The sequence below is a fragment of the Dermacentor silvarum genome, chromosome 7 (genome assembly GCF_013339745.2).
Source record: "Dermacentor silvarum isolate Dsil-2018 chromosome 7, BIME_Dsil_1.4, whole genome shotgun sequence".
Classification (NCBI taxonomy): domain Eukaryota; kingdom Metazoa; phylum Arthropoda; class Arachnida; order Ixodida; family Ixodidae; genus Dermacentor; species Dermacentor silvarum.
This window is the reverse complement of record NC_051160.1, coordinates 161,480,956-161,625,134: the sequence shown is the minus strand read 5'-3', so window position 1 is coordinate 161,625,134 and position 144,179 is coordinate 161,480,956. Positions and strand designations below refer to the sequence as shown.

At 46.0% G+C, this 144,179-nt stretch overlaps 1 protein-coding gene and 1 pseudogene across 3 annotated transcripts; both read right to left on the bottom strand.

Moving 5' to 3' along the window:
• Window positions 1-12,306: 12,306 nt before the first annotated feature.
• Window positions 12,307-19,115, bottom strand: LOC125947041 (uncharacterized; annotated as a pseudogene).
• Window positions 19,116-54,064: 34,949 nt separating this feature from the next.
• LOC125947042 (uncharacterized) lies at window positions 54,065-128,679 on the bottom strand. Of its 3 annotated transcripts, none has more exons than XM_049671324.1 (6): window positions 128,251-128,679; window positions 114,231-114,330; window positions 89,081-89,219; window positions 80,271-80,403; window positions 70,918-71,054; window positions 54,065-54,301 (listed from the first exon to the last, which is right to left on the bottom strand). In XM_049671324.1, exons 1-5 carry the CDS (start codon window positions 128,588-128,590, stop codon window positions 70,918-70,920), a joined length of 849 nt encoding a protein of 282 aa, XP_049527281.1. In that variant the 5' UTR covers window positions 128,591-128,679; the 3' UTR covers window positions 54,065-54,301. The 3 variants fall into 3 exon arrangements, with proteins under 3 accessions (XP_049527281.1, XP_049527283.1, XP_049527282.1); XM_049671326.1 differs by lacking the exon at window positions 128,251-128,679 and adding an exon at window positions 127,563-127,873; XM_049671325.1 differs by lacking the exon at window positions 54,065-54,301 and adding an exon at window positions 67,581-70,040.
• Window positions 128,680-144,179: the final 15,500 nt, after the last annotated feature.

The window sequence follows — 144,179 nt, the reverse complement described above, 5'->3', positions numbered from 1 at the left end:
ACATGTTGCTTTGTCTTGGAACCGTCAGTGTAATACTCGGTGTAGTCATTGTATTTTTCTTGTAATTCTGAGAAATCTTGCCTAATGTGTTCAAGCGGTGTTTCTTTTTTATTGTGGCATGTCGGAGTAAAATCACAAAAATGTGCGAAATCATACCACGGAAGCAGTCTATTCGGTGTTTCGGCGACTTTAAGAGCCTCGCTCGGAACATTGTAGTTTTGGCACATATCTTCAAATCGAAGGATGAGTGGTCTGACGCTGTGTGGTTTGTTAGCATAGTGTATTCTGTTTGTGGTGTAGGTAACAAGAGTGTGACATATATGATTAGGTAGAGCTGTGATTCTAAGCACGTATGAGATTGTGAGCAAAGCTCTTCGGTGCTCCAAACAGGGTTCGTTACTCTCGGCATACATACAGGCTTTCTATTGGGGAGGTCCTGTATGCGCCAGTTGCTAAGCGTAGTCTGTGGTTGTGTGTGGGATCAAGACGTTTGATGTACGACTGCCTTGCTGACCCGTAAACTATGCAACCGTAGTCAAGAATTCTGAGCACGACACAGCGGTAAATACGTAACAGGCACGTTCGCTCGGCGCCCCAATGTTTACGTGATAGGACCTTCAGGATGTTAAGCGCTTTGTTTGCCTTAGTTTTGCACTGTTAATGTGAGCGATGAAGTTTAATTTGCTATCAAATAAGCACGAACAAAAGTTCGTAGGAATCATAACCGGTAATGGGCTTTGATTTATCTTGAGAACTGGGTCCGGGTATAACCCCCTTTTTTGTGAAAACACGACTGCCACAGTTTTTTGTGTAGAAAAACGAAATCCATTTTTATCAGCCCATTGCGTCAACTTGTTTATTGTTATCTGGGTTTGCCTGCTGTGTTTTCAAAAGAGGCACTGATTCCATTAGGTATGAAGATAGATTCAAATTCACAGAACAGCCCCTCCCCATTATGCAATCTGGTTGCGGATAAGATGTCCATTCGGAGACATGTGGAGTGGGATGGAAAAAGGTTCCATGGATATGTTGACATGGGCATTGATGTCAAAGATGACAGCTTTCCAGTTGCCAAAGATGCATTTGTTTTAATGCTTGTTGCAATCAATGGCAGATGGAAGCTGCTGATGTGCTACTTTCTAGTCGATGGCCTTGGCAATGAGCAGGAAAAAGGTACGCACATTGCGAGTTTGACCTGCAATGGCGTGCAGCGGATTTGCCAATGCTGCGCAGCCGGCTGCAAGATAGACCTGACTGAGCTGGATGCTTCTTTTCCGCATTGAGTGACAAAAAAGTCTGTCTTTGCCATGTTGGATCCCTGTCACATGTTGCAGCTGCTGCAGAACCCCCCGTGTGATAAAAAGGCTACTGCGGATGCGAACAAACAGTTCATATTGTGGAAACACATTCATGAGCTCCATGAAATCCAGTACACAGAATAATTACATTTGGCAAACGTACACAGGCACACATTATTTGGAAAAACCCGTCCATGAAAGTCTCATTGGCAGCTCAAACGTTTAGTCAATCGATAGCAGATGCTCTTAGTGAATGCATAGCTCGAAAAAATTGAAACTCGTTATGTTTCATGTTGGGATGCGTCCTTCCAGCGACACGGCATCCCACAAAGGTATGCCCGAAAATAAGCTGCCACGTACACCCCTCAAACATGAATCGCAACGCAGGTGTTCAGACAATCTATGGCTTCAGCCATCAAGCACTACACCGAGTGGAACACGTTCAATGCACTGGAGACAGCGGGTAATGTGGAGCTTACTTAACGTATGAATGACCTATTTGATGCAATGAACAGGCGACATTCAGGCAATGGAGTGCGCAAAGAAGGCGAAGACATCCTTGTGATGAAGAAATCGCTACAATGGCTCAACAACTGGGAACATGATCTCAACTCTGATGTTATCATCAAAGTCATGGCCCTGACTCCATTAACAGTCGAAGGCCACCGAGTATCCATCTTATCTACATTAGACCTGACAGAACATCTGCTAACAGACTGCAGCTTTAAACATGTTCTCACTGCGAAATTCAATCAGGACCCTGTAGAACGATTTTTAGGAAAAACCCAACAAGCAGCAGGTGAAAACAATCACCCTGACATGCCAACGTTCCTTCAGCTGTACAGAATGGTTGCCATGCACAGACTGCTGAAACCGCCTAAGTTCAACAACTTTGAAGCATGAGAGGAAGCACTTGTTCTTGATATTGCTACCTTTAGAGCTGCATTCAAGAACGAGAGACCCAAGGTCGAACCTAGACATGATCAAAGCAAAGCTGGACGGGCTGATTGAAAATAGAGTGGGAGTGTGACGTCATGCAAAATTACTACAGCAGTGCCGGTGTTGACACCATCCTGTACTATGCAGCAGGGTATGTCAGCCGAAAAATGACAAAGCTGCTTCTCTGCGCAAAGTGCAGGCAGTCTCTTTCTGTCATAGCCCCGAGTAGGCAGGAGGCAATGCTGATGCTCTGCAGGACACAAGGTGGTGTCACGCACCCGAACTCACAGTTACAGGAAATGCTTCGATGTGCTGTGAATTTTTTTTTTAAAGAATGTGAACGACTGCGATGTGTTCTGGGGCACCATTGAACATGTTCTCGACAATCTCCTGCAGAACCTTCCCATGCGACGAGCACAAGAATGAGGTTATTGAAAGATACTGCCAGCAGTACGTCAATATGCGCATGATACAACACTGCCTCTGCGATGCAAGGGGACAGTGTCAAATGTGAAAGTGTCACCAAAGAAAAAAGCTATCGAGGCTGTGTACAAACTGAATGCGAGAAATACTATGCACATTTGTGCAAGAACTTTCATATGTGCATACAAATGTTTCTGTCATATGACTAATGCATGTGGTTAAGTGAACATTTGTTTCAAGTGATGCTTAGAGGCTATATTTTGTGAGCTTTGTAATACAGTGAACCTCGCGGGTACGATTCTGTGTAATATGTTTTTCGGGATGATACTTTTTTTTTCTTCTTTTCCTGATAATACGATTTTCGGATGATACGCTTTATTTCCCAGTTCCTGTGAAGATCATATCAACGAGGTTCCACTGTACATGTTCATAGTGCAATTCTGCTGTCGCTAAGAGACCTGGAGATTTGTTTTCATATACAGTAAAACCTCGGTGATACGAATCTCGCGGGGTCGCGTGAAATATTCGTATCACCCGAAATTCGTATCATCAAAACATACACAATATCAAGAAAATGAATTTATTTTTACCAGAGACGATTTCTAATAGTGGGATCCCATTGATACCTTCCTCGCTGCTGCGTTTTCCCGGCTGCTACGTCGCGTTTTCGCGGTCCCGACCTAAATCCCATTGACTTCCATGTATAGTCGAATCTCGATAATTCGAACTCGCAGGGGCCCAAAAATTTGTTCGAATTAAAAGGACTTATTTTTGAAATATTAGTGCACCATAGCACGACGTACGAACGGCGCGATTCGTGAAATATCGCGGCGCGCAAGCACATATCGAGCGAGGGCCACGGAACTGCCCGCGCTCGCTTCGCGCTAACGCGGGCGGCGCAGGCACGGCGAGAGAGCGAGATTGTGGTTGTGAAGAGGCGACGGGCGCGCGCGCGGACCGTCGCAGGTGGCGAAGGAGGGCGGCTGGGAAGCGGATTTGGCCTCTGCAACTCTGTCGCTTTGGTGGCTCCCCTCGCCCTTCCTCTCAACACCCTCGTAGCCCTTCGACTGTCTCCGTACGCGTCCGCCGCTCCCGCCGGCCCAGCGCCGCTTAGCCTGCTCCCTTACGCTCCCTGAAGTTTCGGTTTCTGCCGTTGAAGCGAGCGTTGGCCGAACTGGGCCTCCGCCGTTGCTTACCTCTGCGCTGAAGCCGCAGCGTTAGCTGAGACGTCGGCACGTACACGCGTGTTCCAGCGCCACGCAGAAACGGCGACCTTGGCGTGACGCCGCGGTTCTTTTTTTTTTTTTTTCCTCCGCGCGGCGTTGAGGGTCTCGCCTAAGCTTTTGCTCCCTGGCGGTGTCGGAGCAATGCCGGTCGGAGGTGCCGCCACGTGATTTGGCGCGCTGCTGAGAGCATTGTCGGTGCGCGGTGTAAGTTGCAACAAGCGACCGGCACGTTGCAGATACGACGCACCCGCGCGGGTGCCGTTACTGCCGTATCCTGAAAGCGATCTGCGACGTGCGCATAGTGCGCGCCCGCGCGGACCTTATCGTCAAAATGATCTGCGATGTTGACAAAGTGCGCCTACCGCCAGTAGCTTCGTATGCGCTGTGCCTTCGACGTTTAGTTCGCGTTGAAGCGAGAGACAGCGCAAAGGTCAATTCGCTCGCTGCTGCTGCTGTGTTTCCATTGCTTCACCTTTCGGGCGAAACTGCGGCTTTTTTTTTCTCTCTCTCTCTTTTTTTTTTCGCGGTCCCTTGAAAAACGTATCAACGGGACGTTTTCTTCTTCTCCAAATCGTCAACGATCGCCTTCTGAAAGGCGTATAAGTGCGCGCACGTGATCTTGAGAATGCTTTCGCACGCCACTGAACGCCTGAGCAAGTCGAGTGTAGGGAGCGTTTTGGCCGTCGAGGCTGCGCCGCGGTCGTCGTTGCAGCATAGGTCCTCGTCTAATTTCTCGCTAAGCAACGGCTAGGCTGTGATGTGGTCCGGTCCGCTCGACGTGGGGACCAATGAGATTGCGCAGCCGCGTGACGTAGTCGGTTGCTTCGCGACTATGGATCCCGCCCAGATCCCGCTGTGCCGGCTTGTCTGTGCCGGTGGCCCCGCCGGCTCGGCCGCCGCCGCTGTTGCTCACGCGTTCGTATGATCCGTAGCGGCGCGGCAACACGTTCGGAACAGCAGATTTTTTTTCGTATTGTGAGCAATGTATTTCGGCCGGGGAATGTTACGAATTCGTATCACACCGAAATTCGTACCAGCCGGGTTCGTATCACCGGGGTTTTACTGTATTATTACCTGTGCATTTTCTTACGGTAAAAATAGAGCATAATGTGCATGCAGTATGCTCAAATGGCACAAGAAGTGGTGGTAAAGCACATTACAACCTTTCTGTGGCAAACCCTAATTCCGCCGACCAAGTGCGTAGCGATTTGCTGCCTTCTCGGCTGCCAGGTAGTTGTAAATGCTGTGCCATGTTGTGCCTGCGCTCCACTACAGCAGAGGAAGCTCAGCTTGGTCACATACTCAAAGATATTGTCACGGGGATTCACAAGTACACTGGAGAGACAATATATACAGGCTGCTGCTACCAGAGAATGGCTGACAGCATCTCACGAAGCATGTCCCGTCTTCTTCCTCTTCGCGTAGCACAGCGGTCCTTTAATGGCAGGCTCATACGCAATGCCTCGTAACATCACCCCCGGCGGACTGAGCGCCGTCACGGCGCCTTCTAAAATGAGTCAGCACTGCTGGTGTAGTAGGGTTTTAGCCACGACACATGGACAACATCAGCAGCAGACGCAAAAGAAGATGGGCGATCTCGGAGCGGAGTGATGAGGTAGTCAACATCATTGAGCTTGCGGAGAACCTTGTAGGGTCCTGTGTAGCGAGGGAGGAGCTTCTCGCACAGGCCTTGGCGTCGAGACGGCGTCCAGAGTAGGACCAGAGATTCAGGAGGGTACTCTACGGCCGGCACGTGAAAATCGCCGTGGCCGTTGTTGGGGAGAGCAGGAGCAATAGCTTCGATTTCCCGACGGATGATTCGTGTAATTTCCGACGGTGGCGATGACTGCAGACGAGAGGCCTGTCCGTCTTCGCATGACGACGTCGGGGCGGTGTTCGGTAGCCGAGCGAATGACCTCGCAATACGCCGACTTTTGGCCTGCTCAAAACGCCGCAATTCTTCAATAATTGCGTCGACGGTCGCACAATTTCGGCACAGTAATAGGTTGAACGCATCGTCTGCGATTCCCTTTAGTACGTGACCAACCTTGTCCGACTCCGTCATGTTCATGTCCACTTTACGGCAAAGAGCCAAGACGTCCTGAATGTAGGAGATGTATGGTTCCGTGGACGTCTGAGCGCGGATGGACAGCTCTTGCGTAGCGGCCGCCTTTCGACCCATGGGCTTCCCAAACAAGGCACTAAGTTTTGTTTTGAAGGTGTCCCAACTTCCAATCTGCCTCATGGTTATCGAACCACACCTTTGCCGTTCCTTTGAGGTAAAACAGCACGTTCGCCAGCATCATCGTCGGGTCCCAACGATTGACCTCACTGATGCGTTCATAATTGGCAATCCAATCGTCGACGTCAACTTCATCCGTACCGCAGAACGTTCCCGGGTCTTTAAGGTGCGTAACGACGATCGTTGACGTTGTGGTCGGCGCTGGTGCAGGCATCGCACTGGCCGGCGCAGGCGGCGTGGTCGTGGTCTCGTCTGTCATAATGATGACCCCGACTCGACGACCACTGCGGAGCTCCGTTGTACCCCCGCACCTCCACAAAATTGTCACGGGGATTCACAAGTACACTGGAGAGACAATATATACAGGCTGCTGCTACCAGAGAATGGCTGACAGCATCTCACGAAGCATGTCCCGTCTTCTTCCTCTTCGCGTAGCACAGCGGTCCTTTATTGGCAGGCTCATACGCAATGCCTCGTAACAATATTGAAGGTATGTTTGCCTTCGACAAATGCTAGCAGCGCTTATAACTGACCAATCAAAATCTGCGCGTGAGTGTCAAACAAAAGCGCCGCGTACAACCGGAAGCGACAGACCATCTTACTATAGCAGTCATTGAAAGGCACGGAATGCATTCTTTTTTACTGTTCTCTTATGGTTGAAGCTTAGCGCCAATAACCATCCGTGCTGCCAGCACAAAAGATGTACGCGTGAGTGCAGTCAGTAGAACTTGTCAGGCGTGCAGCCAGACGGTAGCAACTGGTTGCTTTGGAAGCCGAATTGACACGATTTACTGCCAGCTGCCACATGTCACCAGCGTGATAGTTGCTCCGTGGGTTTGTGACCTTATCTGATCACCGGAAAAAAGCTAAGTTTCCGCTCCTAAATGTTCTTGCTCCGTGGTCTCAACCTGTCTCAATCCAAGACAGAAGCACTTCTTGTGCACCCTCGATCCACCACGCGTCGAAAAGCCCCCAACTCTCCCCTCCGTGGCAACGCCATTCCTTGGTGCAAGAAACTTTCGTACCTAGGGGTCACAATTGACCACCATCTCAGCGGGAAACCTGTGGTCAGTGCCTTATGCAAGAATAACGCTTAAGTTGCTGGCACCGCTCGCAGCCTTCTTGCGCGCGGCTCGGGCTGTTCACGGCAACTTGCTTAACTCTACAATGCGGTTGCTTCGGCAAGAGCCCTCTACGGACTCCCGATTGCCTCCCTAAGAAGCACACACTGGGCGGCGCCTGACACGGATCACTGAATTCTTCAGCCTCCCTGAACCTCTCAGGTAACTGCCACACTCGCTGATGTGGGGGACACTCCTTTGTCTCTCGGTGCAGAGAAGCAGGCTCTGAACCACATTGAGCAGCTTCTAAGCTTTCCACATGGCCAATGCCTAGTCACATGATTGCACTCACTGCCAAACTCTGGCATGGGCCGCTGTGTGGCGGAGTTCATGGCCCTTGTGCGTGATTCTCTTGACTGCGGCTGGCTCACTACAGCCCCTTACCTAAACGATCCACTGGCTGTTTCCAAGAAGCTCCCTGTTCTCATGGCCAAACACCACACCCCTGTGTCTGCGCTCCAACCGGAGACAGCCACACTTCTGACATATAGCTCAACTGACGCCTCCTGATCTATACCGATGGTTCCATCTTGAACAACAGTTCCTGCAACTAACCTCATGGCGGACCTTCTTCTCCAGCAACTGGGCAAACTCAGCTACTATCCTCTACGATTCCCATGCAGCACTTGCAGCACTTGACTCCCCTCTCATTCAGCAGCTCCAAAAAGCTACACTGTGCCAGGACACTGGCTGCAAATTGGTCCTGCAATGTGTTCCCTCGCACGTCGGTGTGCAGGGTTCGTTCGCCTTTTCAGCAATAGCAACCCCGTTTGCACAAACTGCACTGATGAAGTAGCACTAGAACCTGACCTTCCAAAATGTCCTGTGTTCAACAGGGAATGCGACCAACTCCTGGATGCCTATGCAAGCTGGACCTCCTCCGCTCCACGTTGAGCATCTTCCGAGGTGCCACCGTTCTCTTTCCAGGTGAACCTTTACTTCCCTGCTCGACTTCGCAAAGGCTACTGATCTACAGAATCAACTGCAAGCGTTTTTCTTTTTTTCCCGTCCCCACCTTCATCTCTAGCTTCGCTTCCTCCGTCATTCCCATCTATTTTCCTAATAGTAATAATCACTTCCCCCCTCCTCCACGGTGATAGCAGCTCTCGCCAAAGTGTACCATGGCCAAAACCTCCCTTGCTGGACGGAACACATCCTGCACCCCGCAAGCTTTAAGTACTCACACAGGGTGCTGTTCCTTTGCACCTTGCTTACTTTCACTGAGGACTCCAGCCTTGCCAAGCGTCTCTAGCTCCTTCTCTCAACATCCATGATGCTTCTGTTGCCGCTCACTCCCCCACCCTCCTCTTTAACCTCCATTCCCCAATGCAGTCGGGCTGAAGTGTCCTCTGCAAGAGACAAGTTACTGTGCTGCAAATTAGCGAACTTTTCTCTCCCCCATAAATAAGAATCTCTCAGAGGTGCAACCACCACCTCTGTGGAGCTGCATCGCCCAAGTGCGTTGCTTGCGGTCGTGTTGAAACGCTGGAACCTTTATCATGTCAGTTTTCAGCCTTTGCCAACACCACACTGCTTAACCCTTTAACTGGTAGCTCAACAATATTGTTGACCTAACAAAAGAATCTGCGAAAACTAGACAAATCCAAATATTAGTCTGTGCCTTTCAATTTACCTTTATTTATGTACCTGCTCAACAGTAGTATTCACTAAAATGTCGAGTGTGAGCAGCATCAGATGTATTGGTCAGTTACCACAACAAGCCTCTGGACAGGATATCTGACACGCAATAGAGATGCAATAGAGAAACTGACAACATTCAAGCATCATAGAAAAATAAAATGTGGTCATACAATAAGCATCATGATACATGACCATATATGTTTACAATTAAGTGAATAAATACATCTTCAATTCTCTGTGACACAAATTAGTAGTGTGAACATAATTATTGACACTTTTTGGCAAACAGGGTTGACTCAAGTGATCACAAATACATAATTGTCCACAAGTATGAGTTGCAAGATCACAGGAAACCAGGCTCTAAGTTTCAAGGCAGAAGGCGTTGATCTCATCTTGGCAAAACTGTGCTGTCTCCTGTTACGTCGTCTTGATCCATCAACATGTCCTGTTGAACCGCAACATGTTGTTAATGGCAAAGGACATGTTCACGGCAAGAGCTTCCACCAAACTGTCAATGTCGGGCCATCCAGATTCCTTTAGAGATGCACCTTTGCTCGCCAAGCTTCCAAAAATGTACTGACTCGGTGACATGATGATGGACAAGTTGGGGACCAATGTTGATAAAGTTGTCGAATTATTGGAGCCACATTGCAACTACTGAATAATTCAGCTGAGCCAACAGTACCGACCTATTATTCAAATAAGCCCTTACTTCAGCTAGTCTTTATCGGAGGCTCGTGAGACACTAAACTCTCTACACGTCAGTCAACCGATTTTTAAACCCCTGCCTTAGAAAAATACCCACTGCAGTTTTTTGCATTCACCAAAAGATGGAGCCATAGACTCAGTCTGCTGCATTTTCTTCTTTTTCTGTGTGACAGGTGTCGCTTTTCAGCCCTTTAAATAAACATGCTTTTGCCAGATGATTGAGTCAACACTCGCACCAAGCCCCGTGTGTGCGTGCGTGTGCCATTATCATGGCCAGACAAGGCTATGTATACATCGAATTTACAGGCACTTGTCGTAGTCAGGCAAGCGAGGTAAAACCCCACCTTGTTTGGCCAAACAGGCTTGTCTGACAATACTTCAAGTACTCGGCCTCAGTTCCTATGAGTAGTCTCCAGTGATGCATGATTCGGACCTTCGATAAGTGAATTATGTCGACCACAGCTGTGGCTCAGTGGGTAGGACACCTGGCTCAGCTGCAGGATGTGTGTGGTTCGATTCCCATGCTAGAAAACCACCCGTTTATAATACAAGCAGCCCTCCAGCTAGCCTTTCTAGGGCTGCATAGCTTGGAAGAGGTTTGCACAGAACGCTCTGCTTGCTGTGCAAGAACGAAGATAAAACAATTCCGGCTAATTCCTGCCAGGTGGGAGTCCTTCCCACGTGTGGAGCTCATGCAATCGGCAATCACCGGGCCGGAAGTGTGCTTATACCCATGTTAACGGTAGTCACACGGCGGCAGCACCCATTCATCGTCGTTTGCCTTTTACATGCCCGAGAATTAAAATATGAAGAAGCAGAACGCATCATTCAAGCTATAGCCAGCCAAGGCTTCTCGGACCTAGAGTTGTCCGATGATGAGGCTGACAACCACTCCTTAGTCGCCACTGATCCCACACATCTTTCACACTTTTCTAACAGTAGATATTATCCTCTTGCCTTTTGCGGCCAAGGTATGTGCATTGTTTGGTATAATTGACGTTAAGTGTTTTTTTTTTCCCTAAAAAATCCTCCAGCAAGGAAAAGCCAGGCATGAGCAGCGTATGCTCCCGACAATCTACGTGGAGAACTGCCGTCCAATTTTAGTCTACGATGTGCAGTGCTCCCACTCCTGCGCCAAATGCGCCAGATTGCGCCATACGAGATTTGCTGCACCATCCTGATAAAAATACACGATTTTACGCCGAAGTGCGCCAAAATTAGCACCTGCACATTACGTGTGTGGCCACAGTGGCCGGGAGACGTGCGTAGTGCGCATGACTAAAGCGGCTTCAAAAATCGAACGGCGACCGATAATTTGGGCTCGATGGGGACCGCCTAAATGTACAAATAATTGGGAGCCGGAAATATCCAAATTCGCCAGAAAATAACTGAATTTACTCGGCCAGTGGCTAAAAAAGACATTCTCGATTGACCGCTTTCAGGGATACGTTCACTTTCGCGGGATTTCGCGTCACTAGCGTCAGCGTCGGCATACTTGGTAGTGTGCCAGGAACGCTATCATACCAGGAGTAACGTAGTGTGCCAGGAGTGCTAGTCGCACGAAATGTCGCAAAAGTGAAAGTATCCGGGAAAGGGATCGTCCAAAAATAAAGCCAAAGTTTGGCAACGCCGTCCTGTGCGCATATACGCTTGCCTACGATCTGGTCAGTCCGTATCTCTATCATTGTTATGCTGTCGCCACAAATAGACGAAAGTACAAATAAGGTATGCACCGAATCTTCAACCTTTGGCAACAGGACCGTGATTTTGTAGCGATGCCTTTTCCGCTGCCTCTCCTTGTGCTTCGTCAGTGGTATAAGAGCGGCGCTCCGCCTGCGTTATATGGTATCAGCCGGTAGAGAACGGTGGACGATAAGGGCGGCATATAGAATCGAGCGGAATGCATGGCTACAAAATCGCCGCACAGGAGTCGACCGCGCTATCATAGCCGAATGACGGGTTTTTTTTTAAACAGTTATAGTCCTCGTCGGCGGAGACATCGAGGGTGTAATTGGTGCCGCTTAAACAACATAAGTCGCCGCGACCGTGTCGCTAGTTAACACGTCAATGAATAAACGGTGGACGCGTGGAGCCAACCCGAATGCACTCCCGAATGGCTTGCAGGAGTTCGCTTGCCCGACGATTTGGGTACGGTCAGTGCTGCATTCACTAGGCTTCGCTAGTTTCGTTTTCCAGGAGGTGTCGGCAACATGGCCGACCACCATGCTGCGCTGATGCCAGCGACGTATCAACGCCAAAATATTGCTATTTCCGCTCAACTTGGCGGTCAAATTAGCACGCCGTCATGCAGGCACAGTCCGAATTATATAGAATGGCGTACCTTAGGGTGTTCGAAATTTCGGTTGTACTTATACTTTAAATTTATGGGCCAGTGATGGTGCCTTAAAGTAGTCCGAATAATCGAGCTTGTTTGAATTGCTGGTGTCGAAATAAACGGTGGACGCCAGTTGTGAATCAGCCAGTTGCCGAACAGAGGCTTCCGCTTTACGAGGAAAAACAAACCGTTGAAAAGTACCTGCTGTCGTTTGAAACAATGACTGAGCGTTACGAGGGGCTCATCAAGGCTGGCCTGGCTCAGAAAAGCATTGATAACATTGTCTGGCCAGGTGTTTCTGACTGATGCTAGAGCCTTGCTGAAAGCATAACTAAGTGTCAGCTGTCAATGAAAAAATCATACGATGTAAAAGGCAACATCTGAGCATCTTCACTAAACTTGAAATAAACTAATTACAGCACACTGTGTGAACAGGTTTGTTGTCTTCATTTAAATTGAAGGGAAACTCATGTATTTAGAGGCAGAGCAACATTGTTTTACAGCAAGCAAATTTCTGGAATAACGCTTGTCAATTTAAAGTGTTTGAAATAGCTTAGGACGTGACCACCATCTGGCATTTATTAGCTCCAAAGTACTCCGAAATCTGTATCTGGACGCTCCAAACTACGCCGAAATTAAGATTTTCCTGCTACAAAAATTGCTCTAAATCTCAGTTCGTCAGTGGCAGCAGTGGATGTGTGATGCCGACCTGAAACTTTTCTTGAACATCGGCACCATTTATGGCCAAGTGATTATTTTTAACAATGCTGTCAAAGGCTGCATTTATAACATTGCAGGAAATGCCATCTATTGCATTCCAACAAAAGACAGGTAAGTCTTGAGTTTGTCTTCTGAGATGCAGAAGGTACGTTCGATTCGTCTGCACCATCGGAACCAGTTCACGAGGTGCTGCACCCTGCCGTTCGTTTCACTGGTGCAGCGTAGCACCCTCTGCACTCTGGCATACGTTTGAAAAAGTGTCGGAAAGGTGCAGGACTGGTTCCCAAAATTTCGGCACCACTGGAGTTGGTGGTGCCACGTTGGAGGAACATTATTGTTTGGCGGGCATTCGAAATGGCAGCAGATGGCATGGTTGTCTGCACTGACTGCGCGGAGCAAACGATAACGCCATTGATTGCCGAGGACGGTTTTCGGCTAAGGAACGGCAACGGCTTTGGCTACAGAGCACAAGGTATAAATATGATCGTGGTATGCATGTATCACACTAGCCCTTTAGATGTTATTTGAAAAATTTTAATCGGTACGTTGGCACAGCACTACATGCACAAAGCGTGTGCGGTGCAAAAGAAACCGTTTTCTCTAAATAAAAAAAAAAAGTGGTATGCTTGTTTGAGCTTCGAGGATGGGCTGATTAGACGTAATAAGTGCGATATGTACCAGTGACTGCAATAGCTTTATGCCGAACAACAATCCGCGCACGTGTTGGCCGGTGCGCCATGTGTGTCTGTCGTGTGCTTTGAGCTTAATGTTTCATTCGTGCTCGGAAATCAAGGTGGCTGTAATGTAAGCGTGATTGGTGTAGCACGGCCGCTCAATAAAATATTGTGCGGGCTGTAATGAGAGCGAGGCAGGCCGCAACATGTGCCTTTTTACCCAGAGGCCGTGGGTTTGGATTGGACCGGGTGGAATTGGAACTTGAGATTGCAATATCCATCGACCTGTATGATGATCTATTTGCATTGATTCACGCACAGTCGCAAGCGTCTATGTGACAGTAACATTAGATGACACTGCGCGCAATCTGTCAGGTCTCCTTTGAAGCCACCTTAAGGCAAGACAACAAAAAAATAGGGGTGTCACGTGCTGGGTGCACGGATCAAATTATTGCATTTCAAATATAGGTATGCAATCGTTCGATTTACGTGACTTGTTATTAGTAATATGTTGATGGCCAGCTATAAAATTATTTCACACCTAATGTGAGCACAGAAGGGCTGCAGTGTTTTTATTGAATGTTTAAGCTGTGTAAAGATAGGCACTTCCACACTCATCCTCCCTTTTATTCTTTATACAGATGGAACACTGCTGACAATATTTGTAGACACCACAGCAGACACCAGTGTCCCACTGCCATCAACTTCAGCGACTGCGGACACTGCTGAGCCATTTGTGCTCAGAGACCGGGCTATTTTGATACTTCAGATGAAACTCAGGCACTGCTGCACAGCCCTTGGCGCAGAGCCCAGAGGAGGACGACAGCCGCTTGAGCACAACATATGAGTACGCCCTTTGGAGCAGGGCAAAGACTCGGTTTTTCATTAAGAAATATATGGAGCTCAAAGAGCTACTTCGCAAGAACAGTGCCTTTCAGCAAGTATCCTTTATTCTTTAAGTAAGGAGTTTGACTAAAGAGTAAAATTTATTTGCTGGGACAAATATGCTCAATTATTTTATGCATCAGAGTATCCACTTCTTTTTATCATAATTGGATTTCGACTTGTTTTTGTGGTTGACGTTGATATTTACAAATGGTAATTTATTGGTTATTCTCTCCTTTCTGGACATTTCGCAGGGTTAAAATTGCAGTGAGCCCAGTTAGATTAGTAACGGTCATGAAACATGAAATAGCAACCTAAAGCCTGTGGGCATAGATTGCTTGACACAAGTTAGCATTGTGATTAATGAAACTTATTTATGGCAGTTTCGCCTCAATGTTTAAAACAAGTAGGAAAACAATGCACAAGCATGTTTCTTTAACCTAAATGATGCATGTCCTTATGTCCTAGAATCTAAATTTAATCTTCAACTATTACTGAACTATTTTTGGCCAACTGTGCTGCTTATTTGGTCTTTTTTAGAGAGGGGTACCTCTTTTTGCCTGTTTCATCTGGTCAACCTATTAAAGCAATAATGTGGTATGTGTAGCATACAAATGACATTGTAGCAAAATGTATGAAAACATATGCCTTGGATAATAACAGCACAGGTTTGTGCATGTATGAGGTAGTTGTTTCTTCCATAATTATATCAAAGTGTCTTTACTCATGCAGCGAGCTTATTGACTACTTCGTATAAGTGTTCGGCTTCCACGCACTGTTTGTGGCTCTTGTCGCATTTCTTTCAGTACGAAGAAAGTTTTGTGGATACACCTGGCCTACCTTACTTCGACGGAGTTTCAGTGCACAATGACTGCAATGCAGACTCAGAATAAATAGAAGAGTTTGGAAAGGGCGTATAAGTGCAGCAAGTCAAATAACTCATCTGGCCACTCCCTGGTTACCTGTGAGTACGAGGAGTGAGTGCAGGCCATTGTTGCCGTAAATTCGTAAAGCCACTATGTATCTGATATTTTATTATTCCTAGGGAACTGGCTGAAGTACTGGAGAAGGAGCACCACATCACTCCAACAGTCCTCCTGGTGCCAGGGGAGACTATTGAAAACAACAGGTACAATGGCCCTACTTGAAATGCAGTTGTTTCAAAGCCTGATTTTTTTATGCTTCAGAGAGGGCACTGTTGTGGAGAGCGTCAACACTGTAGAGACGGAGCCTTTCAAGGAGCCAGGGCCATCTAACCAGACCAGCCAAGTCCCAGCAAGAAAAAGAAAATCTACCACCTCTGTGGAGGCTCTTGTATAAGAATATAAGGCTGCAAAGCAGGAGTGCAAATTGCGGTTTGACAAAAAAATGGCACTTCTGGAGCTCCTTGTTGGTGCCGTAGAGGCATGTGCTGAGAATAAGTAAGTTTGAGCCATGAAGAAATTTTTTATAAAACTCTACAAAAATGTTTCACATTACCTCTCGCATTAAGAAAGTGCTCAATTGAACAAATGGAACACTAACACTGCTTTTGTGCAATGGCATTCCTCAAATTTTCACTATTCGGTCAGTAATGCCGGTCAGTAATGTCATTTTCGTCATCGTTTCCAACATCTTCGAGCTCTGGAATTTCTTGCAGCTCAATAAAATAATCCCTTTCTTCGTTGCGCATATTGTGCAACACACAAGCACACACAGGCATCACTGTTTGATTGTAGCAGCGTCAACAAAGTAAAGCCTACGGAACCTTTGCTTTAGAAGACCAAACGTGTTCTCAATAGAACACCTTTGCTGAAAGTGGCACTTGTTATAGCGCTTCTTCCATGCCAGAAAACTGTGCTCATTATCGCGGTACTGCATCAACAACCATGGAAGCAGGGGGTATGCAGAGTCTCCGAGCAGGTAACCACCATCACATCTCATCGCTGCCACCTCAAAGAAGGGGCCTTCACGAAGCACTCTGGCATCGTGTGCCGATCCAGGAAATCCGATAAAAACGTCTATGAACTTGTTCCTATTACCACATATTCCCTGGAGTAGTACAGATGGGAATTTCTTGTGGTTGAAGTAGGACTGAGAGGATTCAGTTGGCTTGTTGATCTCTATGTGGCACCCGTCAATACAGCCTATGGTATTACAGGCAGCCCTTTACCGGAGCTCTTTACCAAGAAGCCTGCCTGGGTCCTTTGTTGATAATGCCCGCTTGGCCATGCAATGACTTCTCTGCTTACGATGTTTAAAAAGTTCAATAGTCGCTCAATGCACACGTGCACTGAAGATTTGGGTAAATGAAATCTGTCAGCAAGACGGTACATGCTCGACTCGCTTCCAATATAGCTCAGTACCACCAAGCAAGTCTACTCGGCAGTGATCCGTGTGCGCCCTCCTGGGGAACCAGGAAAAAACGGAGACGATTCGTAGCGGGCGAAAGGACGCTGAACGTGTCGCGTGACAGTCAGAACATCCGTTTAAATTCATAGCCAAAGTACTGGTCTATGACATCCTCACAGTATCTTGGAATGTGATTTCTGTCCACTCTTGCTAACTTCACTGCCATTATCGCGACTATGTCGTCAAACTCGTCATCACTTTCCGATTCCACTAGCTTCATGGTGACATGCATGACAGTTGAAAGCAGGCCAGCATTCATGATCTTCGTACACAGAAGCAACGGTAAGGAAAAAGGCGGCGATTTGGCACAACGAACACCGAAACACTGAAAATGGCGAGACGGACCGAGACAATGCCGCGCATGTGAAACAAGAAAGCAGAAGGCCCGCACAACGTCTGCACTTCGGCATTCAATTCTGCGTGGTGCTGCTGTCTGGTTAGGCCGGCACCCGCCGGGGCACTGCCGAACTAGCCCTGTACTTGCCCTGAACTTCTCGTGAACCGCCGTGAACTGGTTCACAGTGGTGCAGGTGAATCGAACGTACCTAGAATTTTCTGGGAGCAACGCTGATGATGAGCTGTCTTGGAAATCCACAGATGCGTTTTTACTGGGCACAGGGCACAAAGGAACCTGCCACTGCTGGTGCCCTCACCCAAGACCTTTTTTTTTTTTACATTGTGGAGCAATTGAATTCAATGACCTTGAATTTTCAGAGGAAGATCATAGAAGCGATTGTCTCTGGAAAGTTGGACCTATTTTAAATGAGGGGCAAGCAGCACGGAGTATGCTCCGGAGCCTTCCGGCCATCTGCATCAATGAGCAAATCAGCAGGTTTACAGGTTTAACTACATTGAAGCAGTATGTGCCCGGAAAGGTGCACCCTACCAGGTTGAAAAATTTTGTTCTTGACAGCCCAAGTGAACCAGTCCTTGATTTCTGACAATTACAAGGGCCAAAAATGTTACCGTTTTCCTGCCAACCTGGGTCACTGTGTAGTCCATGGTCCAATGGTTAATTGAATTATAGGGTTTTATGTGCCAAAACAACACTTTGATTATGAGACACGTTGTAGTGGGTGACTCCGAATTGATGTTGACCAGCATGAGATCTTTAACATGCCCCCAATGCACAAGACACGGGCATTTTTGCATTTGGCCCCCATCAAACTGCGACCGCGGAGGCCGGGATTTCATCCCGTGACCTCGTGGTTAGCAGTGCAACACCATAGCTGCTAAGCCACCGCGGCGGGTGTCGAATGGTTGTGCTGTGCTAAGGGAACAGGGCTTTAAACCAACCGTTGGACCAACTTGAGCCACCGAGTATGTGGCAATGTGTACATATCTGCTGCTCTTCAACAAACCTCTTTCACGCCGACATGGGTCGCTGTAGATGTGGGACTGGGTACGTACCGCTCTTCAATGAAATTCTTTTATGCGAACTTGGGCCACTGGGCACGTGCAAGTAGGTGTGTGCCACTTTTCAATGAACGTCTTTCATGCGAACACTTCAGTGAGCTGCTCCACGAATGCACTGGGTCTTTCTTCAAGGAGCCTCTCGCAAACTTGGTTCACTAGGTATGTGCCATTGGGTGTGCGGCAAGTGAGGGAACAATGGACCTTTTTCCAGTAAGCGACCCCTCTAGTGGCCGCAACTTCAACTAAACTTGACGAGCAAGACACGCTCCCGCCGCTTCTCGCCTCTACGCAGAGCATGGTAGCGTTTGACCAAGCAGTCTCTCGCGACGGCCGTCCCTGCTTTTTTTTTTTTTTTTTTCCTTTTGTCGCTTGTGTTGTTGAAGTAGCTTCTCATTGTCTTGCTCAAGCGCGCGCGTATTTGCTCACGTGTAGCAATAACACATTTTACATTTACCGACGCGACGGCAACATGCTGATACGACGTGCAGGCCGTTTGTAACCAAGATTTGAAAGATGCACCAGCCTTTATTCTTCAACAGCTTGGTCAGTACTTTAATTCAACTGGCGAAGGCACGTGTGATCGTCAAACGAGCCGCGGTAGGACTTTCTTCAGGATAAACTCGACCGGTCGTTCGGAGTGGCTCGACTTGAAGGAGGCTGTCAACATACGCATGCACGTACACCCGTGAGCAAAAGTATACGGACCAGGGATTGTGCGATAAAGTAGATTTTTTCAACTGCCTGCGAATGCAACTTGAAATTGAGGACTGCAGTCCAAACTTGGAATTGCAAACTTTCCAGTGTACTCGTAAATTTCAGTCTATGCATGTTAATTACGAAGAAATTCAGTTTTTTCGGCGACCCTGTGGTCCGTATACTTTTGCTCACGGGTGTATGTGCTTGCCCTCAATAGCGGGCATGCAAGGAGCTCGCTATGATGAAAAAACAACGTGCAAAACTTCTGCACACGTACTGCGAGTGTGCTGCAGTGCAAGTGTTGTTTTATCTCGAGATATGTATCGTATATGGCATGATACTGGGGACTAAGCGGACGCAACACAGTACGGGGGGCTAAGTAGAAGGTAAGTGGACGCAACACGTTGTTTTGTCAGGCGCGTAAAGCTTCATTTGCCTGCGAAAAGTAAGACTCACGAGTTTTGTATAATGCGGCACCGCGAGTGTGTCGCTTTGGCCTCGCACGATGCATTCTGATCGGCTGTGTGGCGAGATTCTTCTTTTCATTCGGCCCCACGTAACCGTACAGCTATTTCCGTCTGCATGCGGTAATGCCTTCTTCAGCCAATGGTAAAATCCGTGTGGTATACATACCCGTAGATTAAAACATCGCCGTGACTTCCGAGTCAGTCGTATACGGCGAGAAGTGCAATAATCACAGCGCTAGTGTCATGCTGTTACCAGAACGCAGGCTTCCCTCACTCAGCAAGAATCGCATGATAACTCACTGATAACATGGAGTATTTTTTTTATTTGACAGTGCGCTCCACTCCCGTACAATACATTCACCACTCCACGCCGGTTTGTGCAATCGACAGTACAGCAAGTGCCCGGCATGAGGTTCGTCGCTGCGTGAACTAACGCTGCTCGAGCGTTAGTTCACGGAGTCGTTTTCATCAACAAAAGTGCTTGCAGTCTTTCCCACCAACTGCTAAGTGTTTCCTTTAACCAATATCCTCGCCCAGAACAACAGAAAAATTATTGTTCAGCCCCTCAAGCTCAGAAAATTGCCGCAGATCATGCAAGGGTTCACGCACTCACTTCCCACACCCGCCCTGCGATAATGGCGGCGCGGCGTAGTATGCAGCTGGGGCGAGGGTCATGCGTGCGCGTGCATGCGCATAGCTGAATTGGAAAAAGGTCCATTCTCAGCATTCGCACGCACCGTCGCGCCATACTTCTCGTCTCGTAGCCCACGCACTGACTTCTCAGCAGCGCAACTATACTCTATCTCACAAGTCATTTACAGCACTGGGGAAGCTGGACTAATCTTTAGCGAATAGGAAGGCCGAATGCACCTCGAGATGTGTTCATCCGTGTCTTCTGCTCACTGCCAAAATAATTTGCCGTATACTATGTGCGTGCGCAAAGGTCCCAACATGTCACGTATCACTGTAACCTATCATGCACAAACCAGAAATAAAACTCTCCAACCATTTCAGAGGCCACATGCAGGCCACGCGCAGGCTTCGCGCTGCCACCGCTAGATGGTGCCGAGCGTTAGTAGCGAAGCGTGAAGGAGGAGTCCTGCCTGCAGCACACACCTCATAACTCGTTTTGGCGGTGGCAACAGAATGTGTTGCTAATGATTCAATGCTAAACACATTACCGTTGACAGTCATCGTGAGATGGGTTCTGCCGAATTTTTTCCTCGCAGTGCTGGCAGCCCAGTTCTACCCCATGCCGACAACCCAGTTGCTGGTTTTCTAGTTCGATAAATCAGCAGCAGATGCCATCATAGTAAAGGTTACTAGAACAAGGTCAGTTTGTAAACTCCACTTCGGAACACCGCATTTCGTTTTCAAACTCCCAAGTCTTCCAAGCCTGTTCAAAAATCAACGCCACGCAGAAAAAAAGATCAACTATAACAAAACTCAAGTGCAGCTGTTCTATAAGTTAGATGACACATTGTGTTCATTAGTGCAGCAGAAAGTCTAAAAAATGTCACTCAAAACCATCGTCAGCGGGCTAACAATGCTCAATGGGCGCAGTAGGGAAAGAGTTGCACTCGGTGCAAGCTGACTAATTGTGCTTGAGCCATTAAAGCCACAAGGCAACCATATCACAAGTGCTAGTTCGCTGCAATCAAAAAACCAAGAGTAAAGCACTGCGTGTTTCACAAATAATGGAAGTCCCAGCGAGAGTATGGGAGTTGGCTTTTACCAGTTGACAGCAATGCATCAGTAGCGAGATGTACAGCACGTGCCAGCACGTTTACGGTGAAATTCGATGGAGGCAGCACACTCAAGTGCCACGCATTGACTCAAAGACACAAACAAACGATATAGTAATGTAAACAAGCATCTGTGCTTTAGTGCTTTAAAGGGACACTAAAGGCAAATACTAAGTCGACGTGAACTGTTTAAATACCATTCCAGAAATCTCGCAAAGCTTGTTTCGTGCCAAGAAATGACTTAGTCGACGAGAAAATTGCGCCTGAAGGGTCCAAATATCTCTATCGCATATCAAATCTCCCGCCACCCAACTGGGGAGTGGTGACATTGCATACACCATCACCACCCGTTGCTGCCGTCAATGAATAAACGGCACCCGACAAATGGCGGAACGGTTTTTTACACAAAACGCAAACGCACGGCCATCGAAAAACCGCGGCGAGACAGAGTGGTGGATTCACCGCTGCAGCTGCTTTTGGTCAAGTGGCGTGGGCCGTTCCGGCATCCCGTGACCTCACGTGGAAGTGGAATTCTTTGCTATTTGCAGTTTGTGAGAGTTTTGCGAGTTAGCAAAACCAGCACAGTACTACGCGATAATGAAACTACTGAAACGCGGACGACGCAGAGTCATGCAAGAACGAAACCTTTCGACCGCCCGCGTCGTTGTCAAGGGTAATGTCAGTGAGTTTTTTCTAAACATAAAATAGAGCTGGACAAGTAGCATTTACTTTCGTCTTATAATGCAATACAATGAGGAGTGCCTTCGTCATCGGGCAAGTACTTCAATGTCTCGGGAGAGTCTCTAATCGTGTTCTGCATTTGCCTCAATTTGTCAATTACTAAAGCTCTGTTCGCGATAATATTGACGCCTTAGAGATTCTCGAGCACTAATCTATTTTAGCTTGACTTAATATTTGCCTTTAGTGTCCCTTTATATCGGATTGAACTTCGGAAGCTTCCAAAGCAGACAAAGCATTGTCCTCACACCAGTCCTTGTCCCGGTGTGCACTGTAATTCAGTCAAAGCAGAGGATGCAGCCACAGCAGCCGAACCTGCGATGATGTTCCACGGATTAAAACACAACTACATACAGCTAATTGTCAATAGGCTGCGGCAGGAAGCTGTTGCCACAACTGTTCCTAGACTCCGATGTCGTATCCAGATGTTGCATTGAAAGAACAAACATGGAGCACATTGTGAAGGATGTTCTTGCTCCATACTCAGTGAAATGCGTCGTAAAGAAACTCTAAGAAAATGGCTGTGACATTTTTTTCTGTATGTACTGACGCCTCAAACAAGAGCAAGCAGAAAAATTTGCCTACTGCTGTGCGTTTCTTCAATGTAAATGGAGGGGGCATTATGGATGCTCCAACAGACTTCCGTGAGCAGCTGGATGAGACATTCAGGGCGATCCCCGAAATGTTGACCAACAGCTTTGACACTGTGGGTCTCTCTTTGGAGCATGTAGTCGCACATGGTGCAGATAATGCATCGGCTAATAATGGGAAACACTGCTCCGTTTTTCAAAAGCTACAAGACCAGCCGAGATTGTTGAAAGCGAACTGCAATTGTCATGTGCTAAACAACACCACTAAGCATGCTGTGAAATTTCTAACTTGTGATGTAGACAACCTTATACTGAAAGTGTTTAGGGATTTTCATCAAGTGCCAAGAATGCGAAGAATATGCAATCTTTTTACTTTTATTTTTGTGATGAGTACCACACTGTGCTGAGCCACATTTATGTTTGTTGGCTCAGTTTCCTTCCTGCTGTACACAGACTGATTAAGAACTGGACTCCTCTAAGAGTCAAAGCTAGAAAAAGAGTGAGCGCAGTGCTTGGAAGTTCATTGGTGACCGAGCAGACGGTTTCTCCGACTCAGTGACTGTTCCTTAATGTTATCTACACTTTGTGCATTCATTTTTAGCTATGTTTCATTCCTTTATTCCCACCCTCAAAAAGAGCCAACTAGAACCAACTGACCTGTATGTGGTCATGAATTACTTATAAAAAGCAATCAGTTAATTCATTGGAAGCAGCATAACTACTTTGGAATTAAAGCAAACGAGGCCTTCGAAAGTCATCTGGAGAAAAGAGAACAGCTGCGAAAAGATTTCCCGAGTGTCTATGAGAGAGCACAGTCAAACCTAGAAAAATGGCTTGACATCGAGAAGTCCCCATTGAAGAACCTTGCCAAGTTGGGACTGCAAAGGTCACCAAGCATGGCAGTCATATTAGGAGCAGGAAAACTGTTTGGGATTAATTTCGATAATGGGAAATCTATGGACCGACGAAACGAACAAACTACGTATTTCAATGGTCAAAGCAGAGTTATGTATTTCACCATAATATCAAATACAACTGCAATGAATTCTTGCAAGTAATAAAACAAAACAAGCAGCTCCTTACAGCAGCTAAATCCAATGAGAAATATACATTTAAAAGTGCCCTGCATTGAATATTTCGGAGCATTTTGGTGAGAGCACATTATGTGTTTTATGTACACCTGTTGGTGGGTTGTTTGCAGATATGCCTTAAAATACATTATTTGCAGCTACAGTGTGAAGATTTTTAAAAATTTTCATATAAATAATTGTCCGTCAATAAAACTTCATCATGCAAAATTTGTAGTCAACACATCACTTTTTTTTTCAGTTTGCTTGTATTTTTGCATGCAGTAGTACCTTTCACCCCTCCTTCTTGAATAACTGCCTTTCTTTTATTTTTTTAGGCATGGGTGGCAACCCTTGGCGCTCCTGTAGCCAAACGCTCTGCTGTTAAGTTCAGAGTCCGATTCAGACACCAAAATTTCTTCGGAAGGTGAGAACAACACTCCCTGTCTTTTGTGCAAGGGTTTCGATTGCAAATGCTCCGACATTTCAGATAGTTCATATCCTTCCACAGTAGAGGAGCCTCCAGACATGCAGGCTTCCTCCTCCTAGGTAGCCATAGCTCTAACTCGTTTTGCTGGCTCGTATTAATCAATACCAGTCATCCCATTTCTGAGCATTCTACTGCAACAGCAGTTGAGTGCTTGACACTGGGTTTGCTTTAACCGTCCCTCCAGTCTGTCTATCCAGCCCTTCCGTCCGTCCATTATGTCATGCTGTCATGTGACTCTCTTCTAATAAGATCATTGTTGTGTGTTGTCGTCCTCGACAACACACAACAATGATCTTATTAGAGGAGAGTCACAGACTAACACATACACAGATGAAGGAGCCAGGACGACCACTCATCCTGTCTCCTTCGTCTGTGTATGTGTTAGTTTGTGACCCAGAGCAAGTTACAGCTCAGGCCGATCTCTCTGCCTTTCTGTAAATAAATTTCTCTCTCTCTCTCTCTCTCCTAATAGCTATGCATCACAAACTGGTCCAACAAGAATTACTCCAACGATTTTTTTTTCGTCGCCACGCCACATTGTCATCCCCAGCTTTGCCATTGCCAAAGCCTTGAGAAAAATAAAAAGCATCCACAACCATCTACACTGTGACTTGAATTCATGACAGTAAAGAAGTGTGCATTTGGGAGTCGAGCGTGCTAACCACTGAGCTATCATGCAACAGCGATGTCATAGCTACAACACTGTATTTTACACAGTAGCTCACAGTATATGAAAGCACCAGGTGCCCTATATAGTCGTAAGACAAATGTACAAAGAAAATGAAATCTGTCAAGTCTCACAGGACAATTAGTGTACCAGTAGGGGGCCGGGCACTAACGTGGTCTGGAAACACTGCTGCACCAGGAAACTATTTAGCGGTGAATGCCTAATAAAGTAGGCTCTCCTCACAGTTGCAACGCTGTACACGTGTTGTTACATGATATATGGTGTCAGAAGTGTAGCCTGTATGCTTAATGTGGATAGCCTGCCGCCTCCTGAATGCCTGGTGCTGTTTGAAAATGCCGCAGAGAACTGGAAACAGTTCCGTCAATGCATTGAATTTTTCTTCAAGGCGATGGCCTCGGACAAAGAGCGTTCGTTCAGCACAAGAAGCCGCCACCTTCTTGCACGTCGCGGGACCCGACGCCATTGAGGTATTTAACAACGTTCCACTACCGGAAACACAACGTGAGGACTATAATGCTATTATTGTCAATGCTTTCAAGGGGAAATGCAGTCCCAAAACAGATGAAAGTTATGAACGATACATGTTTCACTCCCACCAACAAGAAGGGGAGCCCTTTGAGCAGTTTCTGTGGAATGTGCAGCTCAAGTTGAAGACATGCAACTGTGGTGACTTGCACGAGTCTTTGGTCCGAGACTAGCTGGTATGCGGCATGCATGAGAAAAAGCTCCATGCCCATCTCCTGTGCGAGAAGAATCTTATGCTAGAGCACTAGAGACAACCACAGAGTTCTGCAAAGCGGCAGAGGTTGCGGCATTGCAAAACAGGATACTCGAGAACGCTGCTAGCAGCGAAGCGAACGTGCGCTAGATCAATAGAACAAAAATCCGGAGAGAAATCGTGGGTGGTACGGCTACTGTGGAAAGGTTCAGGTACCAAGATGCCCAGCATGGGGTAGGACTTGTGGGGCAAAAAATTCTAGCTTTGTAGAAGACATTGCAACTGAAGTACAAATCATATAAACGACCTGAGGTACACAGGCTGACCACATAACCTCAACATTCAAGTAAGCAGGGCAATAGGCAACAGGAGATAGCCAGCCCCTCACACACAGAAGCAGAAAAACACAAAACAGGGAAAAGAAAAACAGAACATGAAAAGGCAGAAAAGGCAAGTGAAAACACAAAGAATAGGGGCAAACAAAGGACAGAAAGCAGGCCAAGACAAAACAGAACAAAAAAATAAAACACCAAAACACCAAAACCAGAAGCTAAAGAACTGAGCTCAAGAGACTCTTTCCGGGAGCTACTAGTCACCATATTAATATTGTACTCGCGAACTGCTGCTGATATTGTATACATGCCGCATTGGTGCTGTAATTTTCATGTTAACAATGTACTCGCTAATTGATTCTGTATTTACACAACCTTTTTGCAATGAATCCTAACTAGCCATATCGACTATGGATCCAGACGCTGTTACAATCATTTTTGTATATATCTTTTTAGTGCAATAAAACATTCTTCTTCTTCAACTAAAGAAACCAATGAACAGGAAGCAAGGGCAGGGCAAAACAACAGGAACAAATGACAGCAAAGGTTCCCTACAGAGTCAATAGCATCTGAACAACAAAAGAATCCGAGGTTTGAAAGATTACTGCGAGATTAACTTTTCACATACGGCATCCAAACATCCCTCACCACATCAGGAGGGAAGCAAAGGCTGTCTGTGTCTGATGACGCCTACCCTCCCGGTGATGAGAAACAGTGCATTTGAGACAGTAACAAACTTCCTTATATGGCAGCATTATAATCATGCAGAAGAGGAATATCTGCAATCCTGTGCAGTATATAAATGTTTCAACTAAACCATTTTTTGAATTACAGCAGGGAAAAGAAACAAAACACAGAGTTGTCAAACATAAATACATGCATAAATAAATAAACAAATAAATAAATTTGTTTTATCAAAAGTTTTGTTGTCATATCTACAACAAAACCAAGGACGCAACGGCAACAACCCCTTCAGGGGAAGTGGCTACCAGTTGTGGATCCCCCAAAGCCACCAACCATACCACCAAAGCCCTCCTTTCCACCCCCCCTCGACAGCGATTTTTCAGCACGGGGAACTTTTTAGGCTGCTGTGGGGGCGAGCGTCGCTGTCCGCGGCGAGCAAAGCACCCTTCACTTCTACATTTTGTTAGGCGCGAAATTGGCTAGCACAACTGCCTCCTTTGTGGAAGCGAGCTACATAATCACTGCCTTCACACCCCCAATTTTGCCCCTTCAGAGAGTAGAAGGTCATTTAATCAGCGGCGCCATCAGCGCAGCCGTAAGGAGGGAGCCTTCCCTTCTAACTCCTTTACTCGAACACGTCCTCCCTTACTCTGCGCTGCTAAGCTAGGAGTCTGCACTGGTACGAGTCACCTTTCAGTGTCAATAGATGTGGAAACCGTTCAGTACCGCTCAAACTAGCGCCTTTCGTCACACAGTGTGCTTTACTCGTGCTCCAAAAGAGGGCAGCACAGTCACCTTGAATGGCTGATATTAACAAATAAATTGGCAGCAACCAACTTGCGCAGTGCGTGGCGACCAAAGCGAAAGTTTTTCAAATTTTCGCCATCAGTATTTCTTGTATATGGAATACAGTGGGTAAAACTAATGGCACTGTCCGTTGTGAATCATTTAACAAAGTTTCAATGCACTGAAAGTCAAAATATGAATTTATCAAATGTGTTGAAAACGCATCCACGTTTGTGGACAGTAGTTGTGAGCGTAGAGCACTCGGTGCCCACTTTGTGGACATAAGTTGTAGGTGTGGAGATTTGGTGTCTCTTTTTCCGTGTTTTGCAGCACGTTATCTCACGGATTTTGTTTTAACCTCCTCAGATGGGTTAGCGCTTGATTTTTTTACATACACTAGGAAAGGTACAGTCCACTCTGATGACATGAAAGCCAATGGCCTAGGTGGAGCAGTGTTAATACAGGTTTGTTTCAGGAATCGATAACATGGTGTCGACAATTGTCGGCATTGGGGAGTTGACAAAGGCAAAAAAGTGGAGAGAGTCACAGAAGCAGCACGTCAAAATTGACTGCCCAGAAGTCATTTCTCAGTACAACAGCTCCATGGGGTGTGTGGACAAATTCCATTTTTTTAATGCCTTTGTGTCCCCTGAAAGCCAAAATGAAGAAGTGGCCAGTCCGTGTGCTATCACACCTCATGACGTTTTCCATTTGCAATGGCTGGATAAAGCACATTCATGAATCAAATGAAGAAGGCATCTCCATGAAGGACATGGAAGATGTCATAGCCTTCCAAACAGGTGTAGTCCCCGTCCCATCGCAATCAGCAAAAGCGAGCGACGGTGGCTTAGCAGCGCTGCGCGGCCAAGTAATTCTCGGAAGGCACATAACTCTATACCAGTGCCCACAAACTTTCATTTCCAATCTAGCTTCCAATCTAGCTTAAAAATGCCGTCACTGGCGACCCAATCAGGGAACTCGAAAAGCTTCTCACTGAACACCTCAACTATACGGGCATGTGGTGGCGAGTGAAGCTGCAGATCACAAGTCATCAAGCGTGCTTGAGCGAGGTTGCAGCTTTGCCAGGAACACCGTCTGAAAACCCAGACGTGGAGTGGAAGGTCCCTACACATGCAATCAACCACTCCCTAGCACATGTACACCCGTGAGCAAAATTATATGGACCACGGGAGCGCGTGTCAAACTTTATCGACGCGGCGCCTGCTGTCGAGAGGGCCGCTCGAGCAGCGGTGCGCCTGCGCATCCCATCATATCCCCTGGCCTGACATGTAGCTTTACCTGAGGTAGTTACGGTGTGCATCGACTAAATGTCCACTGGGTGTCGCTGCCTCTGCTCCGTCGCATCTCCGCCGCTGTTTTAGGCAGTAATGTGGCTGGGCTGGCTAGCGCGTGCGCCACGCGTTTTTTTTTTTTTCTTCTTTCTGGTTATTGCGCGACGCACTGCCCTCTCTGACGCCTCTCGATGACTCGTGCAAAATGCCTCGCTACTTTCAGCGGCATTCTACTATCTGAAATGGTTCCAGTGTTTGTTGCCGCCTATGGAATTCCAGTTTTGAAATAGGTGTGCCTTGTGCCGTAAATGCATGGAGTTGGACTGAGTAGCAGACAACTATTCTCCGCTAAGCAGCAGAATGCTCAAAGATTAGGAAGTTAGGGGGACCGTACTGCTTTTATTTTCTCAAACCCTTTAACAAGAAACGCACGCGAGGGGGTCACTATACAGACAGGTGCAGCCACATGCACGAGAAGATCAGGTGCAGGTGTGCGCTGCACGCTACTATGAAGTTTAAATTACAGTTGCCCCCTTGTGAATATGATAGGTTGCGTTACTGGCGGATGAGACAACCGACAAATTCCGCCCTTTAGGGCACTCGGGACGACCCAATGTGCTATTGTTATATTCAGGAATTATAATTTGCACAACTGTATACATGCATGGTTTCAGTACGCTGTCAGTTGTCCATAGGCGGCGATGACGCCTCGGAGGTGCCGTGGTATCGACTCGGTAACGCGATGCCAGGAGGAGGCACCCGTACTCGCTGCCATTCCTCGTTTATTGCACACCAAAATATGTCTGCTGTGGCACTTGAGAGGCGGCACGCTGGCAGTCGGCCCTCCAGGATACCTCATACATTTTCAGTTCGGTTGAGTTAGGAGTCGACGCCGTCTTTGCTCCTATTGGTAGGTCATTATTGTACTTCTAGGATATCACCGACACATGTCACAATCACCCTCTCTCCACAGAAAGTAAAGAAGCAGAGAAAAACACTCCGTAGAGCAAGCCTGCTGACTTTGCTAATCACCGAGCTCGCACACATTCTGAACGCAAACTTTGTACCACGGAAAATAAAACATGTTCATAGACACATCGGCTATGATTTCAACTTGGCAAAACGTGCTACGGAACTAAGGTAGGACTTCCAGTTGTGCACAACGATGCGGAGGGAGGGTAGGGAGGTGGACGGGCCAGGCTTTACTGAGGCCGCACGCTCCCGCCGGGCCGGAAGGTTCCAGGGGGAGGGTGGAGGGAAGGGGGCCGGGGCGCATTTTGCGCCGCGAGCGCCTGCCCGCAGGGCTCTATCTTGAAAGCCGTCTGCAGCCGGTGCAGAGTCCGCCCTCCCTGAGTTTTCATGCCTAACATCGAGGTGATGCGAACGCTGGCACGAAGCTCAATAGACCGATCCCACCAACCAATCTGCGCATGCGCCGGTTTTCTGAAAGTAGCACTGCCACCATCTTGGTCGTAGTCAACTGGTCAACCACAGCACCAGCGGTTCGCGCTCGTTGAGTACTGCGCATGAGCTTCCCAGACATCTCAGAGACTCCACCACCGAGAAACATTCGTCATGTATTTTAAGAAATTACATCGGCTGTTCATTGCAGCATGCGAGGCGAACGTTGAAAAGTGCCTGCTGCTCTTTCATTTCGTTTGTTATCCGCTGATTACGCCATAAGTATCATATTTGTTCTATAGCTTTGTATGTAGTACATGCTGATGTACGCGGTCGTTTTGTGTTACTATTTTTGCATACGTGCATCTCGGTGACTGCAACGTTATGTTTGCTTAGTTAGCAACAGACATAATAGGATTTGTATACCTGTTGGAGACAGGTTTGAAATGCGGCGCCGAAACTTTCATGCTCTAATGATGCTTACCTACATGGGTTTCGCGCACGACTTGCAGACTTCGGTAACAGCGATATCTAGAAGTGCTTAGGTAAGCTAGGCGGCGTTTTTAACATAAAAACGCTGATAGCCAATCATCACCAAGTCATCGATAGCCAATCAATAGCTAATTGATCAATAATCAATAAATTCCAGAATATGCTGGGGAGGACTTGGTAGTTCTTAGCCTAGCCGAAATATGTGGCCAATACCTTGCGATCGCCAGTCAATAGCTAATTGATAATCAATCAATAATCAAGAAATTTGAGGAAATGCTGGGGATGACTTGGTAGTGCTTACCCTAGCCCAAATATGTGGCCAATACCTTGCGAGCCAATCGATAACCAATCAATAGCTAATCGATAATTGACAAATAATCTATAAATGCCGGGAAATCTAAGTAAACAGGTGTTTTTGCATTTTGCCCCCATCGAAATGCGGCTGCTATTCGTCCCCATGTTTCTTCTCGCGCTGTGTACGTATTACCGTACTAGTACCACCTATTAATCCGTTGGATCCACGTCTCTCAAAGCTTTCACTCTTTAGAAAACAAATAGAATCCGAAGCCTTTGTCTCTTGTGTGGTTGTTGTAGCACCCAGGAACACAGCAGGTCAATTCTCCCATCGCACGATGGCTCTACATGAACCCAAAAAATTGCCAAAAATCGTTCGTAAACAGGACGCACAGGAACTCCGGACGGCTGGAGCGGCCGGATGACTACAAGTATCAGCATTCACCGCGGCAGCGGTGGCGTCGTGAAACAGGCCGGTGGGATCGGTGTATTCACTCACTGCGAGTTTCTGCGGTCATCAAGTGAGATGTGTTCATGTTTGTTTGTGCACGCATGACACCATGCTTGTTAATTTAGTTAGTGTGCCTATGTTTACAAGTTTACACGGCCGACAAAACTACTATTCTTACTTTTTATAGCTGTCCTCTAATCTGCTATCGCAATTTATGCTTCGCCTTTTGGGCGAAACTGCAACTTTTTTGTTTTATTTACAAATACTACCGTCTCCATACGAGACATAGCAGGGGTGGGTCAATGGGTCATTCCACGCCAACTGACCCAACCTTGGAGCTCGACCATCTGTGACTTTTTTTGAAAAAAATTGAGGACTACCTATTTAAAGCAAGAAGTCTTTCTGTAAAACATTCTTGCAAAAAAAAAAAAATAGCACTGCTAGGAGCATGTTAAGTTTTTTAGAAAGCTCAAAACTATGAGTCGTAAAACGCATTGTCAAAAAATTTGCTCTTCTGAAATTAGGTAACACGATTTTTCCTTGAGAATGCAGATTTCATCGATCTTTAAGTTTCCGTTCGTTTTTTATATGGTCCTAAATATGCAAATTTTGGTCCATATTGGGAATTTTTTTTTGTGGATAGATAACTTTTACCGAAAGGTTATATCTTATTAGTAACTAATTGCCAGCAAGTTGTAATGTAAGCAAAAAATAATTAGGGGCAGATATAACGTGAAATGAACTGTACACCTGGCGATAAAGTTGAAAAAAAATTTGTTTTAGCTGATGTTTAGTCATAAATTTAACAAGAGGTGGTCGGGGCAAATATACGCCAAATAGTGTATTTATTAGCAACATCCATTGTGTACAGACTGAGAAACATTTATCAAATTACTTTTTGTCTTAGGCAAGAAAAAAAAATTTGTGTTATACTGGTTGGTCTCTGTGCTTGCACGTGCTTCCCCTTCGTAGAAAAGCATCTTGCCTCTCTGAACTTGCACTGACGCAAAATGTCCCGAGTCAATGAAGGAACATCTAGACAGATAATTAGCTCCTCAAGTTCTCACTTGAGTGCTTTATTAGCAAGTATTAGCCTAGCCAATAAAAAAAACACCGCATATCCACAAAGTGAATGATGATGAGTGGGCGAAGCACCAGGAAATCATTCAGGCAAAACGCTGGAAGCGTCCTCCGAAAGCTGGAAGTCGGCTTCCGGTGCCGGAGCTTGGCGTACATATACTGTACATATATATATATATATATATACTGTACATGTGTACAGTATACAGAGCACTTATACAGCCCTTGTGCACCGCAGCGCCCCTAGCGGTCTCCATGCAAACCAGAGAGCTACAGACAAAGGGCAACGAGGGACAAGGCTCAGCCCTAAGGAGCTTCGCCCCTGAAAACCTGAGCCCCAATAGAGCATATTTAACCAGATGTCGCTGTACACCGACGGCCTGCATAGCGTCGTCACGCGGCACCGGGAAGTTACGCCGGTGTGTACAGAGTACAGTTACGTAGTACACTAAGATTTAAGAATGGGCGAAAACAATATGATTAAGAAAAGAATCTGTTGCTTTATTATGGCCAATTACAAATTACAAATTATTACACAGTCTCATCCATCCATCCATCTATCCATCCTTTCTCCCCTGTTCCGTGTACATGTGCTTGCCTCTAGGCAGTTGTTATCCAGTGCATTTTATTCGGTGCTCTGTCAGTGTTCAGTATGCAGTGATTCCATGGCCCCTGAACATGGTCGTACAACCTTCAGTATGCGCGGTGGTCACGCCAAGAGTTGTTGGCGCCGTTCATTCCACATGGATGTACAGAGTGTCCCAACTATCATGCACCAAGATTTAAAAATATGCAAATGCCACATAACCGGACAAAACCAAGGTAATGTTGTTTGCTGTCGCTTGGAGATACTCAGATTATTTTTTGCATCCTGCCTAATTACATAATTAGTCTTAATTATTCAACTTCTCAAATGTTATAATTAGATGAAAAGTGTCAATGAAAAAATTGTAGAGCAACAGGAAAAACTCCCGATACAGCTTTATGTTGCTCAATACGTGCCAAATAAAGGGCATTTCACATGCTGCGACTGGAGCAAAAAAAAATAGGTGCGATCGCACGCGTCGCAATACGATTTTTTTAGGGCTGTTTCACATGGTGCGATTTCAACAATGCGACTGGTGCGACGCCCAGGGTTGCTTGCTGCCAGATTTTGTCGCACATGCCGCATAAATTCTTTTAATCTAATGAAAAAGACATGCACGTTATAATATAACTGACCCCTCTTTATTAGGACCAAGTAATACGTGCGCTTTGCAATTTAAAAACGCTTCAAAGTTTAACTTCTCTTGGAGTGCGCAACAGCGGTTTATGAAATGCAATACTAGGAGAAATGGCGGACGTAAACAGCTGTTCGCAGGTGGTCGTGCAGCGCTGTGTGCTGTCTCGTGTGTGTTTATGCCCGTGTCATTCTTCCTGCGGTACAACAAATTATAAGAGGACCTATCAACAAGCCCCTATACCTGTTGTCATCGCATGTGCAGTATTCGGAGTTCGACTGCAGCGAAGTCGTCACGTCAACGCAGAGACCCTCGCGCTACCCGTGATTAACGTCAGCTTCTGAAAGACGGATGTGTGTGTATTGCTCGTGATTGCGCATAAGCAGTTCCTGCTCCTAGCAATATTCTTGCACCAAACTTAGCAGCAAGCACCAACCCAAAAGTTCACGTCTGCCCCTGAAGGAAGCCGCAAATGATCTGTGTGTAATTACTGAACATGCAATGGAATTTGTGTTGTGAACGTTAATCTTAGCGCCAGCCTGGTTCGTCCGTCTCGGCACGTGTGCTGTAATTATTCATACAAGTGCTCTCTGAATATTTCGAAAGGCGTAAAAGCCGACACCACATTTTTTTTAGGAGCTGCAGTCACTAGTGTATGTAGTATCGTATCATTCTGGCAGACATGGGCGTCGTCTATTTTCTCGTCCTGTTTCTTGCGCTGTTAGTGTGCTGTGAATCTGTATCAAGAAGCTTAAGTAATATGCTGCAGTACGTAGCGCAGCCGCGTAGCCACACGGCTAACATTAAAATACCTTGTTAGGAGTATGTTTGTTTGTTTAATAACAAAATCGAACGCTAAAATTTTGTATTCATGGTGGCAAGTGTAAGGTAAGAAGCTATCGAAACTATCCGCTAATGGCATGCGTGTGCTTCTACCTGATCGTTATCCTTAAAGTGAGGCTGAATACCCCTGATAACAAAAAACATATGCAACTGGAGCAGGTGCTATGATTCCTTTCCTGGAAATGAAAGCCAGCATCTCAGTCTGTTAAGCTAGTCATGTACTTAACCTATATTAGATCAATGTTAGAGAATGCTAGTTGTAGCCATTTCAAACTAGATTTGACCAAAATAAGAAAGTGCAAGGAAAGCGTTAAGGTACAATCTAGTCTGGTATTCCCAAACCGATTGTATTAGCAAACCTTCATGCCTCCCTGAATTGCCTGCGTTATCCCAATGCTGAAAACAGGAGAAGCTGCCTCCCTTTCTTGCTGTTTAAAAGCTGCTCGAATGTCAATAACAGACTACATATGTTCTGAGAGAAAGTGAGGGGCATGACAATATCTCTAAGCTTTTGTATGAGCTTTCACCTTGAACAAGAATGGAATAAAAATATTTACCTTTGCCAACCTCAGAATCCAAACATTCTCAAAATTTTGAGGAGCCACATTAAATTTTTGAGATATCGACAATAAACAGTGTGCCGAAGTACAAGTACACACTGAACACACTTGGTTTGTGTGGTTGCGTGGCCAGCTGCGAATGTAAAAGTGTCCGTAGCTGCTACCTCGAGGTAACTGCTAGGTTGCACGTGTGCTCATCCTACAGCCCATGTACCTGGCAAGGGGAATGGTTATACGTAGTCCTGTGCTTTTTCTTTTTTTTCAATAAGTAGTGGCTAGCTGATTCCATCTGTTTATGTATTTATCATTTGTGCGCACCTTATGTGCATGTGTTTGTATCATGTTCTGATTGTTATACGTGCAGTGATACAAGCATCTGTTTTTAATATACTGCACCATTCAACTTTGTGTTGAAATGTACAAAATGTGGCCACCCAGTAATGGCCAGGACAGCCAGCAGGATTGACAAAAAATATGATGCAGATCCAATGCACTTGCTTGAATCGACATGAGGCGAAGCTTTCACACAACGGTCAGTTAAACTCTAGAAAACTAACTGCAGTGTGTACAGTTGTCCTTATTTCACCCGATGCAAAACGTACTCATATGCAATGTTTGCTTATTCACCGCACAGGTCACATAATGTAATGTATACATAGCACGGTGAACTCACTCAAGCGTCGGCTCACGAAAACTTCGAACTAACCATGAGTCTTAGTTCGTGTAAGCCTGACTGAGTAGAATTTTGGTGAATACGAGTAAGAGCAAGCTCAGTTGAGTAAACCTTTAGTGAATATTGTCATGTGGTAGTCAGGGCAAGCTCATCTGAGTACAATTTTGGTGAATATGAGTCAAAGCAAGCTCGGCAAGTAGATTTTTGGTGAATATGACTCGGTGCAAGCTCGCCTGAGTAGAATTTTGATGAATATAAATCATAGCAAGCTCAGTTGAGTAGAATTTTGGTGAATATGAGTCAGAGCAAGCTCAGCTAAGTAGTTTTTGGTGAATATGACTCTGAGCAAGCTCGACTGAGTAATGATGGGATATGGTTATACGAGTTTATGCAGTAATACATGTAAGTGCAGACTCATTAGCAACATTGCCTCCATCTTGATGGGCAATACCTATGCCTCGTGATAAGTCTGCACACTTTATGAGCTGTGGACATGCAAGAAGCACTCACACTTGAAAAGATGCTATCATTCACAGGAAGGAATGCAACCGGCTGATTTCACTGCACAATTTTGATCTGCTTTTGTTTAATGAGTTATCTACTGCTTATAAAAGCAAGGATGCTATCATTCACAGGAAGGAATGCAACCGGCTGATTTCACTGCACAATTTTGATCTGCTTTTGTTTAATGAGTTATCTACTGCTTATAAAAGCAAGGTGTTTGCCTGCTTTTCGCATTATTCCATGTGTTTTACAGGAAGTAGAGACAGAGAAGCAAGACAAGGCAAGGATGTTTTTGGTGAAGTAGTTTCTTAAAGTACAACGATATGTTACAACCAGCATGAACAAAAGTAATTCGATGCACTGAAGTAAGCAAAATATGCAATTACCTTTTAATGTGAGGGCTAATACAGATGCAGTAAGGATACAAAGTCTGCAACACACTGAAGATTTATTGGTTTTTATGCAGGAGAAAAATGATACATCAGAAAAATGAGAAAAATACTGTTTAAATACTGCTTCGAAAACAAATTCACAATACCGTTTATTCCCAGTCAAAGGGTTAAATATGCTAATGTAGAACATTACGATAGATAGTTTGCACGTTCACTTTGCGAGCTTGATAAGCAGTTACGTCTCGAATCGGAAGTAACGGAACCTTAAGATGAGATAATTCCCCATTGGGGAAAATACGCATGAAAGCCCAAACCAACCGACTGCAACTAAATGGTCGCGCGTATAGCGTGACCTATTGACCATAGCATTTGTCCGTAGTTGCATATTCTTTAAATTGTTCCATCCGTAAAAGCATACCGTGCTAAAACTGTGGCGTTTTCGTATATCGCGAGTTGTTTCTACAACCAGAAAATTGCGATGACATCCGAAGGCCATGCCTTCCCGTGAGGGACACCTCATAGTATTTACCAACTCGCAGCATGTGTGAAAAATGGAAAATCGCGCAAAAGTATGTACTATCAGCACCCGAAGCCAACCTAAAAAACAGCGTCGCGTGATTAGCAACGTAGCTTGTCAACAAACGCATAGAAATCACAGAACCAAATCTGACCTACGAGTTTTTATCTGCACTGTTCGCGTGTCGGTGCTGATGTTACGTACCGATTGCACAATCCACGGCTCCAGTCAATTAGTTCCACTGTTCGAGGTTTGTTGAGCCAACATTTATAGACAAAAAACTATCTATAAACGCTGTGTTGAGCGACCGACGCCATTTTTCAAAACAGACCATGAAATAGCTCTCGGCGCAATTTCGACGGAAAATCGCAGCGATCGCTGCAACGTTGAGACGCTGCAACGAACCGGTTGGTCGCAGCCGAAAATCGCAGAATCGGCCCTGCGACTGCGATTTTCGTCACATCCGACGGAAATCGCACTTTCGGTGCGGCAAAAATCGCACCATGTGAAACAGCCTTAAGAGTGTTTTTCCAAGCGTGAAAGAAGCCCACGAATAGTACACGCAAAACTGGCGTGCGAGGCACTTGGAATTGAGAGCTGCTTACAATGCGCTGATGAATGCGTCTTGTGGACAGGAATGAATGCAGAATTAAAAGACTTAATCGCAGGGTGCGAAGTATGTCAAAAGCAAGCACATTCGCAGCAACGAGAGACTCGCTCTTGAAACTATACATGGGAGCGAGATGGACGCGACATTTCCGAATTCAAAGGAAAGACTTCTTGATCACAGTGGATTACTACAGCAACTTTTGGGAAGTGGACCAAGTGAATTCAATGAAGTAATATTCAAACTAAGGTCTCACATTGCACGACACGGAATGCCAAGAATTCTGATAAGCAAAAATGAACCACAATTCACCAGCGAAGAATTCGACAACTTTTCAAATCGCTGGAAATGAAACATAAACCGTCAAACCCAGGATACCCGTGTTCCAATGGAATGGCTGGATCAGCCATAAAGACAGCAAAAATGCTGCTCAAGAAAGCAGAAAATAGCCACTCAGACTCACAAATGGCATATCTTGATTACAGAAACACTCCGCTGCAAGAAATGAATGCTAGGTCCAGCACAATTGCTCATGGATTGCCGCACTAGAATGACTTTGCCAACAGCCTCAGAGCTACCGCAGCCCAAAACAGTAGATGTGAGCGAAAGAAGAAAGGAAAAAAACAATGTTTTACTGCAACAGGCAAGCCAAGGATTAACCACGCCTAAGCGAAGGTCAGAGCATCATAGCTCGACTAGTGAAAGGCAGGACATGGGTCAAAGGGACAATAAATAGAGGAACTGACAAAAGATTGTATGAAGTTCAAGTTGGCAACAGCATCCTGCGAAAGAACCAAGTATTTATCAGACCAAGACATTCTGCGACTGTCGATAATAGCCAACACGAACAGCCCGACACTACAATGCAACCAGAAGAAGATACCGGCATGACAAATCAGACAAACCGCACTCCCATCAGACCTCGAAGAACCACAAAACTTCCCAAGAGGATCGAGGATTTTGTTGTCGAAGGGTTAACTCCAAAAAAGGAAGGTTACAAGGATCAAGAGATGGCGCCACCATCCCGTACGTACAGTGTTACACACTGGCCATGTGCCCCTTCTAAAACCTCCACTCCCTCCGTCGCAGCAACCCTCCTCCTCTATGAACTTGGAGCAGACGAAGTATCAAGTTGCGTCTGGCCCTCTTACTCCTCTCCTCGTCGGCCACCGTCTCTAAACACTCTACTCTCTGTACCTCCATGTCACCACACACATTCCTGTGTACCCCATGCTTAATAAACGCAGTTAACCCCCGTTAACAAAAGTCCAGTGTTCTATCATCCACTATAACACAAGACATAACGAAACACCATGTGCTTAAGAATGTTCGAAACCAGTTTCTCAAATGACAGCTTACTGATGGCACAGGTGTAATTAGTGCGTTCGTGCAGAAATAATATGAGCATCAAAAGCGCACGACTGTGAAGCTGGTATGAAATTTGACGAGGAAGGTGTCTACCCTTTCAACTTGGAAAAAATGAATGTGCTGCAAGCAGTTCACCTCAGGATTCCGTAGCTCTAGGGCATCTTCAACAAAATTACAATAGTGACGCCCAAGATATTAAGGAAGCAAGTTCTAACATTTGCTTCTGAAGGCCATGAAGTAACGGTTTGACATTCATGACACTTCTTTCAAAGGAAGCAGCCACAAAGCTCCCATTTTCAGGAGCGATGACAGTCGGCTACTGTGGCTGCACAATGATTTTAGTTCCTACATGGAGAAAATACAGAATTCCATTGGATTAGTTAATGATGGGCTCCCCAACGAGACATACCAAGCCTTACTTTTTACAACAAAGTCAACTGTGGAAACAACACAGTTCCTTCTGGAGCAAGGTGTCAGTTATGTCCTAACAAAAGAATTGAATAGCGACCCCATCGAAGTGATTTTCGGTAGGGTGATATCAGTGTGTGGCGGGAATGACGTGGTGGATGCTAGAGCCATCACCGCTGCTCTGGACCATATTGTTAAGTTAAAGTTCCCAAAGCCAACAGAAATCAAGATATCAGATGTTGAAGACAAGGCCACGAGGCTATCAGAGACATTTGATGAACTTCTGAGGTCTTTGCTGGAATACAAGGCTTCTTCATCTCCATCTGTCACCTACTCCAGTCTGGCATACCCCGGTGGCTACATCACCAACATGATTACAGATGCACCAAGATGTGCTGCACTGTTGAGGACAAATAACAGAGATAATCCGCTGTATAAGATAGTGTGAGGCCAAGATAGGAACAAACTGCACTATCCAAAGCCCAAGTTCCTAGCCTTTTAGGAGAAGATAGTTTTTTTTTTTTTTTTCCAATAATGCCTCCAAACACCTGCCACGCAGGAATGTGCTACAATTACTCGAAACAGCAGTCCAGCCCTATTTACAATGTGCTGCCATCTTGAGCTGCCCTGAAGTCATTGACAACAATAATTTGAGACGATCCGCAAATGTGATTGCCGAGAAGTTTCTGACAATAATCCTAGTAAATCACCCAAACCAACTAACTGCCGAGTCATGCAAAATTTTGCGAAGTCAAACTATCTACGAAAGTGATCGCCTGAGAATACCGCCCAAGGGAAGCTCCGTCTCTTGAAGAGAAGAGAACTAGTTTCCAAATTGCGATTCCTTGATAAAGGTACCATTTTTTTGTCCGTTCATCTGCGTTACATGAGCAGTTTTATTCTTTTTATGTCGCGTGAGCGCCATATCGCCCCTCGCGTTACATTAGGGTAAATACAGTATTGCACACTCGTTATCAGCTGGCTGCAGTGTGCTTACGTGCCAGCCTGCGTCTGCTTAAAACATTTTTTTTTTCTTTTTCTTTCTTTTTTTTTCCACAGGCGGTACCAGGGTGGCGTCGTACGAGGCGAGTCGGCACAAAATCGCGTCGTATAACCGAGGTTATTAATACTATATTTCTGTGGGGGGTCTTGCCGGGATCAAACCAATTCGTCATAAAATGCAGGTCGTCGCATGACCGGGGATGCATAATCGAGGTACCACTGTATTTTCATGCGACAAAATACATATGCGTTTGATGGCGAAGAGCTGTTCTCCTGGCGCATTCATTTCAATGTTTCCCAGTGAATTTAAAGAAGCTCGATTTAAGGGGACAGGGTAAGCCCTATACTCCCCATGTATTTTTGGGCATATTGTGGTGCACGTTTTTCAGCAACAAATAGAGATATCGTCCAGAGGTTGATGTCATTTTGTTCAGTACTTTGTCTTCTATCTACTGAACCAAAAAAAGTTTATTACACAAAAAAAAAATTATTAAGCATTTTTTTCTTCACAGACATGCATTTAGACCAATTTTTGTCAATTTTCTTCTTATTTCACAAAAACTATTAATTGTACAGCCTTAATTTTGGTTCAGTATATTGCCGGACAACCATTTAGTATGCACACAAAAATTCAGCATGCTAGCTTTTGTCATACTGAAAACAATTGTACCGACATAACGAAAATTCTTGTTTTGAGAAAACTGACTTTAAAGTAAATAATAACTTCAATCCCACGCTTTGCACTCTGCAAAAAAATTTTGACCCATTTATTCAGTAGGAGCCAGCTGCATAGTCATCATCTTGGTCAGCTTCGCGCTTATTTTGCTGTCGTTTAGCTTCCCGAGTCTGTTTTGTTGCTTTATGCGTTGCTCTGTCAGCGCATACGCAGCACATACACTAGAACCAACGTTACCAAAGCTCAACACATGGAAAACGCATGAAAAGCAGGAAACAGCGTCTCAGGCTTTTCTTGGTTAGCAACTCGAACACTGTTGCCATACAACTTTTTCTTTCAGCTAAAATTAGAAAAACTGTAGGTTTTTTTGCAAAATAACGCTGAAAAAAAGCTACGAAAACACAGCGTGCGTAAAAAGGGGCGTGTCGCTTGTCGCTTTGCTTTCAGAACGCTTTTTTTGGTTGATATAAATTTTGCAAAATGAAGTGTGATACTGAAAAAGATGCAGAAAAGAATGTACTTTCAAATTTAGATAAAAACAAAAAATAACTTTTTTCATGATATTCGCTTACCCTGTCCCCTTAACACGGTTACACTGCATGCACTTGAAAAGTCTAAATGAGCCATTTACACGTCGTCAGCAATTAGGCGGCTTATTCTTGAACGCAAGGCGTGGTAAAAGGTGCACCCAAACCTATCTATCTGCCAGCGTTGTGCGTGCTGCATGGATCGGCAGGGAATGGCTGAGCAGAGTCACGGTCACAGCGCCCCCCACCAAACAGTGGTGAGGCAAGAACTAGCCCCGATGCGAAGGCTGTAAGAAGTAAGCACACGCACCAGTCGAGCCCAGATGTGCTTATAGCGCCATTCCATCGCTGCTTTTATTTGTGTTTTGCGAACTTCCTTGGGCACCTGCTGCGTAAGCTACGATGGGCCGGTATGCTATGCTATATGGCCGTTTTAAACTCAAGGTCGTCGAGCATGCGTTGGAGCATGGGAACCGTGCAGCTGTATGGCATCTCAACGTCGATGCGGTGCATGTACACTACTGGCGAAAACAAGAGGACGGGCTTTGTGCTACAAAAAAGGATCGCTGCGCATTTCAAGGGCCAAAACACGGCAAGTTACCTCTCGTGGAGAACAAAGTTCTGGAATATGTCAAGAGGCTCAGGAGTGAAGGCTGTGCAGTGTCCCACGAGCTGATTCAGAACCACGCGCAGGCTACAGCCAAAAATCACGGCATTCCTGCTTGCGATTTTAAAGCCAGCAGCGGTTGGACAACGAGATTCATGCGCCAAAATGGGCTGTGCCTTAGAAGGAGCACAACATTACGACAACAGTTGCCAGCGAACAGTGAAATCAAAATACAAAATTTCCATTGGTTTGTCATTCAGATGCGGCAGGAAAAGCAGTTCCTTGTCTCTCAGATTGGGAACACCAATCAGACGGCTCTGAACTTTGACATGCCGCAAAGCAGCATGGTGGAACTGAAAGGTGTGAAAAGTGTGCACATGAAGGCAACAGGCACTGAAAGCAACGGTGCACGGTGATGTTGGCAGTAACAGCTGATGGCAGGAAGCTGATGTTGTTCGTTGTTTTCACGAGGAAGAACCTTCCAAACAACCGTTTTTCCGTTGGCATCCATGTCCGTGCTTAGGAGAAGGGCTGGATGTTGGAGGAGCTGATAGCAGACTGGTTAAAGACAGTTTGGAGACGGCATCCAAGGCTCTTCTTCCGTCGCTGCTCGTCGTCGACAGTTTCTGCGGCAATCTGGAGGAGAGTGTCCAACGCCGAATTAAAGATATGTGCACAGATATCGCCGTGATCCCGGGTGGCCTGACGTCTGTGCTGCAGCCCCTTGATGTGTCTACCAGTAAACATTTCAAGGACAATGTGCGGCGACAGTACACGGAGTGAGTGGCTGACGGAAAACGTGACATCACTCCAGCAAGCAAAATAAGGAGGCCATGCATCAACATGCCCTGCGGATGAATTCTGGAGGCGTGGAGCAAAATCCCCAGTGCTACGATTATCCGCAGCTTCAAAAAGATTAAAATTTCAAACAGCTTGAACGGCACAGAAGATGATGCACTGTGGGCCGACGATGACGAAGCAGCAGCAAGCAACGTCAGTGAGGAGAGTGTTGACAGTTCTAGTTGAGGAATAGAACCAAAAAATGGCCAGCTACAGACACAAATTAAAAAAAAAAATGGTTGTATACGTTGTGTGCACGCTTTTACCAAAAACGTGAGGTTTTAATAGCAAGTTTCTTATCTACATCGTGATATGAAATTTCAACTCTTATAGATCTGTCGTAACTGTTTTCTTTTTCCTCGCCAAGTGAACCCTCTTTTCAAATTGATGTTAATTTTCCTAAACAAAAAATTCAGTGCCATTCCACTCTGTGAAGGTGGATGACAAGCGAAACTGTGTATGTGGCGATTGAGCATTGCTCCGGTGAAACGTTCCAAGTTTGCAGGATCGGGGCCACATGAACGGTTCGCATTTATTTTCGCCTCGCAGTCCTGATGGGCAGCACGCTTACGCTTGGCTTCCGCGGCCCGCTCATCGTCAGTGATCTTCTGCCACCGTGCCCATTCTTTTTTCTTCGCGAAATCCCGGAGATTTCAGATAATTTCAAAAGATTCTTTGTTGAGAATAATAAACTGAAACTCAGTGTCGGAATTTCTTGCTAGACTACAACACAAATGTTACACTATATGTTTTTGATTTATTGAATTCTACTATTCATTGAGAGCAAAAAAATTGATGTGGTTTAGCTTTGGTTAACCCTGGTTGATAGTGAAAGCTTCACTTCCCTGGCTAGGCCCATTGTCGAGCTGTGGCCGAGGTGTGGTTTCACCCAACTCTACTAGGGGCAACTGCGGCAATGTCTCCTTTCAGAGCTCCAGTAACAGCCTAAATATAGTCCGACGCAATCACGTTGGCGAGAACACGTTGGCGAGAGCACCAGCGGCTATAGTTCGACAGATGGTTCGACGTACTGGCTCCGCCAACGTAACCGGACGTGTAGCCAATGCGCTCCAACGCGCCCGGCGTCTATGTAACCGGATGCGTGGCCAATGCGCTCTGACGCGCCCAGCGTCTGATGACGCTCGCCCGCGTGCCGATCGACTATAAATGCGCCTTAATGCTCTCTTGAGGTTTGACCTCTAGCTCTCAAGGTGAAAACTGTTGAGTCGCCGACGGCTGCCCGAGGTAGCGTAATGAAGGTTTCACTTCAAAACACTTTCGTGTTAAAGCAAGTCCCACCTTCGACATCACACCAGCTTCTTTCAGGATCCATTAGAAGCAAACACTTGGACCACACAGTTTTAGGCGTACATTTACTTTGCTTTAAGACGTTAGCCTAAAAGATATGCAGCAAGGTACTTAAGGCACTTAACAGCTCAATCTGCATATTGAACTTGTCCGCAACACTAGTTTGATATAGTTGCAAAACTCGCAAGTTAACCAGAACAATCATGGAGGCTTTATAAACGCGCCTTAATGCTCTCTTGTGGTTTGACCTCGAGCTCTCAAGGTGAAAACTGTTAGTAGCCAATGGCTGCCCGAGGTAGTGTAATGAAGCTTTCGCTTCAATAGGAGCTATTTTTAGTGTTTTCTTATCCTCACTGTTACCGCCTAAGCTTGCACAAAAATGCATTATTACAAATGCATGGTGTGCAAAAAATTTAAGGAAATAGCTATCAAAAAACTAAAAGCAGATTTGGAAAGAGGAGCTCAAACTCTGTAAATGGTGAAAGTTTCATTCAGCTATCACAAATATTTAAAGAAAAAGGTTTTCCGAGTAGCATTTCCCATTTCTATTTCCTTAGTTTTCTAGCATTCCTTCGTTATATTTCTCATTGGAAATAGAACTAAGGTTTGGAAGCAGAATTGATGGAAATTTTAAACAAATTGAAAAAGCTTTGTGACCAGATCAAAAATATTGAACTTTCCTGAGCTGTCATACGTCACTTTAGATGTGTAGCTGTGACCCATGTTTGCAAAGCATACTCTCATTGCTGCAGTGAGTTGACCCTCTTTCTCATATCGCAGACTTATAAAAGACTTTCAAACTGCGCCCTTTTAAAGAGCAGTCAATAACAGAAATGTCAGAAGAATTGCAATCAATGTGAATACAGAACAAAGCAAGCGGTCGTTGCTAATTGTTTTCGCTTAAAAGAAACCTGTTGTCACCTCTAAAGCATTATACTCTGGTTATTATGTCGTTTTTAAAGACGATAGTCTTTCTTGGGCTACCTAAACGCTTCAACCGCCCGGCCAAAACCAACCAAGCTACTAGCACTGGTGGCACGGGGCACACATCAACATTATACAGCGCAAAGGAAACCTCGGGCCTATTTCAGGCAAAATATATGTACGTAACCGTGATCCGCAGTGTTCATTTAATTAAGAATACATATTGGACTGGTTTTTACCCCCTCGGACCCGGTGTTACTGACCTCATCGTAGAGCCCCCGGCCCCTACCGTTGCTGTTACCGACCCCCCAACCACAGGTCGTAACGTATCCAAGATCTTACACTCTCAAAAGCGTCCCAGAAGGTCCGCAAGCGCCCCCGGAAATCTAAGAAGGACCACCTCCCCTCGAAAGAGGCCCCAGTAGCTAGCTGCTACACACAGTCAAGAAGATGGCCAATCATGATGCCGCAGCCTCAGAAGAGGCCTACCGCGCATATTTCACCCACCTAGCGTTTTCCAGCTCCCTGGAAACCACCCCCGCGAGCCCTTCCAATACAATAAGCACAGCTTTTGGTCTCAACCATCTGTGCGGATGGCCATGGGCTGTTGTGGTCCAACTCGTCAGAAAATTGACCTGAAGATGGATTTCAGCGTCCTTACGCCATTGGCTAAGGAGATGTTTCAGAGCATTGCTCGTGAAAAAGGCCGCAACCCTCCGATGTTGGAGCATGAATTCATCATGGACTGCAAATTCCTCGTATACCTACGAGCATGCCACGTAGCACGGCAGGCCTACATGACATCCGCAGAGAAGGTGACCCTGTCCCTTCCCAAGCCCCTCCGCATCCCACGTCCCCTAGCAGAGCTCATGCTCATGCTATCCAATGACCTTGGAGTGACGTCCAGCTTCGACTACGTGTTGACGCCCAGTGCAGATGACGCCACCGCCTTTGGGCGGATGGACAAGCAGAAGTTTGCCAGATGGCAGGCTTTGATGCACAGACTAGAGGACTCCATCATCCTAGACGAGTTCCCGCCTGAAAAACAGCCAGGCAACGACTACCTCTACCTCGTGACATGCGAGACATGGGGTACGTCCGTGTACGTGAGGAAGCATTCCTCACAGATCCCTCTCTACCGAGAGATGATGTCGGTTGGAGCCCTTGGAGCACTAGTAAAGTCTCCTCTCGCTACCAACCACTCGGGCTGGCGCAAAGAGTGCCTAGCCAACCCGACAAATGCACTCGCCGCGAGAGTGCGTGCGATGTGGAAGTCGCACCACCGTGCATTTGTGCTCTAAGCAAGAGCAGCGTACATTGCATGTTGTACGTATTTTCTCTACTTTACTATTTTTACTTTCTATTTATAGTGTGTGTTTATTAGTGTTGATTTTAAATGTTTTCAAGATTAAAGGAAGATCCAACGCCAAGCAAGTCGCTCTGGATGGCCGAAAGGAACCTGACAAGTCTCAGGTCCTCTCGCAGATCATGTACACACTAGTTTGTATATGTTGTATTCCCACCCCTTATGTAATACCCCTACTAAGGGGTCTTTAAGGAAATAAAATGAAATGAAAAAAAGATTGGCGACACCTGTGCGAAGCAGCACAGGTTTTGTTTCCAGCTGCTTCAGAGACGCTCACCTCTACGTGATGCCCCCTGGATAGCAAGGCGAAAGTCTGGTGAACTAAGAAGCGTCTCAAAAAAGACCTAAGATGGCCACGCAGGTGTAGGACATTCTTTTTGTAAATAAAGGGCCATAGGCCACCAGTCTTAGTCTCTCCATCCACGAGAGCAACACAGACCACTCCCTATTCTGTTTACAGCAGCCACGGTCGCCTGCGGCTTTTGTCACCTTTTCATGTGAGGCTACGTGTCTCATTTAATAAATCTCTAAGGGGTTTTTCCACCCGTCTACCACTCGTTTGAAACGTACGGTTAGCTGCACCATCCAACTAGGTAGAGCAGCCTTAGCTTCGGTCACCTGCAGCATTCAGCAAAGCAGGGTTAGGTTTAGGGCTACTGCACCCGCTGATTCGGTAAAGCAGAAACAGCTTCTGGTAAACTGCACAAGCTATCCAAAGCAAAGCAGTAAAGGGCTCATGGTAAACTGAACCAGCTGAACAGCGAAGTTCTCTCGGCGCAGGGCCGCGAAATGTGTTGACGAATGCCCAGAACTTCTGTGTTAACGTCAAACAGGTAAAGATGGCTACACACGTAAAGCTATAAGAGGTCTTGCTGACATGGTTTCAAGAAGTTACAGCGGCCGGTGTAAACATGGACGGCAAGGTGTTTCGCAAAAGGTTGAAAACACTGCACTTTCCCTTGGAATTAAAAATTTCTGAGCTTCTGGGGGATGGCTGCATCATTTTAAAGAAAGACACGGACTTGTCTACAGACTTGTTTACGGTGAAGGGAAGAAAAGTGGATGAGTCAGCTGTCAACGACTTGCTGAACAAGCTGTGTGTTGACGTGAGAGCAAGAAGTTATAAGGCAACAAGGCAACGAAATGCTGCGCGACATGATCCAGTCGTAGAAAAGCCCGTAGGCACCTCTTGTGGTCTTAATGAAGAAGGATTGAACTTTGCGCATCCGCATCGAATATCATCGCTTGAACAAAATAACGAAGGAGGAGATATACCCCCTCCCATGGATAGACGACGCATTAGACCGACCCTGAAATGCTAAATACTTTTTGTCGATGGATTTCAAGACTGGTTATTCACAAAGTGAAGTTGACGAAATGGATCGAGAGAAGACTACGTTTATCATGCCAGACAGCCTCTTCGAGTTCAAGGTAACGCCATTCAGACTTTGCTCTGCATCTGCAACATTGCAGCGACAGATTTGTTTCGTCTACTTTAATGACGCTGTAGTCTTTGCCACAAATTTAAAAGATCACCTGAGGCAACTTCAGGTAATACTGTTTAGAAAAGGAATAAGTTTGGATTGTGGCAGCCTTGTTCATGCAACACTGAAGATTAGCATGTCAACTTTTAATGGTGTTCATGACCTGCTTTTTACTTTTATAGTAGTACTGACAATCTATTAAACCTTTCAAGATATGCAAAGCATATAGAAATATATCTACTGTCAGAGCAATCAAAAAAACCTGTGGTGCAGTTTAATATATTTGTGGTTTCTCGGCTCCTTGTGAAAGGTGCCAGAAGTTAGCGAGGCTCCAGAGGATGGCATCATTGTTGCATCGTGGGAGAGCTGAATACTGAAGCTTTTGCCGAAGACAAGGCCTCTGCATATGCCCCTTCACAGGCCACAGAGACTAATGATGATTGCTGTACGCCTGGTGGCAGTAATGGGGCAGGCAACACTGTGAGAAATCGCCAACGTCCTGCAACATCCGTGCAGCTGCTCATAGCCAAGCACGACGAGGAAGCGCAACACTCGCGAAGAACTGACAAAAAGCGGCTCAAGATAACGAAGCAGTTTGTGCACCTGCAAACTTAGGCCAATAACATGCACGGAAGCATGTTACGTATGATGGACAAGTACTTTTTATCAAAAGTGAAGGATAAGTAAATGCTGAAGTGACATTCCTTGCAAGCACACTTCTCATTCTACCAGTCCAGCTGCTAATTAGTATGCCAGCTTTGTGTCTTGCACATGAACTGCGTCTGAACTGAACTTGTGTCTTGCTCATGCTTTTTCAGGTGCGGTGTTTGTTAGCAGCTTTAAGTAGCTTGTGTGTGTGTGCGTGCGTAGATTGTCTCACAGAGTGTGTGATTTAGAGATTACCCGTGCCGCGTGGTGCAATGGCCCTCGTTGAGGCTGCAGCCAACATAGACATTGAAGACACCGACAGTGAACTTTGGGCAGCATTTGCTATTTTTCAAGCATCGGTTCAGCAGCAGCGTATGCAGCAACTGTGCATCATTGTGAAACTTGAAGAACTGGGTGCTGACCGCAACCGTACTCGGCGCAGGAGCCGAACGCTTTTTTTGGCAGCTGCAGCACTTTCTTCTGGTGAACGTTTGGTTTGGGCAAACCCGCGGGAAGTTTCGTGGTACGAGGCAACACTTCCGCATCTTCCAGACAGCAAATTCAGAGAGAACTTTCAGATGAACCCGCTCCACCTTTGAATACATTGTCAGTGAGTCTATTAGGCAGGTAGACATGGACATGCAAAAGCCTATCCCCCTAGACGAACATGTAATGATAGGCATCTACCATCTCGCTACCGCTGCTAAGGACACAAGTGTAGATAACATCTTTGGCGTTGGTCGTTTTACGATAAACCTTGCCTTTCGTGAGTTCTGCACAATTATTGTCCGTAGACTGGAGCTGCATTACTAAAGGTTTTCCAAAGCACACGAAGTTGCTGAACACTGTGCCGGTTCGCGGCTGTTCCTGGGTCCCCCCAGGGCATGGGCGCGCACGGGCGGATGCCACATTGAAGTGTGTCTCCCAAAGGACCATGCCACTGATTACATTAATTACAAAGGGAGGTACAACGTGATATGGTTAGCTATTGATGACCACATCTACAAGTTCATCTACTAAGGATCGCCTGGAAGGTACCACAATGCAAGCGTCTACCATAACGCTTGCATTGTGGTACAGGCCAATAACGTGCTGTAGCGGTCCGAAGCGGTTATCACGAGCTCTCGATTTTTTTGCCTTTTCTTTACGGCGGAGGTCGTTCACGCTCTTTGCGCAAACACCAACAAATATGCATGGACGCACATCCTCGAGAAACCGACCTGCAGCAAGAAGGATGGTTCTTGGAAAGTAACCCCAGCAGAAATGATGCAGTTCATCGCCCTTCTATTGTACGTGGGAGTACTGGAAATGCCGCGGCTGCATTTGTATTGGAGCACATCAAAATTGTTTTCCGGGCTTCTCCCTCCAAACATTAAGTGAAGGCGACATTTCACAGCGCTCCTGGCCATGCTGCATATTTCTCACCCAGAAACCAACAACGGCGCGCTACCGCACAGAAACTAGACAAGGTGTCCTGGCTTCTTCAGCCCATCGACAACTGCTCCGCATCGTTGTTCCAGCCATATCGTGGAATTTCAGTGGACGAAAGAATGGTAAAATCCAAAGCGCGGTCTGGAATTCGGCAGTACATTAGAGACAAAGTTGTGAAATGGGGCTACAAATTATGGGTTCTAGCGGACCTGAAAACCGGCTGCACCATCCAGTTCATAGTGTATACAGGGAAGCGTGAAAAACATAGTGCCTATGGGCTGGCCTTTGATGTGGTGACTAAGCTTTGCGTCAAGTACCTTGATCGTGGGTACATTATCTATATGGATAATTTCTACACTTCGACCTCTCTTCTTGTGCACCTCTTGGAACGCAAGACACTAGCATGTGGCACAACACGAAAAGATCACCGAGGATTCCCCACAGAACTGAAAGGCATCACTGGGGAGAAGAGAGCTCAAAGGAAAGACATCCGCTGGCTAAGAGACAAGGTGTCTTCAATGGCAAGATCGACGTGTTGTGCATATGGTTAGCACTGCACAGGCAGCTAACTCGCATGTGCTTGCCAAACTACGAGAAAAGGATGGGAAGTGGCAACAAATCGCCACAAACAAGCCACAGCTCAATGACGAATATAATGCCGGAATGCTTAGAGTTGATAAATCGGACCAGCTGATTGGCACGTACAATGTTTTGAGAAAATGCGTCCGCTAGTGGAAAACGTTATTCTACTGCATCGACATCGCAGCTATGAACAGCTATATTATTTTTCAAGCATATCGCACGCAGCGTCCACAAGCACTTGAGCTTTCTAGGACTTCTCGATTTGATGCACCACACACAGCTGTACGGCACAAGCCTGAAAGAAAGGACGTTCGCCGGAACTGTAGGAAGTACTACGAGAAAAAGAAATTTGAACACAAGACGAATGTGTTCTGTCGCACATGCAATGTGCATTTGTGCTTCACAACGAGAAACTGTTTCTACGACCGGCACACCTATCTGGCTGAATAAAACATTTATGGCTTCAAAAGTTTTTGAGCTATGACTCAATTTCACTGTGATATTCTGCTATGAAGTCTTAACTATTTTCTATATATAATAAGTAGGGATGGGCGAATATTCGCTCTTGTCGAATATTCGATCGAATAATTCTATATTCGTTATTCGCTTCAATTTGAATTCAGGTATTCAATATTTTCGAATTATTCGGCGCTCCCGAATAGGCAGCCAAATGCCACGGACAGCCAGTACACATCTTGGAGGCTATGCTTCACGATACGGCTGCCATACATCAACTATAAATCTTGAAGGCTATACGTTTTTGCATTAAATAGCCGGAAATGTGCGACGCAAAAGAGCAGAAACGGTGCTAGCGTACAACAGAAACGAAGCGGCGGAGTCCGCATTGCCATAGTCATCAGTGGAAATCGTACGTGAATGACAGCAACGACGGAACGCTTCGTGCCTATGTGTGCCTTTATTATGTTTACCGCCGCGCATAACAACGCGTTGGCCGCGGTATTTCATAGTCGCCATCCATGATCACGTCGATATCTGCCGTGGTTTCTTCCGCAGCGGTTGCGGCAAAAAGTAGTTTCGTTTTGACTCAATACGCATGTCGGCGGCGTGCCTAAAAAGCTGCGTAGTGGCCATCCATGATCGCATAGATAGCGACCGCGATTTCATTTGCAGTTGTTGCAGCGAACGGTAGTTTCGTTCTGAGTCGGTACGTGCGTCGGCCGCGTGCCTTAGGGTACGGCAAAAACGCGCCCGTCATGCCGCGAGCGGCAAGTTGCCGCACGTCAGCGCCTTGCCGCAAAGTCCACCGTGGCAATCGCGTCTCGCCACGCGGCAGCGCGATATGATCTCGCGCGCTCTTGGAACGCGGAATCACCATGAGCGAAAAGGGTGCGATCGGACAGCGTCCAGAAATCTCTCCATAGAACCGCAAAAGACAATCGTCGATTGATAACCCGGCGCAGAGCGACGGAGGTCCGGTTGCCATGGCTCCGTGACGTCACCCTCGTCGCTCTTGATTGGTTCGTCATTTTGCGGCACACGGCACTTGCCGAAGAAATGGGAGACCCATTTCGCGCGGCACGCTGTAAAAAGTCGCCGTTCATGATCACGTCGATAGCGGCCGTGGTTGCAACAAACAGTTGTTTCGGTTTGACTCAGTGCAAAGCTGTCGAGGATGAAGAGCACCGGCTACATCGCGATGGACGTGCGATCTGTTGGCGGTTCAGCTTACTGACGAAAAAATAATCGAGATGTGCACATGGTAGTGCAAGGCGGGTCGCAAATGATGGCGCGCCCCGCGGCAGTGCTGCGAAGGAAGTCACGAGGCCTCGATCGCCGCTGCGAGAGCCAATCAGTCACGAGATAATGAGAATTGCAGTTTCCGCACTGCTTTTGTGCAAAGTAGCAAAAGGATTTGCTCATCCATTACACTAATAAAATCATGCTGACATAGTAAGCATTCGCTTATGTTTTCTGATACCCTGATAATTCGGACATTTTTTTTCGGTCCCGTGAAATTCGAATGAACTAGGTTTTACTGTAATATGTAATATATATACTATTCGATTCGAAATTATTCAACCAAATCACTACTCGCTTCGAATTCGCTTCGAACCTCGAACATTCGCCCATCCCTAATAATTAGCTTTGTAGAATTTTTTTGCTCTGAAGATACAAGTTAATCATTAGAAAAGTTTGCCATGAATTTCATAAATTATTTGTGTTTGTTAGTTTTTATTACGCCATTTTGTTATTACTGTTTTTTTTTTTCGGAATATGCTTTTGCAATGTGCATTTAGTACACGCGTTTTGGTATATAATAGTGTGCTGTAAATTAATCTTTTCCTTGAAGAAAAACATCTTAAGTAGAACCAATCAAGAACTTGAATATTTCCCTATGTGTCTTGTAATTTTTTCTAATTCAAAGAGTATTTAATGTATGGGTACAATTTTTTAAAGAAATGTTGGCAAGTGATATATCCACAATTTGTATATTTTGGCATTTCTCTAAAAAACTTTTTGCCAGGGAAATTACTCCTTACTCAAAAATTTTCTGAAAATAGTTTTTTTGTTCAAGGATAAGTTTTTGGTATGTTCTTAAAATAAATATTTAAAAGCATGTTCATTTACCTTCACTTTTATGTACTGCATGACACTGTAAAATTAGTAGCTGTTGCACAAAAAAAATTCCTAACTCAACAATGCAAAAAACAGCCAATTTCCCCGTGGTAAGGAAAGAGTTAACTGTTTGTCCTTTTCAAATGCAAATGAATGTCTATACAGCAGTGTTGCATTATATTTTTGTTCTCTGCGCACAACACATTCGAACACCAAGTGGAGAACTCTATTTTTAGTATCTAGAGCCTCAATAAACATGTTAATAGGGAATAAAGCAAAAACGGACTATACATCGCCCTGCGACCTGCAGAAAAGCTTCTAAATGTAAACGCCTACCGACAAGACCACTTGTCAAGGCCATTTAGTTGCCCAACGGGTTCCGAATTAGGGCACTACATCTCACTGCGCAAGAATCTGCACTGGCGGGTTGCGTAGCCCCGGCTCTGCTGCATTTAACTACTGAAACAGAGTACACGTATTAAAGAGTTTTTACTGACGAAGGTTCAACTGTATATCGTACGACGTGCTGGACACACGTAGTGCACACAAGTGGAAAATTTCCATCATTTCGTTTCGGCCATGAAGCGACTCTAGATAAATATGCATGGTTCGATTCATTTCTTTCACAATACATGTGCCTTATCCCACTTATCAGCATGCCCCGACGATGCACAATGTTCAGCAAGCGCACTCGGTGACACGTGTTGCTTCTCTGTCATTTTGGTGCGGCTTGAACTGCCTCTCAGTTCAAAGTTTCCACTTTTGGCGATGTAAACACATGGAAATTTCACCATATATATTGTTCTTTCAACAATGCTAAACAGCTACAGACGAACCTCCCTAGGTCTGTAGTGTATTCTCTGCACTGAAATAAACATAAAATATATTGTGGAGCTGACCCGATGAGGAAGCTCCTGCGGCCATGATTTCTTATCTGGCCAGCCATGGTGTCGATCAGTAGACACGGCCATAGACATCGCCACACGAACAGGGCACCCTAGCGTGTTCTACTCGAGTGCAAATCTGAGTGCGGCATTCTTCTTCCTCAGCAGCGCTATAGCCAAGTGTTTTGCCGCTGCCTGGAACATAAGTTTACAGACCTTTACCGGTGACGCTTTTCACACACTCACTTTTCAGCTCCTCGGTGTAGGTGCCGCACATTTCCCGTCACCACTTGGCTCTGGCAGATGGCATCATTGTCAGGATGCTAAGCAGAAAGGAAAGCCATTAGCTAAATAAAAATAATGAAAAATTATTCTGAATGAAAGCCAAATAATTAAATTCTGGGGTGCCGAAACCCCAAAATGATTACAAGGCCTGCCGTAGTAGGGGGACTCAAGATTAATTTTGCCCGGTTCTTACTGGTGGTCATCGTGACGATAGGTACACACACACATCCACATATCACCTCTGTTATTAAATCTGTCTGTCACGTAAGACATACCCCCGTAAACGCAGTCTCCCCATTACAAAGACGCAAGAGAAGTCAAATTCTACACTGGAATGATGAGCGGCCACGGAGCCAGCTGTGGAAGACGACGACAAACGTGTGAGTAGTGGCACGAGCGCATTAGTGCAACCAGACGGACGTTTCACCTAGACATATACAGCTTCGCTGTAAAATTCTGCTGTCATATTGTTGTCAAAAATTGTTATCATACTGTTATCAAAATAATGAAACGAGATGCAGTAGGAAGCCACAAGGACCAGCTGGCGCGGAGTTCAGCTGAGCTCAGGAGCCCACCTCTACTAGTTCTTGTTTTGGCTCAGTGCTGCAACATTTTCACCGGAGGCAGACGAAGCTCGCCAAGCAAGCTAAAGCGGCCCGTGATGGTACTGCTTGAGGCGGGCCACGTGAACAACTTGCTTCGCGCGAACGCCGATTACTTGCCGTCACTTTGGCAGCACATAGCTCACGTCACTCAAATGATGGTCCAACAACGGAGTAAGTGGCGAGAAACTTGCAGTACGGTCCCTTTTTTGCAAACAGGTGTTCACAACCAAAAACATTCACCGGGAGGTAAAGCTAACGGGGATATGCCAGGTATCGTGGCAAGTCTGGCAGTGCCCTTGTGAAGACAACGTCCTAAGATGTGCCAGTCAACAAGCTTCTTCAGCACGACACAGAGTTTGGGCAATCGAAGGATCTTCTTGACACAATAAAGGTAGAATAGTGGCCAGAAAGCTCTGGGGAGTGCATACGTACAGCAGAAAGAATGGCGCACATCCAGTAACTTCATGCTTAGCAATATTGTACACGTACGTAAGAAAAGGTAAGACGGCGTGTCCCAGTTTTAGTGGTCAGTGGCAACACACATTGAGAGCATGTTGGTAAGTTTGATTTGTCCACTCCGTGAAGCCATTGATTTGAGTGTGATAAGGAGTGGAGCGATAGGCAGAACCACAAAGCCACAAATGTTCTTCAATGATGTCGGCGGTGAATTGCCGTCCACAATTGCTGATAACAACCCGCAGAGTGCCATGATGCATCAAAAAGGAAGAGCCATCTGCTGCAGTGCCGCTGTTTCCGTGTAGCGAGTTAGGTAATCGACGCACACTATAATCCAGCAGTAGCCAGCCAACATCTTCGGAAGCAGGTCAAGCAAGTCGATGCCAACATTTTCAAAGGGCAATGTCAGTGGCCTAACTGGTTGCAAACAGCCTGCTGGAGCCATCGCTGTTTGCTTGTGGCACTGACAAACAGTACAGCTGGCAATGAAGCAAAACGACGACAGGAATTAGACCCGTTCCCGGACGCCTGACTCGTTTGTCATCTGGGAGCAACTGTGCTATGGCTGCCGCTCATGCTCGGCGCCCCTCCTTATTTATTTGCAACAGGCGACAATTTGTTTTGTTGTTTTCCAGAGTTTGGGCCAGCAAAATCTCTGGTGAAGTCGGTACAGTGTGCGTGTGAAGCTAAGGTGCCCGGACATGATATCATCGTACACTGAATGAAGAACCGCAGGGAGCAGGTTTTCAGGCACAACCAGGAGCAATGGTGGACCATCAGCTGAGTAATTTTTCTTGTACAGCAAACATTACCAGGTGACGAGTTGTCACTGCCCCGTTTCAAAGGGGATGCCAACAAATCATCATCAAAGGTACAAAGCACGAGGCCTATATGCAAGCGTGGTACGCGAGTCACCACCATGTGACGGCAATGACGATTATGCCGGCTCTGACGGTAGACTGTTGCAAACACCGAGAACATGATTTCAGTTTCGTATCCAACTGCACCACATGGGTTATCTTTGGACCATGCGTATAATAATAATAAAAAAGGGAAAGTGCTAGAATCAGAGAAATACTGTAATGCTTCATTGTGAGCTACTGTTCTTGCATCAAAAATCATCCTATGGCAAGACAAAAATAGTCATTTTGGCCAAAGATGGTGTGTGTTCGACATATTCAATGTCCCCAAAGCTTTGCCAAGACAGACGTTGCCACTAGAGTGGTCTCAATCGGGGTCACTACTGAGGTCAGGTGCGGGCATGCTTCTAGCCAAGTTCGAATTACCCAGCAAAAGCAAACCTTAGCATCGAAATCACTAAGGCTTTGGCCAACAGAAATGTATAGCCAGCAGCCGGGACCTTAAGTTGGGATCGTTCAAAAATATATAAGTGTGGAAATACTCAAATATCACAGACTCCCAAACAGTGAACATTCAAGGGACTAACAAACAATATTTATGGACCCAGTTTTTTATGGCGCAATGAAAAGCTCACCCTCGGTAGTGTTTACACCTGCAGCGGTTACTTCTAAAAGTGCGTGGATATTTTGTAAGCAGAATTTTTCGATCTGAGCAGCCTCTAAAAAAATAAGAGTCCCTCCTCCAGCAACGCTGAGAAGTGATAGCAATGCCGATAGCCTGCCTCGCAAATTGTGAAAGCTGCCCATCGGCCTGCTTTCACTGGAGGAAGTGCAACTGTGGTTAACCACCTATATTGTCACCTTTCCAGCCACTTTTAAAGGTAAATAGACTGGTAGAATAAGTTTGCGTTGCTGTACAGATCTTTCTTACAGCTGCACCGTGTTCTTTTCCAAAGTACACGCCTACGTCATGGCTGGCTGGTCCCCGTCGTCGTTATTCAGTTGATAGACGAGCCAAGCCAAGTCATCGAAAACGAAGGCAGCGCCACTTTTCTACTCACTATAAACGAAGGCTTATCTGCACATTGTAAGTTAGAAAAAACTTATAATAGAAAGAATGGCACTGCATTTCAATATTAATAAAAAAGACGAGGAACAGCATACACTGGTAGAAGGTCACATGGTAGATCTCTTAAATAGGTTCATGTTTTTGCCGCATGGGGCGCCAAAGGTCATTTTCCATGACTTTTAGTGAAGAATGAAAAATATAAATCCACGTTTAATGAGAAAAACAGGGCCCGTTCTAGCCAATACGATAGACGAACTTTCCATCCCCGGGGTTATCTCCATTCATGCTCTGGGCGGTTGTCTGTCCCCTTCAAATAAATTCTATTCACAAATCGTATAGCGCAGCTCCTCAAGCTCGATGCCACCCAAGCAAGCACCTCATTTCGTTGTTGTCAGCGCAAAAGGAACGCCGAGCTCGCCGCTGACGGGCCTGCTCCGGTTGACACGGTAGCGTGAACCGGAGCACTTCTGCCCCACTGCATGCGCTCCCCGGCGTCAGCTCAACTGCCGCAATTCGCAGTATGGTACCAAGTGGGCCGGAACCGCCCCTGTCAGTACAAGGTTCTTCCAGGTCGACAGGACTGATCGAAACGATAATCCAACATGAACAAAAGGAATGGCAAGAAAAGTAGCGCATATTTCTGAAAGTGCAAAAGAATATACGAATATTGGGCTGATTAAGCACCGGAGAGCACACACATGTTGTATACGTAAGCCGCGACAAACTTTACGCCACTGCAACAGCTATCAATCTAACCCATACACATGATATCGGGACCAGTTACTAATGAGCCACTCGTATGAGCACAGTGGCAAGCATTTCGCGATGGCTGGCAGCCCTCGCACGTCGGCCAGCGGTGAATTTTCATCAGGCCACACAGCCTAGGCCTAATCAATGCTGCTTCCTCAGACGTCAGCGAATAAAGTTATGGTTCGGTGCCGATCCACGCAGATATATTCACAGCAGCTGCGCAACACTCGGAAAGCCAGCAAACAGCCTCCAAATTAAAGCAAGTGCATAGAACAGCAACAATGAGGATGCACATTGCTCTCTTTGTAGCTTCCAGCAGCCCGTCACCAGACTAGCATCTTTGTCTGCGGGCATGAATGCACCGTGTGACCATAGTGCGCCGACTGCCTGGCTGCATTCATTTCAGTGGACGGCAGATGAACGAGATAAAGTGGAGGAAGGGCATACCTGCCAAGCTCAAGAATTGCGAATTCATTTGTAGACTCGGGACCGGGGGGAGGGGGCCACGGGAATTCTGCCGAGGAGTACGACTTCAAACACACTTGGAAGTACCGATAGAGTCTAGTACAAACGAGGCTTTGAGCACGATATCACACTTCGCAGCCGCTACGGCTACGAAACACTGGAGTGCCGGAGTCGCACTGCGCCCAATGCAGCAGCACATCCCACAAAAAAAAACCAAGCGAGGCCCTCAAAACAGGTTATACTCGCGAAAAAAGCCTAGCGAAGGTGACAGGCGAGACGACAAGCCACAGCCTCCAATACAGAAACTGTGCCTGCCGCATCGACCCGAAATCGCCGTCATCTCTGGGGGCGCCACTTAAGTACAGGCGGGTCTCTATGTTGAGAGTAACGACAACCAGCGACTTCCGGCCATCGCCAGGTCATCTAACGACCCGATAACGAAGGCGTCACAGAGTGAAAAATGTCCTTACTCTGCAGACAATAAAGGTTACGACGCACACCCCCATCTCTATGCGCCCCAATGTAAGTGGCACTCCCGCCCACCAGCAACGGTGCGACTTTATAAGGAATTTTTTAAAAATATTTCGCAAATATAACCACTTTTTGTAAAAATTGAACCAACATTTTTATTATTTATTTATTTGAAAATACTGCAGGCCAACTTGGCCCAAGCAGAAGGGGCAGATACATGATAATAAAAACAATGATAAAATGATACATACAATGGTACAATATTCGAGTAATAGATAACAATACGCTATAAATACAAAGCATCAAGGACTGAAAAAAGCTGCAATGAATGCATATTAAGTGATAATGCATTATCACGTAGTTAATCAAACCCAACATCAGCAGGAAAAAGAAACCTCACAACAAACATAAAATGTGCTCCTCCAAAGACTGAACGAAATTTGGCGACATTATTACTGATTCTGGAAGTATATTCCAGTCCTGTATAGTTCTCGGAAAGTAACTGTTTTGGAATGCTTTAGTTCTGGCAAAAATTGGTTGCAAAAAATGAGCTCTAGTGTGTCTTGTTTGCCTTGTTGTTACAGGGCGAAGGGTATGGAAGATCAGTTAACTTCGTGTAACCAGTCATTATATTATGAAGAAATTTTATGCGATGAAATTTCCTTCTAGAATGTAAGGAAAAAAATTTGTTTTTCTTCATTATTTCACTTGGGGAATCAGATCTTCTATATTTATTGAAGATAAATCTGGTGGCCTTACGCTGAATCATTTCAAGCTGATTTATATCTTTTATCGTGTGTGGGTCCCAAATTTGTGAAGCGTATTCTAATTGTGACCGTACATATGTGTTTACAGCGAGCAGGCGCACATGAGGAGGAGCATTACGAAGCTTTCTGCGTAAGAAGCACAACTTCTTAAATGCCTTCGAACATATCTCGATATATGTTTAGTCCATGTTAATTTATTAGTAAAAGTAACTCCAAGATACTTGTAACTGTCAGCAGCTTGAATGGGAGTATTGCTGGAGCAGTACTCAAATAAGCTGGGGGTCTTTTTTCCAGTGACTCTTAGCAAAACTGTTTTCTCTACATTTAACTGCATATCCCAAGAATGACACCAAGAACTTATATTATCAATGGACTGTTGGAGCAAATCGTGGTCATTGGTAGAAGTCATTTGCTTAAAAATAATGCAGTCATCTGCAAACAACCGTACGGACACTGATGATGAAATGTCCTCTGTTAAGTCATTAATACAAATGAAAAATAGCAAAGGTCCCAATACACTGCCTTGCGGCACACCAGAGTTAACAGGAAGCACTCGAGAATGGCAACCCTTAATATCAACAAATTGTTCTCTGTTTTTCAAGTAAGATGCAATCCAATTGATAAGGTAATTCGGAAGACCAATTAGTTCAAGTTTGAGCAAAAGTTTGGAATGTGACACTTTATCGAAGGCCTTACAAAAGTCAAGAAATAGCATATCAACCTGGCCGCCTTTATCAAGAACCATTGAAATATCGTGAACCGTTCGTAAAATCGTAAGACGGGTCCAAATTCGTACGGTTTACGGAAAAGTCGGAAGAGTTGGCAGGTATGGAAGGGGGAGAGGGGGGGGGGCATCGTGAGAACTTGCTGTGACCACTCCCGATGTCAGAATTTCTTTCACAGGTGGCAAATCACGCCGAACCTGAGAATGAAATGGCGCCTGCTTTTTATCGTCTGCGCCAACTGGGGTCAACCCGCACAGTGCCGATGATGGCTATGCTCAGAGCAATGATCAAACCCATGGTACGCGATCCACACTTTCGTCTGTCTCACAGGTTGACCTTACGATAACCCACCTGCCATAAGGCCTTTTTGCATTTCGGAGAAAAACTGGAAAGGTAAACTTTCTATGCAATAAAAGATTGCCATAAAACACAGCTCCACTGTTAAACTGAGAACCTCATTGGCATTCTGTACAATATAATGTCACTAGTTCTTTAGCTTCAGAGAGAGAGAGAGAAATAACTATTTTGCCCAAAATGTGGTTAGAGGAGGGGGTAATGACTAGAAGCCTCCCTCGTCCCCCCCTTTAGACGGCGACCGGCAGCCCCTGAGCAACGGCGGCGTCTTCAGCCATTTGGACTACTCTTGCTTGAACATCCGGGTCCGAGCTCCTCATTTGTTATTAAACTTGGTTGTTGTGTTTTTGACCAGTTATTGTTATTATATTGTTTCTTTGGGCATGCCCAGATTATGTGTTGAAGATCTGCTCGGTTGTTACAATGCTTACATATGTCTGTGTATACGTCTGGGTGATAGTGACTGAAGGCAATGGGATTGGGGAATGTGTTGGTTTGTATTAGCCGCCAAGCCACCGATTGCCACTTGTTTAACGAGCAATGTGCTGCTGGATATCTAGCCCTGCCTAGTCTGTAGTGATCAATGATTTCCCTAAAGGAAACCAGCCTATCTCTGCCTGACTGGTGGATTGCGAATGCGTCCGTGTTGGTTCCATCGTCTCGGTCTGCAAAACCTCGAGCCGCATCATGCGCATTCACGTTGCCTGGCAAGCCAGAGTGGGCTGGTGCCCAGATGATTTGTATTCCCCTAACTCGGTCTCCGTGGAAACCAGCCTGGAGGATTTTTTGCGCCTTTGGCGAGATGCGTCCTTTTCGCGTAATTTAATAAGGCAGTCTTGCAATTACTTATTATAATCTTATTTTTGGGAGAAGATGTCATTGCTAGTGCAATGGCAACCTCTTCTCCTACCTCTGGCGTTGTTGTTAGGACTGTGCCTGACGCAATTGCATGTCCTTGATTATTGACTACTGCCACTGCCATGGCATCTTGATGTTCGTAGTCGGCTGCGTCTACATAGCACTCGTCTTTACAATTTTCAAACTTTCTTCCTAATGCTTTGGCTCTTTTATTTTCTTCGTTCTTTGTTGTGCGAAGGATGCATGTGTTTGGGTAACGGAGGGATATATAGGCGTCTCCTAATGTCCGCTGGTATATCTGTTTTGATGTCAGTTCTGGGTTCATAGTTGATGCGCAGTGCTTCCAGAATATGTCTTCCGGTTTAACTTTTGGAGAGCCTCTCCATCTGGGCAGTTCTGTGAGCTTATATCAATTCTTCTATGGTGCCATAGAGTCACAGTGCCTCGAAACGTTCATTCGAAGTGGTGACTTGTATCCCCAGAGCTTGCTTGTAGGTTTTCCTAATCACGACGTTGACTGTTTTCTTTTCTTCAGTTTTAAGGTCTAAGAATGGCGCTACGTAGACAATCCGGCTGAGAACAAAGGCTTGAATTAGTCTGATCAAGCTATTTTCTTTTATACTGTGGTGTTTATTTGCTATGCGTGAAATAAAACGCGTTGTCTGATATGTAGTGCTTTATAACTGTCTGATGGTTTCAATATTGTAGCTGTTGTTCTGAATCCACATACCGAGGATCTTTATACTTGTAACCAGCGGTATGGGTTGCTGTATATTGGGGACTTCAGTTTTCTTTTTCCCTCTTGACGTTGGCTGGTATAGCAGGAGCTCGGATTTCTGCGGGGAGCATCCCAGACCTCTCGACCCAACGTATACTTCTACCGCATCAATCGCCTTTTGCAGTGTGTCCTGAATATGACCAACACTGCCTCCAGCTATCCATAGCATAATATCATCGGCGTATAGGCTATGATTTCGATCTTCAATGTTATTAAGTATTTATGGGAGGCCTATCATGGCGACATTGAAGAGGAAAGGCGAGGACAGAGCCTTGCGGCGTACCTCTGCTTCCCATCTCTAGTTCTTCCGACGCCACTCCTCCTATTGTTAAGATTGCTCTTCTGTCAGATAGAGTCTTTGATATATTCGTATGTCTTACGCCCAACTCGTAATTTTTCCAGGTTTTCCAATCTTGCTTCATGTTTCACATTGTCGAAGGCCTTGGTTAGGTCTAGTCCCAGTATGGCCTTGGTATCCATCCAGGAGCCGCCGTTACCGTCTATTATTTGATGCTTAATTCTCAGCATTATGTCTTGCGTCGATAACTTCGGGTGGAAGCCCACCATTGTGTGTGGAAAGGCTTCTCTGTTCATGTATCTGTTTAATCTGTCGAGGACCACGTGTTCCATCAATTTGTCAATGCATGAGGTCAGCGAGATTGGTCTGAGGTTTTCAAGCTGTAGTTTTTTGCCTGGCTTCGGGATCATTACGATTTTTGCTGTTTTCCACTGTTTTGGGATTTTGCCTCTTTCCTAGCAGATGGTCATGCTTCAGAGGAAAAAAAAAACACTTGATTTTATAGACATTCTATTGACAGAAAAATATTTTCCAGACCTTCAATACTATAAGTGAGCTGTAATCATTGTTTGCATACTAATTTGGAGACCCTTTAATAAAAGTATACCGTAATGTAGATCTTGATTTCTATATATCTGAGTTACTGATAGCTTACTTAATTCTTGTAATGCAATGCTAGTGCGAATTCTGAGCATGTGCAGCACAGTGTATTCTTGTCCAAAATTTGTAAGCATTAAATTTTGTCAGAAATTTCTTGGTATTTGACATTTAGTTCCATATTCGGCATTTTTTTTTTCTCAATTCAGTTCAATATTCAATATTCATGCATTATTACTGCTTTCTGCCCTACTTTTTCTTTCCTATTGTCTCCAGAAAATAAATAGTAGGCTTTTAATTATCTCCATAATTACTTATCTATCAAAAAAATAATAGCATGTTTGAAATCAGCTCAGAAAACTGAATGCGACTGACTTAACTGAATTTGGTAAAAAAGTAAGTAAGACAGCTTTAGAAAATATGTCCCCCCTTAATATGGAACTTCAGATAAACAAAACACTATTCTGTCCCCTTCGAGTTCCGTTTAGGCTGAGTTTACTGTATTGGACATAACGAAGGTAGTTTCACATCTGCTGCGACCTACATCACCCGAGGACATTGTTGTAGGGGAAGCACAATGCTAAAAAAAGAACAAGAAAAACGGTTAATCGACAAACATGGGCAAGCTGTGTCAACCGCCCTCAGAATGCCAGATATATGAAAACATCTCTGCAAAAGAAAAGCGAGAACATCTAAATAATAGAATCCGGTAAAAAGCAAGCACGTGTCTTCACAGACCAGACTCAATTGCACTAGCGAAGCATGGCATCAAAAGAACTCCGCAGGTAGCTCATCCAACGCAGTAATACTAGTGTTAAGAAAGAACGAGAATTTGAATACGTCAAGGCGACATTTACACTCCCTAACTCTTTTTTATATGTCACATCCCGCTGACACAAAAAATGGTTTTATATTATTGAGTTTGCTTATTATAAATGCTGAGGACAAACGTAAGCCTTTGCAGCTTTCGATGAGAGGAGAGTTCTTTTCTGCCCAGTCTGTCTGCAATCTGAGCTTCTTATTGTGTAATCAGAATTGCCTGTCACAAACCTCGCAGTACTCTTTCTAGTTTACCCTTTACACGGCTGTAAAGGGGTCACGCACAGAACACAAGAGTATCCCAAAATCTGTATAAAGTTCGAATAACACAAGGTTTCCTTGAACTATCTCAATGCATGCTTGAAATTTCGTTGAATTGCAAGAATTTGCAAGTGCAAGAATTGCAAGTGCAAGAATTTAGAAGCTTTAGCAGCAATTTTATCAATGTCACATGCCCAATCCAATGTAGAAGTGAATGTTATGCCAAGTCAATTCTAATGGGTGAGTTCGAAGACATAGAAACAGCTCAGCATTTTTTGTGTTTTTTTTCGTATTGGTAAATCATATGTGAAAACATTTTGCTATGTTTAGATTATTTGCCAGTCAACACACCAAGATGAAACTGCTTACAGGTCGGGCTGCAATGTAATTGCACAGCAATGTCATTAACACATTTCACAGGATAATACAATATGCAGTCATTGCCATAAATTCGAACTGTCGATTTCAGGCCAGTTGGAAAATCATTACAGTAGGGGACTCAAGAATGAGCCCTGGGGTGCACCAGATAGCACATCTGTGGATGATCAGGCCGTACCTGACAGTCGGTCAGTCTTTCAGCCATACCAACAGAGATTCTGGAATTCCCAAAAGAGATGACTTGTAAAGGTGATGCGGCACGATGCCAAAAGCCTTCTTAAAACCGAGAAAAATGGCATCCAGATGTACACCTTTATCAAAAGATAAGGCAATATCATTTATGAACTCAGCTAACTGCATTGCACAAGAAAGCCCTGTGCAAAAGCAACGTTGGGATGAGTAAAAAAAATTATCTTGATATTATTTCATAAGGAATGAATAGATGATGTGCTCAAGTGTTTTACAACATACAATCAACTTCCTTCAATTCGAGCCTAATGGGACCGACGAAACTGATTGATTTATCCGGTGGTTTGACTTAAACAAAATGCAATGAAACGACAAAGCAAATCGCTGATTCATTTGGCAGTATTTTCCTGATTCTAATATGCGCTTAAATCAAACGCACACCAACTTTCTATGTGTCCAAAGTAATAAGCTAACATAGAAAGCTCCTAAACGGAGTAGAAATATAACACACACCCAATTTATTACAGTCGATTCCCCCTACAACAAATGCCGCTACAACGAGATTTCTGCCACAACGTAGCTTTTCCGATTCCCCGTCAGCTGCCCATAGAAAGTAATACAAAAAAAGTATCTCCATAACGAAGCCGTCTTATTTGGTATTTCCGCTTCAACGAACTTTTCGAGAACGAAACTGGGAATGAATTGAAATTGGAACTGCCGAGTAGTCAAATTAGAAGGCCCTTCCAAAAGCTGTGACAATTGTATGTCCGCTTGAACGAGGTTTTCGCGAAGTTCAAAGTACCGATTTACGCCACTGCAATGCATAGCCACGCGTGGTCATCACGCGCCTGCGCGAGACTGCACGGGATCACCACAATCGCTGCCGTTTTCTGTAGTGTGTGTCTGGTCGAAATGGCTACGCCAACGAAGAAGCGTAAATTACTCTCTCGAGAAGGCACATATGATCAGTGAGGCAGAAAGCGGAAGGAAAAAATTCGCACTTTCTCCCGAAAGGCGAAGCATCGATTGCGACAGCAGATTAGTAGACAGCTATACGAACTAAGGATCGTAGTTTTATCGGCCGTATAAACTTGCAAACATTTGCTAACTAAATTACCAAGCACGGTGTCACGTGTGCACAAGTAAACATGAACACATATCGTTCGATGACCGCAGAAACTCTGTGTCAACACGCTGGAATGAGGCACGGCAATAGCAACAAGAGAATTGACCTTCGTGCCATCTCTCTTCAACGTGAACTAAACGTCGAAAGCACAGTGCACACGACTCTACCGGCACTAGTTGCCTTTGCCCACATCGCAGATCACTTTTAAGATGAGGCCTGCCCGGGCGCGCACTTTGTGCACGGCACGGATTGCTTTCAAGATACGACGGCCGCGCCGCAGCCGCTGTTGTCAACATGATGCCAATGTCTCGTCGTCAGGGGAAAATGACAACCCACTATACACACCGACTCCTGCGACTGCTTTGAAAGTAATGGATGCTTTTGACCTCACCTTAAAAGTTATCGGAGCCCACGACAATGACATTGCGATGGCTCTTTTAACGGACTGTGAGACTCACGTAACGCCTTTGCTTGCCGTGAAGCGTAAGCAATCCAGGCTGACCCCCACTTCTGGAAATAAAACTTCCGGTAAGCGCAAGCTTGCCAAGTTTGCCGACTCTGTCATAAATATGCAATGAAATTGTGATAATTCAAACCGCTTCATTGCGACAGTGCATGTGCTGCAAAATGAGTGTGGCAAGCGCGTTGGGTTAGGCGTTGGCCACAATGTACAAAAATGCTGTAACAGCGGCGCGAAATGCATTCTCTCATGAAGTTGACACTTTATTGACCGCATTCGGTACGTTTCAATCTTTGCCCCTACGCCATCACGAAGATTTCCCGGACGATGGTTTCGGTTTTGTTAGCGGCTTTGCCGTTTGGCATATGTATATACATACTAATTTCGCAACAACGAAGTTCCTCCACAACGAAATTTTTCGCATGTCCTGTGAATTTCGTTGTAGCGGGACTCAACTGTAGTAAGGAAAATTGCTGCACAATGATGACCGGTTTTCTAAGCTTCACCACGCATTTTTTTTTTAAAGTCAGCTTCACCGCAGTACATAAGTGTTAAGTGGCAATGTATGCAAACATTGCTAAGGTGGTTTTGGTTTCGTGTCTGAATGCACCACGCAGGCAACTTCTAGCCCAATTTTCCTTTTAAAAAAAGGCAGGCGTTAGAATTGGGTAAATACCGTAATCATACATTATGAGCTATGGCTATTGCTTGAAAATCTTCATAGGGTGAGTCGAAAAAGGCATTTTTATTTCGATGACGTGTGGTCAACGCATTCACTGTCACCTAAAACTGCGTCGAGACAGACACTGCCACTAAAGGGGTCGTCATTGGGCTCACCATAAAGGTCAGGCGTGTTCTTGCTGACTGGTCAAGTTCAAATTATCTGGCCAAGGCCAATTTCAGGACCAAAATAATGATAGTAGCTTGAGCTCATAGAAATGCATGGATGCAGGCCGGGATCTTCAGCCGGGGAATTCCCCAGAGTCGAATTAACGGAAGTCAACTGTACTGAAAGTTACGACATTTGTCTGTAGTTCGATACCTTTACTTGATCACCTTCTTCTTTATGTATGGGCACAACATTAACCATTTTCCATTCTCGAGGGAGCTTTTTTTGCCACAATGGCAATAGGCAACAGAGTACCACCAAAAAAAAAAGGAGCAATATGATTGACGCAGTGTTTCAAAATGTAAATTGATATGCTATCAGGGCCATGTGGGTTCAGATTGTGCAAAAAATTCCCCGATACCTGTCGCTGTTGTAAAAATTTCATTTCCGGCAGCTGCGCAAGTGCCACATTGCCCGATGCTACCGAGACACTAATCGGCGCAGAAAAGAACAGATTGAAGATATGCGTTAAAATATTCAGCTTTGCGCAAGTCATCTTTTAAAAACTCATCGTTGTTAAATATGATTGGGATGCGAATAGAATCCTTCTTATTAATTTTATTAAAGCGCCACACTTGTTTTGGATTTAATTTCATTTTGTCTTCCAATGAAGACAAATGTTCATCCTTTGCCTACATTAGTTGCTTTTTAAGCTCAAGGCATTTCAACTTTGCAAACAAATTGGCAGTGTAAAGGAACAGAGACAGCACCTGTTCCTGGGCCGGCTGTTCTATTATCTACTTCCTCCTCGTGTTCTCCTCGTTCGCCCCTAGCCCCCGAGCCCAAGTGCATCTCGTCATCTTTACACTTGGCCATGCTGCAAGTTTCCGGCATGGCTTGCAAACACGCCACTTAACATGGAGGCAGTCCGAGCGCCTTTTTGTCTTCATGAGATACCTTACACACGGCCACGCTGCGGCTTGCCACGCTGTGACTTTGCACGCTGCCGAAGATGGTTCTGGCGGCTGTCAGGGTGCGTAGGTGGTGAGAACCATGGTCGACAAGAGTGGGAAAACGTCGTCAATGAGCCATCCAGTACATGCGCTACCAGCTTCTCGGGCGGCCGGCACTGAGTGCTGCGCTCTGGTCGCTGGTCTCCGAGACGATTAGCCTGTCGCTCTTGAAAAAATACGGCAGGAAATTCTGGACGCCAAACCAGTTAGTAGCACTGAACGCAGATGGTCGCATTGATCACGTTCGGTTGCAATGCATCGGTGTGGTCTACGACGCGGCTTCTTCAATGAGGAGGTGAGCATCCATGCTCGTATAAGACGCAACTTGCGCTTTTTCAGAGTTGCCACTGACGGAACAAGGCTCCTCAAGGTGCTCGAACCGGGAGATCTTGTAAGGACGCCGAGTGCTACCCTGCCTTCCTGGTCAGTGTTCATGGCATCTGCAAAAGATAACTGGCCCTCGATCTGCATTGCGGAATGCATACTATAGGAAGGTCTGGGCCGCATGGGAAGGTCATTAATGATGACGACCTCGGACCTGCTCCGGTCTTCAGTAATGGTGACCCCAGCCGCGTTGGTCTGCCTGGCTCCCTTCAGTGAGACGTCACTAGGCGAGGCATGAACGTCTCCGCATTCGGCCAATGACTGTTGTGAAGTTCATAGGTGTGGGTCCGACTGGTCCTGATGTGTGTCGTTCTTAGGATCCGTGGAAATATCGGTGTGATCCTGAAGTGTTAGCTCTTCATCATCGGTGCTCAATGCCACGTTGTGTGCAGTTGAGGCGTCCAAGTTTGAGGCCGGGATACTAGGTGGATCTAGCAGAAGCGGGATAGTAGCGGAAGCGCTGTTGTGCTCGGCGTTTCCCACTAATTCGGATGGAGCCGGCAGCGTCACCCGGTGAGACGGCGCCTTCATGTGCACATCCGACGACGAGCTTGGAGGCCGCGTCACCGACTGCTGTGGATGGCAAGTGGTCTTGACCTGATGTGTGATTTCAGTGACCGACACAGAACTACTTATTAAAGACCTGTAGCAGCAGCTGCTGGCTTCGCAGGGGGTCTGTGGCGGACATCTCCATCTGAATGCTGCAGGGCACACCTTCCACAGCAGTGAAGCTGTAGCTCTCCGGAGTGCCATGCGAAGTACTTCGCTGGTGGGACTCACCGCAGGCATAAGGAAGCTGGCCGAACGCAGCAATCAGAGCTGCACTCCATTCAGGCCAGGACCGCTGCTTGATGCCTTCGTAGTTTTCCCATGCCTTGGTGGCACCGCAAAGTCATTTTGCTGCAATCAGCCATCTTGTGTGGTCAGGCTAGGTATGACAATCACCCAAGGCATTGATATTTTCCACCCAAAGGATGGCGTCGTCTTGGAAGCCGTGGAACGCTGGTATTTCCAAGAACGCCGGCTTCAGGGAAATGTGGACGGCGTCGTTCCCAGGCAGGACGCAACCGCTGATGGACACAAAAGCAGTCGTCATAACATGGAGCTGTTGTGTCAGCTTGGCGATGGCGTGGACGCGGATATCCGAACATCCCTGTCCTAGAGCCACCAAGGAGGCTTGGACGCCGTCCCCGGATGGTGCAACGAGTACTTGCAACGGTGGTAGGATGGCAGGCTCCATACCTGAGGAAGCGTGAACGGCGTTCCTGGGAAGGAGGGCATGTTCATTGTAGACTGCGCCATTGTAAAGGAACAGACACAGAGACAGCACCCGTTCCTGGGCCGGCTGTTCTATTATCTCCTTCCTCCTCGTCTTCTCCTCACTTGCCCCCTAGCGCCCGGTGTTTGAGCGCCCGAGCCCATGTGCATCTCTTCATCTTTACAGCAGTTTTCTTTTGACAATAAACTTCATATACCCTAGCCTTTCTTTGATTGAGGCACAAATCTTTACTGATCCAAGGATTGTCGCTGCAACAACTAGTAATTGTCAAAGTTCTTGATGGCATAAAATTATTTATTAAGAACGACAGCTTTTCTCTAAACAGTAGCCACAAAGTTTCAATCTCCAAGTCACGGCTGCATTCTTGAAATGAACCCAGGTACTCATCTAGGTCCCTACTTATAGCATCAAAGTGGCTCCTGCCATACAGGAATACTTTTCTTGGGTGCAATATATTTAGCTCAATCTTTTTGCGCAGCACGGTAGCTGCTACTGTGTCGTGATCACTCATACCGGGTGTTGAAACCGCCGATTCAATTAGGCTGTTACGATTGCTAAACACCAAATCCACAACACTGCTGCTTGTCGGTGACTTCATTATAACATGGCTCGACTATAGTGTACAAGTATTTAAGAGTTCAGTACAGAGTCCACACTAGTGGACTAAACAAAACTCGGTGAAAAATTAAAGTTCCTAATATGGTCTGCAGCTGCATTTTAATTATGCTTAAAACTTTTGAACAGGCAATTACTTGGCACGTAAAGGTAATATTAAACATACACAAGAGAAGCCTGAACAACTACCCCTGGCATGTACATAAAATTTTCTTCACAGTAAAAGGCATCTGTAATCTTCAACATACCTATGTTTGCGTGCCGGCAGCACGCCTTCTGGGTTCCATGGTCACTTGCACAGATCTGTGCTTTTTCTTGAGTGTGCATTGCGTTTCCACATCCACACTCGCAGCCTTGAAGTCTGCGCAATATGAATGGGGCAACTCTGCAGAAACAGAAATGCAATCTTAGCCCAATCTCATCAAGCAGTGCACTAGCTAGTATGCATTGAAATTGCAGACAAGAGCTCACAGTACCAAGCTAAGCATATTCTGCAACGTCCTCACAACACTCTTACACTTTAAGTCACCTGCCATGGTGTCTATGGCTATGGCAGTGGCAGCACCTAAGCACAGTGGTGCTACATCACTAGACAGCATAGACATCAATGGCAGCCTCAATGGAGTGACATACGAGTTCTTCTGTAGCATGGTGCGCTGTCTGGACTGACTCAGAAAAGCAGTACAGGTTTATTTGCAAGTTGTGTGCGACATGGCCTCAAAAGGCACTATCAGGCATGCCTACATCACATTTGGCTGAATATGGCAAACACCATTTAAAACTACAGCGGAACCCCCGATTATATGACTTTGAGGGGACCATGCAAAATCATCATATAATCTGAGCGACGTATAATCGCAAAACTAAGAATATCGGCAGCGATACTCAGTTTTGCCCAAAAAATGGGTACAGACCGCCTGAATAAGCCCACAGCATTAACCTGCGCTGCTTCCAAGGAAGGTAAATTAAATTATTTTAAAACTACTGTATTTATTCGATTGCAACAAGAGTTTTTTTTTCATGATTTTCGTTGCTTGAACTCGAACCTCGCGTTAAATTCGAATAACGGCAAAATTTACTATTTTAAAACAAATTTTCTAAATCCCGTGATTTTTATCGTTACATTCACAACCTGTAACTTTAGGTCTCGATCCAATTCATACACAAGTAGATCGAAGTCAGAACTTGTCTTTGTTTGGAGTCGACGCTGTTTTCGCTATACTTGTGACTGGTTACGATGCTGCAATACCCTACGGCCTTTTGCGGTTCGACTCCGTTCATTCACGACGTTATGGCGATGCAGCGCATTCGGTACAACAGTCGCTTCACGAGACAAGCAATTTGGATGGCCAAGGAGCTAGGAAAGTCCGCCGCGGCTCGGCGTCTCGACGTCAAAGAGTCGACGATTAGCGGATGGTGGGACCAGCGGCAGGCCCACTTTTATTGCTAGGCCAGTCGGGAAGGCTCTGTGCAACATGAAGTGGCCTGGTACTAACCCCGAATGAAATGATTGTGCAGTCTTTTAAGAAGTACTTAAATCTCAAACAAGCTCGATGGCACGGAAGATGACTTGATTCTCGGGCGACCACTTTCGGAGATAGTTTCGCATTCGCGAGATTCGGCTCATCCTGACAACGAACACCTCTTGAAGTATACCGCCGACAGCTCTCTTGGCGCTGATTGCAAGCTTAGGACAGTGCCAGAAACACTTGTCGGGGACGCTTTCAGTGCCGAGTCATGCGAAATTTCGCTAAGGTGATCGTCCGAGAAGGCCGCCCATGGAAAGCTCCGTCTCCTCTTCAGACGACCATGATGAGTGAAGAGAATGTTTCCGAATTGCGATTCCTTAAATAAAGGTACCATTTCTCTTTTCGTTCATCTCGTGTTACATATCGGTTTTATTTTCTTCATTTCGCGTGACTGGAAAGTTGCCGCTTGCGTTACAATTGCCTGTGTACCGTACACAGGCAGCGTAAGAAACTTCCTCAAAGACTGTAGTGGTATGTTTTGTGTGTGTTGTGTATCGGTGATGTGCACTGTGCAAATCATTCCATTTTTCCCTGTTCCCATCTGGAGTAGCATGCTAGACACGTCTCCAGTATTCGTTAAAGAGCCCACCCTCTCTTTCTCATAGCAATCCTACAGAAGTAATGTAGTTTGCATTATGCACAGCAGATGGCCACATACATGGGCCCAGCATGACGATTTTATGTTGCTGAGCACGCGACTGCAATGTTAGAATATAAATTTACTGCAAATTTTATAAAGTAGAACCTCGTTGATACGATGCCTTCTTGTACGATTTCCCAGCGCCAAGGCTCGCAATCAAGAACAAAAAAATTATGCACATCCAACACACGTTCGATGTGCACGATTCTATACAACACTTTCACGAAGCGGTCAACGAATGGCTAACGCACATCACTTCAAGGCTGCCCTCGAATCATTATTTTGTTAAACTAAGCCCATCCCTCATGTAATACCTTTGAAGTATTACATGAGGTATTTTGAGGGCCTTTGAGGTATAATAAATAAATAAATAAATAAATAAATTTGTCCATTCCATTCCTGTGTCTTTGGCGTAAAGTAAACTGAATAATAAATAAATAAATAAATAAATAAATAAATTTGTCCATTTCATTCCTGCGTCTTTGGTGTAAAGCATGGGTTCTCAAAGTGGGTTCCGCGGAACCTACGGGTTCCGCAGGCCCCTGCTCGGGGTTCCGCGAGCCACTGATAAATTTTCCCTGGTGCCGCTCTCGACAAGTGTCTTAAACGGCGAACACGAGGTGCGCTTGATCGAAAGAACCTCCATTACCCATGCCCGAGTGTCAAAAAGCACATCACAGTGCGTAACAGCAACGTGCGAACTGCGCAATAAATACGCAAGCAGCTTTTAGCCACCCAACCTCTGAGAACGGGCAGCGCGCCTAAGCTTTCACAGTTGAATCTCGGAGGCCGTAGCTTACCACCATGCGCGTTTCTCCTATTTGTAGGATAGGGTCGGTGCCGGTAGTGTGCGCACTGACATATACGTTGGAGGAAAAAAAAAATTCGCACAGCGCCGCAAATGCGCGCCGCAGAAGAGCAAGAACGGCGTAGCGTCCAACCGAAACGAATCGGCATAGTCCGCATCGCCGTGGTCCTCAGCGGCGATCTAAAGCGGCACGTGACTGACAGCAACGCCGAAGCGCTTCGTGCCTAACCTTTAAAGCCTTTATTCTTGCGTTTATCGCCGCGCGCAACTCTGCGTTGGCGGCTAGCCGCGTGCCTCCGTAAGTGCGTAGTCGCTATCTCTAATCGCGTCGATAACCACCGCAGTTTCGTCCGCCGCGGTTGCGGCAAATAGTAGTTTCGTTTTCACTCGATGCGCGCATCGGCTGCGTGCCTTCACAACTGCGCAGTCGCCTCCCATGGCAGTGTCGATAGCGACCGGCCGCAGTTTCGTCACTTCTTGCAGCGAACGGTAGTTTCGTTTTGACTTTGTGCATGCGTCAGCCGCCTGCCTTCTGAACCATAAAGTCGCCGTCCATGATCGTCGATAGCGGTCGCGGTTTCGTTCGCAGCGGTTGCGGCAAGCAGTAGTTTCGCTTTGATTCAGTGCAAAGCTGTCGGAGATAAAAAGCACCAGCTACATCGCGATGGATGGACAATTTGTTGGCGAGCAGCTGAGTGTCGAAAAAATAATCGAGATGTGCGCCCGTTGGTGTGCAAAGCACGTCTCAAATGAAAACGCGCGCCGCGAAGGATGTCGCAAGGCCTTCGCCGCTGCTAGCGCTAATCAGTCATGAGATGAAGAGAATTTCAGCTTCCGCACTGGTCTTGTGCTAAATAGAAACAAGATTTGACGATTCATTGAGTAAATAGAAGCGTGATGACGTAGTGAAGTATTTGTTTATTGTTTTCTTGATACCCTCGATAACTCGACATTCGGTTAATTCAGGGGGGGGGGGGGGTCCTTGGCACTTTATGGAGCTTAGCAGGGTTCCGTGGGATGACTGTACTTGAGAACCCCTGGCGTAAAGTAAACTGACGCGTACATGCGCTCTCGCGCACCTGTGCTACACAATGTGACAAACCTTACATATTGGCTTGTATTTATCAATTTACCGGCCGCTTCTTTGCTAGTCCCCCGTTGTGGGTATGGGCCACACGCGGCAATCATCTCAAAGAGGTAGCTGGCCTTCGCACGATATGTACCTCCCACTTAGGCAGTGCGGAGCTTCGCGGAATGAGGTTGCAGAAGAGCGTTCTCCTGAGGAGTCAGCCATTCCGCCATATCTTTAAGGTGACAAGCTGAAGTGTTTGCATGTACTTCCGAAGTAGCTTTAGTGAGACTGACTGTTGGGCTAGTTGGCTTATCATATAGTATGGTTTCTATCATGTATCATGATCTATCATGGTTTCGCGAGATCATGATTCTAGGCAGGTCTGCAAGTAACACGGCTTGGTAAGCTTTGGAAGCTTTCTTCATTAACTAGCATTCCATTACCTGTTTAAGCGAGGTGTCAAGTGCATTCCACAAGGCCAGGCTCGAGTTTTTTCATTTGTATTTGACACACAGTTGTTCTTGATGATAGGCCTTCTCACTTTCGTATAAAGAAGTGGCGTGATGCAAGGGCACAGGCGAAGCTTATAAAATTGGTCGTGTGTCTGTAGAAATAAACAGTTGGTAGGATCGTTCATCTTCGTCTGTTCTCTGTGTCTGTGTCCAAAATTTTTGCAATAAATTTTCAAGGCAACATGGTTTAGTGGCACTGAAATTAAGTTTCATTTCAAAAATCTAAATTGTTCTTGCTGGAACACTGTGATGTCACACGGTTTCTGCATTCTGTCAGGTGAACTACACTATACGCCGTCGTCGGCAAACACTCCGATGGAACTCGGTATGGCATCATAGGTGCCAATGGAATGTGCGCACATTACGTAGCAGCGTCTTCACCATCCAATGAAGCAAAACCATCATTGTCACTCAAGATCACTGCAACATTGATCAGTTCTTTGCAGATTATGACCTAGTAATTGGCCTCGGTGATCACTAGTGTGCTGGTACAGCTATTGCATGCCATAGAATGGCGCAAGGACCAGGAATGGCCAAAGAGGGCCAAGCAAGTTGTCGTGAGTCATCAATGAATAAATGTATTCTTAATAAAGATGCAATATGGCTGTAAAGAGGCCTAAAAATAGTCGCTCTAATATGCGTAAAATATATTGCCACAGGGCAGAAATAGTGAAGTGAAGGTGTATTTACACGTATTTACAAAATTGCAGCCACGCTCGATACAGAAGATGGCTGCCCAAACCAGCCGTGCGCTCTCCTAGCTAAATCGTGATGGGGGTTCTTGATGCGGCAGGTGTGAGGACTTTGCTCAGGCGGCCGCGCACTCGGCACTCATCATAGAAAGTTGCGCACAAGTCTCGATCAACGCCGGAATGTTTATGCCATCAACGATAACATCAATCAGATTTTGTCGGGTCGGTAAAGTGAGCAGAGGATTTGTAGGTCGAGTCGGCAGTGCAGTATCACCTCCGGGAGCTGCAGCAGTTAGTTTTCTGGGAAAGAGCGTCGAAGGTTCATGGCGGATGGTGGGCGACAAGCCTGAGGCGATGGGGATGACGGCCGACAAGCTGGTAGCGAACGGGATTGGTGCAGTGGAATGACAGTGCAGAACTGTTCCATGTAACAATAGCGTCGGCATTAGGCGGTTCCTGGTCAAATGGAGGCTGGAAACGGCGTGGGCTCAGTCCGGAACGGTAAAACCATAGGGCGGTCGTGTAAGTGAGGATCCGACTCGGCTGTGGCAATGACCGGCAATGTGACCGTTTCGACGGCAGGCAAAGCAGATCGGTCAATCCCCTGCAGTTCGCCAGTCGGCCAGGTTCCAATAGCCTGGAGGGATCCGCTGGCTAGGCGAAGGAGCAGGTCCATCCGAGAGTCATGAGGGTGCAATAGAGCAAACAGAATGAACTCCGAGATGTTCGAGTTCTTCATGGACTATTGCTTGGACAAGTGGCACCATGGGCAAGCTGTTGGGATCACTGACGCATGGAAAAGGGGTGGCAGGTGACATTGCTTCAATTTCGCGCCACACAATTCGTGTCACGTCTTTCGAGAAGTCGATGGTCACTGCATTCTGCTGTCCTGGCATGAGGAAGTCGCAGCTATGTTCAGCAAGTGGGTGAACGATGTTGGCAACGTTGTAATGTGGCGGCTCTTTGCCAGCTGAAAGCATTGGCACTCCTTAATAATGTGGCCGACTGTCGCACAATTCCTAAAAATTAGCAAATTGAAAGCATAGTCAGCGATGCCCTTCAAAACGTGCCCGACCTGGTCCGACTCTGTCACTGTCAGCCTTGCGGAACAGAGTTAGCACGTCCTGGATATAAGCGACGTACGATTCCATGGAAGTTTGCACACGAGTCGCTAGGTCTTTCTTCGCGGTGTTCTTCTGCCCAAGTGGACGGCCAAACAAGTCCTTCAGTTTCTGCTTGCACGTTTCCCAGTTAAGTCCGTAAGCTCACCGTGCCTTGCAAGTAGAACATCAAGTTTGCCAGCATTACAGTTGCATCCCACTTGTGGGTACTCACACGCTCATACATAGTGATCCAATCTTCCACGTCGACGTAATCGGTTCCGCAGAACGTTCCTGGACCTTTCGGATACGCCACGACAATGGTTGGGGTTCTCATCTGGCGCAGGTCTCGCGGCCTCAGTCATGATGTTAATACCAAGGCGTACTACCGCTGCGGAGCTCTGTGGTCTCTCGGGAATACCCAGCACCTCCACCAAAATGCCAAGGGGCACAAATAGTGAAGCGAAGGTGTATTTACACGTATTTACAAAATTGCAGCAACGGTGGATACACAGAATGGCTGCCCGAACCAGCCACGCGCTCGCCTAGCTAAATCGTCTTCGTTGTTCATGGACACACCATGCCCCACTGCTCCATAACAATATAATAAAATTATGGCAATTATCAGTAAGGTGGACTAAAAAGATAAAAGATACGTTACAAAGACATGATAAACTAAAATGTGTCAGTGCCAGTAGCACGACTGCCTCATCAGGGTCCTCGAACACAGGTGCATTGAGGCCCACGCTATAAATGCTACTGCCGAAACATCAGCCTCCGTTGAGAGGCTATGCTACAGATGGCTCGAGTGTACAACATGCATTACAGGAACATCATTAAGAAAACGTAAAACTGATTTCATGCCGAAAAGAGAGTCATTGCTGAGAAACAATGCCGGGTAAAATGGAGTACGCTGTCTGTATGCTAGAAGCAATTTTTTTTTTTTAAATCTATTTCACAACATTCAAGCAGGATCCCGTGGGCTTGAAGCCCACATAAATGTTCGACTCCCTTAAGGTACATAGGGAAACATACGAGGTCTGTTAGAAAAGTATCCACCTTTGGCCGAAGAAAAAAAACTGGCATAACTGGAGCGTTGGAAACCTAATCACCCTCAAAGTAGTCTCCTTGGGACTCCACACACTTCTCCCAGCGGTGCTGCCATTGTTGGAAGCATTCAGAGAAGGCCCTCTTTCGGAATGGAGTTTAGCTCAGCTGTCGTTGCAGCCATAATGTGCTCTCTTGTCTGAAATCGCACTCCTTTCAATGGCCTCTTGGTTTTGGGAAATAGCCAGAAGTCTCAGGGGGCCATATAAGAGTAAGGAGCCTGTTGAACTACAGGAGTCTGGTTTTCCGCCAAAAAAGTCTGATCAAGTGTGAGGAATGTGCAGGAGCGTTGTCGCAATGGATGCGCCAATTTCCTGTTGACCACAAGTCCGGGTCTCTTGCGCCGCACAGCATCACCTAGGCGACGGAGGACATCCCTGTAGTACTCTTTGGTGATTGACTGTGTGGTGCGTGCTCGAGGTGTACCACACCGCGGGAGTCAAAGAAAGCAGACAGCATCACTTTATCAATGCTGCGCACTTGGCGGGCCTTCTTTGGTCTTGGTGGCACGGAATGCTTCCACTGTGACGACTGGGATTTGGTTTCCGGGTCATACCCGTACACCCCAGACTCATCACCAGTGATTATGGTGTTCATGAAGCTGGGTCACTGTTTGTGGAATCCAGCATGTCCTGTGAGACTTCAATACAAGGTTGCTTTTGCTCCACCGTGAGCAGCTTCGGCACGAATTTCGCCGCAACTCACTTCATGGCCAAATCTTCGGTCATAATATAATCTGCAAAAAAAGTGCTGATGCCCACCTTTTCTGCAATTTCTCTGATAGTCACATGACGGTCCCGCATCCCCACAGCGTTCACTTCTGCAATGACCTGGTCATTTCGGCATGTTGATGGCCGACCAGAGCGTGGCTTGTTCTCCACCGATATGCAGCTGTCTTTAAACCGGTTGTACCATTCCTTAATCTGTGTGCTGCTCATAGCATCATCACCGAAAGCCATCTGAATCTTCCGAATGGTTTCCACTTGGTTGTCGCCCAGTTCCTCTCAAAATTTGATGCAGTAGCGCTACTCCAGTCGCTCCGTCTTTTTCCTTGCAATAAAAAAACCGACGAGAGCACTGTGCACTACCTGCGTCCCAGCAACTGACGTTATCGACAGGCGGGAAAAAATTTGCACATGCACACGAAGGTTCAAGGTCAGCTGATGCAAACACACTTGTTTCATATCCATCAGGTGTTCGCAAAATAAAAATAAGGTCGGACACTTTTCTAACAGACCTAGTATGTCCCAGAGAATAACATATAAGCTATCAGAAATATATTTTTGAAAAGTACTTCATTATGGTTATGAAGGCCCAAATAAAGAAAAAAATACAATACCTCGATAATTTCACGGCTCACTGGCTTATGTACCTGAGGGGGTTAAATCAAGGTTCGACTGTACCAGCTCTTAAACTCAATTGAATTGGTGCGATGCCAAGATATGAGCCGGAGACAGTCTTGGATAAACGCGTTTTTCTACACACAACGTTAAAACTGGACGAAACAAACACTACACAGGGCATGACATTGAAGACGTCGTTCACGGAACAATGACGCCGTCTGGTGCGAGGCTATCTCGTCTTTAGTTCTTCTCGTGCTCATCGGGAGCCTTGGAAGAGTGCAAACATAATCGAGGCAGCTGTTACCACATCAACGACATCGGCACAACAGCAGATTATTAAATCCAAGAGTCATGCTCGTTCCTGCAGCAAGCGCATATGCACAATATAAACCCCAGAATGCAATGCAAGACAAAGGCAAGGAGTCCCATCGCTGGAGCAACGCGGTAACAGAAAAAAATTCGAAAGCTTAGAGAGTTTGAGCAGGCATCGAGGGCATTGCGTGGGAATTGAGTTGTCATCGTGTGTTGTTGAGGGCTGGCACTAGATATTTTCTCGGCCATGACTGAAACAACCGGCTTAACTGAGATCATGTTGGTGTACTTGCCACTTTGCCGAAGGAACATTTGCATTACACTCCACTAGGCATACTTTTTGATGCTGGGTAACAGTTGCGACAACACATCAGCGCATTAGGCAGATAGCTGGGTTTCACTTAAGTGGAATTAGTTGCATTCATGAAATTACAGAATGCATGTTATTGCTTCCGCGTTAAAAAAATATTCTTGCAACGTTCTTACCTCCTCCTTGACAGCTGTAGTTGTGGTCCAAGTAAAAAGCGAACATTGCCAACAACTGGTCATCCCGCCTGGTGCTGGCACCGGCGAATGGGCCACAGTGTGCTTTGCTAGCACTTCCTTCAGCAGAGTCTTCCTGTCAGATGACATACTTGCATTAGCTTATAGTACGGTACAGTCCAGTTTACATTAGGATTAGATAATTACATCAATTTACGGTAGGGGTGTGCGAGTACAGAACAGTAGATTTCAAATAGAATGTCGAATCGAATCAAGAAAAGGAAGCCAAAAATTGAATCAAATATAAAATAGAAAAAAATTAAACACAAACTTCTATGCTTCCAAATTATGTGCAAGAAACATAGTGCTGCCCATGCTTGGGAGGCTAATCACATGACCTAACAAGAATCTTGCTAGCTATCAGTAACTATGAATCGAGATGCGTAGTATGCTCTTCTCTGATACCAACTCAGTTCGTATACGAAGATCTGGAAAATGTTTTTTCAGGGTTCGTACACAATATTTGGCTGGAAATTCAAGGACATTTCAAGGATTTCAAGGATGCAAAAAGGCAGAATTCAAGGAGTGTTAGCATAATTTTATTTCGTCACATGACTTAGGAAAGGAGCCCTATTTTCGCTTTAATTTCTCTTTCAAGAGCTGTTATCTCCGCTTCTTTTTCTTTGGCTGTTCGACGGAAACTGTTTGCCTTGACAAATCAGGTCGTTTTTTGCTTCAGTGTCTTCCGAAAAGCGATCCGCTGACTCCTGCAAGCACTTCAGAGTTTTTTGGAGCTTTGTCTTCTTCTCTTGCATGCTCTGTAGCTCTAGCTCGAGTGCTTTTCTCTTCAAGGTTACCTGTTGAGCTACAGCTTGCTTCTTCTGTTCGTCCATGTATAGCGCATACCTATGCCTGGCTTGGCGCACTGATGACTTCAGTTCTTTCGACAGTGGAACGTTAAGCAGCCCACCGTGGGTTTTCATGGCCTCGCAGATGACTCGTTGTGAGATATACGAGAGCTCTGCCATATTTTCGACCGCGATCTGCTTGTTTACACTGAAACCTCTTTCTACTGAAGCCTGCCCATGGCTAAGCAAGAGAAGGACCTTCAGTACTTCCCATAACATCGAGAATGCCGGGTCATGCTTCAAAAGGCGCACGAAGAGAACGTCAAGGCGTTCATGGTCTCTTTCATAGTTTTGCAGTTCATGCCGCTTTTCTTGGCAGAACTGAATGTACTGTGCACACACAATATCTCTCTTGTGCTCAGAAAGAAGCTTACTGTCAATTAAACAGTTAACAACTTTCAGCTTCCCAAGGCACATTTCTGTCTTCGCCATCTCTCTGGGGTCGAAATATGACAACCCTCGAACCAGAGGGTACCTAAGAGGACTTCTCTCCATGATTTTCAGGATCATGTTCACAATGAACTTACGACACTCGCCCCTAAATTCAAAAACACACTTGGTACTCGCTTTTCCGCTTTTTAAGATCTTCTCAGCCACGCGTCCAACGTCCACCTTCTCAAGTGACGTGTAATTGGCAGTATCATGAACATCAATTCGCAGCAGTTTCGTGATGCTCGTGGCTTCTGTCAATACCGAGCGCTTCACGAACCTTGCAAGGAGGCTTCTCAAGACAGTTTCAAGCTCTTTTGCTAAAAAAATGTCTTTGGAGAATCGCTCTGAAAAACAGTCAAAAAAGGCTGCACAACCATTGCAACGTTTAGGGAAAAGTTCAGTTTCGCAAGTGCAAGCTGATCCTTTAGAAAAGCACTGACGTTCTCATACACTCTACATTTCGGCAAGGGTAGCCTATGGTCGCTCACTGCTTCGGTGTAGTGCCTCAAATGCTCCCACATAGCCAGGGCTCTCTCCAGTACGGGCACGTTCTCGACCCAACGGTGGGGTACGAAAGGAAGTGGAAACAGCTTGCTCCCTGTTTCTTCAACAAAATCTTCACGGCGGGCCGGTGCATCATGGAAGAGTGAGAATAAGCTCGACAGAAAGGTGTCAACTGGCCAGCTTGTCGCATGCATTCCTGCTTTGTACGCATTATGCACTGTGTGCAAGCCACATGAACCAATATCCAAGCACTGAACGTGAAAGTCATTCTTCATGTGCTGCTGCAACTTGTTGAAAAGACTCCAGTTGACATTCGGGCCGTCCATCGAGAGCTGCACAATCCTGCTCAGGGGAAAGGACGCGAGTGTTTCCGTCAACTTCTGCATAAGGTCGTCCGCTGTGCTGTGACCCATGAATGTCGAAGTCAGATATCTGGTTGTCACGTCACAGTTATTCCACAATCTGACGTGAACATCAAGTTGTTTTCTTTGCAGGTATTCACTCAAGGTTTCGTCAAAAAGCACAACAAAATTGTCAGACTTCTCCATCATTTGTTGTACTTGCGAAGTGAAAAATGGGCGCAGACCGTGGCACGCGACGTACGCGCACTTTTTCTCAGAGCAAGTGAAGCTTCTTGCGACCTCGCTATCCGGAAACATGTTTTGGAATAGCTAGGAAATGGATCCACTGGAGCTGTAGGAGTAGAGCGAGGACACAACTTTCATCGTCCACAAAATCTCGGCTTCGATCACGGAATCATGCTTTCTGCAGTCTTCGTCAAGTGTCGCAGCCCGAGAGGAAGTTGCCGTGCTTTCACGCTGACAAGCAGCCTCGGACGACAGATTTGCCGCTCGCATGAAACTTGCGACGGATGAGCAGCCCTCACCTGCTGCAGCTTTGGATCGGTGCTTCGCGCCTTTCTGGTGGCTCTTCAAGGCAGATTCCCCCATCGTTGCAATGTCGACCGTTTTCTGACATAATGCGCACATTGCTCGATAAGGATCGCTTGGTTCCGGTCGCACCCAGTGACGATAGTCCGTATGTTGCAGCCACGCAGGCTGAAACTTGCACTTCCTGCCTGGCATCTTGTCAAAGTAAACACACAACGCAAACGCGAACTTCACTGAAATGGCGCGCACGAGGCCGACAAACGGCCCGACTATAGTACCTAAAAGACACATACTAGTGTGCCGAGAGCGGGTGTCGCGGTATCACCGAGTGTGATGCCTGCCGCCGCCGGCCGCTTGGTGCGCTGCACTCCGAGACTGTGCCGGACGACCATGCTGAGACATGGGCGGACTTAAGGCAAGACACGACGCGAGTCTCCCCATTTGCCCGGCGATCTGCCTCTTATGTTCTTGTCTGTTCTGTCCCAATCCGCAATACGTTCGGGGTCTGCGGACGCGCTAGGTAATGAGATGAGCCGTTTCTTTCCGCGTCTCTGGGAAATCACGGTTTCGCGACCTGTTCAATGTTTCTTTAGACAGACGAGTGCACACATAGATGCAAAAAACCCACTCACAAGAAGAAAAGACTGCAACGAAAGCGGCAGCAAGGCGAGAAATGAACTATGCATTGCAATCGACGTGTAGCAATCAACGCATCGCAAACAAATGCGAGTCGAACACCGCAGGATTTAGCATGGTGCCGACAGGCATCGCCGTCTGGTGGCCCGCGGCGGCAGGCATCACTGCCCGCGCCACCGTCCCGCGTTGAGACGCTCGGTGGACGGCACACTAGAGTATATTCTAGGCACTATACGCAAGCCGAGCGAGCGATATGCCTCGCATTGGATTGGATTGCATTTCCAATGCATATTAGTTGCCAGACGACGTAGGGGCTGCGAGATTTAAAACCGAAACTTCCTGATGTTGCCCTTTAGTCAACACAGCTTGTTTTCATGGGCATTCATAAGCGAAAGGGCCTTAAATATCAGCATGACTTGCAGAGGTACATCGTTAATTTCCTCTAGCGGAACAAATCCCACGGGATTTTCAAGGATTACAAGGAGCTCACGGGTATTCAAGTAGTTTCAAGGGCCCTTGAACTTATACTGTCAATATCAAGGATATTCAAGGATTTCAAGGGGCTGTGCGAACCCTGTTTTTTATCGATAGAATGTCTGTCAAGTACAATTCAGTGCTTTTTTCTCTCTGAAGCTGAAGAAATAGCGAAGTTGTCCTAAATACCAATGGGGGTTTTCAGTTTAATTGTGAGCCATGCTGAGCTTAATGGCAATTTTCTATTGCTTAGAAAGTATTGCTTTCCAGTTTTCTTCCAGAAAACCGGAAGGTTCTTCCATCCTTACGGCAGGTGGTTTCAGTTGGTTACAGCTCATTATAAGGCCAATCTGTGCAACAGACAAAAGCGGGGAATGCACATCACGTCACATGGCACCGACGATAAAGAGTTCTCAAATCGGGAGGCCCACGGCAAGTTCACGCGACATTCCTCCCCCCCCCCCTCCCCCTTTTTTTCTGCCTGCATCCATCTGCCGTCTGTGTAAATGCATCTGCTGCCGGCGTACTGTCACACGACAGTTTCTAGCCTGCCATATAAATTCAAGGCAAGTCTTCTGACGGGTCACTTGAAGCTACAAAAAGAAACCGTTGGGATGGATGCAGACATAGATCTATGGACAAGGTTTCACGTCCCAAAGCGCCATGCTGTTATCCCGATTTATGAGATAATGGCCAAGTTATGGGGCCAAATTAGATCCCAGCTACCAACATGTTTTGCCTCCCCAGAAAGAATAGTGTCCATTTCTGCTTGCGTTGCCCCATGCATTGTGCGATGCAATCTAGTACCAAAAGCATGACTAAGACCAAGAGAAAACAAGGCTGATCTATGGCATTGCTAGGAAATGTAAAGTACTGCTGACAAGCTTAGCTCGTTTTTGTCTGCCTGAATGAACCCAGCTGATCCAAGGCACGAAAAGGGTTAATGCTATGGTAGACACTACAATGGAAGGCTAAAGATTAATTCTTACTGCCTGGAGTTTCTTAACATGCAACCAAAGCTTGGCAGTCACTTCTGCATTCTACTCTTATCAAACGCAGTCGCTGCAGCCAGGAGTCAAACCTGAGACCGCATGTGCGTAGCAGCATATTCCAATGCTGCCCAGGCACCACAGCTCATGGTTAAGTTCAATAATTAGTGTTAAGACATGTGGCAAAATCTTAGGTGGCCCTGACACGAAACTTTAAACTTGAGATGTTTGCACTCTGATTCCTCTGCACAAACAGCTATTTCTTACAGCATATTATTTATTTATTTATTTTCAATACTGCCAGTCTCTTTCCGAGACCATAGCAGGTGGGCGTAGAGATTGTTCATGCAGGTACAATAACACATCAGCACCACACGGCAAAACAGAAACAGGAATCCAATGCAGTGACAGTCATCACAACAGTATAAGATTAAAAGGTATAAAAAATAAGTATCCTTAATGATAATTAGGAATGAGTACCGAGCTCAAATTCTAGGGACAAAACACTTGTACCACTTATAGCTTATACACACTTATAATAGAAATAACATACAAAGTACACATTTTTATCCTCAGCTAACACAATGTAGCCAACAGCAACAGATAACAGAAATTATACATGAAATGGAGTGGTACACAGGCAAATAAAAGCAAATCTGAAAACACTCTGTAGTGAGCACTTGGTCGCTAATATGCTTCCAATGATGGCGAAATGTCTCTGGGGCTGAGAGCGCTACTGCATTAACACATGATATTTGCTATTTTTGAGGCAAAGTCCGTTAATGAGTTCGCATTAGTAACCGAGGGATCTAAACAATTCCATTCCCTGATCGCAAGTGAAAAAAAAAAAAGAGTGCTTGAAAGTTCCATTGGGGTAAGAGTACTCTGTCAGTGTATGTGAATGTTTGTGCCAGGTTACGCGGGATTCTGATGGATGGATATACAATGATGTGTCAATTTTATAATAGTTGTGAAGTAGCTGAAAAATAAATTTTAGGTGCGCTTGTTTTGGTCTAATCGCCAGTATTCGGAGGTCAGAGCTCGTTAACATATTTGTGGGAGAATCAGTGCACTTATATTTGTTGTAGATGAATCTTGCAGCCTTCCTCTGTACATTTTCTAGTTTTTTTATGTTAGTGACTGTATAAGGAAACCATACTATGTTAGAGTATTCTAATACCGGTCTAACATAGGTAGTATAGGCTAAAAGCTTGGTAGATGGAGGGGCCAGCCGGAGGCATCTGCAAAGATAAAACAGCTTGTGCATAGCAACTGAAGTAATATTCGAAATATGTGCATTCCATCTGAGGTTTAAAGCAATCGTGACACCTAAATATTTTTGTTCATTCACTTTTTCAAGCCTAGTGCCTTTAATGCTGTAATCATATTTGATAGCTTCTTTCTTTCGGGTTATCTTTCACCGGTGACTGCTTTTCACTGGCTAAGAAATGTTATCGCTCAGCGCAGGACGCGCCTGCATTTATCAGAATTTTCTCGAACATTATCGATGCTTCTATCTGTTGTCTGTTGTCACCAACGCTTATGTAATGTGATTGTATGAGTGACGCGAATTGTCTAGTGCTTTTTGGAAGACACGCGGGTACCAGGAATTACTCTGGAACCTTCGATGACTCATGTATAAATGCCGACACGTTTCGCTGCTGATCAGATTTCGACGATTGCCAACTGTGTTCGCCGCTATCGTTGCGCTTCGAGTGGAACTTGCTATTGTGGGCCAATATTCGCCCAATAAAAAAGTCCGTTTCGTCATTCACAGTTTTGCGACTGTTTTCTTCACCATCACTACTACGTGATATTTGGTGGAGGTGCTAGTGCGTTCATGCACAGAACACCCCCGTAAAGCCGCTATCCAAGCCCGAAACAAGAGGACAACACCAACGTCGCTAAGGACCAGCGAGCTAGCCGTAGGCAGCAAGGAATTCTGCCGGAGTACGGACTTCTTCCCGAGAAGACCACAGCGATCAAGGCCAAGTCAACGACCCTAATGGCAGCCCCAGCGTTCCCCTTCCTGTTGCAACAACCTCTGGAGCCACCAACCTTTCGTGGATCAGTGGATCATCGGCTGAAGACCCTGTAACCTGGCTGGAGACATACGAGAGGACCGCCACGTTCAAAAAATGGAGCGACGACGACAAGCTGCGCCATGTCTATTTTTCGTTGGACGACGCTGCTCGGACCTGGTTTGAGAACAGAGAGACCACCTTGGCGACGTGGGACCTATTTCGTGAGAACTTCGCGAGGACCTTCACGAGTGTCGTACGAAAGGAGAGGGCCGAAGTTCTCTTGCACCAGAGTGCAATTGCCGAACGAGAACATCGCAATCTTCACAAAGGAGATGACTCGCCTCTTCCGCAATGCCGACCCCGACATGTCTGAAGAAAAGAAAGTTCACAGGAAAGTTGATGCGGGGTGTCACAGAGTATCTATTCACCGGTATAATACGCAACCTACCCAAGACTTTCACAGAATTAGTTTCAGAGGCCACAAAGATCGAGAAGATGCTTGAAATGTGTGCCAGGCAATAAAACCGCCGTGCGCTGACAAACTACGCCGAAGCTCAAGCGCTAGGCACCGACGACCTGCGAGAGACGATCAGAGCGGTCGTACAGGAAGAGCTGCAGAAGTTGTACCCAAGGTCGCAGCCTCAGGTGGCCTCGATCGCTGACATAGTTAAAGAAGAGATTCAGCGGTCACTGGTGAAAGATAAACAAGCACACGTGTCAATATTTATTACGAAGCGTTCTTATAGGTTACTGCATGTTGGGCGGCGTGGAATGCGATCATGGAATGCGATCATCCGAGCATCATGGAATGCGCGGTTGATCGCATTCCACGCATCCACGGCTGCTCGCATTCCACGGCTGCTAGCCGCTGTCGCAGCCGACATGTAAGTGTGTGGCAGCGCCCCTTGGCAGTTTCCTCCCAAAGCTCCACCCGCGAGCCGGCGCGTTCAACACACTTCCCCATTCTAGCCACTGTACCTTCGCGGGACACACACATAAAAGCATCAACTAGTTCGTCACCGCTCGTATTGTACCGCCTTGCAAGGTGGAACGGTGCATTAGAACCTTATAAGATAATGCTAGAAGTAAGGAAATCCGAAGGTGACAGAAGCCAGTTGGCTTAGCGAGGTGAAAGTCTTCTAGCGCCCGCGTTGCAATCTGTCAAGTCGCCACAAAGATGGCAGCAAGCGTTTGCCGCCTCTTTTTGTTGTCTGCTAGCCAAAGCACTTCCAGAGAGCAGCCGGATCAAAATTGGCCTGGCTGGTTCTGGCAGCCCTCAGGTAGCCAGAACCATTCAGTCTGAGTAAAACGAACAACCGGTGAAAGTGGTCATGCGGCGGGCACAGCAACCCAAGAAAAATGCCGGCTCTGGCAGCCCGCGGGTAGCCAGAAGTGGAAAACTGAAGAGGCCCAGCTATGTTATGAAGCAGTGCAAACAAGAGCTGAAGGTCCACCCATCTGTCTTCAACCATACCCTTGAATTTTTGGTCACGGTGAAAGGACACCAGAAGGGTACCTGCTTGAAGCAGGTCCTGAAGCAGGCAAAATCGGCAACGGAAAAGTCACTAAAAAAGGGCACTGTCATGGCCACGTCATAAAAACACTCATCTTTAGCAGCCGCGTCACTGTGATCATTGAAATGAACAATGTGTTTCTAGTCAGTCTCTACTGTATGTAGCAGCAGAAATTTGCTGCTGTAGGTGCACCATGTCACAAGATAAATAATTGTTAATAAATATGTACATATCCCACAAAATGTGTGTGCTATAGGCAAACATAAAAAAAAAAAAACACTGCATGCCGATGTGCCCAGTAAGTAAAAAGTGTGAAATTCTCATTGTTAATGCAAATTGCACACTGTAACCGCAGCACGCATCTACTTCTGCATTCTGGCTTCATTAAAATGTGCAAAGTGCACGGTTCACAACCCCTGAAAATGTACGTCAGCTCCCATACCTTCAGCTGTTTCTTATGTTGTCCCTTTCGTGCCTTTTGCTTCTCAGTAGCTGGTGTTTGTTTCATGCAAATTTCCTTCCTTCTCCACGGCTGTGTTCCACGAGCTCTGTGGCCAGTGGTCTCCAAGAACTTTGAAAACCTGCAAGGACAGTGTTTTAACAGACACAGGGCAATAAGGTCATGATAATAATTATTAAAATTGTGTGCATAAAAACCATCACAGAGAGGAAAAAGAGAGCTAGCAGGCAACTGCCACCAGGAGAGGCACAATGCCTGCAGGCTCTAGAAGGAAAAGATTCATTGATTGATCGAGCATTTTTTTTCCCTTTAAAGTTTAAGGGGACGAGGCATACGTAGAGGCACATAGAAAAAAGTACAGAGTAATGAAGAGTGGAGAGATTGAACCCAAACCACAATGAAATTACACTTCGGCTAAATTTGTTTTATAAATCAGTGGTACATTACTACTAAAGCAAGCTTCGCAGTGCTGGTCCAATTTTCTTATAGGCAGCCTTTAACTCCTTCTTTACCGCGCCCATTGGGCATCATTAGCCAGCTATCGATGGTATGAAACGGCGCTTTCGAGACCTTCCACACCACTCACGGACACATTGCGCTATCGGACGTGAAGGAGGAGAATTACAATTGTGGTTTTACAGCGAAACCTGTATATGGCTAGGCGAAGCGAAAGATCGTTCGCCCCATGTTTCTCTAAACGTCTCCATTGGCAGGCGCCGTCAGTTATGTCGTTCTCTACGTCGCACCCAAGCACGCGTGCCATTGGCAGCGCCGTTAGTGACGTCGTTCTCTGCGTCGTACCTGCTCTGCCCGCAACGCCGGCTCATCGGCTCGCCGTTGTCGCATGCGTTCGATATCTCGAGTTAGCTCGGCGTCGTGGCTAGCAGCATCCGCCCGCCATTGGCGCTTGCATTCCACTTCGCGATTTCAACGTGGACGTTTCGTCGCAGCCGAAGCCAAAGTGCTGCTCGAGAAACTCCCGCCGAAAGCGAGCGTTGGCCCCGGCGAACGCGTTCCCGCCATTGCCACGTTGACGCTCCACAACGCCTCCTCCTCGGCTCGCCGTTGTCGCATGCGTTCGATATCTCGAGTTATCTTGGCGTCGTGGTTAGCAGCATCCACGCACCATTGGCGCTTGCGTTCCACTAGAAACATAAACATGTAACCAATAATTGAGAAACGCTTCAATACAGCGTCGCGATTAACCCACTGCTAAACACCGGGGCCGCATGTTCCAGCATCGCTGGTTAACCATCTGTACGGAGGGCTTGGGCGGTGTTTCTTTAAGCGGTTTGCTTTTTTCCCACCAGGCGGTAATTTTTGAACATGCTCCGAAGTTTTGCGATCATCAAAGTAGAAAGCAAAAAAAGGTCCGCCTCCGAGAGCGGCGCACATGCTTCGAATGCTGTGTCTGCGACTGATTTTATCAATTGGATCGAGCAGCAGTGAGACTGAGAATGCTGCCTTTTCATTGGACTTTGACTGAGAGTGACAATGACGGAAACAAGACCGGAACATCGGCGGCTGTAGCCTGGCACACCCAACTGTAGTGCTTGCAATTGAAGCTTTGCAGTGGAACACCTGTTCAAAGAAAAATGTTGATTTTTTCGGAGATAGTGCCTATTAGACGGCAATACATTTTGTATATCTCAATTTTTGTTACATTTTTTTCTCAGTAGTTACAAGCATGTCTTTACAAACTTTGTTAAATTTTATCCCACAATCATGATTCTGGCAATTTATATCTTTTTTTATGACATACATCTCGTTAATAAAACTTCTATGAGTGAAAAGTGCATTCATTCTGCTTTTTGTTTCTGTATTACATGAAATATTGAGTGACGTAGTTCCATCAGAAAAAAAAATCTGGCGTAACCGACAAAGAGCACCTATTTTCCCCATAGTGGTAGGAAAAGAGCTGGAGAGCAGCACTTCAGCAAATGACACTTGCACCTGGTGGTTAAGGGATGTGATGCAAGTCACAGCAGGTTGCTTCCGAGATTTTTCAGTACACTGCGGGAAGCTGCGGGCAGCACCCAATCTCGGAAGTCATGGCAAGGAACCGTGCATTCTGAGTAAAGCGTCCCTTCTTCTGGTGAACGGTAATGGCAACATTCGTTTAAGTATCAAAAATGTCCAATTTTGCAGCATTTCATGACATGTCCAAATTGCGCACTGAAGCTACTCTATATCTAATCTACACCATTTAAAACTAGGTTTCTGGTGCAGCTGAACATTTCGTTGCAGTTGAAGAGGGAGGGGGGCACAATGGGTGAAAAAGAGAAGAGAATAAAAATGGTAGGTAAAGAAAAATATTAAAGCTCCACTGCGAGAGGAGTTGTGGCGATTCAATCTGTGAACTCGTGTTCAATTGTTACCAGTGTGTTGCAGACACACTGTTTGCGCTCGTAAACCAACATCACTTGTAGGAAATGGCAGCAGGGGCTGCAACCAACAGCCACATGCAGCCAGGAACCAGCAGGCCCCGCACATTGTCGGCTGAGAACACGATCGACACTGCTGTCTGCGTTCAACTCGCACTGCGTTGCCCCCTTGTCAGTTTCGCACAAGAATAATCTTGCATATTGTATTTTATTGCGATAAGAGGCTGCGATCACCTATGCATGTGAGTCTATATGTTTCACTATGAACAGGAGTGTTTGCAAGGTGCATCCACATTACCGGCACGGCAAGTTGCTGCATGCCATTTGCCAGGCATCGGCGAATTAGGTCGGGTACGGCAAAATCTCCCACCACACAGAGGATAGGTATTTTTGCAGCAACCACACAACGACGTGGCCAATCAGCAGCAGAGAAGTGATCACTATCACTCACCGGTCTCATGTATTTCATGCAGATGCCACTATTTGCGATTTTGTGCCTACGACGCGCCAAACTCGGAGGCTATCCCTCAACGTATACAGTTGACTTCACAGGGGCTCACCCCTTTGCTGCGCCACTGTGTACTAAATGGCTATGCGCATCTATGCTTGCACAGAGCCACGTGAGTAGCACATTTCCTTTCACGCTTATCTCTACGGCAATCACACAATTTCCAAGGAACGAACAAAACGTCGTCTTCATGTTCGCTATGTCAGTAGCGCCCACATCAGTTAAGGTGGAGGTATCACTGTCGCCATCTTGCGTGTAGTTCAGATTCTCCCACCAGGCGACGCCACTCAGTCATGTTTGGAAAAAAGCGAAAAAAAAAAAAAGATCTGCTCTTCGCCGCCGCAGCATGCCCCGGGATGGCCCTCTGGCGACGCGGCGACAGGTGATTCGCCGAATTGAGGAAAAGTCCCCCTCCCCCCTTCTTTTCACGAGTTGTCCCTCGCACCATTGTTGTTTTGTTGCTGCGCGTGGTGGCTTTCCCCCCACTGATACTTTCAACAATAGCTCGCTCAAACTTTGTAAAATCGTCAATGCCGATGATGACGTGGCCGTCAGGTGAGTGCAGGCCGCTGCTTCGAAAGCCGTCCCGGCAGATGGCCTGCAGACCAGTGCTCACTGCAGAACCTTGAGTGTCGTTGATCGTCAACAAGTTTTGTTTCTTTCTCTTCCATGTGTATTTCTTTAGCATTTTTCAAAGTGCGGACCCGCTAAACGAAGGCTCTAGGCTTGAAATGGTCACTGTTGCTTTGTGCCTATAAAGATAAATAACCGCAGTAACTGTCTAGCGTAAGCCCCGTTTACATGAATGCGACAGTGTCGCATCACATCGCATTTCTAGCGCATCGCATTCATGTAAACAGCGGCCAGGCGAGGGTAGATTTACGGGCGCTAGTCGACTCTCGCGGAGCATGTAAACGCAGGGCGCCTAACAAGTCCTTCGATGACAACCGTGAAGCTACTGAGAGGCGACGCTACTGAGAGGGGAGAACAGAGGCGAGGGCGCCTAACAATACCTTCGATGACAACCGCGAAGACACTACCGAGAAACTCAAAATACCACCGTGCCCCGTGTCACCGACCCGACAGTGGCCACTGCGCTCTCTCCACGGCTCTAGCCACCCTAGTCATTCATGTGGCGCTGTGTTCTCTGCGCTTCATGTAAACGGCGTCGCATCGCCTTTCCCAAATGCGCTTGGGAATGCGATGCGCCACTTTCGCATTCATGTAAACGGGGCTGTAGTCTGCTGACGCCTGAGCAGCGGTCAGCAGTGGAGGAGAGGTGGCGGTAAAAGAGTAGGCGTAAAGGTTAGTATAGAGTAACAAGGAAATATTTAGCTTTCACTCGCACATACAGCATACAAAGTGAAAGCGCGCGAGGTGAGCCGACGATCACGGCTCAATCTGGCGCCTGCAAAAGAGGGAAGCTAAAAGGAAACCGCCTTCCGTTGCGCGAAAAGCCGTGCGGAGATGGAAGACGAGGGGGGGGGGGGGGGGGGTGCTCGCCGACAGCTACTGCGTATTTCGTGACCGCGCGCATGGGGAACCGACATCCGAACACTAGCTCAGGGCCCGTAGTTTGTAGCGATGCCTTATGACTTATTCTATACCAGTCTTATCATCCACCGCACACGGCCGGCTGATCCCGTTGATAACGCGAGCGGACCATCGCGCTGACCACTGACAAAGCGCGATTAGCGCGAAAAGGCATTATTACCGGAAAGGCATCGCTACAAAATACCGGCCCAGCTTTTGCAACAGGCCCACCGAGAAGGCACATAGAAGCGACTGTGTTGCAGAGAAGCTGTTACATGCTAGGTTCCACGTCCGTGTACACCGGAAGTAGGCAACTATTTTGTGGCATCTCGTACGCTTGGTATATACCAAAATTCGCAAGGAAAGAGAGAAAGAAGGAAGGTAAGAAAGAAATCACGTGTGGCTCGTACCCGCGTTGGATATGGGGGTATGAGCCTTCGAGAGCAGGAGCGGGAGAGATCTCGTCGGCGTCGCGCCAACGCCTCGGCAGAAGATCGGGCCAGCGATGCGGAGCGTATCGTGGGCGGACTTGGCGCAGCAAATGCACTACTTGACCATCGCGCCGGGCGAAAACAAGATGCTGGTTTTCTTGCTTTTTGACGAACATGCCGAGGACGCTCAATGTTGCCAATAATTATAATACATGAATTCACTATAGCAACATTCACTACAGCAGACCCACCATTGTCACAGCTTCGCGGGCTTCCATCTTCACAGTAGTGGAAGGGCTCTGAATTTTTTTTGTACTACTTTGGAATTTCTTCCTCACAGGGTGCATTGACAAAGATGCGCAACGTGATGTGCAGAAGCTAAGTATTTAGTTCTGGTGCAGAACTCGATGCATGCTTGTACTTTCAGTGCCGCACAAGATTTCCCGTTGTGTCGCAAGCGTAATGCGTGCATTATTTTCAGCTGTCCACATAGCTGACATGTAAAATAATAAAGAAATAAAGCAAAACACAGAGAGTGACGGGAATGGAAGAACGCATTCAGTGGAAAAGCTCCACCGAGGCATCAATAAGGTTGGTCCTGACAAGGACCGTTCTTTTTTCTAGCTTTCTTGCTGCTAGAGGGGGCGTCTTCTTGGGATGCAGTATTACTCAGTACTGCAGCAATCCCAGAGAATTTGCTGGTTTTTCTCTTTTCTCAGAGACCGGAGAAGGCCGCAAGTGCCGAATAGACTTCAAGTATAAGCAGCCCGGTTACCTCATGCAGCCATGGTGCAGAATTATTTCCCATTACTTCGTCCATGTGCGGGCATGCTTTTAGCTCACTTGGTGTGGGATGGCGCGTAAGAGAAACCGGAGAATGCGCTCTTTCACGCGAGTCTTCATATCGATGCCCGTATTAGGCCCTTTCTTGTGTACCCCTTTGCACAAGTATGCGTCCCGCATAAAAGTGAAATAAGCGTTTCATGTGCACCTACCGCCTAAGCAGCATGCTATTCTAATTCGTGAAGAATTCGACAAGCGAACACGAAGCAATCAATGCAACCCGAAGAATACTGCTTGGGTGTCACTGTACCCTCTGCAGGAGCAAAAAGGTATTCTCTGCAGGAGTAAACACAGGAGTAAAAGAAGGCATTATGATTGTACTGATAACTGTCATTCAGTGACACGATGAACATGCGTATGTGCGTACATAAAATGTTTTTTTTTATTATATGGGTTTGTTGCAACGCTTGCCATCTGTCAGTTGCTGATGTCCTCTTGTTTGGTTGTTTCCCCAAATATACTGTAGTCATCAAGCCCGTAGCCAGGAATTTTTTTCGGGAGAGTGGGGGGGGGGGGGGGGGACTTGCTGAAGGCCTTGACTATTTGAGGAAAGCACATATTTTGCACTAATTATTTTCGGTAAAGATTAAAAATTGCGGGGAGGCGGGAGGGGGCCTAGGGCTCCCCCCCCGGCCACGGGCCTGGTAGTCGTTACAACTCTGTCACGGAACAGCAGCTATAAATGTGTAAGTTGCAGGTGCACGGTGGAGATAAGTTTTCCGGAAAGGAAATACTAGTAGGGGTGTGCGAATATTCATTACTTTGGACGAATCAAATGATGTACTGTTCAATTCGGTTTTCGAATCGCATAGTCATTATTCGATTCGATTTTTCTTTGACTGTGTTCGATTCGGTGACGAAAGTTATTATTGCACAGCCCCTATCAAATCGACAGCATAGTACACGTGGCTAGGCTGCTGTATTGGGGTAGAAATTGCGTGCATAATTGCGCGGTCACGGGTTCGGTGGCGCGCCCGCTAGATTCCGCGCAAATAGTTTTGGAGATCACGTCATTCGAGTTCCAGAGCCGCAGTACAGTGGAATGGTAAATGAAGCGGTTGCACAGAACGTTTGCTTTAGGAAGTTCACACGCGCTCACCGCTGCTAGCGCTCATCGCGCCAGCGTTATGATTACGATGGCCATCGCAAGCACTCGCGCACAGCCTTGCGCGCAGCCCTCAGAAGTTGTGCATGTTTCGCCGACAGCCGTTTTCGTGGCACAGGCGTTCAATACCAAGTCCTCACATTAGCCTATGGCATAGCATCACATGATCTACACAAGCAGGGACTGCATAAACAAATTATTTGCGAGAAGTACTTCTTATAATAGTCATCGAACTATATAGTGTAAATTGTGCACGTGTTGTCTGCCTTTTTTGCGCTGTCCATGCTTTCATTTATCTCTCTCTCTCAACTTTTGTCTGCTGAATTCGGAGACTTTCGAGCGCATGTGAGATTGTATTCTGTTGTGCACACTGTTGTGCATGCAATGGCGGAAAAGAAATGGTGGAAAACTCTGCTCGGTCGGCTGCTATGCGCCACAACAAGCAAACAGGAGTCACTACAGTGATTTTCAAGGGTACGATGATCACTCAAAAAAGTAAGTGGGGGTGGGACCACTATGCGAGTGCGATGATTACGTGGATAAATACGATATATCTTTCAACGAGAAAAGCACCTACTGGAAATAACGTGTTTCAAAACTTCACTGGGCGTCGGAACACGTGACATTTCTTTAGTAGCACGCGGCTTGGAATGCAGCAGGTCACGCACCCATCAGCACTTTTCGCTGCAGTCTGTAAGGCTAGCTCATTGTTTGCTGCTAATCCTATCGTTCCACCGGCGTCGCGTACAATAGTCAAACACAGTACCCTGCTACACACGTCGCACCTCATCGCATGGGGAAAGCAAGTTTCCCGATATCGTCGTACAAGCCTGCAAAATAGAGGGGGCGAGGGTAATTTGCAATTCTCCTTGGCACAATGGCCTAACCTGCTCGCGATCTGGCATGCACTCATGATGTACGCTGCTCGGCGCTTTCTTTATTTATTTTTCTCCCCGCAGCCACAAGTTAGTGAACTCGTGTAGGACTACATTGAAGGCGTGGTTACAGACACGTGTGCTTGAAGGAAGTGGGGGAGGCACCGTGACTAGACTGAGCCAAACACTCAAACCTGGAGAAAGAATTCCCTCCGCTTTTTGCCCGCTTTGTAATGTTTAGTGGCGCCACATTTGACAAACGTTGGAACTGACGTGAAACAGCTTGACATCTTTTTGCACAGATGGCGCCACCACCGAAAATCACCTGTGAGATTTATTATTTAGTTAAAATCTTCTGTTTCAAGCACTGCTTAGTAAAACTCGTGAGTGCTAGTAATTACATGACAATGTATGGTTATAGTAATGTGCAACAATTGTTGTGAATTAGCGTTTACATGAAAAAGAATGTCAATTTGCACGGACCTGGTAAGCAGATAAATTAGCTAAATTCACTACTCTCCTGTAGATTCCCTAATTAACATAAGCCAATTTTCTCTTCATAGAAATGGAGATAAGGGCTTGCTGCTTGATTATTGAAAATTTCAGAGTTTCAGCTCGAATAGTTTTGTCCCGTCGCCGGTAATGCGTGACCAAGTATAGTCATAAATTGCCAAATGTAAGTAACAATATCTCACAAACTGTTCATTAGAACACAAAACAACTTTGCATAGACGATAAGTACACTGTAGCCTAGAAAACCACTAAATATTGTTGTCCTGAGTTCAAAAGGAAAAAAGATATTCATTCATAAACTTTTGTAGTTTTGCCCATTTTTATTGGCGCCTATATAAATTTCTAATTGCTTTACACGCAATTTCTCTTCATAGAAACCTTGTATAACTTTTCATTTAAAGACACAGCAAATGTCATTTTGTTATGTTGAACAGTTTAGTCGGAATGGCAGTACAGCGGAGACTAGCACAGCAAAAACGCCGTTTTTTACTCCCACTGTTTTGACTGCCGTTAGGTGACGCTTCAGGCTAGGCGATAATACTGGGCATCATTGGAAAGCGCAGAAAGTAAGGTTTCTAACGAAATAAAGTTCACATTTGTCCAATGAGCGCAGGAAGCACAGTGCGTCCGCAAACAATGACTAAAATGCCGAGCAGCGTGCCGCCAGAGTGGGACCGCCACCTTAAGCGATGAACGCCGCACTGTGTACTCACATTGAAAGCATTCCTAACATAACGAGCTTCGACCTTGCTGGCGGCACACCGCGAAGGTGCCCAACTCAGGGAAGCGGGCGACCTGATCCAGTCGGATGTTGGTACTCTGGCAGGCTCACCCCACACCTAGAGCCAAATCAGCCACAGAGACCACTAAGAGCATGCGGTTCTCCTCAGTAAGCCATAGTGAGGTCAACAAGCGGGCTCGTTGTGGCACCCCACGGCGGCCGCGATATCTACGCTATGTAGCAGATGCAACTACGTGTAATTGTAGTGTGTTTGCTACGTGCACAAAAGAGCTCCTGTCTGTTGCGGACTGCCTTTGTCTTGCATCAGTTTGACCAACGGAGAGTAGCCACTTCCAAATTGTGCATTTAGAAGCGTTGTGAATAGCTCAATACAAAACAATGTCTGCCAGGGCGTCTAGAGAGGAGCTGTCAGAAGTGAGCACGTGCTAAAAAGCATGCGTGTGGTCTGAGCTTAAGTTCAACGTGGTTCAAGGCTAGTTGTGTGTTCAGAACTACTAACCGAAGTTAGTGAGACCCCACGGCTACAACACCAACCTGCAGTGTCGCCAAAGTTTAGTTCCTTCGTAGGTGGCCGCAGCTGAGCGTAAGCAGACAGTAGTCAGCTTCTACTGGAAGTACGTACCATATTTACTCGATTCAAATGCGCCCTCGATTTTAACACCCACCCGTTTTCCCGTGACCAAAAGTGAGAAAAAAAAATCTTTTATAGTACCGTGCACCTCATGCTTTCACACAGAAATACAACTTCCTCTCACTTGGAAAAACAAAGATTTACTCCCAATGCACTAAAGTTGCGAAGAATTTAAAAAAAGAAACAGTTTCACACGAAACGCGAAGCGTTGTTTGCGACAGCAAATTAGTAGACAGCTATACGAAGTAAGGATAGTAGTTTCATCGGCCGTATAAGCTTGTAAACATTCGCTTACTAACTAAATTAACAAGCACGGTGTCACGCGCACAATAGCAAACATAACACATCTCGTTCGATGACCATGGAGACTCGCCGTCAAAACGCTGAAGTGACAAGGTGCAGCAGCAGCGGCGAGCAAATTGACGATCGTCATGCCTCGCTTCAACGCGAATTATAAACGGCGAAAACACAGCGAACAGAGGACTCTCCCCCCGCTGCAGATCGCTTTCAAGATAGTGCCAAGGCGATCGTATCGTCGAAGCGGATCATCGCAGAATACATCCTGCTTCGGTCCACTGAAACTCTTCCAAGTTACTTTGCTGGCGAAAATCCTCTCCTTCTGTTTGCACCAGTCCCGCACACAAGTTTCGGGTTCTCTGAATGCCCGTGATGCAGCCCAATTTCCGTCCATTTAAGCACACATGATCACTCTGCTTTTAAATGTGACATCATGATGAACTCGGCACTTCATGCAGACAGAGCAAACACAGAAAACGAGAAGACAGACGGTAGATTAATGCCTATGCACACGTACTACAACACATGGAGGAAGCTACGGCAGCTAGGCTCGAAGCGCGTATCAGGCAGCCATTTTGAAATGCCAATGGCGATACGGTAATGCAGATTTAGGGTCAGACTCGATTCTAACCTGCATACAATTTTTGGATCCGTTGTATCAGAAAAAAAGTGTGCGTTAGATTCGAGTAAATGCAGTAATTCTTATCGAAATTCAAAGCGCAGATTTTTACTGACATCAGCCTGTTGACTAAACTGTATCAATAAATATAGGTACACAGTAACAGCAGGAAGAAGCACACTGATCACTCTTTTTGATTGATGTCAGCTATTGGCCAATAGCAGCCGTCTATGGGAATCTATGGGAATCTTGCGTAGTAGACTCATGTGCAATTTTTCTTATGTCGTTAATTACCTTAGTCGTCTTACCCTGAGTGGTGATGCCGAGCTTAATCCCGGCCCCAGGAGATCGGCATCTAAAACTGGCAAACCTGACGAGTCCCAAGAAAGCTTTCGCAACACTCTTGACACATCAGTTGTGCTGGCAATGTCAAGTTGTGATAACCCTTTTCTTGTGAAAGTTCTTTCCGATTTTGCTGATTGTCAGAAAAATATATCACAAGACATATCTGAAATCAAAAAAGCTGCAAATACGCATTTCGATGCCTTGGAATTCTGTGTAGCTGCTCTCAAAAACGCATGTTTGAAGGCACTGTCAGATAAGATTCTGATCAGCTTCGTTCTGAGGCGGTTTGCCTAAAGCGCACTGTTACTGAACTACTAACTGCCACATATGACGATCTTGAAAATCGTTAACGAAGAAATAACACAATTCTTCATGGTATACCAGAAGATCCCGACGAGAATTGTGACTCCCTGCACTCTAAGGTTGCGAACATGTTCAAAAGGCTTTCCCTTGACTGTCCGTGTATTGAACGCTTCCACAGGTTAGGCAGAATGCGCCCTGGGCATTATTTCCCTATCAGTCTAAAGTTGCTTGATTTCAGCGATAAGCTAGTAATGCTAAAAAACACTTATAAGCTGAAAAATTCTCGCATTAAACTTTCCGAAGATTTTTCGTCCAGAGTGTGCGCAGTTTGTAAAAAGCTATGGGACGCTTTAGTTGAGCAGCGGAATAACAGCACAGTTATTAAAATGAGGTTTGATCATTTATTTATTGATAACGTTCGTCGTGACTGGGAATGTACCTTAAATAGTTTAGTAATAGCTCCTGGTTTTGATTCTAACGTAAAAATTTCCAAACGCATCTCCATCATTAGGTTGGCGTTCCCATCACTCTGCCACAGATCTTGCGCTTTTGAATGTTAATGCCAGAAGTATAACTAACAAATTTCCCCAGTTTCTTTCACTGGTTTCTTCATATTCTTCTCATGTCATATACATCACAGAAACATGGCTTTATGAAGATATTCACGACTCAGAATTCATGCCTCCTGGTTACATTGCTATCCGGTATGACCATCAGATTAAGAAAGGTGGTGGTGTTGCTTTGCTTTTACGTTGTGGGAACGCTGACGTGAATAGTGGATAGGAGCCAACGGTGGATGAGGAAGTTGACGGACGCGCGAACAGTAGTGCGAGAGACACGCGAGCTGCAGCTGAGTGTTCTTGGGCGTGGCCTGCCGTGACTGGAGCTGTGGCCGTGGACTGCGGGACCGAGGCGTTTTCCCACATTGGCGTCCGTAATGTGGGGCCCCAGCTGCGTTCCGGGACGGACCATGGTCATGGGAAGGCTGGAGGTACCCGTTCCACGGCTAGTAGCGACTCCTACCCGGCCATCACGTATGACCATTTCCGCGATGCGAGCTGCACCTCTGGTGTTCGATGACGTGCGATTCCGCCGGTTCCTCCTCCGTCGCCGTCAGCGAGCCTGGCGTGGGTCCTGGTGGTGGCATGGTCTTCTACAGGCTGCTGCAGCTCCCGGCGCCACCGTTCGAGAAGGGCATCGCCAGCGCAGGTTACATCATGCGCGCAATCATGCCAACACCACCTCAAGAGCGGCTCCGTCCCTCGGTGCGTGGTTCTCTGCTGCGGTGCGGTGAGGTCTCTGGTGGCAAGGCATTGAGCGGGCGGCGGCTCCTTCCGGCGACCTGCTGTGTGCACTCATCAGAACGAGGTCGGAGAAGAAAACTAGACCAGGTGTGCGCCAGGGGACAGTTTAGGGCCTTTCGGTTCCTGCAAGACCTTAACATGGTTTAGGGCCTTTGGTTCCTGCAAGACCTCAACTCCGAAGCTGCACCACCTGGTCTACTCAATCTTCACGAGGAGTCAGGTTTAGGGCCTGCGGGTTCCTGGAAGACCTCTGTGACTTGGCCTTAACGGCTCCGCTGATTCTTGTTCGGTGCATCAGTCTCCAAGGTGCACCCGCCGATAGGAGTGTCATGCCGTCGCTGCCAGCCACCGTGGGCCAATGCCGTCAATGCCTTCGCAGCCCAGCTGCGGGGAAAAGGGCTGGCCATGGAGGAAGGAATGCCGCTGGTGAATGCTTGCACCCGTTGTGCCGACGACCAACTACACCACCCGCCGCCGACTCGTCGCTTCTCGTTTTGTGCCTTGCGGTACACTTGCTGCGACGACGTGGCAGAGTGAGCGAGTGATTTTGCAATGCAGAGCAGCGATGTGTGTGTGTCTGTTGTTGTGCGTCTTTCGTTGTGATTGTGGCCGTGCTCAGCGAGTGCATAGCGTCGTCGCCCATGGCGACTCGGCATCTCTCGTCGTCCGTGATGCCGGGTTCGACCACCGTGATGCCAACCAGTGCCGTCAACGCCCTCGCAGAGGGAGGGGCAGTGTGGGAACACTGACGTGAATAGTGGCATGGGAGCCAGCTGTGGATGAGGAAGTTGACGGACACGCGAGGAGTGGTGCGTGGAATGCGCTAGTGGCAGCTGGGCATTCTTGGGCGCGGCCGGCCGGGACTGGAGCTGTGGCCATGGACCGCGGGACCGAGGCGTTTTTTCCCACAACGTTCAGATTTTAAATTTCAGGTTTTATCAAGTCCTCCGAATGTGTAATCGGTTTGGTGCAAGTTGCTAGTGCATAAATAGAACTTAACAATTTGTGGTCTTTATTGCCCCCCTGAGAGCCCTAGTGACTTGTTCGATATTATTTCGCATTTCATACATGACCACAGCCTTCACAGTTCTAACTTAATCGTTCTTGGCGACTTACATTCCCGGCATTCACTGGCCTTCCCTCACATATTCCGCCACTAGTGCCTCCATTTGTAGAGACCTAATTACATTTTCTTTGTTACACAACCTGATACAATTAGTTGATAAGAATATGCAGCAGAACTCCATACTTAGTTTTTATCAGTGACAGTCTTGCTCATCTAGGCTTTAAGTACAATATCTTAAAAGGAATCTGGGACCATAATGCAGTTCTCGTACACACTAACTGTCCTATCCCGCATAAACACTTTAGCTATTTTACATTTCGCGATTTTAACAAGGCTGACGATACGTCTTATCACTGATACTCTGGCAGGTAACTGACCAGTTTTTGTCACTCAGTACCGAAAGTCATGTTGAGTCTTCTTGATTGTTTTGAGTAGTTAGTGAAACCTTGCATCAATAACTACGTTCCATTAAAAACAAACAAGATAAATGATAAACTTCCATGAATTAAGCGAGATATTTTGCACCTGTCACGCCGTGTCGGTGGAATCCGTAAATCAAAGCATTCTAATCGTGCGCTTCGCGCTCCTTTTGAAAATAGCCAAGGAGGAACTTCGTACTCATACTAATAGTTATGTAACGTTTTATGGCGCAAAAGCAACTAAGGCTATGATGCGCCATGCACAAGATGAAAATATAAAATTTGATGAAAGTGCTTTAAGCAACAAAGGTCATTGCTTTAAAGCTTAAAAAAAACTGTTTCATCTAAAAGCTTAAAAACATAATCTAGAGATACAAGTGCGTTTTCAGCTAGGATCAGGGAGGGATGAAGTGGTGTTAGTGTTTTGTAAAGTTCATAAAAAAATTTGTCTTTTTTCCTCCAATGCCGGACATGTTATTAAAATGTGATTCACAGTTAGAGATTCTTGGCATTGATTACAGACCGCTTGTTGCTCATTGTTCAATAAAAAGTTATTTGTGAGATGTGTGTGTCCGATGTGACACGACATAGAATAACTTCCATGAAACATTCCTGGTGATATGATGTCTCCCACTCCTGCAGTATGGGCTTTATTATTTGTAGCTTGTTATACCTATGATGTCTCCCACTCCTGCAGTATGGGCTTTATTATTTGTAGCTTGTTATTTACTTGACAGCCCCAATCCTGTTGCCACTTTGAGGTGATCGCAGCACGGACCACCCAGACACAGTCTTTGAATGGAAGATTTATTTCTGTTAGTTTTTCACGGCCTGTCATTGCTGTGCATTTGTCTGCCTTTTCATTTCCCGGGATTCCCATGTGCCTTGGAACCCAACAGCAATGAATTACTTTACCATGCTTTTCATCTCCAGTCATTTTTTCCAGGGCCATAAGCAGGGCGTATACTTCGGCTGTAAAAACCAAAGCAAACTGTGGCAACCTAAGACAATTTTCCCAGTGTTCTTATACGACTGCGGTTCTGACATGTTCATTTGTCTTGGAACCGTCAGTGTAAAACTCGGTGTAGTCACTGTATTTTTCTTGTAATTCTGAGAAATCTTGCATTAAATTTTCAAGCGGTGTTTCTTTTTTCTTGTGGTATGTTACGAGTAAAATCACAAAAATGTGCGAAATCATATCACGGGGGCAGTCTGTTCGGTCCTTCGGCGACCTTGACAGCCTCGCTCGGAACATTGTAGTTTTGGCACATATCTTCAAATCGAAGGATAAGTGGTCCCACGCTGTGTGCTTTGTTGGCATAGTGTATTGTTTGTGGTGTAGGTAACTAGAGTGTGGCATATATGATTAGGTAGAGCTGTAATTCTAAGCACATATGAAATTGTGAGCAAAGCTCTTCGGTGCTCCAAACAGGGTTCGTTACTGTCAGCATACAGGCTTTCTATTGGGGAGGTCCTATACGCGCCAGTTGCTAAGCGCAGTCCGTGGTTGTGTGTGGGATCAAGACGTTTGATGAATGACTGCCTTGCTGACCTGTAAACTATGCAACCGTAGTCCAGAATGCTGCGCACGGCAGAGCGGTAAATACGTAACAGGCACGTTCGGTCGGTGCCCAAATGCTTACGTGATAGGACCTTCAGGATGTTAAGCGCTTTGTTTGCCTTTGTTCTTATGCTGTTAATGTGAGCGAAGAAGTTTAATTTCCTATCAAAAATAATTCCTAAGAACTTTTGTTCGTGCTTAACCGGTAATGGGCTTTGATTTAATTTGAGAACTGGGTCCGGGTGTAACCCCCTTTTTTGTGAAAACACAACTGCCACAGTTTTTTGTGTAGAAAAACGAAATCCATTTTTATCAGCCAATTGCGTCAACTTGTTTATTGTTATCTGGGTTTGCCTTTCACATGTAGACATACCCGAGGCACAGCATGCAATTTGAAGGTCGTCGACGTATAAAGAGTACATAATGTTGGACGGTATAACCGAATTTATAGAATTCATCTTCACCACGAAAAGTGTGGTGCTTATAATACGCAACCCTGTGGGACGCCATTTTCTTGAACAAAGACTCGGGACAGTGTTGCCCCCAGACGAACTTGAAATGTTCGGTTTGACAGAAAATCGGCCAGACAGTTCAGCATCCTGCCGCGTATTCCTAGTCTTGCTAGATCTTTTAAAATGACATACCTCCATGTCGTGTCGTAAGCTTTTTCCAGGTTGAAAAACACCGCTAGGCAGTGCTGTTTGTAAAGGAATGCCTCACGTATGGTATGTTCAAGACAAACAAGATGGTCAGTTGTTGAGCAGCCTTTCTTGTAACCACACTGGTGAGTATCTAGTAAGTTATCTGTTTCAAGAACGTATGTTAGCCTTATATTTATTATGCTTTCGTATGATTTTGCGAGACAACTTGTTAGTGCTATAGGTCTATAGCTGCTGGGAGTATTTGGCGACTTTCCTGCTTTCAAGAAGGGAACAATAACGGTCTTCTTCCACTCTGCAGGCATTTTACCCGTTTCCCAGATCCTGTTGAAAAAACGCAACAAGGCCTCCACCGCTTTCTGGGACAGGTGGGCCAGCATAGTGTATTGTATTTTGTCAGGACCCGGTGCTGTTTTCTTACCCGAACAGATCACTCTGTTTATTCCATGGAGCGCTAAAGGGACATTAAACGGTCTGTCTGAACTTCCCGCTGTCAGAAGCTTTTGTTTTTCTGCGAACTGTTTGTGTTCAAGAAATGTTGCGGAATAGTTTGCCGAGCTAGATATGGTGTAGAAGTGCTGGCCTAATATGTCTGCTTGTTCCTGTAGACTTGTTTGCGTGCCTGGAGTTGAGAGTACGGGGATCGTGTAGAGAGCATAGTCTCCCCTAAACTTGCGAACCTGATGCCACATTCTCTTGGATCTTATTGAACTGTTAATCGATGAGATATAGTTTTTCCATGAATTTCGTTCTGCTTGCCTACGGATATACCTCGCCTTTGGTTTTGCTTTTTCGAATGATAACAGATTATCTTGGGTTGGGTACCTTCGGAAGATACCCCACGCTTTGTTTTGTAATTTTTTAGCTTCTGTGCATTCGTTTGTCCACCAGGGTTTTAGTTTTTTTTCTTAAGAATCCAGAAGATTGGGGAATATCCTCTTCCGCCACAGCAGCTATGCAAGTAGTAATCCTCTCATTCGCTTCGTCTATGCTTAGGTCATCCAAGATCACTTTATCTAGACTAGCTTTTTCGGTGAAGAGAGGCCAATTTGCAAGGTGAAGTTTCCAACGGGGTGGTCTAGAAGGTAGAATAGGTAGCTTGGATGTTGGTTTTATGATTGCAGGCATATGGTCACTACCATAAGGATTATCTATAATATTCCAGTGGAAATGACTATAGAGAGACAGAGAGCACAGTGCTAGGTCCAGACAGCTCCTGTGCTTGGAGAGCAGTAGGTTGCAGCACCAGTGTTTAAAAGGCATATGTCATTTGTTAAGATAAAATCTTCCAAGTGTTTGTCCCCTGGTGTCGTTTGTTTTACTACCCCATAACGTGTTATGTGCGTTAAAATCACCCGCTATTAAAAAAGGTTCAGGTAGCTGGTTTAAAATTAACTCTAGGTCTCTTACTCTAAAATGTAATTGTGGTGGAATGTATAGTGAACAAATGATGATGGTTTTGTGTGCATCACAGCAACGGCTTCTATGTGACTGTTAATGGCAACTTCTCTAGCTGCGATACCTCCTTGCAGAACAATGGCTACACCATCCGAAAGTTGGCTCGCCTGGGTACGGTCTCGCCGTACCACAGTGAAGCCTTTTAAAAAATGTTTATGTTTTTCACCTAAGTTTGTTTCCTGCAAGCACAAGGCCACAGGTGAGAAGTTACTTAGCATGTCTTTGATGTCCCCTAAGTTGCGTAATAGTCCTCTGCAGTTCCAGTGGATAACAAAAGCCATTTTAAACTGAAAGGTTTAAAAAGTTTTTAAAGGTTTGAAAGGCATTACGATTGAATAAGATATAAGATGTTAGGTGACATAGATGTGGAGAAGGCTAATACAAAAGAGCGATAACCTTTAGGTTATCACTTTCTTGATTAGTGTGGTTACTGGGACTTTGTCCCTCTTTGCGCGCTCGAGAGAGCGCTTGTCCTTCGGCGTCGACGACACCGGGATTTTTGAATCGACCTCCATCGCTCTCCCCGAGGCACTGGAGGACCGAGAGTTGGGCGCCGAGACACGTGTCTCGGGCCTTGGGGTTCAATTGATTTTAGGGCCCTGCGAGACTGGTGTCTGCGGGCCCTTTGAAGAGGGTGGAGCAGCACTGGCTGCGTCCACCACGGGGGCGGGAGGGGTCACTGTGGGACCACTGTGTGTGGGCCCGCAGGACTCCCGAGGCCTCTGTGACGCTGCCCCCAACTGCGTCACATCGGCATAACTTCTAGAAAGGTTAAGACAATCGCTTTCTTGCTTCATAGAACAAGATTTTTCCTTTGACAGTTCGTGCAATTACTTCCTTTTCTTCTTTCCAGCAAGGACAGGACCGCGAGTAAGCTGGATGGTCCTCGTTGCAGTTAATGCAGTGTGAAGAAGTGCAATTGTCAGATTGGTGATCATTGGGGCTGCATTTAGCACAGGTTGTTTGTCTTCGGCATGCGTGTGAAGCATGTCCAAACCTCTGACACTCAAACATCGTCTGGGGTTCGGGATATATGGTCTCAGATTTACTTTTAAGTACCCTGCATTCAGAGAGGTAGGCATTTCACTTGTTCCAAAGGTGAGTATAACATGTTTTGTCGGAATTTCTTGATCATTTCTGCAGATAACAATTCTCTGTGGTTTGGTCACGTTTTCAAATCAAATCAAATCAGTTTATTTCAGCATCAGATGAGACAGCACAACAGTCACAACAGTGATACTGTGGGGTGAAAGCAAAAAGCCATCAAAGCTTGACAAGGGCTTTCACATAGCACATAGCAAACATTTCATTTAGCACATAGCAAACAGCAACAAGAAATCATAAGTACTTATAATACAGTGGTAAACATGTCTGAGTATTTTATCGCTTTTGTTCTGAAATGCACAAAAAAAGAGGTTTGTAGAAAAAGAAATGGTATCATTCATTTTTAGTGGAAAACCTGTTTAGTGTTTGTGGCAGTAAATATTTCATCATTTGGCGACCATAGTTTGTACGTGTGTAAGGGATTCTCCAATCATCAGAGGCTCGCATGCTATACGGGCAGGTGCATGGTGTTAAATGCGCTAAGTCAACGAGAAAAGAATCATGGTTTCTTCTGCAAATACGATATCTCTTAGGTAAATTCGAATTGTAAATGTCAGGCATTGGTAGTAAATTAAGGGCTTCAAATATAGGTTTAGAGTGTGCATCGCGTGGAGCACACTCCGCAGTTTTGCAGTTTTGCTCTGCAGTTTTGTTCCTGGAAACCCTCCAGCAGTTCCTCATCGCTCAAGCCAAGAAAGTCCCCCTCGGATATCACACCCCTGCTTGTATTTAGTGTTCTGTGGGCTGAAATTGTTACTGTCGCATCGCCAATACTGGTAAGCTCCGAGAGCTTTTGCACTTGATCTTTGTCATTTAGTCCTAGGAGGAGGTCCCCGCTCGACATTTTTGAGGCTTTGTATGTTGATCCTATTTTGTCTTTCAGGCACTAGGCCAGCAGAAATGGAGAAAGCTTTTTCGTTCAACCTACATTCGAGGCAAGTTTTTTTTTTTTTTTTCTGGCTTCAAACTTTTGGGGGGTCGGCTTAGAATCGGAGTCAGCCTAGATTCGAGTAAATACGGTATAACTTAAGTTGCCGGAGTCGCGAACAAACAATAAGCAATAAGCACTGAAGCATAACTGCGAGTCGGCCTAGTTGGAACAGATTCATTTTCTTAAATTTTTGCGCGCAAACAAACAGGGACGAAGAAAAGGAGACACAAGGACGAGCACTCGTCCTTGTGTCTCCTTTTCTTTGTCCCTGTTTGTTTGCGCGCAAAAATTTAAGAAAACAATAAGCACTATAACAAAAATGATTTTCAAGCCCCGCACGTATGCAAAACATGTAGACCAAGCATGTAAACACGCTTTGTACTATCGCGCGCACATCGTGATTACGTTTTTGCCAGTGAGCTGCCGAAAACATAATCACGATGTGCGCGCAATAGTACAAAGCGTGTCTACATGCTTGGTGTACATGCTTGGTTTTCGCCAGCTCACTGGCGAAAACATAATCGCGATGCAGCCAGTGCTCAAGTTTGACAGCTCTGCACCGAGTCAAAACAAAACAACTGCTTGCCGCAACCGTTGTGTAAAAAACCGTGACCGCTATCGACACGATTATGAACGGCGACTTTGCAATGCTGAATGTACGCGCCCAACGCACGCACTAAGTCTGGACGAATTAACTACCATTCGCTGCAACAACTGCAGTCGAAACCGCGGTCGCTATCTATGCGATCATCGATGGCGACTAAGAAGTTTTTTAGGCACGCGGCCGACGCGCCTACCAAGTAAAAACCAAACTACTGTTCACCACAACCGCTGCTGAGAAAACCGCGGCCACTATCAACGCGATCGTGGATGACGACTACGCAGTTACAAAAGCCCGCAGCCAACGCGGTGTTATGCGCAGCGGTAAACGCAAGAATACAGGCTTTAAAGACACAAATAGGCTCGAAGCGTTCCGGCGTTGCTGTCATTCACGTACAATTTCAACTGATGGCTGTGGCAATGTGGACTCCGCCGCTTCATTTTGGTTGGACGTTAGCGCCATTCTTGCTCTTTTGCGTCGCACATTTGCGGCGCTTCCCATTCACTGAGCTCCGAAAGTAGTCCGAATTAACCGATGTGCAGCCACATAAGTCCGAATTAACGAGTTTGATTACATTGAATAATGCATACGCCGGCCGGGAGCACGCACCTTGTTGAGAAGCGTGCTCACTGCCGCCTTTGTCGGCGAGATTTTCCCGCGGAAGCCGCATTATAACCGGTATTTCGTCTCACGCGGCTGCACTGTAAGCGCTATGCGTATACATGGAGTTCTATGAAAAGGTAAACGGGAGTCGGAAAAGGCCACGTTGTGGCCAGTTGTGCACTATAAACGGTTTTTCTTCTTCTTTCTCGGGTTTTACGTGCGAAAACCAGTTCTGATTATGAGGCACGCCATAGTGGAGGGCTCCAGATTAATTTTGACCATCAGAGGTTCTTTAACGTGCACTACAACGCAAGCACACGGGCATTTTTGCATTTCGCCTCCATCGAAATGCGGCCGCCGCAGCCGGGATTAGATCCTGCGATCTCGTTACGTTATAAGTGGTCTATACTGTATAGTAATGTATAAGGTTCCCACTCCTGCTATAGCCCTATATTGGGCTGCAGTATACGTCAATATACTGCAGCCCATTTCCTCACCAAGTTTCCTTACATGCAGTGAGAAGGGTCCTCTGGCTGCCAGTAAATTAATAAACAGTGTGGCACTTGTCATGTAGCTTACAGCTGAATGAGACAGATGTTCTGAGTTCGCATTCACTTTCAGAAAATGTGAAGCTTAAGTATGAACGTGGCAGATGGAGCGAACACTAGTTTGCCTCTGCATAGAGGCTTGCCACAGGACTTTTCCTGAAGGCATCTGTTGCTAGACGGATGCCTAGACGGTGAATGGGATCCAGCATCATTAGGGCACTTGGCGCAGTGGACTGGTACACTATGGCGCTGTGATCAATCCCTGTATCAGGCTCTTTTAGCGGTTTCTTAAGACACTCCCGATCATTACCCCATGTTGTGTGTGACAGAAGCTTTAGAATGTTCATAGTTTGTTTGTAGGCATTTTTTTCTTAAGATGTTTTATCTGTGCTATGAATCTTAGTTTTGTGTCCTAAATTATGCATAAAAAATTTATGTTCGGTGTTCACAATTTGGCTCAATGTCGGGAACTGGGATCAAGATTCTCTTAAGAAAAGGACACATGAGGTTTTGCTGGGATTTAGCCCAAAGCCATTTTCATTGGTCCATTTAGACCATTCTTTAGACCAAGCTGGACTTTCCGTTCACATATTGCGAGATTACATGACGTAAACCTGAACTGCAAGTCATCCACATATACAGAGTAAAAGATACTTCGTGGAATAATTGAACGTAAAGATTTCAACTTTACAACAAAAAAATTAGGGGCAGCTTCACACTAAGTAGTGCAAGGACTGGGCAAACAGCCAAGCTGGTGGCCATTCCCTAGCTTTAACATTGCTTTCCTTTGCTTAACTTGGTTTGGCTTGGCTGGTTCTTAGCCAAACTTAGCCGACCCCGAATATCTGGACGATACGCGGGGTCGGCGCGCAGTCTTCTAAAGGCCACTTCATAGTCCGACGTAGCGTTGACGCATGAGCGCGCTCGGTACGGGGACGCCACGCCAGCGAAAGCGCAGCACTCTATAGTCAGGCACGAGGCGTGGCCGACGAATGCCAGATACGTCGGCCGTGCCTCGCGCTGTGGCGAGGGTAACCTGGGAGAAGGTGGTAACCTCGTCAAGCGATGACGTCACATGCGTAGCCTGTGACCTCATCGCCAGGCGCAGTTTTCTGCTAATTCTCCACGGCCTAACCAAAAGCTTAAACAGCTCCGCTGTTAAAAGGTCACAACTGAGCACTCCACCCTGCGGTACTCCAGTTTCCTGGATAAATGGCCTGGAAAAGACATTGCCAACTATAACCTGGAAGTTATGCTTTGATAACTAACTTTATAATACATTAAGCATATTGCCACGGATACCTATTTCTGAGAAGTCTCGTAAAATTGCGTAACGCCAAGTAGTGTCATAGGCCTTTTCTATGTGAAGGAACAGATAGAAAAAACTGTCTGCAAGCAAAAGCCTCACAGATATACGCTTTAGTCCTTACGAGATGATCGGTTGTGCATTGGCTTTCTCGAAATCGACACTTATACAGGTCTAGCAATTTGTTTCAAGAAAGTAATCTACGGTTGATAATCTTTTTGAATAACTTACAGAGGCAACTCACTTATGCAATAGAATGGTAGCTTGACACTAAAGATGGGTCTTTTACCTGTTTCAGGACAGTGACAATAGCCTCTTCCAATAGCCTCAAAGTTGCAATTGCTGGCAGGCAACACCTTTATTTACTATTTTGGCCACACCACCTCGTGTCGTTGCTGTCTTCCCAAAAAATGACACATTGTCCAAGAAAGTGTCTGTGTAGATTTTAGGTGTGTCTCCTGAACACACAGCACCTTTGGACTGAGTTTTAAACAGGAGTTCTTTAACATCATCTAGAATACGGAGGAGTCTTCTAACGTTCCACTGCAATATTTGTGTGTCCATATTGCATAAGTTGTTTGTAAATTATGGAGTTTTACGTGCCAAAACCACAGTCTGATTATGAGGCACGCCATAGTAGGGGACTTCGGAAATTTGGACCACCTGGGGTTCTTTAACATGCACCTAAATCTAAGTACACGGGTGTTTTCGCAATTCGCCCCCATCGAAATGCGGCCACCGAGGCCGGGATTCGATCCCCCGACCTCGTCCTCAGCAGCCCAACACCATAGCCACTGAGCAACCACGGCGGGTAGAAGTTGTTTGTGCTGTGTGTCTATTGCGAGGAGACTTAAATTAGAGACCTTTTCGGGCCGTGTCATGTGGTATGTCTCTTTCTTGGTGCAGCTAAGAAATTATTGCCACTCCTTAGGAGCTGGCTGCACCATCTTAATCTGACGCCTCGTACGAGGCGTCGGACACCCACTCTTAGGAGCGATTCGTTTGCCTTGAGGGCCTCGCCTTGAGAGTCGAGACCCTCGAGGCCACCAGCCCGGAGGTCAATGGCCCTTCCGTGTGGGGAGGCGGAGCGGTGCTAGCCGCAGCCACCAGGCAGGGGAGGTGTCACCGTTGGCTCACTGCATGTGGGCCGGACAGCCGCCAGGGGCCATTGTCATGCTGCCCCGACACGCCAGGTATGATACACCCACAAGCCTCCTTGAGCTTGCCTGAATTGTATCAGGCACGATGCTTGAGCCAAAAGTGAGAATAAAGTGTTTCGTTTGGATCTCTTTGCCGTCACGCCTCATCTTTATTCGCTTCACATTAATTAGATTCGGGTCACTCGAACCATCCAAATGTTCAGTCTCAGTCAATTCCATTAAATCACCTTTTGAAGCAATGCCACGGGTAGTGTTCATGGTTCAACGCGAAGTCACTGTCACAGGAACATCCTCGAATGATACTAAATTATGCAGCCTGTCACGTTGCTTTTTCTCACGGAGTTCCAAACGGCAACGCATGTCACCTTATATGCTTTGTAATTAGCATCGATAGCTTCAGTCAGACATTTCACAACGAGAAACGGTGAAATCAACGTTAGTCTTCTCTTGTTTCTCAGAGTGGATGACATGGTAGCGGGGAAAGTTTTTGGTTTGCCGGCCAAAAAATTTGAATGCCTCGTTGCTGGGCCCCCTTGTCAGGGGGCGATCAGAAAGACGGGAAATGAACTAGCCATAAAATCATTCTTATTTCGGCAGTAATGCCAGCCACCCACCGTGGAGCCCAAGGGGACACCACAGGACTTGTAAGGAACACATCCTGCGGATGCCAACTGTACGCTATTGCTATAACCAAATATGTGCAACCAAGATTGGTTGCTCCACACAGGGTTACCCCTTGCCACCTGGAAACTCAGAAGTGAGAAGACGTCAATAGAAGACATGAAAGATGGAAAGTGATTGAGAGAAAAAATTTTGGAAAAAGGGACAGGAAGAGGTAACTACTGGTTTCCCCCGGGTGGGTCAGTCCGGGGGTGCCGTATACGTTAAGCGGAGGCCAAAGAGGTGTGTTGCCTCTGCCGAGGGGCCATACTCGACATCACCTCAACCACCAGGATCCCCGAACACGGCACGCAGCTACACTCGGGAGAGCCCAACCCCAATGTGTACATGGCGTGGCAACCCACCAAACGACTGCTCACGCTGATGCCCCGGCAGCGGTACCGCTTGTGAGCTCCACATACGACTGCAAAATTTGGCTGAGACGGTCACAGCAGTGTATGCTATCAGCGAACTGTTTTTTCACCAAGCCCGAGGGGTGGTTCAGAACCCATTTAAAGAGAAGCAAAGGATAGATAGTGAGCACAAGACTAACCAAACATAAAGACATTTACAATATTAACTGGATTTGCTGTGCGTTGCAGATATGAAATGCAGAATATTACCTCTTTTGTGAACGAGCCTCCACAGGGTGCGTGTTGTACCCCAAACAGAGGCTTGGTGCCCAGTCTACGTTGGTCTCATCCATCAGGTAGGAGGGCCTTCCTGCAAGTTGTAAGACAACAGGGAGCTAGAACAGCAGCCTTCAATATCTAAACTCAAATTCGAGTCCTGTTGTAATGATTAAAAAACACATTTCAGGATGTACAACAACATAACATCCGAGGGGCTAAGGATGGTAGATTATTTTTTAAATTCATTTAATGATTAATCATTCATCATTTCAGCCTGTAATCGATTAATCACTTTCGATGCACGGTTTTTTTTTTTCCTCGATTATTTGACGAGTTGAAATTTTTGCCGGGCACCTTAAAAAGGTTGAAACACAGTCATCTACATTTGTAGGACCTTATTTTAATGTTGGAGAGGTGGAACCAAGTTAGACATACAGCGTATAAAGTTTGATAAAGAATCTTTAATTTGTTAACGATGGATGTGGACCTACAATCTGGCCTACAAGCTTCACGGAAACGCGTTCAGCACGTGGACAGCTTCTGCTTGCGCCTGGACAGCCCTATCTCCCTGGTGGACGATAGTCATGGCTTGTCTACTTGCGCTCCAAGCGATCCGTATGCCTACGTCATCGATGACATTGTTCTGGATGTTTCTGATACCGGTCAGCATGGTCCCGTGACATCTTCGAGCCAGGATATAAAACCCGCACCATCCGCTTCTGGCTTCAGTGGGCGAGGCAACGGCAGTGACGATAGTATGCTCATCCGCACTCTGCTTTTTGCGCAGGTATGTTATCTTGAAGGAGCTACCACTATTCGCTCAGATGATCGTTGTCTGCTGTTGTTTCCTCGCCCACATGGTCATGGTTTTTCGCTTATTTCTTTGCACTCTTATGTCATGTATTGCTTCAGCACACTGCTTCTGAGTGGTGACGTTGAGTTGAATCCAGGCCCTCCTAAACCTTGTAAAGATAACTCCGAAAAGGCCACTCGTTCTAGAGGTACTTGTACTGCAGACTTAACATACTCTGGATCTTCAGACAGCAAATCTGACGATATGGCTTCTGTCAGTGTAGATCCTAACATAGCCAATATGCTTGCTAAGCTGCTTGAAGGACAAAATAGAATGGCACAAGATATAAGCGACATTAAGCAGTTTCAACATACAGTTAACTCTCGCTTTGATGCACTTGAAAAACGTGTATGCGATCTTGAGTCCTTGTCTTCCGCTTCTCAAATTAGTACATCGAGTGATAATGCTACCCCAGGGTGTCTACCAAGTTGACATTTTCAGATTCCCTGAGTTTTCCAGGTTTTCCCTGAGTGATTTTGCTAAATTCCCTGAGTGAAACGGAACTTTCTTTTACATCAAGATGGGCTGACACCATGTTGCCTGATGCTGTCACTCTTTAGTAAGCATGTTAAAAAAAATGCAAAGCATCAATTGCGATAGCAAATTTGTAGAGAGCTATACGGAGTAAGGATAGTAGTTTTATCGATCAGCAGTATAAACTTAGACATGCAGCAGCACCAGCAATGCGCCGAACTGTTGTCGACGCCATCGGCGTTTTGCCCGCGTTCGCACCGAACGCGCACGGCGCTGCTGACTGTTGCCTGGGCCTCTGGGGGTGGCTCGGAAGTTTTCGACGAGATCAGAACGGGACACTCGTCGAGCAGCGTCCGAAGTATTTACCACCTTCTCGCCTCACCACATTTTTATATAAATACACATTTGGTGGCGCAGCTAAACGTCGCCTCCCCTCCCTCCCTCCATTACCGCAACTTTCGTTCCCTTTCAATTAAATTACAGCTAATTTAGGGACGGGCGAATAGTGGATTTGAGGTTCATAGCGAGTAGTGATTTGGTCAAATAATTTCGAATCGAATAGTTTGAACAGTATATATCACATATTACAGTAGAACCTAGTTAATTCGAATTTCACGGGATTGAAAAAAAAAAGAATGTCCGAATTATCAGGGTATGCAGAAAACAATAAGCAATACTACGTCAGCACGATTTTATTAGTATAATGGATGGGCAAATCCTTTCGCTATTTAGCACAAAAGCAGTGCGGAAGCTGCAATTCTCGTCATCTCGTGACTCATTGGCTCTCGCAGCGGCGATCGAGGCCTCGCGACTTCCTTCGCAGCACGGCTGCGGCGCGCGCCATCATTTCCCACACGCTCTTTGCACTACCGCGCGCACATCCCGATAATTTTTTCGCCAGTAAGCTCAACGCCAACGGATCGCACGTCCATCGTAATGTAGCCGGTGCGCTTCATCCTCGACAGCTTTGCCCCGAGTCAAACCGAAACAACTGCTTGTCGCAACCGCGGCCGCTATCGACACGATTATGAACGGCGACTTTGCGGTGCTTAAGGGTATGGCCACGATAGCGGCAAAAACGCCCGCGTCATGCCGCGAGCGGCAACGCATCATGACGCGTGTGGCAAAAGCGGCAGGAATCGGGGGTTTTACAGCTTGCCGAGGGTGCCGAGAGCGACGAGGGTGACGTCACGCAGCCAATGGCAACCGGACCTCCGCCGCTCCGCGCCGGGTTATCAATCGACGATTGTCGTCTCTCGCGGTTCTATAGAGGTATTTCTGGACGCTGTCCGATCGCACCCTTTTCGCTCACGGTGATTCCGCGTTCCGAGAGCGCGCGAAATCATATCGCGCTGCCGCGCGGCGAGACGCGATTGCCACGGTGGACTTCGCGGCAAGGCGCTGACGCGCGGCAACTTGCCGCTAGTGTGACCGTACCCGGCCGACGCACGCACCGAGTCAGAACGAAACTACCGTTCACTGCAACAACTTCAGACGAAATCGCGGTCGCTATCTATGCGATCATGGATGGCCACTACGCAGCTCGTTAGGCACGCGGCCGACGTGCGTATGAGTCAAAACGAAACTAAACGAAACCGCTGCGAAAGAAACCGCGGCAGCTATCGACGCGATGATGGGTGGCGACTATGAAATCCCGCGGCCAACGCGTTGTTATGCGCGGCGGTAAACGCAATAAAGGCACAAATAGGCACGAAGCGTTCCGTCGTTGCTGTCATTCACGTACGATTTCCGCTGCTGACTATGGCTATGCGGACTCCGCCGCTTCGTTTCGGTTGTGCGCTAGCGCCGTTTCTGCTCTTCTGCGTCGCACATTTCAGGCTCTTTAATGCAAAAACATATAGCCTTCGAGATTTATGATTGATGTATGGCAGCCATGACGTGAAGCATAGCCTCCGAGATGCGCACCGACGGTCCGTGGCTTTTGGCTGCCTATTCGGGACCGCTGAATAATTCGAAAATATTGAATCCATGAATTCGAATCGAAGCGAATAACGAACATAGAATTATTCAATGAAATATTCGCCCATTCCTACAGTAATTTTCCCTGATAGAGGCACTAATTCCCCGAGTTTTCCCTGAGTTTTTCCAGAATATTCAAAATCCCTGAGAATTCCCTGTTTTCCCGGTTTTCCCGGTTGGTAGACACCCTGTACCCGTGTTGAAATCCAATCATTGAATGATACAGTAAACAAACTTTTGTCTTGGAACGATGATCTCGATAACCGGTCACGTAGAAATAATCTTATTTTGCATGGAGTTTCTCAACTGGCAGAAGAAACTAACGAAGCTTTGCTAAGTCAGGTCTCACAATTATTTACAGGACAGCTTAAAATTGAATGCACCCCAATCGAGCGCTGTCATAGGATAGGTAAAAGGAATGGCGATCGACCGCGCCCCATCATCATTAAGCTTCTGGAGTACCGCACCAAATTGGTTGTTCTTAAGAATGCATTTAGACTGAAAGGCACTGATATTCACATAGCTGAAGATTTCTCGGCTCGCGTACGTTCTATCAGAAAAAGTCTGTGGGAAGCTACCACTTCCTACAGGAATAATGGTCACATAGTCCGTTTGCGCTATGATCATGCCTTCATTGACAATGTGAAATACACCTGGGACGACAGTACAAAAACCTTGATAAATACTTCTACTACTTCTTCAAAGAGTCACTCAACTGTTAAACGAGCTGGTTCACACTGACTTTTCCAAGATTCTCACGACAACCTTCGGCTTTTCAATACTAATGCTAGAAGTTTAATAAATAAGTTTTCTGATTTCGTATCCTTAACAACTACTTACTCGCCTCATATTGTCGGAGTCACTGAAACGTGGCTACATGACGAAATCTGTGACTCGAAAATATCTCCACCCGGTTTTAATGTAGTTCGGAGCGATCGTAAAGATGGAAGAAGAGGCGGTGGTGTCGCATTGTTTCTGAGGTCTGACCTCAACTTCTCTGTGCTTGAGGGGCCTCGTGAGCTTGAGACAGTTTGGTGTAAGGTTAACCTTCATAAGAAAACTCTTTTAATTGGTGTTTTCTATCGCCCTCCTGGATCAGCCACTACAGATCTTCATACGTTAAGCAATTTCATGAACGCACATAATGCTTCTTCTGCTAATGTTATATTAATGGGCGACTTCAATGCTCCTGGTATAACATGGCCAAGCTTATCCGTATCCGGTCACGATGTCCTATTGTGCAAAGAGCTTGTCGACCTTTCACTTTCATTTGGTATAAAGCAGATCGTTGATTGCAGTACCCGAGGGGCAGCCGTTTTGGACCTTGTGTTCGTCAGTGCGTGTTTTCCTGATGACCAGTATGAGTGTGAAGTAGTAGATGGTCTGTCGGATCACAAAGCTGTACTAGTGTCAATTTCCTTAAGTGTCCCTGCGTCTAATTATATTTATACTACTTTTCACGATTTCAATCGGGCTGATGATGACTCAATTACTGATGTGTTATGTAATTCTTTTGAGCAGTTCGAACAACTTAACGCGTCCTGCGATGTTAATGCATTAGTCTCATTTTTTCAAGACATTGTCCTCAGGTGCATCCGAAGCTTTGTTCCTCTGAAAACTAAGAAACAAAACCCAACGGTCCCTTGGATGACTAGAGAATTACTTCACATGTCCCGCCGCATTTCCAGACTGAGACGCCTAAAGCGTGCGGGTGACATCCATGCTACAGCACAGTTTCTTCTTCTTAAGGATGAATATCGCACCAAGGCAAAGAAAGCCAGCGATTTTTACTATAATGTTACCTTAACTAACTTATTGCACAGTAACCCTAGAAAATTCTGGACCACAATTTTTCCTAACGTAAGTTCTAGCAATACTTTTATGGTTAACAATGTGTCCTCTAGTGATCCTAAGGTAATCGCCACCGCATTTAACGCGCATTTTCAATCTGTTTTCGCGATAGACAACCTCGAAATTCCTCCTTACAGCAGTGATGTGTATCCTCCTATTGAAGATGCCTTTGTCTCTAAGGAAGGTGTTCTTAACATGATCTTGAACCTTGACATGAAAAAGAGCTGCGGCCCAGATGGGATTCCCAATACTTTTCTGCGTCGTTATTCTCTTTGGTGTTGTCGCTACCTAACGCTTATATTCAAGAAATCACTATCAACTAGCACAGTTCCTTCGTCGTGGAAAACAGCAATAGTTATTCCGTTATATAAATCTGGCGACAAACAGTGTCTGTCAAATTACAGGCCGATCTCTCTAACATCGTACTCCTGCAAAATGTTGGAGCACATACTACACAGGCATATTTCTGACTACCTTGCTAATAACAATATTTTATCTAACTTTCAACACGGTTTTCGGCGTGGTTACAGTACTATTACTCAGTTGATAGAATTTAGTCACGACATTGTCAGTACACTTGATTTAGGTTACCAAATTGATTCTATCTTTATCGACCTCTCAAAAGCTTTTGATACAGTTACCCACTCCAAACTTTTATGCAAGCTTGACTCGATATTTAACAATTCCTCTCTTGTTAACTGGATCACTAGTTTTCTCAGTGACCGTTCACAAAGCGTTCGTTTCAGGAACACCAACTCTGCCGCTGTTGACGTAACTTCCGGTGTGCCGCAGGGTTCTGTCCTGGGACCCTTACTCTTTTTGCTGTATATTAATGATTTACCTTCCAGCATACCTGTCAACATACGCTTATACGCGGACGACTGCGTGCTTTATCAAACTATAAACTCACCTAAAGATCATATTCTTCTTAATGATTCTTTTGACTATTTCTGCCAATGGTGTAAAACCTGGCAAATGACTATAAATTTCAAGAAATCCGTGTACATGTCATTCTGTAGGCGTTTGTTTCCATCCACATTTTCTTATGCATTTAACGGTTGCGCACTGGAAAGAGTGTCCGAATATAAATACCTGGGTCTTTATTTTACTAATAACATGTCTTGGTCTCATCATATAAATTATATTTGCAACAAAGCACTTAAGAAGCTGGGCTACTTACGGCGTACTTTGCGCACAGCTCCTTTAAATACTAAAGTAGTCGCTTACAAATCAGTTATCCGGCCACTTATGGAGTATGCTTGTGTGGTATGGAATCCGCATAAGAAATCGGACACCATGAAATTGGAAATGGTCCAGAAAAAAGCTATCCGGTTTATCTACCGTCGTTATGACAGCAACTTTTCTCCGTCTTCTAAACTTTCAGAGTTAAATCTAACAACTCTCAGCACCCGTCGCAACATAAAATCCCTAAAGCTATTGCATTCACTAATTAACTCCATCGAACAATTCTTGCCTTAGCAAATACATAAAATTTGTGGAACCTTCCTCATCTAGGAGATATCACCATCTTAATATTGTACCTTATCGGTCACGAACAGATGCGTTTAAATATAGCTTTTTTCCTTTAACCATTGATTATTGGAACTCTCTGCCTGGTGCCATCCGCTCCCTTCCTCTGGACGATTTCTTGCTCAAGCTTGACTGTTATTGATTTATCTTTTGTGTTGTTTGCTCTTGCTTTGTGCTGCTTATATTTGCAATTTGTGTACGCTCTACAACTGTATAATTCCCCACTCCTGCCATAGCCCTAACAGGGCTGCAGTATGTAAAAATAAATAAATAAAATAAATAAAAAATAGATTTGGCACTAGTGGCCTTTGAAAAATGTAAAAAATATATCTTATAAAATGACGCTTAGAGCAGAGTTAAACAAGATACATGGCACTAGTGAATCCCGGTACACTACAGTTAAACAAGAAATAAGAGAAAAGGCAAAAGTAAAATGTTAAGTCCAACTAAAATATGCAAGAAACTACAATATGCACAGGGGAGAAGAAAATTACTGGTTTAGAATCTTAAGCCACACGCTCTTTTCTACAGAGTGAAAGAATGTCAATTGGCTGGGATGCTTGGGTGAAACTGACACCTTTGAATGGCCACACAACCAGCATGCAAGAACAGACGCTCGGACGCTATAGATTTGCTGGAATCAATGTGAACTCCATCGCTATGTCAAATACATGCTCCAAACCAGCGCGCATGCTGTGCCAGGTCTTTGGTGGACTGGGAGTGGCACGATGATCAACGACTGGGTTGCTATAGTAAGCCTTGAATTGTGAGGGCATTTCAAGCCTCCAACTTTGGGCACTGTGTGCAGTGTGAGGGAAGAAAGGGGAAGCGCTCTGCTCGGCATCACTCGGGACTTGTAAAACAGTCGACAGCTGCTCTACCATAGCCGCACGCACAGTCACTGCTCGTGCTACGCCATTCTGGTACAATTTTTTAATTTCAGTCCAGGAGTGTCAAACTCTCGAAAACGATTAATCCAACATGTCTAATCAATTAAGTCAATTATATGAAAGACGTACATCGATGAAGATTGTTCGTTTTGCGGGACTCTTAACTGATTAATCAGTCATCAATATTACCAACCCTGCGAGGGGCTCGGTTTTTTAGTTAGTCCCCACCATAATAAGACAATGAAGCCAAAAAAACAAATAGTGGAATAGAATTGTTACGGTTAATTGAGAAATAATAGGGTAAAGGCAAATGAAAGTCCTTTTGTACACTTTCATTTCCTTTGTACAGTTAATTACCCCCACGGTTTCCTGCACTGACGTATGCTGCAACCGCAGATACCTAAAATGTTGCACCTTTACAGAAAGGTCTGTCACGAAGGGGCTGGGAGGCAGGTGTTGACGCACAAGGCCCATGCTGGAGCCCCACTGACAGAAGAGGGCGCCTGCCCGACAAACAAGCGGCAGAGGCGGAAAAAACTACTTTAACAACACCGCAGCTTGTCTGCAGTACGAGCACTGATGGAGTCGGCCAAACCACTCAGCATTTTCTGCAAGACTGCAGTGGCCTGCAGAGCAACAGGATCGAATCTGTACATCCCTGAGTTACCTCTCCTACACCCCTCCAGGCACGTCTTAAATGTTTGTCCATTGAAAACTTAGTTTGACCGCATTTCTTACATCTTCAGAATCATAAAAAACATACAGCAACAGAACAGACTAAGAATATACAAACCTTCAGCGAGTTTCCATACGACAACTCTCTACAGGGCCGCTAGATATGCACCAACAACAATTTTATGTTTAGCATACTTAGAAAGCACCTAAGCAGCATCTCAATAAATGTGTGATGTAATACATTGTGGAAAACAATGCAAGTGAACCTGCTACATGATATGACATACTGGTACTGAGAGCAAACACCCAGCTGTCTACTTTCCAGCTTGTTCTACTAAGACACTTTAATATGTAAACTTGCTCCACAAGTTCAACCAGAAGTGCTTCAAGATGTAAGCAACATATTTTAAATATCATTTGCTTCATTAGTGCTTTTGCTTTAGACACACTATATTGGAGTGCTCAAATTGTGCATATTGAAATTCATGGGAGCGGACAAGACGAGAAAGAGGGCAGGCACCAAAGGAGCGTGCAGTAAAAATGCAATAAAAAAAAGAATATTGATTTTGCTTGCATTGAACGCAGCTGTATTGTCTCGTTTATGCGACATGGTGCCGTGACCAGGATAGCGGCTACTCCTCTTCCAACTGGCCACGGACTACCAGAACAACGACGCACTGGCCATAGAAGACGGACGAAGAGGAGGCTCGGGAGCGAACAGACGGCAGCGGGACATCGACAGCAAGGAGTGTCGGGGACACAGAGGGCAACTAAGCGATGGATGACATCTCACCGCTAGAATCTGTAAGCAACCAGCACTTTCCCTAGTTATTGCTAAATTGCTGATAGCCAGCCAGATTAATGGTATTGCAGACTCGTTAAAGAAAGTGGACGAGCACGAAACAAGTCGTGTGTGCCACGTCTCTTCTTTGTACTTAACTCTACTGCAGCTGACTCAGAGTTTGTGAAAACCACCGAGTACGAGTTAAATAAGTGCTCTGCACAGCATCAACGCATACCTTTTCTCGGCAAGAAGTGCAGGAAACAGCGAGGGAGCAACCCACCATTAATGTCGAAGCTAGACAACCGCAGCAAGCAACAATAGTGAAGTTACAAAATGCACAAAATAATGAAGTTTGATGGCGATAAAATGAAATGCCAGAGATTTTCACGGCAATTTTCATGAAGCAGCTATACACGAAAGAACCAACTTGAACAAAAATCAAAAATTCATGTACCTTCTGTCATCACTAACTGTAAAAGCGACAGATGCCATGGAGGGACAGTGCGACAGTAACTATGGGAAAGCCATTGATCTAATCAAGCGGCGGTACGGAAAAGGTGACGTGCTGATAGAAATGCATAAGAGAGAACTAACTTGAATACAGCAGCAAGCTGCAATGACCATCATGGTTTAAGAAAGCTGCTACAAAAGGTGCAAGTGCACATACGTGGATTGGAATCCCTAGGCTTGAAAAGCGAGTCCTATGCATCAATGTTGCTTCCGATCCTGAAAAGAGCTTTGCCAGTGGATATGTACATTTGATTCCAGTTAAAACAAAGAGAAGTGATCAGTAGATCTTCAGCACAAGATCAGAATGTGGCTTCACGTCAAGAAGATATTCTTAGATGCTTGATTAAATACATACAAGATCAAGTAGAGTGCAGCGGAATTATCGACAGAAAGGAAAGAAAGCTACGGCAACAGAACTGAGAGTAAGCAGCAGACAAGAACGGTTAATTTTCAAAGTACAGCTGCAAGGTTCTGCCTATTTTGCGAGTCTACTACTCATTATACTGATGATTGTAGGAAAACGATGCCTTTTGAAGACAAGAAAATGAAGCTCAAAGAGGCAAACAGGTGTTTCCGCTGTACCAGGCCTCACCATACAGCTAAAATATGTAAGGCAAACATTAGGTGCTAGATATGTCGAAAATGGCATGCGACGTATATGTGTCGAAACAAAGAACTGACAGCGCAGCGTACAGCAGCTACTCCTGGTGAAAGTGAAAATCAGAAAGAGAAAACGTCTACCCTTGCCACTTTATGAACATCTATCAAGTGTTTTTCTGCAGACTGCAGTTGCACTGGCAGAAAGTAAAAGGCAGTCATGTTATTGTCGTGTTCTGCTAGATACTGGCAGCCAAAGGTCATTCATACTGAAAAGCCTATCTGAGAAATTTGGCTGTAAATTTAAACGAAAAGAAAGACTAACGATAGGGTCGTTCTGAGAAGGTCAAAATGAGAGAATCATGTATTCGGTTGAACGTAAACTGAAAAGTGCCCACAGTAGTGAAGGAGTGTTATTGGAAGCACTGGAGGTAGACATAATTTCAAATGAACGATTACCATTCCTGCCTTTAAAAAAAATTAAATTATGGGGTTTTACATGCCAAAACCACGATCTGATTATGAGGCACGCCGTAGTGGGGGACTCTGGAAATTTTGACCACCTGGGGTTCTTTAATGTGCACCTAAATCTAAGTACACGGGTGTTTTCACATTTCGCCCCCATCGAAATGCGGCCGCCGTGGCCGTGATTTGATCCCGCGACCTCGTGCTCAGCAGCCCAACACCATAGCTACTGAGCAACCACGGCGGGTCCCATTCCTGCCTATCTCACTGCGAAAGAAGTATGAAGAGGACGGATTCAAGTTGGCTGACGGTTTATGTAGAAGCACATCATGCATGGAACTCAGAATACTCATTGGATAAGACCAGTATTGGCAAGTAATGACAGGTGGGATCTAAAAACAAGGAGAGGTTGACAGCAGCAGAAACCATATCTGGCTGGACAGAACAGGGTCAAGCTAAGATATCAGCAACAATAATGAAATCAACCGTAACGGTACTTAGTGTCAACGTGAATCATTCTGACAGAACTTGGAATTTATTGGATAGTGAAACACTAGGCATAACAAGCACTGAGAATGAAGCCAAGAGAGAAGAAAAAATGATTCAGTACTTCAAGAGGCACTTAAATTTGAAGAGAAGCGATAATCAGTCAGACTTCCATCGTAGGATAACATAAATGATAAGACCCAAACGTTGCCTACTTCAAAGTGGATTAACACACAACGAAAGACATCCGATTGTGCTACCAAAGTGGACGACTGGTACAAAGCTGCTTGTATGCCATATTCATCAACTCCCGCTGCATGGAGGAATAAGTGTAACATTTATCACAGCTTCGAACTAAGTACTGGATAATACAAGGAAGACAGCTGGTGAAGAACTTAAAAATGGATGTCTAAATTATTTAATGTCTGCACCAAGGTGCAGAACAAGCACCTTGATGGGGAGGCTTGGATGGTACGAAGCATGAAATCAACAATGAGGAAAGTTATCAGAAAAAGACTTAAGAGAACAGATGCAAACAATCGCAACTGAAGTTAAAACTGTCCTTAATAACAGACCGTTGACCTATGTACACAGCGAACCAGATGAACCTCTGCCTATTGCTACGGCTGATATAGTTCCAGTGGAAAGCATAGGCTCGAAGTCAGTACCGAAGATGAAAAAAACGTCAAAATAGAATAAATGTGGAGAAACAAAGAATCATGAAACGATGGAACAAGGAATATCTGAAAGAATTGAGAGAGATATGTAACGCAAGAAAGAAAGAAACGACAGTGAACCGAGGGCATATCGTTTTGCTCGATACACGCACTCCTAGATCCTGCTGGAACCTGGCTAAGGTCATGGAAGATTATTCTGAAGTCAACGGGAAGCCGCACTCCTGTCTCAAAAACCATAGGAAGACTCATTCGGAGACCTCTACAACATCTTTACGCACTTGTAGGTTGCTTCCACTGATGAGAAGAAAACTTTTCGCGGCTGGAAGCTATTGAAACTCATGGGAGCGGACAAGACAAGAAAGAAGAAGACTGTGGGCGCCAAAGGCGCTTGCAGTAAAAAAGCAATAATAAAAAAGAACAATCCCCATTTCTTTCACATCGAGTGCAGCTGTCTCGTTTCTGCGACAGTGCCCACAGTGCCTGAAAGGGTTAAAGAGTGGGTCACATGCAGGAATGACACTCATGGCAGAACGACGCGAGTCTCCCTGTGCGAATTCGTGCGTTTGGCTGGCACTGATCAGGTAATGCTTTTTTTTTTTCGTCTCTTCCTTTGACCCATCGCACCCAGTCCTGCACTGAGGGCATAGTGCCATATGTTCAAATGAATGGGTTAAATCAATCAATCAACCACTGCTTTCTCTGGATGCATTGCCGGTTTCTCAGTATAATTCTGCTTGCATTTTCCAGCGAGATGTCAAAGTGCACCAGTGCTGTTGTGTACGACAAATGCAGTGAAGAAGATGTTTCTTGCTTTGCAGTTAGGCACGCTGGCTGAAATCAAGCGGTACAACCCATAGCTCACGTCCGTTTGTTCGACTAATGCGATGCACTGAGACAGTACCACAATGCACGGCTGTGCCAGCAGAGGTTAAAATTTTCTGCTTATGCCATGGTCTCCAAATTTTCGGTAGTAGGTATATATAATGCTCAACGGCTTATTGATAATACTGTATGCATTATGTGCAGCTCTGTAGAGCATATTGTTGCTTGTTTGCGATGTAACTATAGCCACTTTTGAAATAAATAAATAAAAATGCAAGATAGTATATTTCACGTCTTCGTTCACGTTCTCACGCGCTTCGCTTATTACTCACAAAGTGCGCGCAAACGCACGCGCTTTGAGGCTTGTAGCTGCGTCGACATTGTGCTCGTCAGCTTCTTCATTCTCCCCGCGTCAACGCTGGTAAGTGCACTGTATCGGCCCCATAGATGGCAACAAGACCGACGTGAATACGCTTCATCAAAATATCTGGTATCAGCTCAGCAACGATTGGGAGCGCAAACAAAACGGTTCCGTTTCACAAGTGCCGGAACATGCGCACATTAGATAAAATGCTTTATTTTCCCACGGCCTTCGAGAAGACGAAACAGGAGAAATCAAGAGGCGCTATCGACAAACCAGTAAAGGCGAACGAAGTCCGGAGTGTTCCAGCATTCCGGTCAAACCATGTGCAACCACCGCGCGACCGACTTTCAGAGATGTGCGCTCACCAGAGACGAAGTGCTTGCTGCACACTTTGTAATGTCTCGCTGTCGTGTCGATGTCGGCACGGTGAAGACGGCGAAACCATTCCGCTCGACGCCTCGTCGATACCTGCCGAGTCCTAGTGCATTGTCCTCGAACGACGGTCGGAACCGAGTAAAACTTGACGGGCGTCGCGTTTGCGCACGCGTCATTACGTTTCGTCCAAGACTTGCTTTTGCACCCGTAAACGGCGCAATTCACCATCGTCGAAACGCACAAGCAGCTACTGTTTGCGCGACTGCCGTTCCGCGTCTCACCCAAACCGGCGCACATGGCCAAAGCCGACCAAAACAATGGCGGAAGGAAACGGAAGCGGACGAAGTTCGTGGCTTTCTAAACTAATATATATATAGTCATTGCATTGTAACAACCGATGCACGATTTAGTCTCTATTACTGTTCCCGTAACGATCTTAACAGGTGGTGCTCATGTAAACGTCCTAGTACTGACCTTGCACCCCTGCCCCCAGTGTAAAGTTTACCTCGCAAGCTCTAGAACACGCTCTTAGAACGACTACAAATCTCAAACGCCATCGAATTCGGTCATGTCTGTGGCGGCCGATAGCCCGTCTTTTGCTTTTGCCAACTTTTGCTTACACATCTTCCCACGTACGTCACTTTTCCCTTTCCTACACTAAGGTAACAAGCCTCTTACCTGTCACGAAGTGCGCTCCGCACACACGCACATTGGGGTTCTCGGGGTCCAGATCGGCTCGATTAATGCGAGCCAGCCACAACGTGCGCCGATTTGTGCTGAGCGTCTTAGAGCGCTCACAGCTGTCTACGACGACCTTCGGAATTCGGAAGAAGTTCTTGTTAGTAGGCTTCTTCTTTCGCCTGCAGCTGTCGCTGCGGTTGGAGCAGCCAACGACTGCGCATGCAACCATATTGAAGCTGCGAGTGGTCGCGAACCAACACGATGCAAGCCGAGTCTGACAAAGGCGGTAAGCAAGGAAGTGGCCCGGCAGCGGTTCCTCAGCATGGCCGACAAGCATCTCACGGGTGCGACTTTTAGCCACCGTAGCTTCAACGTGCACTTTCTAGGGGCGCCACCGTCGACTTGCTTTCGCAAGCAAAAAGTAAAGAAAAAAAAAAACAAGTGCTTTAGGAGAGGCAATTAAAGTCTTTATAGGAGGCGTTGGGAGAGGAGACGGCGGAGGAAAGAGTAAATGGCGGTACTTTAGGAAGCCGCGGTACAGTGTACTCGAATAGGGGACTACATAGAGAAACTCTACGGGGGAATAGTACACTGCAGTGTACTATTCTAGTACACTAGCCGCGGTGGGGTGTTGCTACGCTGCGCTCTGCAACACCCCAAATAAAAAAAAAAAAAAAAAAAATACTGCTCCAGTCAGGTAGACTGCTCCCTCCCTGATAGTAGCCACTGTACTGATAGTGAGCTTATATTTCGATCATCAAAACAGTGATGCGTTTATTTAGGAATAGGATCGATCCCCTAAAGGGACCCGAAACGATTTTGACGATATTGTACGAACGTACTGAGTCGTTAGAGTAGGTCCTTCTGATCATTAATTGGCGCATCTAAGCGCTCCACGTAAAGCGTGTAATTTATTATAACGTTTTAAAAAGGTACATCGCTACCGATCGCAGCACGCCACTCGGCTGAGTTTTGTCCCCAAGTGACGCGATTTAGCCTTACACAACGCCTCCTCTAGAGGAGGCGTTGCCTTACACGTCACTGGGCCAGCTATCCGATTGGCTGCCCAGGGCGCGCCATCGATAATTTTTCAACATCATGGCGAACAAATGTTGTTCGTAATAGTTTAGATGTTAGTTAATTTGTTTCTATAAAAACAAAGTAACAGAAATAGAATGCACAAGGACATATATCATTACACTAAAAGTACTTCCGGCCCACAGCAAGTGTGTCTGCTTGTGTTAAAACGTGCTCCGTGTTGACGAGAGCTGCGCGGAGTGTTGGTCTTGTTCTTTCTTTCCGCCACGGCCGCCTGGATCGACGCGCGCGGCAATTGGCGCGGCAGTCCGCGCGCGCCAATCCAGGCGGCCGTGTTTCCGCGAGCACGATGGTTCACCCTTGTTGCGTTGTGGGCTGCAAACGTAGCGATCGGCGACATGTCAAGCTGCGACATCGTGCCCCGCTGCAAGGCAGCATGACTACAGAGCCTAGAATATACTTAAGTATATTCTAGGCACTATAGCATGACGAGCGGAATGGCTGCAGCGCATCGGACTTTCGGTATCCAAACTACAGTACACTGTATCCAAACCAATCCAAACGGCGCCAGCATCTACGCGTTTGCGGCCGTCGCTTCACGTCGAAGCCAGCGCGGAGCGCAAGAGAGCGCCCCGAGGATTGTGCGACGCGTCTCAGTTTCAGATCCAGCGAAAGCTTCAACACGTACACGTAGCACCCATCGCACAAGAAAGCGGCCCGAGCGTTATGCGACGCGTCTCGGTTTCGCGTCGTCCCGTCGCAGCCAGCGCGCGCAGTGCACGAGAGCGCCCCGAAGATTGTGCGACGCGTCTCAGTTTCAGATCCAGCGAAAGCTTCAACACGTACGTAAGTACACGTAGCACCATTCGCGCAAGAAAGCGGCCCGAGCATTATGCGACGCGTCTCGGTTTCGCGTCGTCCCGTAGCAGCCAGCGCAGAGCGCAACAGAGCGCCCGAGGATTGTGCGACGCGTCTCAGTTTCAGATCCAGCGAAAGCTTCAACACGTACACGTAACACCCATCGCGCAAGAAAGCGGCCCTAAGGAGCCTACATGCAAAGCCGCATGTAACGGCGTTGCATGTAGGCTTCCTAAGCGACCCGAGTGCTATGCGACGCGTATCGGTTTCGCTTCGTACCGTCGGAGAACTGGGCCCGCACAAAGCGCGCGGGTTATGGAGCAAAATTACGGTACTACCGGGAGCTGGCGACTCTGTGCGCCTCGGAAACGGCGTCAATGCGGTCGCACGGTGTTTTTCCCCGTCAAATTTGTCAGGCAGTCTGGCAACAGACTTCTACAACACCAGTCGGAACTTTGCCGTGAACCGCACGCTGCGCGAAACGGCCGATCGTGGCCGAAAAGCTTGTAGGTAGAGTAATCACGGTAAACTATCTGTTTACTTGAATAGCACTTACCGGTAATGAAGTGACGTCCGCAGACGCGAATGTTATCGAGGTTCTTCAAGTCATTTCTGTTAATGCGCGCCAGCCAAACACGCCGGCGCTCTTCGGAAAGACGCAATGTGCGTTCACAATGACGGGTAATAACTTTCGGCAAAGAGAACATCCCCACGCCTTGCTCCCTGTTAGTGGGCTTCAAAGACGACTTGCTTCTACTCCTGCAGCCGAAAATTGCACAAATTGGCATCGCGAGGCCGAACTGAGCGGTCGCACACACAACGTAACGACACACACGGCAGCGGACTGCAACAGCATTAGTAGGTACCCAGGCATGCCGGCGGCGCCTACCGGAAGTGACGAAGCGGCGCTCGGTGACGCACGTGCACAGGAGGCATTGGTATATATGATCGCTACCCAGGTACAGTGTACTAGAACTCTATTCTAGTATACTGTACAGGCTACGAAACGAACGTGTTGTGCAGTCTCTTTCACTATTAACTACCTATCTAGTTCACTATATATTCCGTGCGCCACTGATGGCGGCGCTGCGAACGGCGCTCTCTCGGCAAATGAGCCGAGAGAAAGGTTTCGAGGTTGTGGAAGTCAACAAGAAAGTGAGAAGGTATGGTGGCTTTCAGAGAGACGGAATCCACTTCGATCACAGGCTTGGACGTGAAGTGGGCTGGCCACTCGCTGTTCGTGCAATTGCTTTTTTGGGGGGCCCACGGGCGCTAAGGAGGCCAGGGTAAGTAGTAATGAACAAGGTCTCTTAGGGGAACCTCTGACTAACAGAACCGGTAGCAAGAGAAAAACGAGAAAGAAAAGAGCTCGCTGTGCAATAGGTTACATAAACATGCAGGGCGGTAGGAGAAAAGAAAAGTGGTTAGAGATTTAGGAACAGTTAAATACAGAACAAATAGGTGTGTATGCGTTTACAGAAACGCACCTTAGAAACTTAGAAGAGCCACCAATGATTGAGAATTATGTTTGGAAAGGGTGCAACTGAACCAAATTGGAAAGAAAGGGAGGGGGAGTTGCAATGCTCATACATGACGGGGCCAAATGGGAAAAAGTAAATTCAAAGTGTCAAGAGCACCTTTGGCTATCAGGCACAGTCAGTGGAAAGAAAACTTGGCTGGGAGGGACATATTTATGGACAGGGAAAAATTGCAAAGAAAAGAATGAAGAGTTAGTAAAATGCCTATAAGTGCAGATATTAAGAGTTTCGGAATGGAGGGCAAAGTTATCCTGTTGGGTGACATGAATGCCCACATACAGGATCTAAATGGCTATATCGACAACAACGGGAGGTTAATGCTACATCTCTGAGAGCAACATGCCCTCGTTATAATGAACACGGGGCCAAAATCTGATGGCCAGATCACATGGGAAGGTGGAAATAGAGAATCGGCCACCGATTACTGTCTGAAGACAGAAGGAAGTTATGATAAGTTGAAAGAAATTGGCATTGACGAGGAAGGGGATAGCAGCATAGGGAGTGACCATAAACGCATCATTTTTAATATGGGATATCTGGTTGGGAAAGAGAGCAAGGAGCGAAGAATGAATAGTCCAAATTTGAAAGGTGAACAAATAGCAAATATAGCCACAAGAGTCGAGAAAGAACTTGACAAATGGCCAAGCAAGAAGTGGGAATATGGTGAGCTTGTAAGTGTAATGACTAAATAAATGAGGAAAGAGAAGCAACATGCTTGTTAGAAAGGAAAAAGGAAACCGAAAAGCGGGTGGAACAGGGAGATACGGGAAGCGATCGACGAACGAAAGAAAGCATCACGAGAACACAGGACAGGCAAAAAATTCACAGTTGCCGCAGGATGAAATAGACAGAAAATGGGAAATATGCCGCGGGAAAAAAAAACGTGGTTCAGATATTAGTTCAAGCAAAGATTAAAGGTGAAAGTGAACATTGGTTGTCAGAAATACGTGCGGAAAAAAAGGCCGCACTTGGAATATTTTGGAACCACATTAACGTATTAGGCAGGAAGTTGGGAACAGTACAGCAACATATCCTTGACGAAGGTGGAAATAAATTGGAAGGGGAAGCGGCATTAAAGTATGTTAGAAAAATAATAGCCGATTCATTTCAGGGCAATGGCGAGGTGGTTTGTGAGGAAAAAGAGAGAATGAACGAAAACCATACGGAAAAGGAGTTGGTGCTTAGTAATTTCAACTGGAAGAAAGCTGAAGAGAAAATTCCTAAGCGCACAGCCACAGGTTTAGACGAGGTTCCCGTTAGACTGATTAATGAGCTAGGGACCAAAAAGTACGGAAGCTCTGTTGAAAGCAGTAGCAAAATGCTTACAAAATAGCCGAATACCTACACCTACATAGGCGAATACCTACAGACAGTTGGAGACAAAGTAGGATGAAATTAATTTATAAAGGTAAGGGGGGAAAAGATAAAATTCACTCTTATTGATCGCTGACCATTACATCGGTAATATACAGGTTGGCAATGCAGGCGATTAAATTGAAGCTGCAAGCATGGGCAGAGAATAATGGCATATTGGAAGAACTTCAGAATAGTTTCAGAATCGACAAGGGAGAACTTTTTGAGATGTTTTAGAAATCATGAACTGAGTTTTAAGTGGGTTTAAAATTAGGTTCTTTAAACGACACCTTTGAACAACTGCGCTGGAGAGTACACGGGACAAGCGCTGTCCCGTGTACTTTCTTGTCCGTCTTTTTTGGCGTTGTTTTAAATATGAATGATCCGTACCCACTAGTTCGCACCAAAACCCTTCTGAATGCTGGCAATAAAACTAACACTAGGAAATAATACAAATGGTAACTGGAGAGCGCCGTGCTACGCGAGCAAACGCATGAAAATGAGGCTACTCTTGCGGGAGCGTAGCAGACGACAAAGGCGAGTCCTCCCTCTGGCGTCACGATGGATGGATGGATGGATGCTATGAGCGTCCCCTTTGAAACGAATTGGTGGGTTGCGCCACCAAGCTCTTATTATTTTGCCTATTGTCCTACCTTTATTTTTGAGAAACACACAAATACAAAGAATTCCAGGCATCAACCTTTTTTGAATCGTTACTGGGAACTTTGTGGTCTCCCTACTTTTCTGCCCCCAAACTTTCAACCGCCTCTTACTAATCTGTACAGCTCACATGTTTACTTTACCCGTGCTATCCCTGAACCCAATTTACAATGGAGAACATTCGGCCTATTTCATTGCCGTCTAACCTTGTTAAGCTAATCGAAATAAAATTACATGTCCGCATCATAAATTTCGGGAACTCTTATTGACCGCTGACCATTACATCGGTAATATACAGGTTGGCAATGCAGGCGATTAAATTGAAGCGGAAAGCATGGGCAGAGAATAATGGCGTATTGGAAGAACTTCAGAATAGTTTCAGAATCGGTAGGCGGCTCGATGATAACTTATTTTGCCTTACTCAGTGTGTTGAAATATCCAGAAAAGGAAGCAGACCACTATATGTGACTCTTCTAGACATTACCGGAGCATATGACAACTTAGATCGCAGCATTTTATGGAATATTCTAGAAGGGGAAGGTATAGACAACGACTGTATACAGCTATTGAGGAAGATTTACCGAGAAAATACTGTTTGCGTTGAATGGGAAGCGATGACGAGCGAGGATAAAGTTGATATCAATAAGGGACTGAGATAGGGCAGCCCTTTATCCCCACTGCTGTTTATGATGTACATGGTAAGGATGGAAAGAGCGCTAGAAGGAATCAATATCGGGTTTAGCCTCTCATACAAACAACCCGGCACAACAGTTGAGGAGCAGCTTCCAGGTTTATTTTATGCGGACGACATCGTGTTGCTTGCGAACAAGCAAAGTGATATGCAACGTCTGGCTGATATCTATGGAGAAGAATGTTAGAAGTTAGGATTAAAATTTAGCGTTAAAAAATTGGGTTTTATGATATTCGATGAAAACAGTGAACAGACAGTGTTGATTCAGGGCCAGGAAATACCTCGGGTAAAAGAATACAAATTCCTTGGTATATGGATAAACGAAGGCGATAGATATCTGGAGACACAGGAGAAAACAACAACAGCAAAAGGGAAGAGAAATGCGGCCATAATGAAACACAGGGTGCTATGGGCATACAATAGGTACGAGGTGCTCCGGGGTATGTGGAAAGGTGTAATGGTTGCAGGGCTTACATTTGGAAAGTCCGGAGTACAATCAGGACTCGATGGCAACCAAAGGTCAGTGGGATGCCTCGCGTTGGATGCCCACGTGAAGACTACTAATGAAGCTGTGCAGGGTGATATGGGCTGGACAAATTTTAAAGTAAGGGAGGCTCAGAGTAAAATTGATTTTGAAGAACGACTGAGGAAAATGGAAGAAAGTAGATGGGGTGCAAGAGTGTTCAGGTATTTGTACAGGCAAAACATTGACTGACAATGGAGGAAAAGAACTAGGAAGCTTACCAGTAAATATGCGACCGGTATGGTGAGTAACATGGCAACAAAGAACGTAAAATGCAAAGTGAGAGAGGCTGAGACAAGGTTATGGGTGGCGGCAATGAAAAAGAAACCTGCTATGGACTAACTACCTCAAAGAAAGAAGGGAAATCAGGAAAGAAACAATTTATGATAACTCAAAGGAAAGCTCCTTACTTTTCGAAGCGAGATCAGGATGCCTTAGAACGCGCAGTTATAAAGCGAAGTACACCAAGGACGGAGCCGCATCTGCTTGCTGTGGTAAAGCTAGAGAAATGGTGGAACATGTTGTTTTGGAATGTCAAGAAATCTACCCAGCTGCAAGTCTAGGCTCCTCTGACCTCCTTGAAGTCCTTGGGTTCAGGGTAGCACGGGTAAAGTAAACATGTCAGCTGTACAGATTAGTAAGAGGCGGTTGAAAGTTTGGTGGCAGAAAAGTAGGGAGACCACAAACAACGGAGACGTACAGAAACAGAGTTCCCAGTAATGGTTCAAAAAAGGTTGATGCCTGGAATTCTTTGTATTTGTGTGTTTCTCAAAAATAAAGGTAGGACATTAGGCAAAATAATAACAAGAGCTTGGTGGCGCAACCCACCAATTCGTTTCAAAGGGGACGCTCATAGCATCCATCCATCCATCCATCCATCGTGACGCCAGAGGGAGGACTCGCCTTTGTCATCTGCTACGCTCCCGCAAGAGTAGCCTCATTTTCATGCGTTTGCTCGCGTAGTACGGCGCTCTCCAGTTACCATTTGTATTATTTCCTAGTGTTAGTTTTATTGCCAGCATTCAGAAGGGTTTTGGTGCGAACTAGTGGGTACGGATCATTCATATTTAAAACAACGCCAAAAAACACGGACAAGAAAGTACACGGGACAGCGCTTGTTCCGTGTACTCTCCAGCGCAGTTGTTCAATGATGTCGTTTAAAGAACCTAATTTTAAACCCACTTAAAACTCAGTTCATGATTTCTAAAACATCTCAAAAAGTTCTCCCTTGTCTACCTGCAAGTATCCATAGACCATCATTTAATCCCAGCAGTTGATCATATATCTTTCCTTGGCATAAAATTAGACCCCCACTTGAATTAATCCCAGCAGTTGATCATATATCTTTCCTTGGCATAAAATTAGACCCCCACTTGAAGATCAATAATCATATTGCTTATGTGAAACAAAAAACTGCTTTTGGTATAAGAGCTCTCATTAAATCTCGTCCATTTTTTTCTGTTCACACCTTATTGTCTTTATACTTTGCCTTCATACATAGTCACATCACATATGGCATTACTTCGTGGGGAAATACATATAACTGTTACCTTTCGTGCATACACAACATTCAGAACCAGGCTATTCGCATTATTACCAAGAGTTCTTTTTACTCTAATGCCTCTCCGCTCCTTCAGGCTAACTTCATTCTTCCTGTACCTGGTTTGTTGAAATTTATTTTACTTATTATTCTATTTAAATTACTTAACAAACAGCTCGCGTTTCAATTAATAGACTCTAGGTTGCTCACAAATACCAATAGCACTAGGTTTGCCCATAATCACAACTTTCTATTACCTAAATGTAACACGAACTATGGCAAAATGACATCCTACCTCTCGGCGATTAAATTTTGGAATAACTTACCCTATGCACTTAAATCATAATCAACCTTGCATGCATTCAAGTATGAACTTAAAAATTTCATTTTGTATAACTAGTTGTCCTGTTTAATTTACTTTGCATGTAAAGTGTGTACTTCATTTGTTAAATAGGTTTGTATAATTTAGATTGATAATGTGCGTAATTTTCTTAGTTATACATGTATGACTCCTTTTATAGAATCATTTGTATTCCTTTCTACTATTATGTCCAATATTTATTTACTTGTAGATTGCATAATTTTTATACTGCTTTATCAATCATTTCGTACCAATCTTCGGTCCCGCTGCAGTTGTTTGACTTTGAGACCCTCGCCTGTATACTATTAACAACCAACTATGTATCCTGAATGAATAATAAACTGAAACAAGCCTTGTGTCTTTCATTTAACCACCCGATGTGATCGCCGAGTGGCTCTGGCGTTATGCTGCTTAGCTGGAGGTCGCTGAGACGACCTCTTCCGTGGCGGCCTCACTTAAATGGGGTTGACTCGCAAAACACGTTCATGTGTACTTAGATTTAGGTGCACGGTAAATGTAAAACATTTTCTTACAACAAAAGTCCCATTATAGAAGCAGTTTACCTTGAACATTAGCGGTCAGTGGTTAACCATGCTTTAAATTGCACTGTTTTCTTGCAAATAAATTGCATTACCACTTTCTAATGCACAAAAAAAAATTGTTTCTTTGGGTAAGCATAATGCTATTTCTGTTCAACGCACTTTACGACTACCGGTAACCACTCGGAAAACATTTTATCAGCGTAATAATAAAAATAGAATGGTAAAAAAATGCTGGAAAGTTTGTAAACATAGGCCTGCCCCCCCCCCCCCCCTCCTTTTTTTTTAGTAGTGTGTTTAGCGCTCCGGCAACTTATTCGGTACAGGGGGGGGGGGGGGGGGTACCCAGCAAACCTAAAGTTATCAATTTTCTTGTTTTAATTTTGAATAAGTATGACCTGCTTACGGAGCAAAATATAACGCAAACAGTGATCTAAGAAAAGGTTGTCACCTGTTTTTGTTACGCTATAGCACTATAATTATCATCGCTGGACGAATCTAGCGCTACCCACGGTAGGAGCAAGGAAGCAAATTATTAAGCGTTACGCTGAGCCCACTTACATACAGGCGCGGCGAGCTGTGTCACGGTGCAAGTAATCCATTTTAATTTTAAAAAAATGACAGCAGATCCACGAGGTGAATGATGATGAGTGGGCGAAGCTCCGGAGGGAATCATCGGATCTCCCGCTTAAGGGGACGCTAGCACAAACGCGTTAGAAACGTGCAGTACTCTCTAGTAAGGGGGAGCGGCCACAGCGTCTTACGCAGCCATTTACACATGCCAGAACGCAGTAGCGCACCCAGGATCTCTGCCAGGGGGGGGTTGACAGTTTGCCGATACCATCTAAACAGCACTAATTTCAATTTCTTCACGGGAAATTGACAAAAAATGCGCTTTTTGCGCCAGTTTGTGAGTATGCAGACGACTGCGCGTCTTACATCTTAGTTGCAGTACTCAAAGGCGCAAGGAAAGAAAAGGGGTTAAACAAAATGGGGGGGTTAACTCGGCCTCAGGGGGGGGTTACAACCCCCAAATCCCCCCCCCCCCCCCGTCAGTGCGCCACTGCCGGAACGTGCACCGCGTTTGCCGACGCCATCACATGACTGCTGAGAGGGTATACTCCCCGTATTCATAAACGCTCCTCGACTTGAACTTGACTTGCCACCGCTTTGGGCAGCACGTTCGAAACGCGTTGAAGGTAAGGTGGAGAGGCCACAGCGTCTTACACCAGCTTCTTACACGGGCCGTAACGCGCTAGCACAAACGCGTTAGAAACGCGCTAGAAACGCGGCCTTTCGTTAATGTTGGGTATTTATAGCCATCGTGGTGCGTTTGTCCATGTCCACTTTGTGGCGTAGTGGGCTAACGCTGCGCGCTCGGAAGCGAGGGGTCCCTGGTTCGATTCCGCGCTACGGACACAACTTCGGAATTTTTTTCTCATTTTTCTCAGACTGGTTACACACTACTACTACTACTACGACGGGGACGGAACGGGTGCCGCCATAAGGAGCTTCGCCCCTAAAATTATGCGAAGGTCAGTACTGCAGCACAGAACTATGTAATTTTGTTTTGCTCACTAATTTTGTCCGCCCATATATATCAGACATTCCAGACCACATTTTGCTGCAATGCCGCTAAAACAGTGCAAGCATTAACGTACCGCAGTGACCACTTAGTTTCTTGAGAATGACATCAAACGTCTTTCATGATATGCTTAACACGTTGGGCAGCAACAAAATCGGAATGTCTGCGGCAAACGGAGTGGGCGACCGAACACGTAGCACGCGCTCAACAAACACACTATTACAGCACAGGCACCAGCCAAATCCCGCAATTCATTGTCAAAAAATGGCCGACGAATCATTATGAGTGCGCCACAAAAACGGAACAGTAATGACAAGAAGCCAACGCCATACGCGCATGTTTATATACTAACTTACTATAGCAGTTAGACGACACCAGGAACAGTCCACACTGAGCGTGGTGACGACTGCTCGGCTAGATTTCGCAGGGAATATAGTGTCCTGGAACATTCCGTATATATACATACTGCTCAAAAAACCTGCAGACTCGCTTCTTAAAAACTCGAGCAGAGCAGGACGGCCAACAGCTTCAAACTGTCTTCACGTAGTGGGCGCACATGTGGCGAGGCAGCGGAGTCCCCCCATTGACGTCACACGCGAGAGGGCGCCACTCAAAGATCTCGGGGTGGCTACGCCTTAGTCTCAGAAATGGTCTATGAACAACTATACCAAATGGTAATAGACGAAAATGAAAAAAAATTGACTGGGTAGCGATCATAGACGTTTAACATAATAGTTTGGCAGAGATAAGGCGAAACACGAACCAATAACATCAGAATTTCTATGAATGACGAGCAAATTAGAGATCGCTAAAAGCATAGAGAGGAAAATTGAGACTTTTCCTACAGCAGTCTGGGAATATAAGGAATTGGTAGACGTTATGCAGCAGGAAATAAGAAAGACACGGAAAAAAATTGTTGGATTAGAAAGAGGAAACCACATAAGTCGTTGAACAAGGAAATAAAGCAAGATATATAAGACAAGACGAGAGCATGCAGCATCTTTAGAAGGAATCTCCGCTGGGCATATCGCTTTTCATCATCGCCAGCACCATTGCCCCGTACAATTTTGCCCCGTACAAGCTGACGCGCAAAATTGTAGAAGCCATGGCCATTGACAGAAGTGCGCAATCATGCATCAGTACACCATCAATACTATATATACTAACAGAAAAAGAAAAAAGCTACTTGGGCAAAGACGATATTTCCCTCTAAGGCATGACAAAAAAAAAGAAGCGTTAGCTGTCTTGTGCTATAAAAGGTGTGGGAAACCAAGAATAAACATTCAGTTGCTAGTCTAGCGTGTGTCGTCGTCCCTTTCTGTCCGTGTCCGTATGTTCTGCTGGAAACCATTTGTTCTATGTGAACAGGCGTCTAGGGACCATCGAGAAGCCATGAAGTTGGGATTACACGAAGAAGAGGTGCTCCTTAGATGGAACAAATACCGAGAAAAGAAAAGGGTGGCGATCGAGTAAGCTGGTGCAAGAAAAAATTAAGTGTGCAAGTGAAAGCTGGGTGCATAACATTCGTAAAAGAGACAAAGGCGCCCCAAAAATACTCTGGAACCATATAAAAGCACTCGGCGCTCCAACTAAAAACTCGCAAACAGCTATAAGGGATGAAGACAGCAACATCTACGAAGGAGACGATGCACTACGGTACATCACAGACGTTATTAGGGAAAACTTCGGCACAAAACAAAGCGTAGTTCAGACAACAGATCCAGCAACAACAGAGAAGCCTGATAGATCAAAATTTAGCATAGAAAGCTTTTATTGGAAAAAAGCCGCAGAAAATGTACCTAATACCACTGCAACAGGACCTGATGAAATCCCAATACAGCTAATCAAAAACTTCGGTCCAAAGAGCAAGGCGCTCCTGACTAATGCAATAGAGCAAGTGATTAGAACGAAGAAAATTCCGGTTGAATGGCGCGAAAGCAAGATGAACCTCATCTACAAAGGTAAAGTAGATAAAGATAAGACGAGCTCGTACAGGCCAGTTACAGTAACGTCGGTGATATATAGAATGGCAATGCAAGCCATAAAATTAGAACTGTCAAAGTGGGTAGAGAAAAACGATGTATTGGGGGAACTACAGAATGGGTTCAGGCCAAGCAGATGCTTAGAGGATAATATGTTTGTACTAACTCAGTGCATAGAGATTTCAGTTGCTCAGAAAAGGCCTTTATGGATAGCATTTCTAGATATTAAAGGAGATGTAAAGAAGAAGAAGTGCATCTTGCAGAGCTCCGCAGCCGGATCGCCAGTGCTACTCAAGTGGGGCTTGGGCTAGACGCTGTCACCGATGTGACTGGCTAAGCCTACACTGTTGCGTCTTCCAGTCGGAGTCATTCCTGTCGTCCACAGCTGTGACGGACTTCTTTGTCACAGAGCCTATGACAACGTAGACAGGGAATTGTTATGGGATATTCTTGAGCATGAAGGCATAGGTGAGCATTTCGTGGAGCTGCTGAGGGAGATAGTGAGTTGTATGGGAAGACCGAAAAGGTAATGAAGTGATGGGAATTCACCAAGGACAAAGCAAGGATGTCCTCTGTCTCCATTGTTGTTCACGGTTTATGTTAAGGGCATAGAAAGACCACTGGAAAGCAGCGAATTAGGGTTTGATTTATCTTACATGCGTAAGGGACAAATGGTGCAACAGAAGGTACCTGCATGGACTGATGTATGCGGATGACATTGTGCTGCTAGCAGACAATACAAGAGATTTGCAGGCACTTGCGAATATCTATGGCAACGCAGTGACAAATCTAGGCCTTGAGTTTAGCACACATGAATCAGGGATTATGATAATTAATGAAGAGACTAGTAATTACGTGGTGTCAATTCAACAGCAAGTCATACCTGGAGTCAAGCAACAAATTGTCACGTGTCAATGCGAACAAGAGACAACACGTTGAACAAGACGGCGGAACAGCTTTAGAAACACCAGCACAACAGACGTCTTCTTCGTCTTCGAGTTCCTCCTGTCCCACTACACGGAGCACGTTAAAGCACATATCGTCATCGTAGTCTAAATGTCTACATAGAGAACGCATCATTTGCTCTCCCTCGAAAAGAGCATCGCCCCGATGCTAAACAAAAAGCTCGCTTGGTGAAAACGAAAGTCCCTCGTACAGTCACTCGCTGACGTAGGGCTTCATGCGAACTACGTGCACAAGTTCAGAACGGTGTTGGCGGCGTCTTGTGCAGTAAGGGCTATCTGGAACGACCTCATATGTGACGTCACTTAGCCGACAGAGCACTTTATAGGGTCCGAAATATCGCGTCAGCAGCTTCTTGGGTAGTCCCCGTTTTCGTATAGGCGTCCAGACCCATACTCTGTCACCGGTGTCGTAAGTTACAGGCCTATGACGGGCATTATAGCGACCTGTATCGTATTCTTGCTGCAGGTGTATTCGCATGCGTGTGAGCTGCCTGGCTTCTTCTGCACGTTGCATAAACGCATCGGCATCCGTGTCAATGTCGTCAGGTTCGTGTGGTAGCATGGCGTCGAGCATCTTCCTTACTTTGCGTCCGTGGACAAGGTTGAATGGAGTCATCCGTGTAGTTTCTTGTTTAGCCGTGTTATAAGCAAATGTGATATAATGCAGAATCTCGTCCCAATCTTTGTGCTCTATATTCACGTACATGGAAAGCATGTCTTTGAGTGTTTTGTTCAGGCGCTCTGTTAGTTCATTTGTTTGTGGATGGCAGGCTGACGAGTTGTGCCACTGAGCATCAGGACATGATCTAAAAGCGCGGCTGTGAATGCGGTGCCTCGGTCTGTTATGACGATGGTTGGTGCGCCATGTCTCAGCACAACATTCTCTATGACAAATCGGGCCACCTCTGCTGCTGTGCCTCTCTGGATAGCTTTTGTTTCGGCGTAGCGAGTGAGATAGTCAGCTGCTACAATAACCCAGCGGTTACCAGTAGTAGAGGTAGGAAGTGGACTCAAGAGGTCCATTCCGATCTGGTCAAATGGCGTTTGCGGTACTTGAACGGGTTGTAGCAAACCGGCTGGTTTCGTTGGAGGTGACTTGCACCGCTGACAATCTAGGCAGGTCCGAATGTGATGTTTCACGGCAACAGGCAGTCCTGGCCAATAATATCTTTGTCGCACTGTGTTCAGTGTTCGCGTATATCCTAGATGCCCAGAAGTGACCTCGTTGTGGCATGCTTCCAGTACTTCCCTACGAAGAGCAGTAGGAACGACGAGCAAATAGCTTGATCCGCTCGATGAGAAGTTCATTTTGTATAGAACTTTGTTCCTTAAGCAAAACGATGATAATCCTCTTGCGAAAGCTTTAGGTGCTGTCTGAGTTCGTCCATCGAAGAAATTAATCAGGCCAAGCAACTCAGGGTCGTCACGTTGTCGTTGTGCAATGGTAGACGTGTCGAGAAGATCGAGGAATGCTGTTTCCTCTTCATCGGTCGAAGGAGCGTATTCTATGGGTGACCGAGACAGGGAGTCAGCATCGGTATGTCGTTTCCCCTACTTGTGCAGGACCGTCATATCAAACTCGTGCAGTCTCAGGCTCCAACGTGCTAATCGCCCGGAAGGATCTTTCAGATTTGTGAGCCAGCAGAGTGAATGATGGTCGCTGATAACTTTGAAGTGCCGACCATACAAATAAGGGACGAAATTTTGTAACCGCCCATACCACGGCAAGGCAAATTCTTTCTCGGTTGTAGAGTAATTTGCTTCCTCGCGTGAGAGCGTTCTGCTTGCATAGGCGATCACTCTTTCTGTGTCCTCCTGGCACTGCACAAGAACAGCTCCGAGACCAACATTGCTGGCATCAGTGTGAAGCATTGTCGGAGCTGTCTCGTCAAAGTGGGCCAGCACAGGGGGTGTTTGTAAACGGTTCCGCAAATCGTTAAATGCAGCTTGCTGTTCGTCGCCGCATACAAACGCAACGTCATCCCTCATGAGGCGGAGTTAACGGCGACGCAATGCGGCGCAGAGGCCCAGAAAGCATCTGACAGCCTTTTTATCAGAAGGAACAGGGAAGTGTGCGACAGCGGCAATTTTTTTAGGATACGGGTGGACTCCCGCGTGACTGACAACATGGCCAAGAAACTCTAGCTCCGCAAAGCAAAAGTGGCATTTCTCTGGCTTTAGGGTGAGGCCGGCGGACCGTATAGACTGCAGAACTGCTTCGAGCCTTTCAAGGTGCTCTTCAAACGTTGCGGAAAACACTATGACGTCGTTGAGATAGACTAAGCAGGTTTTC

Bases quoted from the DNA above. Each gene is read 5' to 3' on its own strand.
- LOC125947042 (XM_049671324.1), bottom strand. From the start codon at position 128,590: ATGCTTGTCGGCCATGCTGAGGAACCGCTGCCGGGCCACTTCCTTGCT. The intron at 80,404-89,080 runs GTATGGGAGCTG...GTCATCTGACAG, and splicing joins AACATAAGAAACAGCTGAAG to GAAGACTCTGCTGAAGGAAG. The intron at 71,055-80,270 runs GTAAGAACGTTG...CTGTTTCTGCAG, and splicing joins CTACAGCTGTCAAGGAGGAG to AGTTGCCCCATTCATATTGC.